At 42.7% G+C, this 144179-nt stretch overlaps 1 pseudogene; it reads right to left on the reverse strand.

Moving 5' to 3' along the window:
- Positions 1 to 83252: 83252 nt before the first annotated feature.
- Positions 83253 to 83992, reverse strand: LOC127233372 (cell division cycle-associated protein 4-like; annotated as a pseudogene).
- Between the last annotated feature and the right edge of the window lie 60187 nt (positions 83993 to 144179).

Consider the following 144179-nt stretch of genomic DNA (forward strand, 5'->3'; position numbering starts at 1 on the left):
GGTGACAGGAGCCATGTAGAAGTGAGTCAGGTGATGGTGACCATCATGCTGGAAGGGTGGAGCAAAGATTTCCCTGTCTCTTATTTCAGTCAGCATTATTCCTAGAAGATATGCCACAACATAGGGTTTTTTGTTTGTTTGTTTTTGTTTCCTTAATTCTTCGGGATTATCTCGTTACCCAGGTTTTCCTATAGTTTACCCCCACAACTCCTAGAAGCCAGCCACAGCTTTGTGAGACCCATGCTGAAATGGCTCTCTAGTCTGGGCTTTGTTTCTTCTCTGCCCTACCCCAGAATCGTCCTGCTTCATTCCCTGGGAATAAAGAAACAGCTGGCACACCAGTTTATCCTTTTATTCATTTTCTCTCACTGGGAGACAGCCTTCCACACATAATCTTTTTCTGAATGAATAGTACTCTGGACTCACCTTTTCTCAGTAATGCACTGAGCAGTTGGAGAAATAAAGCTAAAAGAAATTCTTAGAAAAGCACAAAGGGAAAGGTAACATGACATGGTTTCTGCCCTTGAGCTGCCCATGAAAGTCTGCGGGCACAGATGGGGAGATGTGTCATGCTGTGTAAGGCTTCGTTGGCTGCCTTGCTTAGGTTATTCCTAGGTACTTTCTCCCCTTTGGCATTATCAGAAGTGAGATAGTTTTCCTAGTTTCTTTCTCTGCAAGTTTGTTATTAGCATAATGTGAAAGCTACTGATTTTTCACCTTAATGCTATACCTTGTGACTTCACTGAAAATGATGCAGGATCATTTGATATTTTTAATTGTGTCAATCTTAGTTATACAACTTATTAAATGTATTATGTGTTATTAAATGTGTGACTTATTAATAATTTCTAAGCTATATCTAAAGCCAAAAATAGCAGAACTCACACCACGACCATGAGTACAACTAATGTAAAAGCAAACTGAATGCAATGGCACATGCCTGTAATCCCAGAACTCAGAGGGCTAAGGATAGCCTGGATTATATAGCAAGACTCAGTTTGAAACAGACAAAAATAAGAACCAAAATCAAACTATTGAACCCAGAACCCTTAGACGATAATGAATGTGCTATGAAACTGAACCCTTGGGTCTGGAGATGGAACTCAATGGTAGAGAACTTGTCTAGCATGCACAGCACCCAGGGTAAATAGCCAGGGTTTCAAAAAAACAAGCAAGATAGCAGCATGAGAATCAACAAAACCTTTCCTGACCTATTCATGTACTTCTCATAGGAATGCATGGTCATGTAGACACTAAAGGAAACAGTGAAGCAGGTCCTCACAAAAGAAATACATACCATAGAACACTGTCCAGGTTAAAGAAGGAGAGGCCTGATATACACTATGGCAGGCATATGTCCTAAGATCATTTGCCAGGTGAAAGAAGTCAGGTAGAAAAGACAAACATTGTATGAGTCCATTTGTAAAATTCTAGCTTAAGTATATAGAGATAGAACACAGCATAGAGGTTACTAAAGTCATGGAGAATACTGAAGAGTTATTATTTAATAGAGAGTTTAGATTTGCAACATGAAATCATTCTAGAGATTGGTTGTGCAGTAATGGGAGTATACTTACTAATAAACACTAAAAAATAATTAGGATGTAAAAGGTTGTATTTGGGGCACCTTATTAAAATTAGTTTTTAAAGAATGTCTAACAAGATTATTCATGCATACAATTCTCAAAGAATTAATAAAAAATAAAAATATTGTATTTAAAAAGAAACAGAAAACTCCATACTCTAATCTCTCTTGTACTAAATATTGCTACCCCATATATTGCCCCCAAGTTTAGCTGCTTAAACAGTCAAGACTTACTGTGTCCATTTCAGTTCAGAGTGAATCTTGGAGCAGACTGTGTCCTCTCGTCTAAGACATCTTATCTCAAGATTCACTTTGAGAAAATCTGCTTCCAATATTGTTGCTGCAGAATTCAGTTCCTTGAAGACGCTTAAACTTAGGGTCTTCCTTCCTTTCTTTTTCAGTTCCTTCCCACAGGCACCCCTTCATACTTCCCCTTCCCACATGGCTGCTGACTTATGCCAGAATGAGAGCATAAAAGATCAGAAGTAGGCAGGAAGATTTTTCTAGATTAATCTTGGAAATGGTTCACCACTTTTGCTCTATTCCATGTCTTAGGTGCAAGTCACTCTATCTAATTCAGTTAGAGAGAAAAAAATCACAAATTGGCAAGGATAACAGACAATAGGAATTGCTGAATATCAGTAGAAGCTTCCAGAATCATTTATATATAAATGATAGTGTATCAAGAAAGAATTGATTAAGAGTTGAGAAGTATGAAGAACAAAGCTTACAAATTTAACACCATAAAACACTGGCCCAACTACAATGCATTGTTTTCAAACATACACGGACTGGTTGCCAACGTTAACATCATCCTGGCCATGAAGCAAACTGTGATACATTTTAAGCATTTAAATAATGGATTATCCTAAGGTAGTGGAAATAATAAAGAAATCAATACAAAAGATTAACTGGATGTTGTCTGTCAACGTTTTGCCACTAAACAATGTTCTTCTAAATATTCGGCAGATCAAAGAAGAGTATAATCAGTTATGTTAGAAGATATTTAACTGATTATAATTATAATTTAAGTAGGACACATTAAAGCTTACAAAAAATCTGTTTTGACATAATTTCAATGCAAAATGTTCAAAACAACTAGAGATAGCATGCAGTAATGAACCTTAAGGTGTTAAATAGCAACATCGCTTCAGTCCAGTAAATAAGAAACAAACAAAGTAGCATCTGCATATGTCTGGGGAGTAAGCATGATCCCAGGAGTCCAGAGCAAACAAAATTCCTGTAAGAAAAACAGCTAGTTGGCAGCTCTGGAGTGGAAGTGAGATGTCTTCTCCTCATAATACAACCGTCATTGAATTTGCACTTCAAATGCTGAGAATTTTCAAAACAAATAATTACACCAGAAAACATCCTTTAAGAAGAGAGGAAATGCTGTTGGGACTACACCCAGTGGGGAAAGCAGGAGCTAAAGAAAGAGACTGCCTCGGGGGCAGTTATAAAATCAGTGAGCCTCGTGTCCAGTGTTCCCTTATTGATCTTCTGTCTAGACGACCTGTCCATTATCACAAGTGGGCTATCGAGGTGCCTTAGTGCTATTGCACTGTCAGCCTGTGACTCCCTTCAGATCATGTAGTGATGGCTTTTTGTATTTAGTTGCTCTGATATTGGATGTGTGTGTGTTTATGACTGTTTTCTCGTTGAGTGTTCTCTATCTTTATGTAATGGCCTCTTTTATTGCCTTTGATTTAAAGTCTATTTTATCCAATATGAGTGTAGCTGTTCTTGCTTCCTTTGGTTTTCCTTTGTATAGAACATCACTTTCTACTCCACCCCACACACACAATACATTTTGAGTTGATAAATGTGCCCTTACATTAATGGAGCGAGTCTTTTACGGGCAGCATAGTTTCATAGTTTGGCCTTACTCTTTTTCCTTACCTCTTTCATTGTGTTTTAGCACAAATTAATTCAGCTATGTCCGGGTAATCATTAGGAGACAAGTATTAGCTCTCATTGCTTTGAACCTTGTTTCTGTTGTTCTGTTGACCCCTACCCCTTCCTCATGATGTCTTTGTGATTTATTTGGCTTACACTTCCACATCATAGTCATTGAAGGAAGTCAGGACAGGAACTCGGACAAGACAGGAACCTCGAGGCAGGGGCTGATCCAGAGGCCATGAAGAGGTGCTGCTTACTGCCTTCCTCACAGATGTGCTCAGTCTGCTTTCTTATAGAACCCAGGACCACCAGCCCAGGGGCAGTACCACCCACAATGGACTAGGCCCTTCCACACCAACCACTAATTAAGAAAATGCCCCACAGGACTCCGTGTACCCTGATCTTATGTAGTCATTTTCTAGGTTGAGGGTTCCTCCTCTCTGATCACTCTAGCTTGTGTCAAATTGACATAAAAGTAGCCAGTACACTTACATTAAATATTGCATATGTGATAGGCTATTTCAAACTGATAGCAATTTAATTGTAATGGTATGCAAACCCCCATACATTTATTCCTTCCCTTTCTCGATTTAAGTGATATATTTTATATATTGGAAAAATTTGTTTTCCTTAACAGTTTACTGTCTTTTGTAGTTAAAAGGATTTATTGTAGAGACTATGGTATTAGAATGTTCTGGATGTATCTATATCATACTGTTGAGTTTTATGTATTTATATGTTTAATTTCCTATAAGAAAGGTCTCATGATGATTCATGGATGTTGTTTTTCTAGGAAACTTTTTATTTTTTCTACATTTCTGAAGGATTCTGCCAAGTAAGATATTAACTGGAAGTTTTTCTTAAAATATATTATTCCATTCTCTCCTAGTTTGTAGGTTTCAACAGAGAAATCCATGGATGGCTATTTTGAGACAACTAGGAATGTGAATTTTCTTTGTTAAAAACAAAATGTTCATTACATTTCTATTTATTTGGAGAGGAGAGACATGGACACACACAGAGAGACACAGATAGACAGACAGACAACACGGGGTGGGGGGGGAGGGAGGACAACTTGTCAGTCTGTCCTCTCCTCCTACCGTGTGGGTTCCAGGTTTCAAACTCAGGTTCTAGGGTTGGGCAACAAGCACCCTCATCCGTTGAGTGCTACCACTGGAAATGATGTATCTTATCTCCTTTTGCTCCCGCAATTCTTTGTCTATGGGGTTTAATTATTTGCTTATAAGGTGTCTTTGACCTCCCCTCTTTGCAGTTGAGTTTGACTGGGACTCACACCCATCTGGAATTTTTGTGCCCTCTCTCAATGTTTCCGTAAATATATTCTGGGCAATTTTGGGGGTTTTGGGTTTTTTTTTCTGTCTCTGTCTCTGTTCTTCCTGAATGGACTGTTTTGTGGAGTTTGCCTGTCATGATGGTATTCAGTCACCCCTGTAAACATTACTTTTTCCTTTTTTTCCTTTATCACTGAAAGTTTTCAGAGCTGGGCATGGTGAGTCATGACTGTAATCCCAGCATGTGAGAAGATGAATCATGAATTCAAGGCCAGCCTGGGCCACATAGTGAGTGAAAGCACCCGAGTAGACATAGGACACACCAAGACCAAGTTCTCAGCACAGCAGAGATTTATTTGCTCCAAAGAGACAAAGGACAGGGAATAAGAGACAAATGTGGGAAAGAGGATAAGGGAGAAGGGAAAAGGAACAAGGGAGGAGGGGGGCGGATATTTTCCCTGGAGGGACAAAGGACAGCCTATGAATAGAGGGAAGACAGACATGACTATAGGCCAATGGCAGTTTATAAAAGGAAAAGGGGGACCACAGTGCTAGGATGGGGTACTGAATTGTGATTAGACAGGTTAATTGAGGTAGTCAATAGGGGGATTTTGATTGCTGGACTTCAGTACCTTGGATAGCTGGACCTTGGTGGTCAGATTTAGGAGGAGGAAGTGGCCAATAATGGAATAGATCTTGGTGGCTAACTTTAGGAATGTAATCTAACAGTTTTAGCAAGGGGGAGAGGGATAAAAGGCAAAATGTGTCTGCACCATGGTTGCGATGCTCTGGCCTGCCAGAGCCCTTCAGTGAATTTCAGCCCACCTTAGGCTATAGAGAAAAATCCTATTTCAGAGAGACTTTTGGGGACAATGTTCCTTCTAAGCTCTACCCTTCTGTTTGATCCACCCTGCTGTTGAGGGTTTCTGTTGACATTGTCAATTTGATTACTATATTTTAAAAATATTTATAATTCTGCTTGGTTCTTATATCTTGTATTTTATTTGTCAAACTTCTAAATTCATTGATGAAATTTTCCTGAAATTTTGTTAGTTTGGTTTTTTTTTTTAGTCCCATTGATTTGAAGGGGAATGTGTGCCACAGATCATAAATGACAGTGATCAGACTGCCAGCAGAGACTCAGCTCTCTCCTGCTCTACAGGCCCCAGGGATTGAACTCACACTTTTAGGCTTGGTAGAAAAAGTCTTTACCTGCTGAGCCATCCTACTGGCTCGCTTTTATGTTTTTTTAATTTTTTTCCATATGAAGGAAACATTTATTAAATATTTTCTAGATATATCAAATTCTGATCATATAGCTTGTTTCACCCTCATTCCCAACTAACATTTTCATTAAAATAGCATGATTCAAAGAAATTAATGTGAGCTTCATGTATAATTTTTAACCTTTGAGGAAAAAAAAGTGAAAATAAACTAAACTTACTATTTTACTTAAATAATAATAGCAAAAAATGCTTTGTTTTCACTACTATAATCATTAAGGTTTTATTTATTTATTTATTTATTTCATCCTTAAAATCTGGTGTTCTGAGGCTATAGAGAAGTCATTATTAGAGCACTTGTTGCCATTACATAGGACTCAAGTTTTGATTCCCAGAATCCATATGGTGGTTCACAATAGTCCTTAACTCCAGTTCCAAATAATCTGCCTTTACATACACAAAAAACATTCATAAACATAAAATATAATAAACAAATCTGAAGGAAATAAAAATTAAATTTAATTAATTGGCTAATTAATTAAATCTCATGTTTTAGACTCACAATGCATCTTAGAACAGTCCCAATTCAGAGACCCCAAAGCCACCTGCATTTCAACAGTCATGAAGGGCGTTGGTTCACACCTTCCCACTATTGGGTGTATCTACCAGCAGATGCTCAACTGCTGCAATGCTTCAGACTCTAAGCCCCAATGTTAAGTCAAGTCATCCCATTGGCAAAAAATTAACTCCAGAGCTAACATTGAACTGACACTCACACTACAGAAATGACTGATATAAGCCTTCTCTGCAACCCCACATTCTACCAGTTAGTCTTAACAGAGCTGAGTTCTCTAGGAAGTGAGTTCAAGAGTCCTGGGTGCCAGGGAGCTGGGGAGAGCCAGTTTGAACACCCAACTTGAAGGCTGGATTCAGAATAGCAGGCAGGGCATCAAAGACTAGTGGGCAAAACACCAGAAGAAAGGGGCAGGAGTCTGATGCTGAGAGATGCACAGTGCTCCCTCCCTCCATGCTTGACAATGCCTGGGCAAGCTGCACTGTGTTGGGAACCCGAAACTTATGAAGCAGAACTTGGTGTGGATCCTGATAGGGGCAACAAAGACTTCAAGCTGCGTGAATGATGCAGACAGCAGCAGATGTGTGACACGGGACTCTGAAGCCAAGACATTCGAGTGGCCTCCTCCTTCCACTCCCACAGGAAGTGTGCAGCATTATATGGCACAGTATCCTGGTGGCCCCAATGGCAAACACAGCAAGATTGTCATTGCTTATTTGAATTACAAAGACTCCTATTCATCCCATCTGTGCAGACTAATTCTGCAAATCAGGACAAGAGGGCACAGGAACTATATATTGCCAAGCAGGAAGAAATCCATCAAAGGCAAGATAGTCACATCTTTTGTTTTATTGTTTACTTTTTTTTAATAAAATACAAAATTTTATTTTGTATTTTTCACTTTTCTGGCACCACACTTTTGTACTTGAATTGCTATTGTTTGAACAGGTATTTCACTGGAACAGTCTTTATGTATTTTTTTTTTTCTTTTTTCAGAGCTATAGTTCTGAAAACAGCCTGGTATTGGCATAAAAATAGACAGGTAGATCAATGGAATCGAATTGAAAATCCTGATATTAACTCACACACCTATGAACACCTGATTTTCGACAAAACAGCTAAAATTATGCAATGGGGCAAAGATAGCATCTTCAACAAATGGTGCTGGCACAATTCAATGAGGGTATGTAGAAGACTGTAGATAGACTCATGTCTGTCGCCATGCACAAAACTCAAGTCCAAATGGATCAAAGACCTCAATATCAAGCCAGCCACATTGAACCTCTTAGAAGAGAAAGTAGGAGGTACCCTTGAACAAATTGGTATAGGAGATCGCTTCCTGAACATAACTCCAGGGGCACAGACACTGAGAGAAACAATTAATAAATGGGACCTCTTCAAACTTAGAAGCTTCTGTAAGGCAAAGGACACACAGTGGACATGACCAAACGGCAGCCCACACACTGGGAAAAGATTTTCACCAATCCTATATCTGACAAAGGGCTGATCTCCAAAATATACAAAGAACTCAAGAAACTAGTCAACAAAACACCAAATAACCCTATTAAAAAATGGGGTACAGAACTGAAGAAAGAATTCTCAATAGAGGAAATCAAAAAGGCTGAAAGACACTTAAGAAAGTGTTCCACATCCTTAGCTATCAGGGAAATGCAAATCAAAACAACTTTGAGATACTATCTTACTCCTGCCAGAATGGCTAAAATTAGAAACACCAATGATGACTCATGTTGGAGAGGATGTGGAGAAATGGGAACACTCCTCCACTGCTAGTGGGAGTGCAAACTCATACAGCCATTTTGGAGATCAGTATGGTGGTTCCTCAGGAAAATGGGAATTAATTTACCACAGGACCTGGCAATCCCCCTTTTAGGCATGTACCCAAATGATCCACATCCATGCAACAAAGACATCTGACATCTGTTCAACTATGTTCATAGCAGCACTATTTGTAATAGCAAGAACCTGGAAGCAACCTAGATTTCCCTCAATTAAAGACTAGATAATGAAGATGTGGCACATCTACACAATGGAATACTACTCTGCAGAAAAAAATAATGGTATCTTGAAATTCGCAGGCAAGTGGATGGCACTTGAAGAAACCATCTGAATGAGGTAACCCAGTCACAAAAAGAGGAACATAGTATGTACTCGCTCATATATGGATTTTAGACCTAGAGCAAAGGATCACCAGCCTATAGTTCACACCACCAGAGGAACTAGGATACAAGGTGTATTCTAAGAGATTCATATAAGGTCCCTCACAGAACCGGGAAGTGACAAGTCCCCCACAGCTCAGGTGAAGTGGGGGGGGGCAGCGAATGGAGAGAGAAGTAGGAGAAAAGGAGGGGGAGGAAAGGAAAACACGTGTGACCAGGAAGATTGAGCCCGGTTAGGAATAGAAGACAGGAGAGAGAGAGAGAGAGAGAGAGAGAGAGAGAGAGAGAGAACATAAAAGAGGGAGCCAATATTGGTTTGAAGATAAAATTGAACACAAAGAAAGGTCTAGAGAACTAGAAGACTGCCACCTACTAACAATTTGAGCTTCCGTGGAAAGGCCATCATAAATGCCCTTCCCGGAGAGTGAGATCAACAACTAACTTCTCCATGGAGCCCTCATCTAATGCCTGTTGGAAACAGGAGCAAACACCCATACATAAACACTGAGTCGAACTAGAACTCAGATGCAGATGGAGAAGACAAGACCAGGTGGCAGAAACACATACAGACAGCTTACCTGAACAAGGAGGAGCTAACGGGCCACCAGACTGATAGCTGGGAAGCCAGCATGGGACTGACTCAGGCCCCCCTGAATATGGGTCTCAACCAGAAGGACTGAGCAGTCTACACATCCCCCATGGAGGGATAACTGCCTTAACCTAGAGACAGGAGAGAAGCCCTAGTCCCTACTTCACATGGCCTGTCAGATCTACATGACCCCAACTGGACGGCATTCCCCTACATATGGAATTGGGGTGGGGGGATGGGAGGAGAGGGTGGTTAGGGTGCATGTGAGAGGGCAGAGAGGGTGAAATGGAGGGATAGAGGGAGGGAGGGAGGGAGAGGGAACTGGGATCAACATGTAAAATAATAAATTAAATAAAAAAATGCTTTGACTCCAAAATTTAAGTTCAAGGACAAGTTACTGGGGAAAAGGATTTTTATTTTTGTTTCCACAGAAAATGAAAAGCTGTGGATTCCTTCCAGACTAATGTGGTTTGATCAAGCCAGACCACCTGAAACAGAGTACCAGGTGATCCTACATTCAAAACAGCTGGACAAAGCAGCCTTGCAGACTACAGCCAGGATTTCTGCATCTTCTTCGAATCCCCCATGACAGCGCCCCTTACCAGAAGGAAGTAGTTTGGAAAGAACTACTTCCCAAATTCCCAAATATTGTCTATAAATGTTTGTTTTCATTTAAATGGACTTGGTTACATAAAATAAATAAAAAAAATAAAGTTTAAAAAAAAGATTTGCTAAAAGTGGAAAAAAAGAAACATGTATAATTAATTTTTTATTCCTGTCTTGTGTATTGTTTCAAACTTGAAATTATATTTGTCATTCTATAGGCCCTTCTTTCTGTTTACAATGTTTTTGCACACAAATATTAAACTATTTTTATCAAACAAACAAAAAAAAAAACCAAAGTACCAATCATGCGGTATAATATATACCTTTTAAGTGCATTTTCCATTGCTATAACAAACTATTAGAAGCCAAATGTTTTATAGAAAGAAAAGTATATTCACAGTTTTAGAGATTGGAATTCTGAGATCAGGTGGCACCCTTAGTTTGGTCCCTTGCAAAGGTTCCGTGGTAGGCAGGGCCATGATGGAAGGAGCGCCCCTGAGGGCCTGGACCTGCTGGGATAGTGAGCCAGAGAGTGGAAGGGGCCCGGTCAGTCTGACCCTTTGTAAAGACTGGCTCTTTCAGGAACTAACTAGTATCTATAACAACTGCTAACTCTCCCTGAGGTCTGTGCCCACACTGGACTACCCTTGGTCACAGTTAGCACTAAGTCCTACTCTAAAGTTTTCACTCCCTCCCAATTATACCATGCTGAGGACCAAGCTAATAGATATATGATCCCTGGGGGAGGGGGGGGTAGAGGAAACACTAAAACCAAATCCAAACTACTACAGCACTCGCTCTCTCTCTCTCTCTCTCTCTCTCTCTCTCTCTGTGTGTGTGTGTGTGTGTGTGTGTGTATCTGTCTGTCTGTCTCTGTCTGTTTCTGTCAGTCTGTCAGTCTCATTCCCTCCCTCCCCCGTCCTTGTGTACAAAAGGCATAAAACATTCAATGTTTATTTCTATGGGTTGAAGCAGAGCTCTGGCTTTTAAATGTCAGTGAAAACAAACCGAGACTCCGTTTGTCCCCTCAAAGTGTGGTTTGCTTCACTTTGCTTTTATCTGATGAAAAGAAGCTAACAAACCGCATGCCAACAACAAAGTCAAAGAGGAGAAAGGAGAAGCCAGCCAGCATCCTCTTGGGTGGTAGATGGAGCTGGGGATGGGAACAAGGGAGTGAGATGGGAAATTTTGCCAAACGCTGATCCTGAGATAACAGTATTGAAAAACCAACCGTTTTCCCTGCCATAAAACAAAAACAAAAGCCACCTGTAGAAGTAAATCAAGTCGAATTGAGGTTGTAAGGACTCTACCAGGATTTATCAGTGGCATTCATCCTTTATGGTTGAAGAACAGAGTTCCGTTCTAGTGGGCACTGGAATGTAAATAGCAGTAATGCATTTAAGACAGGGAGAATTTTAAATGTTAACTTCTTTTGCTCTTATATGGCTCCTGCTTTTGAATTCTGTTTTTAGCTTGAGCAAATTCTTGTTCCACAACCAAAAGGAAGGCTCATGTTAGCCAATGAGAATTAAGCCAAACAAGAGTGTGCAGGAGAGGAGACTAGAAGGAAGTGTGTCTGCATCCCCTGTGGTTGCCTTTGGGACACAGAGTGAGCGGGTCGTCATGTTTCTGCTTCCATTCTCTTGGCTTTTGCCAAACTTTCTTAAGTGGCTCTGAAAAACAATGCATCAAGGCATGATTTGACATTGTAAAAGATAAAACTGTATGCCTGTGGACAGTGTTTGTGAGAAATGTTCAGAAGGGAGTGTGCCGACCCAGGGCAGTGATGTCAGCGCAGATGGGCTGGGAATGGAGAATGAAAGCTACTCCCTGGATGACAACAGTGGTGACTTCAGGGCTGCCAATAAATTAGGGAAAATGGGAATTTACAGACCTAGCCTGTCTTCTCTAGATTCTGTGCCTCCCTTAACACAGGATTTTAGTGTGACATAAGAAAGAAGTTCCAGGACTGTAGTGCAGGTGTCCCAACCTGGCCTTCCACTGGGGCTTATAACCCTTTGAATAAATTCAAATGCACTTCCCATTTTTTAAAAGCTTCCATATATGTAAGCAATTGTGTGTGTGTGTGTGCACACGTGTGAATGCGTGTGTGTATACATGCACACACATGCATATGGAGGTCAGCAGACAATTTTCAAGAGTTAGTTTTCTCCTTCTACTATGTGGGTCCCAAGAATCAACCTGAGGATGTCAGGCTTGGTGGCAAGTTCCTTTTCTAGATGAGATATCTTGCAAGCCCTCAAATACATTTTCTGAATACCTAATTTTCCATAGAAATCTCCTCATTTTTTTCAGGTTAACTGAAGGGCAGAAAGCAGCTACATTTGGAATCCTAACTTTATTTTTATCATGCCTATCAGGATGACCTGTGAATATTAAAATGCTGGCACTTCAGCTAAGCTATTGCTTTTGTCAGAGAAATCACACAGTCCTTCTCATTTAATTTTGTTCCCTTGCACTCAGATACAGAGCAGAATCCAAATACACAGAGCTCAATAGTTTTCCAATTCATATTCCTGTATCCCTACCTATTATATTGGCTTTTTAGAAGGACAATTTTGACTTTTAAGCAAACGGGGAAGTGTAGTTCATAGAACTGTTTTGAGGAGAGCTGCAATGTTCAGTTGTTCGGGTTGGGCATTAAGTAGAGGTACATACGATTTCTGCAGTGTTGCATCTGCCCTTAGGGAATGCTAACTAATGGGGATAGAGGCTGAAATTAGGTTCCCAGAAGTAGAGAGTGTCAGAGAGAGAGACTGACTGGGTTCTAGCCTGTAGTATCCCCTTAAAACCTTTCCCACAATGAAATTATAATGAAGTCATTTTGTTTCTCTTTTCTTTTCTTCCTTTTAGACAGGGTCTTTCTGTATATCCCAAGCTGGTCTTAACCTCTTAATCCTCCTGCCAGGATGCCCTAAGATTTGGATCCTAAGTTCCACCAGCCCAGCTCATGATAAGGCCTTTATACTGTAGTCTTATCCAGTGTCCTAATGACAGGTGAACATTTGAACAGAAAGAGACCACACCATGAAGACACAAGGAATCCCATATGTGGCCTGAAGGATGCCTGGTGGGAAGAGGCAGGAAAGATTCCCTCCTCACAGACACTGGAGGGAGCCTGAACCTCTGACAATGCCTCCATTTCGACTTCCAGCTCCTGAACTATGAGACAATAAATTTCTGATGCCTCAGTTTCCAGTTCATGCTACTTTGTTACAGCAGGCTATCTCCAGCTTTCCAAGTCTCTCTAATTCCAGGCTTCTTGTCTCCTCTACTTTCTGTTTCTGGCCTTTCTTACCCCCTTTACTTCTCTCCTCTGTTCTGCGCTCCATTGTCTAGTCAGTAAGTTAGAGCCAAATAAACCCCAGAGAAGGGACACTCATGTTAGTCATAGTGACTCAGAATTGCTTGTTTCAGGCTTTGCTCGATTAATGTCTCTACTCTGTTTCCATAATTTTGACTCTGGGTAGTGAGTGGGCAGTGCATGTTCAAAGCTGCACCTTGCAAGTGGCTCCCAAGTGAGAACTGGGTACCCAATTGTAGAGTACTATTTGGGTCAAAGTAGACAAGATTCTGTAGTCAGAACCAGTGATCTTCTATTGGCCACTACATGTGGCAACCGAGCATCTCCATGCTGTTTTTCTTACTATCTACACAAATAGACATTTTTGTGATCATTCAAATTGATTTTTATCTTAATCATAATCATGTATAAGATTGATTTGACATATAACCATCAAGATTACAGAAGAAATGAACCACAGCAATGTAGAAACCAGTACTTTCCAGGAAGTGCTGTGACCAGATTAGCATTGTACATCTCAGAGGCTGACTTCCCAGGCCAGGACTTAGCTGTACTGCAGTGCCTTGACTTTCTTCAGGGAATAGGGGAGCTGCATTGGTAGTCCACTTTCTCTGAATACTGTTTGTGATGTTCTGACATCTTATGATGCATTTGGTCTTCATTATGAAGCTCATGTATGCCTCAATTCTCAAGGGCTTTACAAATGCATCATCCGTCAAAGGCAAGGCTCATCCTGCACACCCACACTAGTGCACGCGGGCACACACACACACACACACACACACACACTCCTCCTAGTTGTCATAGAGGAGCTCTGCAGACGCCATCAATTGCTTCCCTTATGACAGCATGGTCATCCTATTTTCTCTAGGTAGTTATTAATGGGGGAACATGACAGTTCCCACCTCTGTTGCTGGTATATGAACTGCTATTAAATACAGTCTTGAGCTGCCTCATACTGTGAGATAAGCTATATATAGCCAAAATGGCAGCTTCGTTACATTTAACTTCATTAACTCCATCTACATAGGACATCTTGTAGACCCAGGCTCTGGGTTGCAAAGTCTTTGTTACTGAACCTCTCTGGTTCTCCACATCTCCACAAGTAGAGAATGCTGCCCTGAATCTGCTGTCTTTTAAAATAGGTGGATTGAGACTCTCCATAGCTTGGTAGTTTTGCTGCAGAAATGGAGGTTTTTCCGTTTAGCTAGTTGCATCTGTGTGTGTTGGGAGAAGGGTTCTTACTGTGGCTGGTTTTAGGGATCTAATGTAGTCCTCCCACACCCATCAGTGGACGCAGCTCACAGGGGAACTTCAAATAAATGTAAATTCTCAAGCATGCCTAGAGAATCAAAACCTATGAAACTGATGTACCAAGACCCCCACAGGACCGATGCACACTCAAGTGTGAAGATCCTGATCGAGATAAAGGAAGGCCTGGAACAGGTTTGAGAAGGGTGAGCTAATCAATTGTCTCTGAAGATGGTGAGAGAAATCCAGAGCACCTCTAAGGTCTGGGAGGAGGTTGTAAAAAGAGAGCGGCAGAATGGTGAAAGAATGAGGTGGCAGAGGTAGCAAGCCAGCCCCAGGCCAGAGGTGACAAAGGACTCTGAGAGCAGAGCTTCTTCCTAGGTGACTTAGTTTCTGTTGTTTTGTTTTTCCTGTTTTGCAATTTTTTAAAACCGATTTACCACAAAATAAACCATTCCTTTACAAAAGTCTATGGCATGTGTGGTGGTGACTTAGTTTCAGGGGGAGAAGGATGGGTTTTTAGATACATACCAAGGTGAAACAAAGATGACCATGGACAAACAAAGTAGAACTTAGTCTTGATGGCCAGAACTCAGGAATACTCAGCACTAGACAGGGTCTCTAGGCCTTGGTAGTACTGGCCATTCAGGTTGGCTGTTCCTTGGTGGGACTGTGATATTAACTGTAGGAGGGCTGTACACTCTGAATCGCTAACCATTGAATTCTGAAGAAGCTCTAACCCAAGCTGTTGTCACCAAAAATATCTGCTGTGACTGTCAAATAGAGGAGATCAGCCCCTTTGAAAGGCATGGCTTTTGGAGTCCCCTGAATCTTCTTAAGAACATGTAATGAGTGGAGTAATTGGGGTATGGTAAGTCTTTTTCTTTTTGTTTTTGACTGAGTAATAAATGACCAGCTAATCTTAGCAGGCATCTAAGTGGAAGATGATTTCTCTTATAGAATATCATAAAACTTGATGAGAATATTTAGAAGGTACATGACAGAGAAAACACTCTTGTAAAAGACTTTGGTAGGTCCTGATCCACCATGTTCATGGAGGTGTGGTGTCTATTTTTCAGAAACTGTGAAGGGTCTAAGGTTTTTGTGCTGAAACTTGTAAGCTAACAAGCCAGCCTGCTCTAGCTCCACGGATATCCACTGATGACATGCAGCATCAGGACCTGGGTTGTCTATTGGTACAGTCATGGTAGTAGACATAGGAATAGCATTTTTCTGGAGAAGATGTTCCAACCCTAGTTCCCACCAGATGTCACCGTGAGGACAAGATGACAAATTCATACACAGCGGCTGCCAAGAAGCAAACGATCTCACTAAGCAGAAACTTCATTAAATTGTGATGTACATGCCCTCTTCTCTGGAGGGGGGGGGGGGAATCTTCCTCTGCCATACATGACTGTTCATCACGCAGACAGACAGCACTGTGAAATGTGAAAACATTCAGTGTCAGAGCCTCTGTCCACAGGATGTGTAGGCACTTGGCCCAGCACTAGTCTAAGCTTTAGGGACTGGAGTCACGTAACACCCATGTGTAACAGGAGAATCTCAGTAATCATCTTTTGGATACGTTATCAAAATGCATCACAAAGTGCCCCAAGAAAGTTTTAAAGAGCCATGCTTTCCCCAAGTGGACACAATTAGACAGTTTTTATTAGCTTCTAATTGTTATTATAACAAATTGCCACACCCTCAATTGTTTCAAGCAACACAAACTTGCCTGAGTCCTGTAGGTCAGAAGTTTGTAATATATTAGTTTGGCATTTCTGGTAGATTCTGGAGAGAACTTATGTATTGCCTTCTGTACCATCTAAAGGACACCATATTCCTTGGCTTGTGACCCCTTGCTCCATCCTTAAAACCATCAGCATAGCATCTTTGAGCATCTCTGACTCTGACCTTCCTACTTCTTTTCATCTATAAGGACTCTTGCATTTATATTGAGAACAAGGTATTCTCCCCCACTCAACATTCTGATTTCAATTATAGCTGCAAAGTCCATCTTATTATATAAGGTAACACTGACAAAGTTTGGGGGATTGAGATGTGGAGAGCCTGGGTGGCCATGACCTGTGCCTCCCACAGCCACCTGCCCTTCCGTAGACAGGCAGGCTTTATCTTCCAATGAGATTCTCCTAGTTCTAAAGCACAATCATTATGAGTTTGGCATAAGAAATGAACTTTTCCCTTCACACTCTTTTCTTCCTCCTATAATTTACATTTGGAGAGCCTGTAAAGTATATTTTTACAAGTCCCCCCTTTTAGCATTCAAAGTATGCTGAGACCAGGTGCTCCCTGAGAAATACTAGGAGACACATGTAGGCGACAAACTATGTTTACTCATGATTTCTCACATTATGTGGAGGAGATTATGTATATTTTCGAGTCTTCTATAAATTTCTGCCAAGTCATGAGAGCTTCCTTGAAGTCTTGGTGAGGGTAATTGCACATGACTATGATCAGCTCTTTTCTGTCAGAGAAAAAAAAGGAAATACTGAGCTGAAAGCTCTAGCGAGGGCCTAACCCAAACACCTCAGCTAACTCTCAACACAAGCATGTCAGGTGTGTATAGTGTGGCCAGTGTGAAGTTGACATTATGTTGCCCAAGGGCCAGGTACTTTGCAAGTGGGCAAGGCACAAAACCCACCCAAGCTTCCTAACTGTGTAGCACTGATGCTTAACACAGGCTAAATTTCTTTCTTGGCTCCCTTTTATTTTTGTGAAAAATGGCATGCATACAAAAACACACAACATATAATGCAAACATATACAGTTGTTACCCAGAAGAAAGATCGGCAAATGTGACCCATGGGCTGCATGGAGCCTGACGCCCTCTCCCCTTCTAATCAGGTTTCTATTGGAACACAACTGCCAGTTGCTTCACATATCTATATCTGCTTTCAGCAACAGTGGCAGTGTCGGGTAATTGTGATAGAAACCAGATGGCCCAAAAAGGCTAAAATAGCTTCTATCTGTCCTTTCACAGAACCAGTTTGTTTACTGATGGTTAACAGTATATGTCAACTTGGCTATGCCACGTGGTGCCAAGATTAAACAGATTGTCCTTCAGAGTGTGTGTGTGTGTGTGTGTGTGTGTGTGTGTGTGTGTGTGTGTGTGTGTAAGCAAGCCATTGAGGCCTGAATGGAATGAAGAAGCAGAGCCAAAAGGAATTTGCATCCCTAGAGTTCAGGCTGTCTAATTAGGACTGAATCCACACCTTCAGCTTTCCTTTGCCTCTAGCTCACAAAGGTCAGATCATGGGGTTGCCCTGCCATCACAGCCTAAAGTCAGGCCCTCCCTGTGCCCCTCTGCTCCTCAAGCGTATGCATGTGTTCTGTTTCTCTGGAGAGCCATGACTCTCACTGCAGTCAATGAAGAGTCATGTGAACACCCTGAAGGGCCTTCAGTCTATCACCCTCTCTCAACCTGCTCTCTGCCCCATCAGTGACCACTCCTCTACCTTTTGTTTTTCTAAACAAAATGGTTTTACAAAGTAGTCTTAGAACTGAAATGTTGTCAGGCAATAGAGTCCAGGTTTGTGGGTTTTTTTGTTTGGTTGGTTTTTTTTTTTTTTTCTTATTATTATTATTTTGCCTTCACATGGAACTATCTTGATAACAGATGAATTGTTTGTGAAACTGGTTACATGCACATATGTGCCACATACATGAAGACCGATGAGTCTATGTGTCGAAATAGGCCTACAGAATCACAGGACATACGTTACTTACTGCTTTGGTTTATGGATCATCGTAGGTCACCTAAATAGTTCACACACCAGTTGGCACATCACAGACAGGCACTCCTGAGCGTGCAGAGATTTTGTTGGCCTGTTTGTTGAGGGTATCTGGAGGCAAAGTCATCTCAGGGTGGTTTAATGGCATCTCCGCAGCATAGATGTTGGGGACTTGTTGTGCTTGGCCCGCCAGAACTCTCTGAAATGCTTGTTCACATTTTCTGCCCCTTTCCCTGTCAGGTTCTATACGTCACTCCTCACTGACTTTCACATGCTTCCACGTGTCTCCTTCAGCTCACGTGATCTACCAGCTACTGCCACTCTCCCCTGGTCAGAGCGTCTGTTGTTCTCAGGGAAAATAATTTCTTGATCTTTAATGTCACTTTTACTATGCTTTGTTCCACGGTGTGTTCTTGTGCCATTAGCTCTGGGCCATTCCTCTACTCTTCTTGAGGCTTTCCCCGACAGAATTCCTCCATTTTAAGGCTGTACAACTTTTTCTCTCACAGATTACTGACACACAGAGAATTTGTTTCTGCATAGTTATCATATAAAATACTAATCTTCATTTTAACAGATTTCTAATCAAATAATTTACCATACTCAGCTACATACTGAATGCATGCCATCCTCAGGTATACTAGGCCCTACCTCAAAAAAAAAAAAATAAATAAAAAAGAAAGAAAGAAAAGAAAAAAAAGAAAAAGAAAGAAAGAAAGAAAAAAGAAAAGAAAAGAAAAAAAAAAGAAAAAAGTGGTAAAGAAAGACCTTTTCCATGTGCAAACCTTTTGTACATGAAATGGCGGTGTGCACACAGACAAGCTTTCCTAGTTACCTAATTCTTCTCACTGACATCTTTATATAGCTGCATGTAGGACTGTCATAATTTCTAGAGAGTAAATTGAGACAGTTCTTAGAACGATATTTCCCACCAGGGTGCATGTTGCTGCTACATAGTCTATATTTTAGAATTAACTGATTTCTAGAAGTTATTACATATATATCAGTTTTGGGGAGATTGGCAATTTATAATACTTAGACTCAGTCTACAATCATAACTTATGGATGCATTTATTGTCTATAACACATATCTTCAGGAAAGTTTAATGTCTTACATATATTTGGTTAGATTTATGCCTAAGAGGTTCGTATTTTCAAAAATTTCCTCTGTTGGGCTCTGACTTTTAGGCCCCAGTTGGTGTCCAGAAACTTGCTGGACTCCCTCCCACAGATTGGAAAATCTTTCTGGACGTCTTTATTTTACAAATAAATGTATTATCTGTCGATGGTGAAAACTGTTTTCATCTGTTACTCTTTCTCCTGGCTTCTGGCACTGATCAGCCCCTGGTTCCATGTTGACGAGGCAGTAAAGGTAAGTGGGAGGGCAGATTCGAACCTCTCTGATTTTAATAGAGAAGCATAAGTTTTATGGCAAAGCCCATATCTACTGTTTCTCTTTTGGGAATCATCTGATTCTCTTTGTAAACCTGTTTTTTGTTTGTTTGTTTGTTTGTTTGTTTTGGTTTTTTCCAGACAGGGTTTCCCTGTGTCCTGGCTGTCCTGGAACTTGCTTTGTAGACCATGGTATCCTTGAACTCATAGAACTCTGCCTGCCTCTGCCTCCAGAGTGCTGGGAATAAAGGTCTGTGCCACCACCACCCAGCTTGTGTCCCTGGTTTTCTATAAATAAATTACATCTGCCATAAGCCTTTTCTTTATATAGTAACATGTTATTTGGGAAAAATCACAACAAATATCAAGTACACTTAAAGAAAGAAAAAGGAAATATTAGGTGTATTAATATGTCTAGTTACATGAATTGGAATTCCAAACCAATCTTTGAACTACCTCTCATTCTCAGAGTAAAAGCAGTCGGTCCAGATGTGTTGTCTTCTTATGTATTAGTAGACTGTTTGTTTTCTCTGAGATGTTTGTGCCTGTGAGGTAGGTTGGCCTATAGTTTTCTTATTACCCTTATAAAGCTTAAGTACATAGTTGTGCTTACTCACTAAGTGTGAGTGGCATCTGCTAAAGATGCTGTGTTTATGCTGCACCGTCACTACCTCCTCTCCATGTAAGACAGCAAGTGTGTCCTAGTTCCCCTTGAAGTTCTTTTAGCCAATAGGAGTATGAATACAAAGCACCTCACACTTATTCTGGATCAGACAGGAACGGCAGCACCTTGTCTGTATTTTCCTGTGTAAGCTACTATGTTTAGGCAGAGAACCTACACGGTGGCGAGAGCAGGCATAAGTCACCACACTTGGATATCGGGGCTATTCATTCCTTTGTTGTTCTCTTAGAGAGAAGAATCTGTGGAAAGCTGAAACAGTCTTCCTTAGAGCTGGGGGAGAACTCACCCATGTTTTCTGCAGGTTTATGACTTCTGATCACATTGTGTTAATGGTTTTCAGGCTCTGTGGGCCTCTTCTCTTGGAGTCAATTTCTTCTCATCCCATCCGCATGACGTTAGCAACTTCCCCACCAATCACATTTTGAAATGTTCATGACACTCGCCAAGTGTCCATCATTTCCTTTGTGGCAGTCATCATGTGTCCGTTGCTTCTCAGCAGCCTTGCCTGGAGTCTCTCAGCTTGATTAACTCTTCAACAAGCCAGCTCTCCTGACTCACTCAGTGTCTTCCCTTTATTGTGTGTGTCCTTTCTGCAGCTACTTGCTGATTTTGTTTTTATTTCCTTTTCCTTTCTTTGAGTTTATTCAGCTTTTATTGTGGTGTCCCAGGCAAATGCTTACCTCATTTTTCAGATGTTGTTTCAAAAACAGTCATCAACCGTTATAAATCTCCAAATACTATGATGTCTTCCCTTGTATGGATACAAAGGGGTAATTTTCATTTTTCAGTTCAGTTTTTCTATTATTTTCTCTGATTTGTTCTCCAACTGATAGCTTATGATATGGTAGCTTTCTTAATTCCTAAATCAATAAGGGTTTTTCTAATTATGTTTTTCTATTGGTTTTTAGATTACTTGCAATATGCCAGAGAACATAGAATCTATCATTTCTATCTTTTCAAATGGATTGAAGCTTGCTTTGTTGTTCAGGATTTTTTTTTAATAACTTTTGTATACTTAAAAAGAAAATAGATTTTCCACTTATTGATTATAATATATCCATATAAGTTCAGTCAAACAAATGATTGGTTAATCATTTTGTTTAAATATTCTACAACACGGCTGTGCTGGGTCGTCTTATGTCAACTTGGTAAAGGTTAGAGTCACCTGAGAGGAGGGAAGCCCAAAAGAGAAAATGTTTCCATTAGACTAGGGTATAGGCAAGCCTCTAGAGCATTTTCTTAATACTGATTGATGGGGAGGGCCCAGCCCATTGTGGGTGGTGCCATCCCCGGACTTGTGGTCCTGGTCCCATAAGAAAACAGGTTGAGTAAACCACTATGAGCAAGCTGGTAAGCAGCACTCCCCTACAGCCTAGGCATTAGTTCACGCCTTCAGGTTATTGGCCTGTTTGTGTTCCTGTTCTGGCTCCCTTCAGTGATGAACAGTGATGTGGAAGTGTAAGCTAAGAAGACCCTTTCCTCCCCAACTTGCTTTTGGTCATGGTGTTTCATCTTAGCAATAGTAACCCTACACTGAGCAATGATTTTTATGGTCTGTTTCTTGTAACAGTTTTTTAAAAGAAGTGTATTAATTCCTCTGATGATTCATCTTACATTTCTTTTTATAATTATGTCAGTTTTGATTTATATAGTTTATAGATCAGTTATTGTGTAAAGACGTTTAAGGCTGTAAAATCACTGTGGTCTCTGAGGCTTTAAGTTGGTTACTCTGCATGGATCACTATACAACATATATACATTAGAATATCATGTGCCACTCTGTTCATAAATATATGACATTGATATGTACCCATGAATATAAAAGGATGATATAAAGTAGCTTTCTGATAATGTGAGACAATTATCCCTGTGAAGGACTATATCCACAGTGATAGATTTTGTCTTAACATCTGTTTAATATTGAAGCAATTACAGTACTTATAAATCTTACATGTTTTAACTTTTCAGGTTTGATATTTTAGGTATATATATCTCATTAATGTCATATAATTAAATCACATTGTTACTTTTATTTTCCATCCATACTTCAGTCTTTACTCACTAACCAGATGGATTTTTTCATTTACATTAGCATAATTATAATGCTTGTTTTATAATATTGCTCCCATCTGTCTCTCCCTCCCTTCCACCCCCTCCCTCTCTTTTTCTCCTTCTCTCTCCTTCCCTCTTTCCTTCCTGCATTTCATTGATTTTTCAAGCTCATACCTATCTTCTTTTATTGTCTTTCTCATTCTGCATACATTTCCATTTGTAAGCTGTATGTTTTATTTCTCCACTTTTCTTGTTACTGTCACTATCACACGATAAATAACTTGACAGTCAGAGGCTATTCTGTACTATTATTTGGCTTTCAGAACAGCAGAAGAACTTAGAGCCCTGGAGTTCCTCCTCCAGGTTTCTATGTCTACAACTTACTTCCCCTTTGTTTCTTTTAGGACTCACTAGTACTATTGTTTTATTTTTATTGTTTTCATACATTTAACCCTGTCCTGACAATTCCTTTGTTCTCCATATATTTACTCCCCACCTTGTATTTTGAACTCGCAAACTTGAATTATTTTCCTTCCCCAGAAGTTTCTTAATTTCCATCAGCAGAGTCTTTGATTAGTGAGCATCAGCTGTGTAAAGCTGTCCGCATTGCCTTCCTTCATCATTTGGAGGTTTGTGCATGCTGTCAAGTGTTACTGGTTGGAGGGATTTGCCTTCAGATGGGTGGCGATGTACCCATAAACCTTTGGCTCTGCTGCTGCCCTCAGGGAATCTCCTGTCCACACAGCAGCTGCTCCTTACAAGGTGGTTTGCCTTTTCCTACTGAAGTTGATGTAAGAGCTTCTCTGTGTCTTTTGCAGTTTCTCAGTGAGTTTTTCTCAACATGTAAGCACAGATGTTCTCAGATTTGGGGGCTTTTAGAACTGTGGGCTGGTATTCTTCCCCATTTGAGGACTAAATACAAAGTCTAAGTATGACATCTAACGCTTTATCCCCCTCTTCTTTCTCTAGAACTCTGAGGAAGTCTGTTGGAGTTTCTTTTCTGCATCTTTTGTATTTCTTTGTCATTCTCGCCCACAGTTCCCATTCCTTCCCTTGTCCATGCTATTTTCTAGATCACTGCTACAATGCCATTTCTTTCTCCATCACTCCCTTCTAATCAGCTCTATATTAGCTTCTTTTCTTACCTTGGCAGCAGCCAGGTAAGGGAAGAAGCAATGAATTCTATTTTAGGCTAGTGGATTCTGAGGGTGGTGTCCATCATGGCAGAGTAGGCATGGCAACCAGAGATGCTCTATCTGTAATGGTGGGAATGTGAGGTAGCCATGGCTCTTCACACCATGGTGGAAGACAGAAATCAGGACATCCAAACCCACAATCCCATCCCTGTGGTCCTGAAACTTCCAGCTAGACCCTGTGTGTAAAATATTCCACAGCCCCTGTGACTAGCACCACCCTCCAGGGACCAGGGCTTAAAACCTTGATGTCTGATCATTCACTTTAACCATAGCAAGCTCCAAACCTACCCACTCAGCTTTTAATTTTCTTTACTATAGTTCGTGAATAGAAGGTCTAATTGCTGTTCATGTTTTACATACATGGTGGGTCACTTTGTATATGTCAACATTTGGGGTAAAATTCTGAAGTGTCTCTTATTTATACATTACAAACAGAACATTGCAGTCAACACCTAATTTCATAGGATTCTGTAGGATTCGTTCATTTGGTCTCTTTCCTCCTTGTTACTCGTGGAGTCTTACTTTAGAGGCTTGGTTATTTTCTACTGCATATTTTTTTTTTGGTATTTTGAGACAGGGTTCCTCTGCATAGCCCTAGCTGTCCTGGAACTGTCTCTGTAGACCAGGCTGGCCTTGAACTCAGATATCTGCATGCTTTGCCTCCTGAGTGCAGTGATTGTAGGCATGTGCACCCACTGCCCAGCCAGAGTGCTATTTTCCACACCTGAGTGAAAAGCTAAGAGTAGCAACACATACTTCTAAACCCAGCACTAGGGAGGCAGAGGCAGGAGGATTGCTGGGATTTACTAGCTCATCAGCACAGCTGAATCTGTGAGCTCCATGTTCAGTGAGAGACTCTCTCAAAACAAACAAACAAATAAATAAACAAGTAAATAGGTATCATTTCAGGAGGATGCCTGACATTGATCTCTCACCTCTACAAGCACATGAACATAGATGCATTTGTATTGTACACACAGAAACACACAGAGACGAGACATATGAATAACAAATATACTTTTTTTCAAAGACAGACATGACTGGGAGGTTTGATTATATTGTCTGCTTAGGAAAGCTCTTGGGATCTGCCTACCTCTGTTCCTACTTAATACTGGGGTTACAAACGTGTGTGTAGCCACATTCGTGTTTTTACATGAGTACTGGAGACTGTTCCTGATGGCAGAGTGAGTGTTCTTACATATAGAGCCCACCTTCCCAGCCCCTAAACTGTTTTTACCTAAAGTTTTGATACAAATAACTTAATTTCATGTTTCTAGATTTGTGTGCATGTGTCTGTGTGTGATTTGTGTATGCGTGGTTTGTGTGTGTGTGTGTGTGAGAGAGAGAGAGAGAGAGAGAGAGAGAGAGAGAGAGATCTGTGTATGCATGATTTCCTTGTGTGTGTGTGTGTGTTGTGGGTGGTCTCTGTGTATGGGTGTATGTGGGTGTAATTGTTCCATATTTGATTGAATTGTGAAATGTTACATCCTAAACTAGCTAAAAGGACATAATTTTTGGCCCCCTGATCAGGCTTGAAATCCTAAGGGCTACTTCTGCCTCCTAGATGCTGTGTGTCTCTCTGCTCTGTCCCTTTGTTGTAGTGGCACTCACAGGGTATGCCAAGTCCTCAAGTGCGGCCCTGCAGATGACTTCAGTCCCTGGAGGAGACTGGTGTGACTGTACTCAGCCTGAGTCTCACCTCTGTCAATGTGACAGCTCTCAGCCTTATGAAACTTAGAAGCGTAGGGGAGCACTTCAGCAGTGATTTCTAATTTAAGTCACAGCATCCTAACAAGCTGGGCAAGTCAGGGACAGTAACTACTGTTTTCAGAAGACAGAGCTAAGACCTGAGGGCCACAGCCTTATCCCATTATTTAGTGTCCTTCAGCCACAGTGCTCAGTTTCTACATAACAAAAATGTAAATGTATTCTCAAAATGAAGACTCTGGAAAGGTAAACTGCTCAGTCAACATCCCAATTTTGCTGACTGGGCTGAGAATTCCCACTGTTTCCCTTCCCAGTCAGTTTCCCAGTGAGGACTGGAATCTTAGGAACTGTGGCTTGCACTCCTTCACCCTGGATCCCGTTCTTCCTCCCTTTCTGACCTTGTTACACTTACCCCTTACTATCTTGCTTTTCTTCCTTTCTCTCTTCATCTTATGTTTCCTCTGTCAACACCTACCCACTTGAGTTTTACTGACCCTAAGCCGAGGAATTTTACAAGGGCAAGTGAGAAATCTAAACTCCTCTCACTGGAGTTGTGCTTCCAGGCTCAGACGTTGGAGCAAACAATTGAAACCTTTGTAACCTCAGTGCACCCCCAGCATGCTCTGGCTTCAATAAGCTTATCAATAAGCTTATCAGTAAATGACATTGTGTTGACAGTACAAGCCGTCACTCATTCTGAGAATCTCCAGTCCCAAGGACAGAACCTCTGCCTGTGCCATGTTACCCTGGACATCATTTAGCTTGCTCTCTGTCCCTTGGGTCTGCTGTTCACCTCCCTTCTCTACCTCAGTGAGGCGTGTGTTCCTCTGGAACTCCCCATTTGACAGGAGTGTTATGAGTAGTTTTTCCCTGCCGGCCTGGGCCCACTGCTACTCCAGCCCCAAATAATACACTGAGACATTGTATTTGATATAAAGCTGCTGGCCAGTTACTTGTTTTTTATCGGCTAGCTCTGTCTTAAATATTAACTCATTTCTATTAATCTAAGTACTTCCACATGGTCTTCTTATCTTACCGGAGAGAGGGGCTGGCGTTCTCTCTCTCCTCCATCTTGAATCTCCTCCCTCCTACTTCCTCTCTCCTTGTCTCCTAGTCCCGCCTGTCATGCTTTCCTATTAGCCAACAGTGCTTTATTCATTAACCAATACGAGAAACTTATTTACAGAATGACATTTCCCATCACGGGAGTTAACCCTCTAGTCACTTCTATGATTCAATGGCGACTCATAAAATAACAGTCAGAAATAGCTTTCTTTTTCAGCGAGAGTTCTGCTGTCAGGCTGTCTATGTCCAGACATGTAACTTAATTTAATAATATAGTTCTTGATTAAATGTGCAAAGACAAGTGTGTCCCTAGGATGGACAAAATATGAAGGGTAGAGTGATCACAGTGAATCTTAGTGCCAGTTGATACCCTTTACTCAGAGTTATAGATACCTTCATGGTGTGTTCCATATAAAAGGCTCTGCCATTTCAGGGAATGGCTTCTTAGATCCTTCACACCTATCATTGCCCAGGTCAATGAAAATCTAGGTGCTATTTGTCAGGAGCTCTGTTTTAGATGATTATGAAATATTCATACAAGGCTCCTTGTCCCCATGAGAACTGTGATAGACAAGTGTCTACTGCAGTCATATCTCTAGTTAAACCCACCCAGGGCCTCATTAGATCATGCTCGCTCCCCACAGTCATTGCCCAGGCCAATAATCATGCTAGGTACTTTCTGTCTGAAGCTCAGTTTTAGAGGAATATGAAGTATTCTCAGAACATTCCTTGTCTCCTGTGAGAATTGTGGTAGACAAGTATCTATAGGAGTTATATCTCCAGTTAAGCCCACCAGGGACCTTATTAGATAATGCTGGCTCCCCACCCATATCTAGTCTCCCCTTCTTTTGAAATGGGAATTCATTTTATTTAGGATGGCAGTATATTCTCTTTAAAAGTCCTATGTCCCAATCTCTCCAGTGGGTGGGCGTGGTCTTACTAAGTTCCAGCCAACAGGCTGAAGGTGAATGCAGTTGGATAGAGCAAGGCCCAAGCCTTAAAGGAGAAACAGCAGGGTGGACCTACTCACCCCTCCCCCCCACACACACACCATTCTTCTATTTGCTTCTCAGAGTGACCCGGAACTGATGAGATCCTACAAGTGTTTTCCATACACTAAATGAGTGTAGGATTTAAGGTTGGTCATTCTGTAAGGAAGGCAGCACATAAGAAAAAAATCCAACCCCCAGTGATAGGGCCTTGCCAGGCTAGCTTTGGGCTTGTTTCCTGGAAGCAACTTTTATAAACCAAGGAGAGGGGGAAAAAGTCCTGTGGGTGCTCTCTCTTGCTGTTCTTGGTTCTCTGCTAATGAGCCACTCTTCCTAGACTTAAAGAGTTGTGATTCTGAGCTAATAGAAGCCAGAATCTTCCCAACACTCCACCCCAGCCTCCACAGGCTTCTCTCCTGTCCTGAACAACTATTTAAGCTCCTTGTGCCTGCCAGATTTCCTCACTTAGGATAGTCTCCAGGATATCCTTCAGCAAATGTTATTTTGTTGTTGTTGTTATTTTTATTGTTATCAGTATACATGAAAGGCACAAAGCTGTCCTGACACAGAGGTTGACTTAACTTCAGCCTTGCTGCATCTGCTGCTCCCTTCCAAAGTGTGTGCATCTGTCTCTGATTGTCACAGCTGAGACGGTGCCTCTGACCTACCTGCAGCTTCTGCTGCTTTTGTAGGGATGCAGGAGATGTGGTTACACACACATCCTTCCCTTGGTTTCTGAACAATGCGAATACATATATTCCACTAAATATACATACATACATACATGCATACATACATACATTATATATAATTTACCTAGTACTTTGTTTTCAAGGTCGTAAGTCAGCAGCAACTCTGGGGAGTGCCTGTCCACTCCAGATTAAAGCCCCGCAAAGTTTAGAGCATATAGATATAGCCTCTGCAGGAAAGAAAGAACAGCCCTCCCCATGACATGGGGCCCGATGGAGCAGGTGTTACCAAGCTCTGTCGACACATGTCACCACTCTGCAAACAAAACAGAAGAGGCCGACTTCAACCCAAGGGTAGCAAAACCTCCAACGGAAATGAGTCCAGATGCCTTTATTGGCCTCCCTTGGACATGAAAAAAAGACTGCCGGAATTGAAAATGACATGGGAAGAATGAGGTACGATTGAGGAAGACACAGACAACCATGGAGGCCTGAATGCTCTCTGCCCAGCCACCCCCATTGTGCAGCATCTGCTGTTGACCCGTTGTCCTTTGCATCCTTTTGTGCTGGGCCACCTCAGAGATTTCCAGGCCTGCTCTGAATAGGCCATTCGCTGAGCATTTGTGTGTCTAGCTAGAGTGACGGCAAGGGGCTTGCTGGCAGGAGGACAGTCACATGCTTGCAGTGGCATTATAATGGATAACTGGGGCAGGGGGTTGGGGCTGCCTTGAAGAGCCCCAGGCAGGTGCAGGGGTAGAGGAGTCTGGCTTCTGTTCCTTTCCAGAAAGGGCTGTTCCGATTTTCCTAAATATGCCTCTCTGGGCAAGGGCAGGAGAGGATACAAATGAGTCAAAGCAGAAACAATTCACCCATGCATGTGCAGCCGTGGTGTGAATTTACCATACTGAGCATCCCAAAGATCAAGGGCACATCAGCAGCCAGGAGGGCTGTGCTGGCATGGTTCAGAGGGCAGGCTCCTTATGGACAGGCAGCCAGGATGTATGTGCATCACTCACTATTCAGTTTTGCAAGTCCAAATGGTCTAGCTGCTCAGCTGGGGTTGGGGAGGTAAAAAATAAATAAATAAAATCTCCTCTGGAGTTTACAAACCAAAGGAATCTCTCTGCACTCAGGAGCCTGAGCATCCTGAAAAAGCTGCCCCCGGGTCTCTGTTGGGTATTGAAGGTCACTGGCAGTGCAAGGCTTAACAAAAGGAGGTAGAAAAATCTCCTAACAGCTACATTTTCCTGCCAGATTCGTATGTTCCACTCAGTCTTATGTTCACTCTTCCCGATGCTTCGGATAATTATCAAATCGCTCTCCCATCGGAACAGATGTTGTCTGAAAGGTTTTGCAGGGCTCGTGGAGAGAGAGACTGATTAGGCAGCTCTCCATGAATAGGTACAGGGAACTTTTTCCTTCTCTGGGGTCACAGAAGCACAGTAGCTGGGACTCATTCATAGCAGAGTAAGACAGACAGTTGCAACAGCTTTCAATGAGCAGTTGCTGCGGGGTGGGGGATGGGGAGGACTACCAGGGATGTAATGACCAAGCACAACTTTGAAAAAAGTAAATTGACTTAAAGGCAGTGTAGGTAAAACAAAGGGGGGGGCATTGCTTTTTCCCCCTCAAATAGCATATTATAAGAAAAAATTAATCTAAATTAATTAATTCCATAATGAAACAAACACCCACCTTTATCCTGGACTGGGTGCTTCAACAATGGGTATAGCTGAAGCTTTTCAAAACTTGAAAGAGTACCATGCCTTCGGTTTCTAAACCAGTTTCTTTGCTGCTCTCAGAGAAACATTTAGGCTAAGCATCCTAGGCATGGTGCTGTTGTAAACTGTTTATTCTACTCCTAGCCACATCAGTGACAATAGCAGAGTCCATTCCAGAGCAGAATATTCAAATGCCATGGGTAATATGGTTTCTCTTACCCTCGACTTCTGAGCCCATGTGAGCCCGGAAATCCAGCTGCTTCCAGGGAAGGGATTAAAGCCTTGCCTTGGGATCTCATTAGGTACTGCTGTAGTGGGTGACCCGGGCTTCTGCTGTATGTCATAGCATTTCCTTGTGACTATCTTTCTACCAGGCAGAGCAATACCTGTGTTCTTCCTGCAATCCCAGGGTGTTAGGAGGATTAATGAGATAATCCCATCAGGAAACATTTTGACATCAAAAGTAGACTCTGCCCTGTGAAGGGGGCAAGCTGTACTTGGTCCTCAGTGAAACCATTACCCTGACACAAACCTCACTGGCCCCTCCCCTGTGGTTCTGTAACCTTGGCAACCTTCACTCTGCATCCATCACACAGTATTGTCACTGTGTCCTCTGTGTGCCAGGAGACCCCGGAGGTCAGTGTCTAGTTCCTTTTTCTCTTCTGAGAGCTGGTTGAGCTCTGGGTAATGTAGGAGCTCAGCAAATGTTTGTTGAGGAAATGAAAAAGTGCCAATTATTATCATTGTCATTATTATTAGAATCATCATCATCATTATAAGAAAATATACTTGCTCCACAATGTTTGGGACTGACCCGAAATGTTTCAGATTTTGGAATTTTTCACACTTTGAAATAATTGCATAGACTTTACCAACCAGTTGAAGATCCAAATTCAATCTGAGGCTGCTTGAATAATATCATGTTGGCTCTTAAAAAGTCTCAGATCTTAGAGTGCTTTGGGTGTCCTGACAAGGGTTGCTTGATCTGGATCATAAAGTTTCACCTCAACTCAGCACAGCTTTCTTTTAGAAAATCCACCTCTGTTTAGTTTGACACGGGAGAAGCACAGGAGGGTTGGGTGTGGGCCAAGAAAAATGGCCAGCTTCCCTTTCCCTAGTAACCAGCATTCCTCTGTCTGGCAGAAAAATAGTATTGATGAGACATTCCTCATACTGTCATTTGACCACTCACAAAATTAAAACCTACAGCTTTCAGAACGCCCAGGACTATTTGCTTTAGCCGTACCTGAAGTGACACGTTTATAGAATATTGGAATGAGACAAAATTATATAGTGTAGTTGCCATCCCCATGTCATCTAGCCCAGTGTTTGACTGGTGACCTATAGGTCTAAACTGGACTGAGATTCTTGCTGGTTAGTCCATGTCTCTTCAAGGGAGCAGTTCTCAACCTGAGGGTCACGACTCCATTGGGGTTGAATGACCCTTTTACAGGGATCACATATAATATATCCTGTATATCAGATACTTACAATTTACAACAGTAGTGAAATTACAGTTATGAAGTAGCAATGGAAATAATTTTATGGTTGGGGGTCACTACAACAGGGTTACAGCATGTTGAGAACCACTGCTTTAAGGGATTTGATGTTGAATGTTGTACCCAGGAGAAAGAATGCTACATTTCATCCCTGCTTACTGTCTCCACATATGATCTGTTGTAAACCAATGCAGCCTGCGAGGCCCTGCAGGCAGCTCAATTTACCATCCTACTCTGGATCAACTACCTTTTAAATTTGTTATCTGGCTAATGCCATGATAGAAAGTCTTCTGAACAGTTTTCATAGGTCTTACCTCCTGCTATCCACCTCTGCCCTTCTATGGGGATTGCATATGACTTCCTTCCAATATATAGAATACAGCAAAAAGGTCAGGACAGCAATTCCAAAAATAAACCATGAAAGACTATGGCTCTCTTGTTGGGTCTCTGGTGGTCTTGGCTTGCCCACAGTGAAGAACTTAGCTCCCTCAGGCTAATATTTATCAAGAAAACCAGGTCTTCAATGCAGTAGCCCACAAGAAAGTAACTCTTGCCAACCCCCATTGCAAGATTATAGAAGATGACCCTTCTGCAAGAAGTCTTGAGCTTACTGTGTCTAAGTCAGTGCCTCAGTTACCCCCTTATGGGGAACCATAAGCTGGCATCTCGATGCTGTGTGATTGAACCATAAAGGAGAAAGCCTTGCCTAGACTCTAGCTCTGTAAACCTGAGATACCAGCACTGTGTTTTAAGCTGCTGAGCTTGTGGTCATTTTGCTAATTTGCTCCCTAGCTGTAAGTAACTGATATGGGAGTGTCCCACATAGTGATTTTTCATTCAGTCAGTGATTATGCATTCCCCAGAAGTCCAGGAAGACTCTGATGAATCAATAACATAGCTCCAATGGACACTACTGCCTAGTGATGTCACTGCACAGTACACATTTGTGATGAGGCTGTGTAAAGAGCCCAGCACTACCAGTTAAACAAAAATATAGCATAGGGCCGGCAAGATGTCTCAGTAGGCAAAGGTGCTTGCTGTCAAGCTCTATGACTTGTGTTCAGTCTCCAGTAACAATATGCTGACAGGAGAGAGCAGACTCACACAAGTTGTCCTCCGACCTCTACAAGTACCCCGTGACAGGAGAGTCATCCCACAAAACGCATTCACAATGTAATAAAAACCAGCATAGCCTATACAACTTCGTGTAACATTTATGAAGCAATCGTGACAATGAGAATTTTATGTATTACAGCACTGCTCATTATATTTTGCTGCCTTTCCCCTTTGCTTATAAAAATGTGTGCTGTAAAACTTGAGTGGCATAGTGCTACAGCGGCCTCAGTTTGTATGTATGCATCTCTTGACTGCAACGGGAGGCTGAGTGGCTGTCCTGCCCTATCTGGATTTGTGTAAGCACATTCTCTGATGTTCAAACAGTGATGAAATGGCCCTGTGGTGAGGTTCTCCAAACACGTTCCCATATCAACAACTCGTGTTCACGTAAGGACAGAATTAGAAGTAGATCATGGACTTTTTGCCTTCTGTTCCTGGCTCAGCACACTGCTCTTAATGGTGGCTTTGAGCCCCATGAAATGGCCATCAAAAGTCCATGCTATCATACTCAGAGTAGAAAGGGCCCTCATCTGTTTTCTGAATAAAACACTTCACAGGCATTAAGATGGATCCTGTTTGCCAAAGCTCAGAACTGGGAAGTTTTAACATGAACACACCCACTCCATTGTTAGGTATAATACTCTCCCCCATTTACAGAGAGATTTTAAAGTTACCTTCACAGGAAATGTGTCCTTGCTCCCAATGCTAATAGCTGTACCGGGGACTTAGCTTGGGGAAACTGAAGGTAGAGCCACTCAGATAACCAAGGCGTGTCTGGGCCCTTCATGGACGTCAGCCAAGGACAGCAGGGACAGGGCCCGCATCCCACCTCTGAGGCCCTCACCATCCTACTTTCTCATCCCTGTGATTCTCATTCCAGCCTTGGCCTGATAGAAGACCAGCCCTGCCTTCCACCTTCTGAGGTCTTGAATAATTTCCTCCCTTTGTTTGTATGACTTCTGCCAAAGGTGGCTTCGTCTTACTCCCTCCCCCAGAGCTATCTCTTTTCGTGGATGTTATAACTGTAGCTCTCCATCCTTTGTTCAGAGCTTGCCCTGAAATCCACCTGCTATAATTTCCCCTTATGTCTTGCACACTGGTACAAATACTGACTCTCCCCTGCATGGTGAAGGGTTTTGGAAAAAACTGTGATAAAAATTTCATCTGAGAAAGGGACAGAAGGAACATCCTTAGTCTTCGTAAGTGCAGTGAAACCTTTTGGGAGGTTCACAAAGACACTGTCATCTGGAAGCGTGTTTGGCGATTGTATTTCTTTCTTTTTTAAGAGAGAATGTCCTGATTGAAATGAGCCTATTATATGTTTTCAACATATACTTGATCACGTCTCTGTCTCTCTCTCTGTCTCTCTCTGTCTCTCTCTCTCATCCTGGATCAAGATCTCTTTTTGTGTTTCTCTTTGTTTTTGTTTTTCTCTATATATGTCTCAGGTTCTGCCTTGCTCATCTCTCCATATCTCTGCCTCTGTTGTTTTTGTTTTTCTCTTCCAACATTTTACTCCACCTAGGGGTGAAGAGAGAGCCTGTACCTGGGCCTGGGCATGGGCACCCTTGCCTCAGGGTGCCTTCAGGGCTCCTGTGCAAACTTTTGTCCTTTTTGAAGTCTATAGAAGCATAGGACAATCATGTTTCCTTCCCATCCCCTAAACTTCCAGCCTGTAGGACTGCATTTGGGAGACATTCCTTGGGTTGTTTTGTTTCACTACAAATACTACCCAAGGCAGAATCAATGAATTCTATGCTTATCTTATTTTCCCAGAGGCACCTTCCAGAATGAGTTTGTTTTATTTGTGATTTTCAAAGCTTTATCTTCTGTGATTTCAAAGCCTGATTTCTGTTCTGTCTTCCTTTCTCATAACTCCTTGATCTTTCACTTTTAGGAGGTTGAAAATGAAAGCACTCTAGGACATACTCCCAATGTGCATCGTCAGCACCAGGAACTCATGTACACTGCAGCAGCAAGGCCCCCAGCGCTGCAAACCATGAGACACAGTTTCACAATAAGTGGGGAGCATTAAGTGAAATTCACATGTATGCATTTGGCTTGGTCCTCAAGAGTTAGAAAGTGGTTTTGTGTTGGTTTGGGACTTTTGGTTTGGTTTTTTTTTTTTTCAAGACAGGGTTTCTCTGTAGCTTTGGAGCCTGTCCTAGAACGCCCTCTGTAAATCAGGCTGGCCTCCAGCTCACAGAGGTCCACCTGTTTCTGCCTCCTGAATGCTGGGATTAAAGATGTGCGCCACCACCATCCAGCTAGCAAGTGTTTTTTGTTTCCCGCTTCTGTCAAAACATGCTCATTCCAGCTGTTATTACTCAAAAGATGTCCACCTTCAGGTATTTGTTTAAAGCTGGCGGTGAGGCACTCGTGTGTGCCAATGTTTAATGCCAGGTAATCACTTTCCATTATAGGTATCTCACTTAAACCAGAGCTCACTGATTTGGCTAGTCGAGGTGGTGGTGGTTGTTTGCTGCAGCTTCAGGTGATGCAACATGAACCACAAAACTCAACAAAACCCACGTGGAGTTTATTGGGAAAAGGGAGCAAGGGGAGGGGTAGGTGTTGGCCAACCTGGAACAGAGATGGAAGCGGGGGAGGGGGAACAGGTAGGAGGCACTCGCTTAAAAGGGAAAGCTTGCACATGCATAGAGTCCTTACACAGCATGTAATATATGACAAAGCCACATAACACAGGGCCCTTTGAGCTAAGTATCGTTGTGCATACCCTGCCAGTTGTCACGGGGCTGTGGTTAGCATAATGCCAGGATATCAACAGAGGTAGCCAGCTTGTTCCACAGATCCCCTGCTTCTGGCTCTTGGGTGCTGGGATTCCAGGTGAGCCATTGTGTCCATCTGGCATTTCCATGGAGATCTGAACTTCAGTCCTCATGCCTGCCACACAAATGCTCTACCCACTGAGCTATCTCTCCACCCCAACCTTGGTTTTTTGAGATGGTGTCTCACACTGGGACTTTGGGCTTAGTGATTGGGCTAGACTGGCTGGCCAGTGGCCCCCAGTGTTCCTCCTGTGTCCAGCTCCCTATCTCTGAAATTGCACATATATGCCACCATACCCACATGTTTTCATGGGTGATGTGATGAAGGTCAGGTCCTCATGCCGGTGCAACAAGCACTTTACCAATGAGCTATTCCTCTGACCCCACATTTCTATGGTTTTAATGGTAGAATGACACTAGCAGAGGGTCCTGAGTACCCTGGACCTGATGTGGCTCCTCTTTAAGAGATGAGCTACTGGAACCTTTCCCTTCTGTCTTCTGGCTTTTAGGACTTACTTGTTTTAATTGATTATTAATTAATTTATTTATTTCTTGCTTGCTTGCTCTGAGAAGCTGATAGTTTGTGAGAACTAAAACATTCCTTAGAATGCCAAATCACGCTATTACATTATTTAGAACAGTGGTTCTCAACCTTCTTAATGCTGCTACACTTAATACAGTTCCTCATGTTGTGGTGACTCCAGCAATAAAATAATTTTCACTGCTACTTCATAACTGTAATTTCACTACTATTATAAATCATAATGTAAATATCTATGTTTTCCAATGGTCTTAGGTGACCTCTGTGAAAACATTGTTTGACTAAAGGGGCCATGACCCACAGGTTGAGAACCACTGTTTTATAGTTACAAATGTCTTGGCCTGGTCTTCTGGGCTTACCTATCTTGGTTTTTAGCAGAGGATAATGTTTTGCAGCTAGCCTCAGCTGGGCTATCTTCATTTCCAACTGGGTACCAAGAAGAAGTAGGTGGTAGATGAAGAGGCCAGGGATGGCATGCACTGAATGTGGTCTGAGTGGAAGTAAAGGGAAACAAAGATGGACAGAGGTTATATACTGAATTATCTTCCTTTAAAATTCATACATTGAAACCACAGGATGTAAATGTATTTGGAGGCGATGTCTTCAAAGAGGTGAGGTTAAAATCATCCTTAATCCAATCTCATAGATGTCCTTATGAGAGACACAAGGGACACACTCTCTCTCTCTCTCTCTCTCTCTCACACACACACACACACACACACACACACTCAGAGAGAGAGAGAGAGAGAGAGAGAGAGAGAGAGAGAGAGAGAGAGAGAGAGAGAGAGCACCACAGCCATAGGAAAATGAAGGAAATAATGACCTTTAAACTAAGAACAGACTTCAAGCCAAGGAACTCTGAACTAACCCTTGATTTCCATCCTCCAAGACTGAAGGAAATTTAATCCTGCTCTTTAAGGCACCCAGTTGTGGTATGTTTCTATAGAAGCCATAATACTCTGACACTGAGGTCAGCTTGAGACTAGAGATCAGAGGCAAGTGAACACAGTGGAAGATGGGGATGGAGTGAACAAAAGACAGGTCCAGCACCCGAGGAACCATCGGATACAAGTTAAAGACAGCCCTGCAGGAGGCAGGAGACAGACTCAGCTAACCACATTGCCATGCTTCCTCCAACAAGTCCCATCTTCTAACAGTGGATGCATTAGCTAGGAATTCATCTGTGCACTAACTTTCTAATAAAGCTTAAGTCACCATGGTCCTATGGCCTTTCTACAATGCCACCAGCCGTGGGCCAAAGATGCTTGGTTTTTATTCTTTGGATTCTTTGTTCTTTACTCTTCTGGGGGGGGGGAGCTGCCACCCAGCTCCCAGATAAATCACACATGGAGGCTTATTATTACTTATAAATGTCTGGTCTTAGATTAGATTGGCTTGTTTCTAGCCAGCTTCCCTTGGCTTAAATTATCCCAACTACCTTTTGCCTCTGGGCATTTTCTTTTTCTTACTTCACTCTTACTCCTTGGCTAGCTGTGTAGCTGGATGACCGCTCATGTCTTCTCCTCCTTGTTCTATCTTGCTCTTCTCTTTCAGAATTCTCCTCCTATTTATCCTCTCTGCCTGACAGCCCCACCTGTCCTCTCTCCTGCCTCGCTATTAGCCATTCAGCTCTTTATTAGACCATCAGGTATTTTAGACAGGTAAAGAATCACAGCTTCACCGAGTTAAACATGTAGCATAAACAAAAGCAACACATCTTATTAACATCTAACATCATTAAACAAATGCTCCCGAGCATAAACAGAGGTAATATGCCTTAAAATAATATTCCACAACACCAAGCCTTCAACACATTAGCTTTTGGTGTCATTGTATATCCAAACCTTAGCAGCTCCAAAGTGTCAAATAGAGGTGACAAGAACATTCATACACATTGCTCTAAATGCATTGCCTTGAGCTGCCAGCCTTTTAGACTTGGCCTGTATGAAATGGACACTTTTTCATTATCATTTCCAAGATGGGCAAATAGATACACAGAATGACAAAAGGACTTCTCCAGGTCTACAGAGAGACTATCATATACTTGCGTGTCCAAGCTCTAGGGACTCATCACCCCTGTCCTGTGTGGTAAAGACCCTTGCGTGTTTGTCTTGTTCCAGGAGGTGAGGCGTGAGAGAATCTTGCTCTGAAACCACTGCTTGCATGATCTGCTTTGTTTATGGCTGTGTTTTGAACCCTGCTTCAGTTTAACTAGCTGCAGTCCAAGAGCCCTTATGAGGCAAAGCTCTGGCTCTGAGATTAGCACTACAGCAAGGTGGCTATTAAAATGGAACTATGTAAAACCTTTGACTCAGCATCCCCTTCCTCAGGACTGCAGCTTTTGGAAATAAAAGGACAAATCATATAAAATGCATTGTTAAGAATGATTACTATAGATTTGTTTATGGTATATGTGGAGGAGGCAAAAGGAAACAGTGGATGTCAGTCATGGGAAAATAGATAAGCCAAAGAGCTATATGAAAACAATGGACTGTTATACAGCCATTAAAATGATGAGCTAGATGCATATGACATAGCTGGAAAGAATTCCACAAAGCATTGTGCAGTGAAAAACAGAAAGTTCGGGTAAGTATATATCGCAGGAGCCATGTTTACATGCTGAGGACAAAGACCCTTGTTTCACATTCTATAAACACAAAAAGGTGTTCAATAATGCTAGCAAACAAAATTCAAAATTTAAATAAAACTGAAATCTTAAAATCACTTTTTAAGAAATTGCAGTCAAATATTGTTGGCTAATGTCTATGATGAGATGAAATAATTCAGGCATCACCCCCAAACTTGTGGTATTAGTGAAAAGCCCTACATCTTCCAAATAAAATCAGAAGTGCAATTTGATATTGCACTGCAAATCCTAACCAAGATGTAGGAGAAAGAGAACAAAATCATAACTCTAAGGGTAGAAGGAATGGGATCACTAATCATGGACACAATGGCCATAAACCAGGGAGCAGGAGAGCTAGCTGCCAGGATTCTACAACTATAAGCAGAGCTCAGAGTGTGTGGGCAAAGATGCAATGGCAACAGCAGCTTTCTCCCACCCCACCCCACCCCCACTTTTTATTTAAATTAGAAACAAGCTTGTTTTACATGTCAATCCCAGTTCCCTCTCTCCCCCCTCCTTCCGTGCCTCCCCTCACCAATCCCTATCCTGTCCTTTTTGCTTCCCAGGGAGGGTGAGGCCTTCCATGGGGGTTCTTCAAAGTCTGTCACATCATTTGGAGCAGGGCCTAGGCCCTCTCCCATGTGTCTAGGCTGAGAGAGTATCCCTCTATGTAGAATGGGCTCCCAAAATATATTTGTACACTAGGGATTAATACTGTCCCACTACCAGAGGCCCCGTAGATTGCCCAGGTCTTCTAACTGACACCCACATTTAGGGAGGTCTGGTTCGGTCCTATGCTGGTTTCCCAGCTATCAGTCTGGGGTCCATAAGCCCCCCCTTGTTCAGGTTAGCTGTTTCTGTGGGTTTCCCCAACATGGTCTTAACCCCTTTGCTCATCACTCCTCCCTCTCTGCAACTGGATTCCAGGAATTTGGCTCAGTATTTAGCTGTGGATATCTGCTTCTGTTTCCATTAGTACTTAGCTGTGGGTCTCTGCTTCTGTTTCCATTAGTTACTGATTGAGGGCTCTAGGATGGCATGTAAGGTAGTCATCAATCTCATTATCAGGGAAGGACATTTAAGGTAGCCTCTCCACTATAGCTTAGATTGTTAGTTGGGATCATCCTTGTAGATCTCAGGACATTTCCCTAGTGCCAGATTTCTCTTTAAACCTATAATGTCTCCCTCTATCTCTTTTCTTGCTCTCTTCAATTCTGCCCCCAACTCAGACTTCCTGTTTCCTCATGTCCTCCTCTCCCCTTCTCTTTCTGCTAACTCCATCTTCCCTCCCCCATGCTTCCAATTTGTTCAGGACATCTTGTCCCTTTCCCGTTCTCTTAGGGTCCTCCTTGTTTCCTAGCTTCTCTAGCGGTATGGATTGTAGGCTGGTAATCCTTTGCTCTATGTCTAAAATCCATATATGAGTGAGTACATTCTATGTTCCTCTTTTTGTGAATGGGTTACCTCACTCAGGATGGTTTCTTCTAGTTCCATCCATTTGCCTGGGAATTTCAAGATTCCATTGTTTTGTTTTTGTGTTTTTGTTTGTTTGTTTGGGGTTTTGTTTGGTTTGGTTTTTGTTTGTTTGTTTTCCCTCAATGAGTAGTAATCCATTGTGTAAATGTACATTTTATTTATCCATTCTTCATTTGAGGGGCATCTAGGTTGCTTCCCGGTTCTGGCTATTACAAATAATGCTGCTGTGAACATAGCTGAACAGATATCCTTGTTGTATGAATGTGCATCTTTTGAGTATATGCCTAAGAGTGGAATTGCTGGAGCTTGAGGTAGACTGATTCCCATTAACAGTAGCTTTCATACACATGTCCATATGTGCCGTCGCCTAAGAGACAATCACATGACTGTAGCAACCACCACAGGCATTCATAAGAATATGTAGAAGCCACAGGGCTTTTAAAGAAATTAATGCAATACCCTAAAGAGCTAAAAAGACTTTTAAAATGGAGACACACACTATTGCAAAGGGGAAGAATTTCCATAGCTACTTTAAATGTAATCTTGATTAAAAAAGAAAAATGAAAACAACAGTCTATTTTATAAGAAACTGGACAATGTCAGTCTTTAGTTCCATAGATAAATAAATCAGATGACCAGGAACTACCTGAGGAAATAAAAAAAAGAAAGAAAGAAAGAAAAGAGAAAAGAAAAGGAAGAAAGAAAAAGAACAGCAATGGCCAAGAATGGTATTTAAAACAATTTTCTTGAAACTTGCACGATGAAAACATTATGCTAAGAATATATGAGCAAGCTTATGAAATGGAATAGAAAGTCCTTAAAAGTATGCCTGTACAGAGATCTGAATTTGGTGTATGATGAAGAAAATATCTCAGTCAGTGGTGAAACTATTCAGTATATGGTAATGGAGAAACTGGAACCTCAACTACATAAATAGGTACATGAGCTAGTGCGAAGGGTAGGATTGTTTCTAAGTGATAATTACTTATATATAGAAACTCAAACTATTAGATCTCTAGCTAAACACATTGGAGAATCCTCACCTTGGAGTGGTTGGGATTTCAATAACTGGTCATTTAGGCATCTCAGAAAAATGGACTGGTAAATTCAACTCTAAAAATATAAAGATCTCAGAAACTGCAAGAGCTCTGCAGACTAAGAGGGCAGATGCAGAGTTGTACCTGGGAGACTGGCAGAAATCAAGGCAAAAGGCCACCAACAGAGAAATAAGAGAAAGAGCTACAGAAAACAGAAGCCAAGATGAAGTCGGGGAGGGGGAGTAAGGGGAGGGGGTCCCAGTGACACCAAACTTCTCAGGGTGAGTTCTTCCTGCTGGGAAGCCTGAGTGTGTACCCCAGGCAAAAGAGCCAGAGGGATGGTCCCTGCTGCTGCTGGAACCTAAATCCCATGCCTGTATTCAGCTGGGAAAAGCAAGTGAATCATAGCAGGCTATAGTCACAGCCCGCCCGAGAGAGGGAGCATGGTGATGGGAAGTCAGAGCTGTGCACCACCCTGCTCCCCATCCTCACCCTTGCCCAGATGAACAAGAGAGAAAGCACTGCTGTGTGGTTGGAACTTGGAACAGACCCCTGTCACACAGGCTGTGGAGATAGAAGCTAAAAGGTGGTGAGGGGGGTCTGGACCCGAAAGACCCCGCAATGCCCTTCTCTACACCCCGCCCACCCAGGCTGCAAAGAGCTTGTGGGATGGCAGGAAGCTTGTTGCCCACCTTGATTCGGTATGCTGATGGACTCAGGAAAGGTAAACAAGGTAGGCATGTCCTCCATCCCCACTCCCAACTTCAGTGACAGGAGACCTGGCAGAGACCTGCTGACCCCCAAAGCACCAGTCAGCAGGAGAAATAAGACAGGGAGTTAGGGCCCAGTGTGGGCGTCAACCACAAAATTGTTGTATCCGGAAGGCTACCTGACTTAACTTATACCACACTCACTTTGAGAATTGATTTAAAAAAAAAAAAAAAAAAAAAAAAAAATGAGACCACAATGGGAGAAAGAGAAAGTATGTCTTCCTGATCAGGAAAAATACTAGGATCATAGGTTTGTTTGTGTTGTTTGTTTTTATTTTTATTTTTTTCCATTTTACTTCATCGTATTACTCAATTTTAACTTTTTTAATTTAATTGTTTACACTTTTGTACTTTTGATTATTCTATTGCTGTGTTTTAAATTGTCTGTGGCTAGAAATGACTCTTAAGCTTGTCCTTTCTCCGCACTAGTAGTAAATATTTTATGTACACATTAGAATTCGTAAGCCATACACTTTCCTTCTTTTTCTTACTTTGCCTCTTCTCTCTCTGTTCCTAAACTCTACTCGCTTTCCTTATTGATACCTTTAGCCTTATAAAAACTATATACTATATTTCCCCCAGCCTGAGGTACCCTGTAGCCATCACTGGAAATGCTGTCAAACCTGTCAGACCCTTAGATTTGTTCTTGCAGTTGGGTCCCAGATAATAAGTCTAAGTGAACCCAACTCCCCAGGAGGACTCACATAAAATAAATCAAACAAAGTCAGTGGGAGGGAAGGGACAAAACTGGAGGGCACATCTAACCATGCACCTGTATAAAACACAACAAAGGAACACAAAAACCATGAGATAGCAGCACACTGTGAGACCTTTGCAAGCTCATGACTTCTCAGTGCTGGAAAACAAAGGCAATGGGGTCCTGAGATGTCAGAAAAGGATTGCAGCTTTCACCAAAGACCATTGACAACATAAAGGACTCAATTAAGAAGATAGAGAAAATGAGGACATGAAGGCAGATGCCAGACAAGAACATTAAAATTGAATTGGACTATGGATAATATAGAGGAAAAGTGAAGGGGAAAATGTCAAGAAAATTTAGATTCTAAAAAAGAATCAAACAGAAGTTCCAGAAATAAAATTACCTTCCAATTACAAAGCACAATTGAGAGCACCATGGACACACAAGAGCAAGATGAAGAATGAATTCCAGGAATGGCGAGGCAAGGTTGAGACAATTATGCATTCAGACATCTATATATTGTTTTAAAAATTAGTGAACATTATGAAAACTTCCAAGAACTCTAGGACATGTTCAACAGACAAAGAATTCACAGTGTGAAGGAAGAAGACCAGACAAAGTAAAGAGATTTAGGCAAGGTATTCAATGAGATTATGGCCAAGAATTTCCCAAGCCAGAGAAAGCAAAGGTATATTTCAAGCTCAGAATGTAAATAAATAAATAAGCAACCAAGACTGCATATCCAGCAATGTTGTCTCTCAGTGTTGGTAGAGAAATAAAACATTTCAAAGCAAACACAACAAAGCAATTCATAACAAGCCAACATTGCAGAAAATTATTAAAAGTATATTATACACAAGAGATAAAAAGATTCATCTATAAGAACATAGGAAACAAGGTTTTGTGAGAGGAAGAGATGAATAGAAGACATCTGGAAATGAGCCCACCATGTACAAATACCACCATGTAAGACATACCAACAGACCTCTAATACTACCAGGGGAAGGGGAATAGAACTATCAACCCAGCCAACCAGAGCAACAGCCAGTGAAATCATAGGAAATAGTAAGGTCCTCTCAATAATGACCTTAAATGGAATGACAACAACTCACCAGTTTAAAGATGCAGATTAACTGACTGGATTAGAAATAAGATCTAACTATGTGCTGTCACCAAGAAACAGACCCAGCAAATCAACTTCCCAAGCAGAAGAAAACCATAAACTGGCATAGAAATTCTCATATCTGCTCACGTAGACTTCAAACCAATACCAACCATGAAAAATAAAGAAGGCCACTCCATATTAACCCAGGCAACAACTCATCAAGAAAATATAAAAATTATAAATTTTTATGCACAGTATCTTTGGACTCCCAATTTCATGAAACACACACACACACACACACACACACACACACACACACACACACACACTAAAATACACAGGGGTAATTTAGATCCTAAAAAGCACTAGTGAAAAACCTCAGTATTCAACTCTTAGATTAGATTTTTCAAAACAAACTAGCTGTGGTGGTGCCTGCGCTTAATTCCAAGACTCAGGGAGCAGAGGTAGGCAGAGCCCTATAAGTTCCAGACTAGCCTGATTTACAGAGCAAGTTCTAGGAAGCAAACTTCAGAGCTAAAACTATGCTATAGGTGAACTGCATTTAACAGATACCTACAGACATACATACTATTTCAACTAACACATAGACATCCCTCTCAGCAATACATGGAGCCTTCTCTAAAACTGATCACATTATTGACCACAAAGGAAGCCTTAAAAATACAAAAAGACACTGGGTGGTGGTGATGCATTCCCTTAATCCCAGCACTTAGGAGGCAGAGGCAGGTAGGTCTCTGTGAGTTTGAGGCCAGCCTGGTCTACAGAGCAAGTTCCAGGACAGCCAGGGCTATACAGAGAAATCCTATCTAAAAAATCAAAATACAAAAAGAAATGTTTAGATAATCCTTTGTACCTAATCAGATGACAATGGACTAAAACTAGAGTGTAACAAGGTAATACTCAAAATCTATACAAATTAGTGGAGTCTGTACAATATACTTTTCATTTAGTGGTAGATCATTGAAGAAATCAGAGAAGAAATTAAAACCTCCTAGAACCAAATGACAATGAGAACTTGGTTGAGCAGATCCTTCAGTGACAGCCAAAGCAGTTCTAAGAGGAGGATTGATGGCTATAGGTTATCACATTAAAAAAAAAAAAAAAAGAGAGAGAGAGAGAGAGAGAGGCCTAAACAAATAAACTTGATTTGATAATGTACCTCAAGCTTCTAAAAACCAACTAATCCAACAATAGCTGGCCATGAATGTTAAGTCCAAGAATCTAGAAGTTGCTCAGTCCACATGGCTGGGTATCTCAGCTGGTCTTCAATAGATGCTGAATTCCAAAGATGTAGTCTGGACCTTTTCTCTCAAGTCTCTACATCTTGAATCTCCCAGGATCCTCCTTGTCTCCTAGTTCTGCCTATCTTGCTTTCCTGTTTGCCAACAGTGCTTTATTCATTAGCAAATGAGAGAAACATATTTACAGAATAACATCTCCCATCAGTGGGGCCCCTGGAAGTGGGACCAGGATATCTCCCTGGTGCATGAGATGGCTTTTAGAGCCCATTCACTATGGTGGGATACCTTACTCAGCCTTCATGCTGGGGGTGGGGGCAGGGGAATTGGTCCTGCCTCAACTTGATGTGCCAGACTTTGTTGACTCCTTACCCTTTCTGAGGAGTGTATGGGGGTGGGATGGGGTGAAGGAGGAGTGAAGTAGGAGGAGGGGAGGGAGGGGGGACTGTGATTGGTATGTAAAAATGAATAAAAAATTTAAAATTAAAAAAAGAATATAACTAATTGTGATAAGCAAGCTTCATCCCAGAGATGCAAGTTTGATTCAACACATGCAAATCAGTAAATGTAACACACCAAATAAATAGACTTAGGATAAGTCAGATGATCATCTTGATAGCTGCAGAAAAGACATTTGATAAAGTTCAGCCTTCTTTATAATAAAAATTCAGAGAAATTAGGAATAGATTGAACATGTCTCTATATAATGAAGACTATATATGACAGACTTAAAGCCACATTATATTAAATGGAAAAAGCTAGAGTTTTTGCTCTAAAATAAGAATGCCCTTCTTTCCTCTTACTCAATATAGTGTCTGAAATGTTAACTAGAGCAATAGGACAATAGAAAAATACAAAAGGGATATAAAAGAAGTTTAATCATTTTTATTTTCAGAGGACATGATTCTAGACCTAGTAGACTCCACCAGAAAAGTATAATATAAACACTTTCAGTAAGGTTTTGGAAAACAAAATCAACATACAGTGATAAACAGCTTTTCTTTATGTCAATAATAAACTTGCTAAGAAAGAAATTAGGAAAAACATGCCATTCACAGTAGTTTTTGTTTTGGTTTGGTTTGGATTTTTGTTTTTGTTCTTTTGTTTTTTGGTTTTTGTTTTTGTTTTTTTCTTTTAATTTGGAATAAACCTAACCAAAGAGGTTAAGACCTCTTCAATGGAAACATTAAGATACTAATAGAGAAATGGAAGGAGATCCTGGACATTAAAAGGACCTATCATACTCCTGGATTCTCACAAACAGTATTGTGAAAATGATTGCATTACCAGGAATAATCTAAAAATTCAGTACATTCTCCATCAAAATTCCAATGCAGTTCTTCACAACATTAGAGGAAACAGCCTACAGCCCAGATGGGGGAAGAAAAAACATAGATGGACCAGGGATCTCAAGCAGAAAGAACACTGCTAAAGATAATATACTACTTGATCTCAAGGTATACTACACAGCCATATTGACCAAAACAGCATTGTACTGGCTTACAAATGGATGTGTAAGTCTATAGAACATAATAGAAAGCATGGAAATAAACCCACAAGGCATGTGTCAAAAACACACACAGAATAAGTCATTCAATAAATGATGGCAAAATTGGTTAGCTAAGTGGAGGATAGTGATACTAAATCCATAGCACTCACACTGCAAAAGAACTAATTTAAAATGGACCACAGCTCTCAATTTAAAATGCAAAACATTGAAAATCCTTGATGAAAACAGAAGAGCCACTCAAAGATGTAGGTATAAACAAAGACTCCCCAAACTGTACCTCAAGAATTAGCAAATGAGATCACATGGGATTTAAAGGCAAAGGAAGCTATCCAAAAAGTGAACCCATGACCTAAGAATGGGAGAACAGCTTCAGATAAGAGGGTAATAACTAAGATATATGAAGAACTTTAACATTTAAACACCAAAATAATGAAACTGTGTATTCACAAATAGTCTAATGAACTGGCACATACTTCTTAAAAGATGAAACACAAATGCCAGTAAGTATTTTTTTTATTTAAATTAGAAACAAGCTTGCTTTACATGTCAATCCCAGTTCCCTCTCCCTCTCCTCATCCCCTGTCCCCTATCAAGCCCCATCCCATCCTCTTTCTCCTCCCCAGGGAGGGTGAAGCCTTTTGGGGGGATCTTCAAAGTCTGTCATATCATTTGGAGCAGGACCTAGGCTCTTCCCTATATTTCTAGGCTGAGAAAATATCCCTCTATGTGGAATTGGCTCCCAAAATCCATTCATACACTAGGGATAACACTAGGGATAAATACTATTCCACTATCAAAGGCCCCATAGATTGCCCAGTCCTCCTAACTGTCACCCATGTTCAGGGTGTCTGGGTTGGTCCTATGCTGGTTTCCCAGCTATCAGTCTGGGGTTCATGAACTTCCCCTTGTTCAAGTCAGCTGTTTCTATAGGTTTCTCCAGCCTGGTCTTGACCCCTATGCTCATCACTCCTCCCTCTCTGCAACTGGATTCCAGGAGTTTGGCTCAGTGTTTAGCTGCTGTGGATGTCTGCTTCTGCTTCCATCAGCTACTGGATGAAGGTTCTAGGATGGCATATAAGGTAGTCATCAATGTCATTATAGAAAAGGGCATTTAAGGTAGCCTCTCCACTATTGCTTAGATTGTTAGTTGGGGTCATCCTTGTAGATCTTGGGACATTTCCCTAGTGCCAGGTGTCTCTTTAAACCTATAATGGCTCCCTCTATTGAGGTATCTCTTTTCTTGTTCTCTTCTATTTTTTTCCCTGACTCTTCCTGCTCCCTCATGTCCTCTTCTCCCCTCCTCTTCTCCCCTTCTCTTTCTCTTAACTCCCTCTGCCCTTCCCCCATGTTCCCAAATTGTTCAGGAGCTTTTGTCCCTTTCCCCTTCTCCACAGAGCCATGTATGTCTCTCTAAGGGTCCTCCTTGTTTCCTAGCTTCACTGGCAGTGTGGCTTGTAGGCTGGTGATCCTTTGCTCTCTGTCTAAAATCCATATGTGAGTGAGTCCCTTTGTGACTGGGTTATCTCACTCAGAATGATTTCTTCTAGTTCCATCCATTTGCCTGCCAATTTCAAGATTCTATTGTTTCCCCACCCCCCACTGAGTAATACTCCATTGTGTAAATAAACCGCATTTTCTTTATCCACTCTTTAATTGTAGAGCATAGAGGTTGTTTCCAGGTTCTGGCTATTGCAAATAATGCTACTATGTCCTTGTTGTATGAATGTGCATCTTTTGGGTATATGCCTAAGAGTGGAATTACTGGGTCTTGTAGTAGACTGATTCTCATTTTCCTGAGGAACCGCCATACTGATTTCCAAAATGGCTGTACCAGTTTGCATTCCCACCAGCAGTGGAGGAGTGTTCCCCTTTCTCCACATCCTCTCCAGCATAAACTGTCTTTGGTGTTTTTGATTTTAGTCATTTTGACATGAATAAGATGGTATCTCAGAGTTGTTTTAATTTGTATTTCCCTGGTGGCTAAGGATGTTGAGAAATTTCCTAAGAGTCTTTCAGCCATTTTATATTCCTCTGTTGAAAATTCTCTATTTAGTTCTGCACCCCACTTTTTAATTATTTGGTGTTTTGGTGACTAACTTCTTGAGTTCTTTGTATATTTTGGAAATCAGCCCTCTGTCAGATTTGGCGTTGGTGAATATCTTTTCCCATTCTGTGGGCTGCCATTTTGTCTTATTGACTGTTTCCTCTGCCTTACTGAAACTTCAGGAGGTCCCATTTATTAATTGTTGATCTCAGTGTACTACTGGAATTATGTTCAGGAAGTGGTCTCCTGCACCAATTTGTCCAAAGGTCCCTTCCACTTTCTCTTGTAAGAGCTTCAGTGTGGCTGGATTTATGTTGAGGTCTTTGATCCATTTTGACTTAATTTTTGTGCATGGCAATAGATATGGATCTCTCTGTAGTCTTCTACATGGCAGCATCCAGTATGCCAACATCATTTGTTGAAGATGGTATTTTCCCCCACTGTATAATTTTAGCTGTTTTGTCAAAAATTAGGTGTTCATAGGTATGTGGGTTAATAGCAGGGTTTTCAATTTGATTCCATTGGTCTTTCTGTTTATTTTTGTGCCAATCCCAAGCGGTTTTTAAGAACTATAGCTTTATAACAGAGCTTGAGGTCAGGGATGGTAATCCTCTGGAAGTTCCTGTATTATACAGGATTGTTTTGGCTATCCTGGGTCTTTTGTTTTTCCATATAAAGTTGAGTACTGTTCTTTAAACGTCTGTGTGGGATTTTGATGGGGATTGCATTGAATCTGTAGATGCTTTTGGCAAGATTGCCATATTTACTATGTTGATCCTACATATCCAAGAGCATGGGAGATCTTTCTATTTTCTGGCATCTTTAATTTCATTCTTTAAAGACTCAAAGTTCTTGCCATATAGGTCTTTCACTTCTTTGGTTAGTATACCCCCAAGATATTTTATGTTGTTTGTGGCTTTTGTAAAGGGTGATGTTTCTCTCATTTATTCTCAGCCCATTAATCATATATATATATATATATATGATTAATATATATTATATATATTAATATATTATATTATATATTATATTATAATGATTGACTGCTTTGCTGGGTATAGTAGTTTGGACTGGTATCCATGGTCTCTTAGTGTTGGTAGAATATCCATCCAGGGCCTTCTGGCTTTCATTGTTTTCATGGAGAAATCAGGTATAATTCTGATAGGTTTGCCTTTATAGGTTACTTGGCCTTTTTTCCTTTGATGCTCTTAATATTCTGTCTTTATTCTGTATGTTTCATGTTTTGATTAATGTGTGGCAAGGGAGTTTTTTTTTTTTTTTTGCGGTCCACTCTATTTGGTGTTCTTTAAGCCTCTTGTACTTTTCTTCTTTTCTTCTATGATGTTTTTGAATATGTTTTCTACACCTTTGTGATGGGCTTCTTTTATTTTTGTTTGTTTGTTTTTGCTTTTCAAGACAGGGTTTCTCTGTGGCTTTGGAGGCTGTCTTAATACTAGTTCTTGTAGACCATGCTAGTCTCAAAATTAGAGATCTGCTGCCTCTTCCTCCCAAGTGCTAGGATTAAAGGTGTGTGCCATCACTACCTGGTTTATAGTTTTAATAAGTATTCTATTATACCTGATTCTTTCTTTAAACTTGGTGTTTGAAAAAGGAGTGTTTCACATCTTTGGCCATCAAGAAAGTGCAAGTTAAAACAACTTTAAGATTCCATAAAGCCGTAGTCAGAATGGTTGTTATCAAGAATATGAATGATATGAACGACAACAAATGGTGGCAAGGTCATGGGGAAAGAGGAACTCTTGTTTGTTCTTAGTGAGAGTATAATCTTGTGCATCCACTATGAAAATCAGTATGGAAGTTTCCTAATAAACTATAAGTAGAACAATCATATGACCCTGCCATACCACTCTTGGAAATACACATGGAGGACTTTGTACTCTACCACAGAGACCCTGTGCATATCTGTGTTTACTGCTGCTTTATTCACTATAGCTAGGAAATGAATCAGCCTGGATGTCCATCAACAGAGGACTGGCTAAAGAAAAATACACACACACACACACACACAAACACACATGGGGGGGTTAGAGAGACAGGGAGATCTGTGGGGACAGCATGATTGATATATGGAAAGAGAAGAGACGAACTAGGAAGGGCTACCAGCAGGTCAAAACACAGCCATCTAGCTCCGATTCAGGAAGAGGCGTGAACAAAGGGTGCAAAGAGATTCTGTGCTGAGACGGACAGTTTCTTCCACATAGTAAAAGATACCTAACCCCTTTCATTCTTTTAAAAAGACAAGTAATTCAAACTACCTGTCTTCTGATGTGTTATTAGATTGGCGAAACTCCAAAATGTTTGGTATAATAAAATAAAGCCAACTGTATTTGGCAGAGACACAGAGAAACAAGGGTTCACAAACTTTGCCAATAAAAGGAGAAACTGGCACATGATCATGGAGATCAAGGGCTGTATGTGTTAAGGGCACCGTTTCTGGTTCAGAAAGACAGCCCACAGATGTGTTGGTAGCTGGAGGTACAGTCATCCTCTGCATGAGGAGTTACTCTGCCCAGCATGTCTCAAAGAGCCCACATTTGAAAACAAGTCAAAACTTTATCAAGAAAGAACCATTCCTTAAGTTCCAGATTTTGATCTTAAAAATTAATGAAATAAAATATGATGCAGGTATTAATATGAATTAATATAAATTAAAGAATCTTTAGGCTCTGGTTGCAAAGATTTCCACCATATGGTCAGATGTGGGAAAGCAAACTGGAGGGGGTTGTGCATATGCTGGCATCAGTATAAAAAGGAAAAATAAATCCTCATATGTATAAAAGCCCTTCAGGGGGAGTCACAGTAGATTAATAACCATGGTTACCATTCAAAAGCCAACTTTGCTTTTTGAGGTATGGGAATATATTACCTATTCAAAAATTAAACAGATAAATACTTGTTTTGCAAAATTTTCTACATTGATTTACTTCTTGCCCTCAGCATTTTTCATTTCTATCATAAGAAGAAAAGTGATTTATATTTGAGGAGAAAAGGAACACTTGAGTTCAGGTTTTGAAGTTAAACTAAGTGCCTTTAGATTCTATTTCTGCTCTGAGTAGCTGTATGCCTATGGGGGAAGGCACTGAACCCCACAAGCCTCACTTCTAAATTGTAAAGTATCTGTACCTCATGGATTCTTGTGAGAATGCGAAGTGCTGGGCCCAGACTCAGACTTCAAGGGACATCACTTATTACCTGCCCCTCCCAGGGTTCTAATGGAGCAGAATATACAAGATAAGGTACCTAGAGCTACCCTTGCAGCCTGGTGCTCATGAATATTCACGTGCCCCTGCTTCACCAGTCTCTGTATTGCCCACCTAATGAGAGGCCTCATTGATGGCCAAGTGTTCCCTGTCTTCTCAGCAAAGTCACACAACCATCTTTCTTGACAGTGTGTCATCATAAAAGGAAGGAAACCTGGCCGCTATAAATAGTGATAAATGACCCATTGTTCACCCGCCTCACACTGCTGTGCTCTCCCTATTGTCAGCCTGCAGCTGCTGAGCTGGGGAGTAGTGGGGTTGTTGTCATGGTTGAGTTCTCTTGTGGTCAGATCTTAGTGTGAACTAGAAGTTCCCCCTAGAAATCTAAAACTTCTAAGTGACTAGAATTTAGAAGGTATGTGAAATGCATGTGTCTGTTTCCACCTCTCCTCCTGTAGCTACGTTAGTACTTGCATTGAATCTAGAAATAGTCACTCGCGTGTCATTCGCTATTAATTAATATAGCCAGTATTTACTAGGTGCCTGCTTATGTTTGTCTCTGTGCCTAGTGTGAAGGAAGATGAATCAAAGTTATGAGGACTTTAAAAAGTGAATGGCACAAAGAGAAATCCACATGGAAATAAATATTAACTCCGGGCCTTTTCATTTAGAATATTCCTATGTAAAAGGTTATTACAGTAATAATTTACATAATAAAATGGAGACAGGGAAGGCAAGCCTACTTGTAGAGAGTGAATTTCAAACATTTTTGAAATGCGCATTGCATTATTCATAAATAATGCATGCTGTTGTTAATCACTCTTGTCTTCAGTATAGGATATCTGAGGATGTTTACTGTGCAATACTTCATAAACATGGTTTAATTAACATTTGCAGATATAAATCTCCCTTTCAAGTAAGATAATCTATAATTGGAGTCTCATTAGAGCCTGGCGGAGGGGTTTTGGGGAGGTGTGGGATGTAATACATGCTGCCTGGTTCGTCTCCCAGCCCTTCTCCATCAGTGCCATTCGTTTGTTTTGCGGGCAGGGCAGCCAGGGCTCAGGCAGAGGTGGGGCACACCCAGATCTTGCTCAGCTGTAAGCAACCACATCCCAGGTCTACTTGCTACAGAGCACATGCTCATTGCCCCTTTGCCCCACTGCCTCACTCTGCCCTTGTCTTTTGCAATAGATGTTAGGGAGATCGGAGGCCAAGACTGGACAAGATCATGGCTGTTGCACAGAACACCAGCTCCTGGTCGCAGTAGAGCCTACTTTTTTGCCATGGCCTCCTCATGTAGAGAGTTGGTAAAGAGTTCAAGCTTGGAGTTGGAGGGATGGCTCAGTGATGAAGAACACTGACTGATCTTCCAGAGGCCCTGGCATCGATTCCCAACACTCACGTGGCAGCCTACAACATCTATAAGGGATCTAATTCTCTCTTCTGGCCTCTGTAGGCACCAGGCATGCATGTGATGCACAAACATACAGACAGGCAAGATACCCATATACATAAATAATAACAATAACTTTTATAAAGAAATAAAGCTCTTCCAAGGAGGTGCTAGGGGTTGCAGGAGAGGGTTCTACTTGTCAGGGCTTTGTAAATGACCACTCCCATTCATGGTATATGAAAATAAAAAGAGGGTCATTATTTCAGTCCCCAGACTCACCTGACCTAGCCTTCAGGAATATCTTCCCTCTATAGCCCCTTAGTTCTTCTGACAAGGTTATTTCAAATGAAGTTTGGTTGGCAGTGTCTGTTTTAGATCCTTACTAGTTTTTCATGTAGTCACCAATTAAGTTGGAAATCCTACTATAGTAACTTGAAGGAGTTTCTAGATTGTCCATGCCAGTCTATGCATCATTCTTCTAGATTTTTGTGCCTTCTTCCGTGATAGCTATAATCCTTCTAGTATGAAGGAGCTTCCAGTTGGTCTGGCAGGAAAACTAGGGGAAGAACTCGGTAGCACAGGATCAGGGCACTGTAGAGCCTGTACTGTGTTGGGCCTTCTGACTCTGAGAAGTGAAGAGTAAACAGGGGAGGTCTTGGGGAACGATGGAGTCTCTCAGAGTTTTGTCTGTTTCCTCAGACTACCTGTGAGCTTTGACTGAAGAACAAGTCACATGGGGAAACTTCAGCAGGCATGTGCCACAGAACTCAATGGAAATTTCTAGCTTTCCGTTAGCAGACTGGCAACGGACAGGCCTAGCGGGCGTGCTGCGAAGGCTAGTCCTTGGAATTACAGTCTCTTTTCTCCCTAGACCCACTTCCAGGTCAATTACAGAGCACTTCTGTGGTGCAATGAACATAGAAAACCTCGTTATACACAGAACGTGGAGGGAACCCATGCCATTTTCCTTTCTCTTTTTGTCCTTTGTCTGCGAAAGCAGGTATGTTAAGCCCAGGCTTACAGCTAGAAGAGCAGTAAATGATGCTGTCAGGAGCCAATGGCATTATCACAAAGGAGAGAATGCAAAGAAAAATTCCCCAGAGTCTCAACTGACTCAGTACAATTCCCAGGCTCACCCCAAATGCGCATGTGCAGAGCACACACTGAGCTGCACCAGCTTAGGTAGTGAGCTGCTTCCCAAATGTCAGGTAGGAGAAATACACTCAAATAGCCAAGACTGAAAACTGGATCAACTGGACCCTGCTGCCTCAGATGGCAGGATAGGCTCATGACCTGCTCAGGAAACAGAGATAAAATGCTGTTTTCTCCAGAAGTCTCACTGCACAAACCATGCAGGGTCAAAAATCCAAAATATTCGGTATACAAAGGGTGAGGCAAAGCTATTCTCAAGTAAAAGGAGATGCCAGCTCTAAGTTGACCCAATGTTAGAATTACCAGATAAAAGATTTAAAGCAGTCATGATGGGAGATGTCATTCTGTATATGTTTCTCATACTGGTTAATAAATAAAGCACTGTTGGCCAATAGGAAAGGAAGATAGGAAGGACTAGGAGACAAGGAGGAAGAGAAAGTAGTAAGGAGAGCCAAGATGGAGAGTAGGGAGAAAGCAGTATGCCGGCCGGCTCCCCTGTAAGAGAAATACATATATCAGCAGAAATGGGTTAATAATTAAGGCAGAGTTAGCCGATAAGAAACAAGTAACCGGGCCAACAGAATTATATCTAATACAGAGTCTCAGTGCGTTATTTGGGGCTGGCATGGCGGCGGGTCAAGACCGAGCGGCGGGCTGAAAAAAACCATACTCTTACACATCATTCTCATGAAATCACTGATATAGGAGGCTGAAAATAGTGGGGTGCTTGCCAAAACATGTGTGAGGTCCTGGGTTCCATTCCCAATACTACACAACAACAACAAAACATTTAAAAGAAAAAACAAGACACCCACAAGGTAGAGCATGTTCCAAAGAGGACAGACTAAAGAGAATTGAGTAGAGTATGCTCTCTTTCTCCCCCACCCCCCATTAGAAGCCTGAAGACTTTTCCATAGAGCAATGATGGTAAAATGTAGGGTTTGTGTGCCATAGTTTCTTCCATGGCTGCCTAGTTCTACCATTACAGCACCCAAGCAAACATGTTACTTGCTCAAAGAAGGGTGCATGGTTTTGTTCCAGTGAGACTCCATCTCCCAAAACAGGCAGCAAGCTAAATTTGGACCACAGGTCCTAGCTTGCTGACTCTTGTTTTATGGGATAACACTTCATCCAAATCAAGAAGAGGCAACGGACTCCAAAAATTTTCAGGATGATGGAGTTCACGATGAAAGCAGTGAAGCCTGTAATTATGAATCAATTTCCAGCTCTCTTGCCATAAATAATGTGCATTGATCCAAGGCGGTGTTGCAAACCATCGTGCCAATGGATGAAGCACTCTGTGGGCCCAACACAGATGGCAGCGACACTGTGGATAAGTAGGCCAGCCATTGCCCTCTCCAGAGTAAAAGGGATCCAGAACACCTAGGCTATTGCAGATTATCTGGGTGGTCTCCCAAGGGTGGTGTCATATTGAGGGCACAGTGTGGGTCACAGATGTTGATTGCTTGGCTTGCAGCAATAGCTACACAATCCTTAGCAGGAGAGGAAGTGCATAGAACTTTTTCAACGCTTCCATTTTTTGCTATATGGCTACTGTGTTGCTTGGTCTACAGTAGAAATACCAGGATGACCCATAAAAGCTGATGGCTGTACACAACATATGGCATTCTTGCTGTTGATAGATTTCTTGGCAGTTGATACATCTTAAAGATTTATTTTAGCCGATATAGGTGCTAAGATTCAAACTCATTCTGTAAAATCAATATGTATTCTTAACTGCAGAGCCATGCCTCTACTCCCCAAATCTCCATTGATTTTCTTTTTTTTTAATTTTGATGGGCATTAATATAAAAGCCAGAGCTGCATATCAACTGTGGTCCTTCTTAGAACTCTGTGACATAACTCCTCCTTAGATCCCCTTCGTCATTGATTTCCAGTCTTGTTCTTTTCAATCCCTTCCTGCCCATCACTATAAATCTAAACGTTGTTACCTTCAAGCTGCCTTTCTCTCCATATGAAGTGATAAGAGATCTACTCTTGATGGTTCTGTTCATGGGGAGGATTTCCCTTCACACTTTCCCTCAGGGTGACACCCACATGGCACTGTAATGCATAAGCTTTCCATTTTTCCACCCTTGCTGACATAGGTGTCTACGAGAAACCATCTACACATTAGGAATAGTGTAGCACAAAAACTAAAAAATTCAGAGACATTGGGGTTCAAGCTTCAACCTGAAGATAAGAGAAGCAAAGCAGCCAAGCCACTAAGTAGATCTTGCCTCTACCCAGCTGAAATGGCAATCCTGTCTCCACAAATCCTCAGAGGCAAAAGCTTTCAGATCCTGTCTCCTCCCTGTTGTATTCCTTTTTCCACCCAGCCATATCACTCCTGCCTTGGCCTCCCTTATGCTGGGATCAAAGGCATGTGATCCCAAGTGCTGAGATCAGCTTTGTGTGAGCTGTTTCTTTTAGGACTGGATCAATTTCCTGTAGTCAGTGTAGCCTTGAACTAACAGAGATCCATCTACCTCTTAATCCGGAGTCCTGGGATTAAAGGTGTGTGCCATCACTGTCTAGTGCTATGGCTGATGGCATTAAAGGCGTGTGCCACCACTACCTGATCTCTATAGCTTGAGGCTGGCTTTGCTTCCTGAATCCTCAGGAAAGCTTTAATAAATCATAAATAATATGTCACTACAAAATAGTTTGTCAAACTTTGAATGTCTCTGCTCAGAATCCTGTGTTAACTTTTCAGATACCTCATACTTTGTTCAAGCCACTGATAACCTTCTGGAACTACAGCTTATAGAGCCTAGGTCTATTGAAAAACTCTGATGTTCCTGGTCACCTTTGAAGTCTTCTGAGTCAACCCATAAACACATTGAAGAAAAAAAAAAGTAATATAGGATATACTCTCTGTAAAAGGGGGCACAAATGTGCTTCTTTCTTAATGAACATAAGCAGTATGAAAAACACTCAACTTTTACATTAGAATAAAAGCCCTGCTGTGTTATTAACCATGGGAACTCTGAAAACTTCAAGCATAGAGTCTTTGTACTCCATTTCCAATCAAGGGCATTTGGTTTCATACTAGGGTGAGTAAATAAATCTCCATCTCTGGTTCATTCAGTTTAGGTAACATAATGCCATCAATATATTAGACCAGTGTGATGTTCTATACAATATGATGTTCTCCCAAGATGGTCATAGTCTCTGAAGACCATATTAAAACTTGGGTATAGACAGTAAGCATATACTGCTAGCCTCTTTCTGCCATGCTGCCTTCCAGTCTTCTTACTACAATATAAAAAGAGGAAAGCATTTCCTAGATCCATAAGAATAAACTATAAACCAAAGGCTATGTAGAAATACCCCAGCAAATATACCATTTAGTTTACTAGTTGTGTTGAGACAACTTCATGGCAAAATTTATAGTACCCTACTTCCCTGTGAACTGTATATCCTATTAGCCATCACCATATACAATATTTCAGATCCATTACAACAGAATATAAAACAAAGTTCTAGGCATTCTTGCCAGAGTGTTGAATCTAAAGTCAGAGTGAGTTCCCTATGTCAACAAATTCTTCCCTAACTGACATATGTTCTGTGCACCCATCCCTCCATATTCTGGTACCTCCAGCATCTATTCATGTGCCTCCTTTTCATTTTGGTCTTCTAAATAACTTCAACCAGGCACAGCAATTCCTTTAGCGTGTAGACTATTCTTTTACCAAAAGAAAAGTTTGAACTTTCTTCCTTGAGCTGAGCTAACCCTGACTCTATTTATTGGCCTGGAAGCAATGAGAAATGGTGAGGAGGATACTGTCAGCAATAAAACCCATCTCTTACGTCATCTGTTTCCCATGTAATCATTATCATTATATGGTAACTGGGTAGAGTAGGCTTTTCTCTAGCAAATGTGCAAGTGGCAATCAATGTGAATTGTGTTAACATCTGTAGGCCCACCCCTAGAAATGTCCACATTCCATGCATCAAGACATCACTCTTTCTATATCAGGGCTATCCACACTGTACATAAAACCATGACCCTTTTCAAAGGACTTTGTAATAAGAGGCAAGCCTTAGACACTAATAAAATATACCAGCTATTTGATCTCCAAACACCTTCTCTTCTGTGTGTGGTTTGTTTAGTCAGCCTCAGGTAAAAACTCAACTACTTGTGATCCTACTATATGCCCATGGTTATTGACAGCCATCATAAGCAAATATTATTGGAGGTCTGTTGTCTTAAACCGCTTCAGAAACCAACTATGCAAGCCCAACTTTCTGAGAAAGCAAAATCCACTCCAAAACCCATGTGTTACTACATCTTCAAGTTCAAGACAGTGAGAATCCTTGAAACCAGCACTGGTACACAGAGATGAAAAGCTGTCAAAGGTGACCCAGTGCCCAGTGGACACTAGTTCTCAATGAGCTGTGATGAAATTTGGACACTCAGAAGGCTCAGCCCCTCTGTCTTGTTGGCCTCTTCCATACAACCTGGTCTTTGGGCCATTATAGAAAAAGAAATTTTAGTGATGATGACTCCAAATTGCTCCAAAAACCATCTTCTGGGCTGTCCTTGCTGGCCTTTTCAGGGTGTACTTAGAAAACTCTGCAATGTGTACTTTGTCAGAATATGAAAGTGCCGTAGAAATTACATGTTCTAGCTGACTGCCCTTGGTCAGTGGGTCCTTAAGGCTCAAGAGAGGTGAGCTTGCTATGAGAATGGTTTAGGTAATGTAGCCAAATTACTGGATGACAGGTGAGACCAAAGAACCTGACAAGGTACAATCATACTATGTATCTAGGAGAGGGTAAAAAAAAAAAGATGGTGTGGCCTGAGAAATGGCTGGATCACAAGGGCTCAGACTTAATCAGTGGGTAGAATCTTAGTTTCATGGGCTATTGAGGGTTTGTAGAAGCTTAATTGGAGAAAGTAGGTTATTAGGGGGTATGCTCTTGAAGGGTGTGCTTTGTCCATGGATCTTTTTTTCTCTTGCTCATTGCCTTCTAGCTGCCAGAGTGTGAGCATTGTTGATTGGTCATGCATTCCTGACCATGATAATCTGTCTTACCACAGGTTCGTAGTGACAGGACCAAGTGACCCTGGACTGAAACTATGAGCAAAACAAACTTTTCTGCCTTCTAAATTGCTTCTCTCAGGTGATTTGTCATAGCACCAGAAAGCTAAACACACTAATTCCCACTCAAACTTCTAGGTTGAGCTGTGTTTCCCTGCTCTGTGTTCCTCATTCCAGGATGGCTGAGGTGACCCTATCTTACTCCATGTATTATGCTGCACAGACACCAACTATACTCATCTGTCTCCCAGATGTGCTGAACATGCCCCAAGGAGGGGTGCTATTTGTACTACTGTGTGCACACTCAGCCACCAGCACAGTGCTGCTGTGTAATAGAGACTCAGATGTGTGTTTGTTGAATGGAGTAAAATGAGCACAACAGGGCTGAAAAGAAAGCCACTTTTTTTTTATAACACCCCATTGTGCCAGTTAATTGAAGCATTGTGCAATGTTTTACGCATTTTTCAATGCCAGTCTCTCCTCTCCTGCTGTTTATCAAATTGAAGTGGCATATTCAGGTGATAAAAAGAACTCCCCTTGGGCAGAGCCTAAATATAAACATTCTAAAATACTCTTTTTGCTTACATCTGCTCCGCTAGTCAAGTGAGCTTTGCACAAATCCTCAAGTTTTGCATACTTCCCCATTCTCCCAGAGTTCATCCATCAAGGAAGTAGGGCCTAGACTAGGGAAGTTATTAATTTCCCTTGCTCTTCATGGAGATGTCAATCTGGTCAGAAGGAAAAGTCATTGGAAATTTGATTGCTCAGTGGGCTCATCCATTCTCTGTGCTGTGTGGGTGAATCTCAGCAGCACTGTCTTGTCTTCCCTTGTGTCACTGGGATAGAAGAAGACACCGTGCTTACAGATTTCTTCAAACCCAGTCTCACTGGATTGTGTTAGGAAAAACTGAGGCCACGTTGACTGAAGACTGAATTCCAGATAAGAAGAGAACCATGACATCATCAGCTAGACCCAAAGCAGCCATGGTATCTGTCACATTTCCACACATTTCCCCAGTGAGGAGGGAAGGGTTGTCCCACTACCCAGGCATGGTTTATGGTTCAATAAGTAGCATAAGTACTACTTGGGACCTTGTTGCAATTTTGCTTCTGTGGTTCCTCCTGTCCCACACATACTGAATCAGAACTCAGATTTTAACAAGATTCTTCCACGGTTATATGTGCATCATATTTTGAGCAACGCTGATCTGGGCCCCAAATGTTCTTTATGGCTTGGTCTGGTACCTAGACATGTAGTTCTGCTGTCTCCATTCCCATCTATCACTCTGCAAACAGTAAACACTCTTTGAACCATGAAGCATAGAGCCACCATTATTCTTTGCTCTGGAAGCAATAGTTTACTGAAGGGGAAAGAAAATCACAATGTCTCTAAGGATCTCAGGGTCAAGTCCTTCTGTGGACAGCTCTATTAGTAGTTATGGGTGGTGGATAGCCAGGCTGCTAATATACACAGCCAGTTTACGGTGAAGTGAAAACTCAAGATGCTATAAACCTCAAAAAGCTTTCCAGACTCCTATGTTGTGAGCTACAGCTGGTATCCCATTCATAGCCTTCCACCTAGATAAAATAGTCAGAGATAGGAGACGGTGTGTTTCTGGGCTGGTTGAAACTCGTCAGGGTACTGTCCTGTTCACAAATACATGGACTCTGCTGTCCTTACCTCCCTTTGCCTTTGCTTCCTCTTGAAGTCTTATCTTCATGGCCTTTCCCTTCTTCCCTACTTTTCACTACTCTCAGCATCTCTTTGGACAAATAATTGGAGATGTTGAGATGTTGCCTGCCTTCCTCATCATTTTACCTGTGCCCCACATTGTTCTACTGAGTGTAAAAACTAGAGTATTCACCAATAAACCTAGGCAAAGGAAGCTTGACACTTGTTGAGAAAGAAAGTTTATGTGAACCCTCCCCCCATCCTTGCATCATGAAGATGAAAACCTATCCTTATGTTTTAACAGACTATGAGCCAGCTTATTCTTTTCCACAGAAAACTATTAAAAGAAGAAAAAAATGTTTTCCAATTTTTTTTTCAGGCCCCAAATTGTTCAGAGTACTCTGAGTGAATATTTAAACTATGTTTTAAATATTTGCCTGCTTTCAGAGTACTGGGTTACATACTCAGGACCTCTATGTATACATGGAATCCTCTTGGAGTTAAAAGCAGATACAAAAAAAAAAAAAAATGACTACCACAGACAATACATAATAGCTAATTTACCACGTATACATCAGGATCTCTATTCTCACCAAATACTGTCCTAGGTCTAAGACTAGAGATAAAGAAAGGCACAGTCTTTTCTAAGCGTCCATTATTATGCCATGTGGGGAGCTGGCAGCTGGTTGCATACAGAGAACTATGTGAAACAGGAGGAAGGTCAGCTAACTGAGTCAAAAAGAGCCAAGGATGGTGGGAAACGAGAAGGGCTGTTGAGATTTCTAGGAGGTGGCCAGGAAGTTGAGTCTAGGAATGTTAAGCTCCAGTTAGTTCAGATGGTGACTGTATAGGTGCACACAAGCACTTCATGCAAGTCAACACACAGGATGATGACATCACTTGGTCAGGATCATGACCTCAAACTTCCATTGAGAAAAGAGAAGTCCATAAGGGCCGAGTGACTGCTAAGTCACATACCTGCTCCATCAGAAGCTATGACTGGGATGTAGAATGCTCCGTGCTAATTGTGCCCACCTGAAGGGTAACTATGAGACTTGGTACAGTTGCTTTACCTGGAAATCCACAGTGTAGAGAACTCAAAAATGTGTATCAGCTTCATAAGACAAATTGTGAGGCACAAAGTTTATCTTTAGAAAAAAAAAGTCAAAGCCACAAATGATGGGGAAACAGGCCCAGGAAAACATTAAATCCAGTATCAGTGAAATCAAGTAAGTTCCGTCTATTTATTCATTTGTTTATTTATTCACTGTTTTCATAGTTTACTCAAAAGTTGAATATTAAAACTGTGGGCTTGTCCCCAGAATGAAGCATCCCCCCACACGACTTCATTATTTCTCCATCCATGCTCACACACTCCAGCAAATACACAGGGATCAGGATCCCAACACTTTAGTAAAACAGAGCTCAAAGCCACCCACAGGCCCTTCTATCTCCTTTGCACCAGGCTCTGAATGACAGACCAAGGAGCTAACACAGCCAGTAGTGCTGTTACCCAGAGTCAAGACTTCTCTAACATTCTGTTTTCTTCCCCTAAGACATGGAAACCAAAGCAGTTTTCTTAATCCCCTAAGACTCCACTATTATCATTATTTATTTTAAAAATTGAATTCATTTGCAACATGCATGCATGGCCAAGAATAATTTAAAATAAATTCCCGGAGTATTTCATCTCCTAGAATTGATTGTCACCTTGGGTCACTGGCTTAAAGACCTTCAGAAAGAGCTGGAACCCAATCCTATCAATAAGGTTATTTCTCATCTTTCACTAGATAGAGAAGAGGATTTTTTTTTTTTAATCGTCAGCAAATTAATCACTTTTCAAGCCAGGCTTGGGTAGACAAAACAAATTTCTGAATTCCCTGAGCTCCTTCCAATCTGAGGCTACTCTACTCTACAGGGAGTTCTATGAACTATAAGCGGGAAAATCCACTCAGAATTGCTGTAAATAAAGTCTTCGCCACACAGGAAAGATGAAGAAATTTGACCTTTCTAAGTCTACAGAGTTGTAGGAAAAAGTTAGAGGCCAGGAGAAATCCAGTGTCAAAGATACAGATATGATGCTGCCATTTGTCTCTAGGAGAATCTTGAGTGACCCCAGAGTTAAGGTTGGGTTTGCTGTCTTTCCCTAGAACCTCTGTTGGCAGTGGTGTTCTTTAAGAATGGTCCTTTCCTCAGCTGGGGCCTGGTGAACACTAAGGATCTGTCACAAGGAGATACCTATCAGCAGATGGGTCAGCACTAGGAGACAGAAGACGTGGGAACAAGTTGCCCAAAGGAAATCCCCTTGGCTCTGCTGACCCTTGGGGGGCAGGGGTGGGTGAGGCAAGACTTGGAAGCTTGCAACATAGACTAGTGAGTGGTCATGGGGTATTGAGAGGAAACAAATTACAAGGGCATGAAAGTCAAGGAGAAAGGCCATTCATGAACATAAGAGGAAACTAAGGACAAACAGGACCATCCTCAAAGATGTCTGTCCTGAGAGCCTACCAGTACAACCACTCATGCCAGACCTACAGATGACAGTGTCTAGGACAGTTGTCTCTCACTTCTACAACACCTTCACCCTGTATTCCATTCCCCTGGTTACCAGAAATAGTCCCAAAATTCTACCTTCACCCATAAGCCATTTGGTAGCAGAAAGGGAGGAAATTACTCTGTTTGATGTAGCACAACTATTAAAAACTCAGAGACAGATATTTGGTGTTTAGGATGGAGATCAGAAAAACAAAGTAGGTAACCACTAGAGAGTTCTCACCTCTATGAAGACTCAGACCAAAAGGTGCGATCCTGGCCTCAGTGTGACTGCAGACTGCCCTGTTCTCCATCATACCTCAGACTGTAGCCCCTATTCCATCCTGCTTTATATTCCTCTCCAGAGCTGGATCCCAAGTGCTTTGCATGAGCTCTGTTTCTTTTTTACACAGATTCAATTTCAGGGTAGCCTTGAACTAACAGATCTGTCTGCCTCTGTCTTCCAAGTGCTGGGATTAAAGGTGTGTGCCACCACTGTCTAACCCCTAGGACTAACTAGTGTGACTGCACTCTGATCTTCAGGCAAGCTTCATTTGTTAGATCATAAAATATCACCACTATTTGAGAATTAAACCTAAATAAAACATAATTGTTTTCTTATGGGTTTTGCCCACTCCCTATGCCAAGCCTTGGTATCTAACATAGCTTAGAAACATGGCTGTAAGAATGATAATCAGATCAGTTAAACATATAAGGAAGTTTTTATTATTTCTATAACTTTGTTATTTGCTTGTTTTTGTCAGCATAGTGAAGTATGTATTTAGTTAAAACCCTGTTCTATAGGTTGATTCATGACTCTTAGTCCTGAAGACAAATAGCTCTTAAAATAGCCTGTTGTCATCTGTCAGAGATTACTAGAAGATCTTTACTTTCCAGGTAGAGAGAGGATTTGGGAGTTTCAGTTCAGAGTTTAGACTCTTGGAGACAGATACAGTGGATGACTCGGGCTGGGGGGCTGTCTGGGAAACCAGCTCATTAAGAAACATATTTGTGTTCACAGAGGAAGCTGTAGACGAAGAAGCTTTAGAACTCCCCTGAGAGCCCCAATCGGCTATAGAAGACGTGTGAACCCCACCACAGGCATCCAGATGGCAGTACAACCAAGCTGTTCTTAACCTGGAGGGGGCAGTCTTGAGCACACTTCCTCTTTAAGCAGGTGAGCTCCAGCCAATGGTTTCCACTGTTATCATGTTGGACAGAAAACTCTTGGAGCTGAGCCCTGCCCTAATTCCTGACCCACAAAATCCTGAAAGAACATAAGCTGGGTAGTTGCTTTAAAGTGGCTATGCTTTAGGGTAAAGGAATATGAAACTATTAAAGTACAAACTATGACATTGTTGTCAAAAAGAAATCGTCGTCGATTCAAGGGTATCTGGGGTGATGGAAATGAGTGTTAAATAGTGTTGAGGTTAGCCAGACCTTAGGCAAATGAGAGGTGAGGAAGGCACTCTTAGCAGAGGGAGGAGAAGGCTGTGGACATGGAACAGGAAGAAACACATCTGAGCTTGTCAGAGGGACATGGTGACAGCAGGGCTGCAGGCACTGTGGTAGAAAGGCATCACTGGCCAACAGCAGGAAGGTTGCTCACTACTATTGACTATTATATATTGCTTTATGAGGTTCTAAGGTGAAGGCTATGCTTCTGTTGTCCTTCAGTGCCCTGCTCTTATCTACCCACTGGACTATGTCATAAGGATAAACAACTAGGTTCACTGGTTTGGCCTCAAACCTGTGTGTTGCCCTTCCTTCTCCAATAATGGTGTCCTAAGCTGTGGGTTAAATCTATCTCAGTCCCTGATGTTCTGGTTATGGATGAAATCTGAAACCTACACCTCAAAGTTTCCTGAAGGAACCCAATTCACCCTGGGACTGAATCTCTGCAGTGCACACACCTTGCAGAATGTGCAGTGTGCATACCTAGCCAAGTGTACAGTGTGCACCCCACCAAGTATGCAATGTGCACACCTCACCAAGTGTACAGTGTGCACACCATGCCAAGTGTGCAGTGTGCACACCTCGCCAAGTGTGCAGTGTACGCCTCGCCAAGTGTGCAGTGCAGTATGCACACCTCAACAAGTGTACACCTAGCCAAGTGTGCAGTGTACTCCTTGCCAAGTGTGCAGTGTGCACACCTCGCCAAATGTGCAGTGTGCACACCTCGACAATTGTGCAGTGTGCACATCTCGACAAGTGTGCAGTGTTCGCCTCACCAGATGGACAGTGCTGCAGTGCATCTATCATGGCTGTTCCTTTCCAGCATTCAGGATGACCCTGTTCAAGCACCACCATTCTGCTCATGCATACCAGCATATATTCTTGGAGGATGCTATTCTGTTAGGCACTTTTCAGACTTGGAGCCAACAGCGCGGCCCTGGGGCCTATAAAGCTTACGCTATTATCAGAAACCAAATGGCAAATGGATCAGGAGTCAAACAAGGCAGCCGCAGGGGCTATGGAAAAAAAGGAAGCTAGCACAGGGAAACAAAGTGATGAGCAGGTGGGGTGGGGACGTTTGATGATGGTCATGGGAAACCTTGCAGGTCTAGAGTTGTCAGAGGAGGAGGCTCCTAGGCAGATCACACAGCTAGGGCCAGGGTACAAGAGCTGGACAACAGTCACTGTTGGAAGAATGTGGCAGTGTGGTGCAGCGAGCGGAAAGGTGAGATGCAGAGGGGGTCAGGGACTGCGGAGCCTGAGCAGTTTGGGCTTTAAGCCTTGTGTGTGGGAGTGAGGAGCACATGAGTTCATATTCATTCACCTTTAAATGGGCCTTTAGTGATACCAGTGGCTTGTTAAAGTTCCCTTGGAATCCAGACAAACCTTTCTGTAGAAGCAAGAAAGGAAATGCCCCAGACTTTGGGGCAGGTTGGCTTTTGTGACAGCCCCTCAACTCTGCCTCGTGAAAGTGATACAAGCAATGGCATAGGCAGCAGGCTGAGCTGAAGACAGCTGTGCCCTTAGAACTGTGCTTGCAAAAACAACCCCGGGAGTGGGGGGGGTCAGGGATTGCAAAGTGCCAGATTTGACAATGGGGTATGGGAAGGGTCTGACAATCAAGTATGAGAAGGCTAGTGTGTCACAAGCAGTGGTGACTGATCTGTGTTCGGTGTGGGAGTCTGGAGAGTTCTAAGATCCAAGGCCCTAAGCTCTGCAAAGGAGGGGAAAGCAGGGAAGAGAAGGACACAAGGGACAAGTCACCACGGCTCCGCTTTTCTAGGGCTAGTCCAGAGACTTCATACATTCATTTGTCTGTGTCCAGGCTCGTAGCCATAGAGAACACAGGCTCTGGTACACAGGACCTCTTCAAAAATGAATATGGATTACAAGTAAAAAGCTAGGAGCTGGACTTTAGAAGAAGAAAGTATCACAAATGGTGGGCCCGCGGCCCAGAGCACCCATGCGATTAGCTCCCAGGTAAGACCACCTAGGTTTGTGTATGTCCCTCTTACCCATCTCAGAGCACCAACATGAGCCTCCTGGTTTTCAGTCAGACTGTAGCCAGGAAAGCCTCCTGGGGCGACATCTGGCGCTTGCCTGGTATTTAGAAACACACAGGCTCCTGAAACTGGAGTGGGACATCTGCTCCCGGGTAAATCTGGGTGGCTGCTGTGTCTCTACCAGAGTGTACGCGGCCCCTCCTCCACCTGCTGGCCTTGGCAATGGAACATGATCCTGTCACCACAGCACTGGCTCCTGAGGCTGCTGTCTGTCCTGTGTCCTCACATAACAGATGACAGATGCGTGCTGGTGCTTTAGGGGGTGAAATGGAAGGAGCTTTATGGACTTTGTTTATTCTATTTTATACTGACAGTTTCCCACGTGAGACCCAGCCCTTTCTTATTCTTTTCTATTTTTTTGAGGGGGGAGGGGGGCTTTGGTTTTGAGATTATAATTTAACTACAGTGTTTCTTTCCTTTGCTCCCTCCAGAGCCTCCCACATATACCCCTCCCACTCTCCTTCTTTCAAACTCATGACCTCTTTTTTCCTTAATTGTTTTTATATGCATATGTGCATTTGTATATAGGTAGATTCTGAGGTGCTTTGTTGGGAAAAGCCCCTGGTAAACCCCCGTGGTGAGGACTAAGGTTCCCGGAAATGTGTGGGTTTCGGAGGGTTAGAAGAAAGGGTTCCTTCTCCAGGGTGGCACAGGAGAGAAGAAAGGGTGTGCATGGAACCAGCAGATGGGAAAGGCCATCTTCTCTACAAATGGCTCTCCCTTTGAGCTCGACCTTGTCCTGTTCCTACCAAATTTACCAGCTCTATCCAGGACAGGAGAGAGGGAGCAAGTGAGGGAAGGAAAAAAGAGGGGGAGGGGAGGGAAGGATAGAGGAACCGGGAAGGAAGGGATGGGTGAATGTGGGTTTCTTTGAAAACAGAAGCAGGTGAACTCTTTGATAAGAAAGCGGAGGAATTAAAATAATAAATTAAATTAAAAAAAAGAAAGCAGAGGAATATTCCACATTCTTACCAAAGAGGTGGTGAGTGTTGAGCGAAGCCCAGCAAGGACTAGGATGGAAGCTGCAAGCCCTGGATTGAAGGCTAGTTTCTAATGTGACCACATCTATGAAATACAGAACGAATGGCTGTTCCTGCTTTCTCTGAGGGCAGCAGGTAGCATGAGCCCATCAGAGTCCCTCCAGGTAGAGCAGCAGCTAGCAGCCCCAGAATGGTGATGAGAGCAAGTAGAATGTTCTTATATGAACAATCTGCCCCAAGATGTGTGATGGTTTTGCAAGGAGCTGTTTTCCCGGTAAGCAGTTTCTTGATGTGGATAGAAATGTCTGTGACCTCCCCGGAGACCCCAGGAGTGAGAGGCTGAGGGATACTGGGGCCGTGTCTGGTCCACCTGATGTAAAACCCCTGAGGTCACAAACCTTGCTTGATCCATTCTCATAACTCTTTATCCTCAGTCACCCTTTGTTCCTCTTTGCCACTGTCTACTCTAGCCCCTGGAACGGGCAATATCCACTGCGTGATTATATGTGTAATGAATAAATGAATAAACAGGGCAGGGATAACACACTCACACAGAGGTCTCCAGCAGCCCATGCCATCCTTCATTCCTGATCAACGTCAGCTCCCTCTCTGGGCCTTCAGTCTCCATCTATCTGCCATGAGAGAATTAATGGTGCCATCATCAGATCACTCATGCTGACATTTAGAATTATAGGATGGCAGAGCTGGAAGTGACCTGAGAGACAGAGTCCAGTGCCCGTGAGGAAAGCAAACCTGAGACAGATTCCAGTAAACACTCCTTTATCTGAAATCTGAGGAAATGCAAATGGCTAAAATCCTTTAGCTAGTCTCTGCCTCTTTTTTCTTTATCTCTAAGTGTACTTTTTGCATAGGAAGGCTTGCATAGTATATGGAGCCTTTGGCCGACACTATTCACTGGACCACCACGTTATCTTTTAAGTAGACATTGATCTTTTCCGTTTCTCAAAGGTCAAGTGATTGGCTTTGAACCATTCAGCTAGCAAGCACAGTAGGGTTCAAAACAGTCTAGTGGGTCAAGGTTTAATGTGACATTTACCTCCTTGTAGGAAGCTGGCTGTACACGTGGTATTTTTCACCTGTTAGGAAGCTGGCCATACAATGTGGTATTTTTCACTTCACAGGAAGCTTGCTGTCCTGTGTATTTCAAAGAGGCAGGCAGATAGCAAGTGTTTCCTTGGCAAGAAACCCTCTATTGCTTCACCAACCCCAGAGCGGTATGTGCAGGTTCTAGACTGAGGTCCAGCCAGCCCTGCTGTCCTCATCTGCTGAGTTGAAATGGCTTATCTTGAGTGAGAAAATAGACCATTTCTTGTGGCTGCTCTGTTTACTTACCACATGGGTCCTGTTCTGGAAGTCTTTGAGTACCAGAAGCCAGATATCTGAAACTAGTAACAGAGTCAAGTCCCGAGACACTGAACACTTTTACAGGACTAAAGTTTTAGACTACAATCCTACAAGGCTGAAGACCTTCTCAGCTAGAGCAGGGCTGCTAGCTGGGTACTCCTAAGGGGTTCTGTACTCCTCTGTTCTAGCAGCTAGGTGCTGTTTAGTCTTCCTTGGCTTGTGCCACCCCTCCCCCATTGTGATTTCTGCTTCTGTCCTTATGCCACTTCAGACTCTGCTCTGCCCCTGCCTTCTGTTCTAAGGGCTGTACTAATTGCATTAGACACTCTAGACAGTGCAGAATGACTTCTCCATTTCAGGGCTGAATTTAGTCACCTCTGCAAAGGACTTTGTTATTTATATCACCCTGAATACACCAAGGGCCAGGCCTAGACTGTGAACATATTTGGCGTTAGTCCTACCAGGTCAGAATAAGACCACTACCACATTTTTTGTTAAAGCCAAATTGGAAGCAAGCTTTATTCAATACTGACCAGGAAGATGGACCCTGGCCAGGTCCATCCCTGGGATTCCCAGAGAATGACCAGAATTACATTAGACAGGGGCTTATAAAGGCAAACTCCAAAAGGCTAATTACTTCTGGTTTCGTCCAGTTAGGAGCAAGCAAACATCCTGACATACTTCCCAGTCTATGTACCCCCACATCCTGGACAGTTGGGATAACCAAACTTGTTTACTGAAGAGAAAACACATGTCTTATCACCTTACATGACCACCACCCCCCCAGCACTGCAGGGTATTATCTGTTCTTGGGCAAGTGGGGCTTATAGGTTAGAGACATTTTTGTTTTATAGACCTCCTAAGCACAGTAATTAAAACTTAAAACATAACTTTAGCCCTCACATTTGGAAGCTGTGTTTAGCAGATCATAGAGGAGAATTGTGTTCCTCTAATAGTTTTAAGTATAAATATAAATATGTCAATTTAAATATAGCTCCTCTAGTATTTCTAAATATAATTTTCATGTGCAAACAGCTCAGCATAAAGAATGCTAGATACAGAATAATGGGGGGAAATTACCTAATATGTCTTTGGGGCACAGAGTGACCTCATTGAGTATCCTTTTTTTAATTTTGGAGGCCAAAGTAGAGAGGGAGGAAGTTAGATTGACATCCACAAGCAGAGATGAATTTTTTCAGTCCTAGCCCTGGAGGATCAAATATCTTTTCTGGAAGGAATTTTAAATGCCAGTATATTGGCAATGGGTGGTGTTTGGATTGGGAAGTTGCTTCTAACCTGAGATTCAACTCTAACTCATCCAGAGGGCCGAAGGGGTACCCAGAAGCCTCAGCCTGTAGACCTCCAGGACCTGCAGGAGGAGACTTGGGCTGACACCGAAGCCACAAGCTCAGTGTGCAGGAATACAATAGTGTTGGAGATCAGGGTCATGTCTATTGCTGTGCCCACCTCTCATTCTAGCCTCAAGGGTTCACAGCCCTGTTCTTTCAGCAGAGAGGCCAAGCTGAAGCCCTGCCTCTCTGGAATCTGGGAGTCACTGGAATACACGAAAGCCTCCACTTGCTTGGGCAGCCCTAGGGAGCTTTGTAGCAGACTCTGTGGCCTGAGCTGGCTGTTAGTTACTGGGGAAAAGAACAAAAGCTTGTATGAGGACCCCAGGAGGAACCATCAATGGGATGAAGAGCTTTGAAGGTAAGCTGAGGCTCTGCAGATGGAGAGCTGTAGAAAAACCAGAGTAAATTTGAGGCAGAATCATATTTGAAAATATTAATGGGAGTCTTAATTGTTTCTCTTCTTCTTTCTCCAGTATCCTGTAACTCCATAACAAGCTCCAGCTTCAGAGAGTCATTGTCATGGTGAATTTGTGTGAGTGCAGCAAAGAGAAAAAAGGCTTTCATTTTCAAAAGCCTAGCCCTGAGACTACCTAAGGCATAAACAACAGGGTAGAGGTACAGCCTGGTGAGTTAGAAGAGGCCTCCATTCTACACTAGAAGAAAATCCCTGGATTGGGGATACACTAGTGGCCATGATAGGTTGAGATGCAAGGAAGGACAAGACTGATTGTGTGCTATGGATTTGTGGAGGAGACACAGGTGTGTTCTCTGTTGACCTGTTACTTCCATGGGAGACAGTAGTGGTAATCCCACAGATAGGAGGAGAAATATCACTAATCCAAATCATCATGGCCAAATTAATTAAAGCAAGCAACTAATTAAAACAAGTTTGTTGGGTTTTTTTGTTTGTTTGTTTGTTTGTTTTCATGTACATAGACTGCCTTCCTCTAAGGTGAGGTTCAAGAGGTCAGCATTGGATGTGGGGAAGATAAGGTTTTTATATAGCTCAGTGGTAGGGAGTTTCCAAATGGGGGATTTGACTGACAAATAGGTAAGGTTACAGAAGCAAAACATAGCAGGTGGTCGTAACAATAGGTAGTCATAATAGACTTTTGAAACAAAGGGAGGATTGTAAGGTGGTCATAAGAAACTCCTGAAATAAAAGCATGGTTTCAAGGTGGCCGTAACAACCTTTTGAAATTAAAGACATGGTTGCCATTTCATTGAACAGGCAAGGCAGAACCGTTTGTACTTAAGGTTACAGGTGGGGCATGGCCCAAACTTAGAGAAATGGAGATTTAATCATGAGCAAGAATGAGCCTTGTTTGTCTTTATAATGTGGCTTTCAAACCTAAGATGGAAGCAGGATGGTTTGTCAGTAGCATCTTCAGTTAAATTTAGAAAATCTGAGCACCAAAAGGTTTACTAGTCTTGTGTCCCCAGGAAAAAGGCCAGGGTCTAGCAAGAGTCTCTGTGTGAAATGTTGACTAATTGAGTCTCCCTGTGGTCAACCTGGTGTGGGATCCACAGAACTACTACCCGATCTACAGAGGACCTTATTAGCAAGCCAGTGATTGCATCATGGGCAGGGAGAGTTCCAGTAGAATGTGGTGTGTTAGGATGCTGATCTGATGAGATGACAACGTTGACACCTTCTTTTCCCACTTTTACAGTTTGAGGACCCTCCCCCAAATGACAAGTTACCACAGAGAAAGGAAGATTCCCAAAATAGTCTATGAGTCAGCCTGTGTTATTTTGGCATAAAGAGAACTTGAAATAGAAATAAAATTGTTCACTTGCACAAAATTAAAAACAGCCCCATCTTGTTCACTCTGAGTCAAGGAACCATTGTTCGCTTTTTGAGTATCCTACAGATGTGCTGCAGGTGGCCAAAAGCTCCTGACATATATAACATGACACCTACGTATATAATGGTGGCAAAATAAATATGTAATGTGAATTTCATATGTCTATTATATGTGTTACACTTATCATATGTGTTAAAATGCCTTTTTGTTGAACACTTAAATCCTACACAGGGAAATGAATTATTCATCTAAAATATTCTTTTATCTGACCATCAGCATTTTTGTGTTGCTACTTACAAATGGAAACATTCTCCCTGAGGGTCTGAAGAGGTCACAGAACTAAGACTATATTTTCGCATTGTATTGCCCAGAACTGAAAGGGGTGGGTGAGAACATGATATGTTAATTTTTTATTACTGAAGATTTGAACACCCCTGGGATGCATAAGTCAATAGCCATCTATGCTATGTGTCTTCAAAAACTGGACATAAGTGAAAGATGTTGAGAAAAATGATAGATTTAGGGTTGGAGAGATGACTCTGGTTAAGAGTATGTACTGCTCTTGCAGAAGACCTAATTTTGGCTCCTAGCACCCACTTTATGTAGCTCACAACTACCTCCAACCCTACCTCCAAGGGATTTGACACCTTCTTCTAGCATCCTTGGGTATCTTTATACATGTGAACATGTATGCATGTACACACATGGGCACACACACACACACACACATATACACACATTAAAAAAACAATCTAGCCAAGAGGTAGTGGTGCACACCTTTAATCCCAGAATTTGGGAGGCAGAGGCAAGCAAATCTCTAAGTTCTAGGCCAGTGTGGTCCACAAAGCAAATTTCAGAATGGCCAAGGATACACAAAGAAACCCTGTCTCTTCAAAAAACAAAACAAACAAAAACAAAACAAAACACACACACACACACACACACACATTAAAAACTATGAAAAGGAAAAACCACAGCTTGCTTTTGAATGTTTAGGTAAACTTTTGAATATACTCTGAGTATGGGGATAGAGAGTGTCAGTGACCCCGACCCCCTCTGGAGGAAATCATGCTGAGCCAGGAGATTTGTCAAAGCTGGATCTTGTTTGATTGCATCAGGGAGGTGTTTATATAGTTTAGAGGGAGAGAGTGGGGAAATAAATATAGAATGGGGTGAGGTGTACGGTCCAATGACATTTCACCACAGTAGCTAGGTAGAGGCGGTCTCAGGTCAGGCCTTGCTGAGTCACTCCTATATGGACATTATAGGCCAAAGACAGGTCACCAAACTTTAGCCAGGCTCAGGAAGTTCCACTAGGCCTGGCCTTTTTAGGTCCAACAGAGTACAACATGACCTCAAGTTCCCATCCCACCCCACCCCCACTCCCATCCCCAGCTTCAGTTAGTAATAGTCTGCAATGCTGAAATATGGGATTTTAAGATGGAAAGCACTTTAGTTTAAAATTGAGGAAATGGAGTTATAGGGTATTAAGGAGTACATAGTAACTTTCTGTTGTCCCATCCATGATCTTTTGGGTTCTCTGAAGTGAGTAAAAGTGTATACTAGTCAATATTCAACACTCAATAGCTAGTAAATTGTATAGTTCACCTATGAGGGGTAAATAGGTGATTACCCAATCCAATTGACTGATTCCTTTGTCAAGAAGATCCAGCTTGAAGTTACTTATGTGCAGAGCAGTTATGATGGAGACTGAAGCAGTGGGTCAGGTAGAGGTGAAGGGGTCTTCCCTCCAGTCATAAGTGCATGGGGCCAAGTCTTTGCTGACTACTCTCTCTTCTGTTCATGGAGCTGTATTGCTCACATACACTGGTCTCTGGCTTCTGTTAATCTCCAGAGCCCCAGATATGTTGCATAATAGCTTGCTCATGCATCACATCCCACTGTGAGTGCAGACATGGTCATGGTGGCATGGCCAACTTCTTCTGCAATCCTATGTTCACTTGATGGTCACTGTTCCTGTGCCTGTGTGCAGGAAGAGGAGGGGCAAGAAGCTGAGATAATGAAGGTCTGAAAGGGCCAGAGTCTTAAGTAGAGGGCCATGTAGTCTCCTGGCATCATCTCTAAGTGCTTTCTTTCTGTATTTATGTTGAAACCCTGAGCTCCAACTGAATATGGAGATGATTCCAGACAACGTTTGGGCTGCCACTGAATGATGTTACCAGACCCTCTTCACTTTGGAATGCTGGGGGATCCTTCAGTGGGCGGCTAGCATTTGCCCCATAGACGTTTACATGTGACCCTAATAAGCTGATTCTATGCAGGCATTACCTCATCCTTTAGACATGATCTAATGGCGTTTCCATGGTAGTGAGTTATCTACAGAAGAGTAAGCAGCAAGGGAGCTGCTCTCATGGGGAGTTGACCCTATATTTGTACCTTAGATGTCTTAATAATATACCTACATGTCCAGTGAGATGTTGTGAGATGTTGTGGACAGTGATTCGTTGTTTTAAGAAATAAATTAGTCTCTGTATGGGTATAGTTATGTTGTGGAAACAGGAGTCAACAAGAAGACAGGAAGGCTGAAAGCTGGTGACTTGAAAGAGGTACGCTGCAGAGTGTCTCTTGGAGATGGCTCATAGACATGACCAGTTCTCAGCCTAAACTGTCTAAGATTCTAACCCATGAATTGTCTCTAAAGAGGCAGCCACCAACACTCTGCTTCCTCACAACCCAAGCATCCATAGCTTTCTCTCCTGTGACTGCCAGCTCTTGGATGCTAGAAACTATATAGAAGATGGCACAGACAGTTTTCTCCTTCTAGCCACTGCCCAAGCCTGAGGAGTAGTGCAGTAGTGGGAAACATCTTTTCTAGAGGCAGGAGATGCTGAGCATCCCAGTCTGAGCCACAGTCCAATTTATCCTCCTGTTTCTGGTGACCAAGAAAGATCCAATTGCAGAGTCTCCATTGTGGGGAGCATGGGAGCTCTATGACTTGGGTGCTTAAGGCTGCTGAATGAGAATAAAGCAGCTAGGCCTGGAGAGACAGCTCAGTCGTTAAAGACTAGGCTCACAACCGCCTCCAGTGACACACTTTCTCCAACAAAGGCACACCTATTCCAGCAAGGCTACACCTCCTTCTGAGCTTATGGGGCCATTTGTTTTCAAGCCATCACAGCTAGCTTCTTTCTGTGTTCCACTTCAGACACTTTCAGTGGTTCTTGGAGGGGAGAAACTGCATGACTCTGTGGACAATAAGTCTCTAGGTCATGCACTTCTAGATCAGCCTTTAACTCTTGGTATGAGATCTCAGAAGCTCTCTTTCCTTTTAGTAGGCTAACTAAGAAACTTCTAGACATTTCCTGCTTTGTCAGCACAGACTTTGGAGTTGAGAATGATCCAGAGCATAAAAAAGGAAGTAAAATTCCATCCTATTAGCCTCTGAAACACTTTCCCTATAACATACGAGACTCCTTGTTGCTGAGTAGCATATACCATCTGTCTTAGAGTAAGCATTAAAGCCCCTAAGTGTGCTGTGCCTTTTCTCCTGACAGGTTTTAATTTCCTTTGTGGTTGATCATGTAACATCACACTGATGTCAGTGGCAAGCTCTTACACAGCTGTGAATAATTCTATACACAATATTTCTATACGCATTTGACTACCTCTCTTCAAGAGCCAGTTGGAGTCAGCAGCATTTTGGCATTTTACATATTTTTTTAAACTCATTCCTCAGTTTCTCATCAACAGTTAGGAGGGGAGATGGTAGTAAGTACCTGTGACTTTTGGTTATTCAGATGGAATCTGAGAGTCAATTAGGTGCTGGCCTTTTTTTAACTTTTCAAAAGGAGCAGATTCTACGGTTCAAAACAATCCTGTATTCTGAAATGAACTCTAAGATTTTAGTGATGGTTTCAATATTCAAATTCTTAGTCTTTGTCTTAGGGTTTCTGTTGCTGTGAAGAGAAACCATTACCATGGGAACTTTTATAAAGGAAAAATACTTAATGGGTGGTTTACATTTTTAGAGATCTAGTTATCATCATGGTACAACATGGTGGTGTGCAGACAGACATGGTTCTGGAGACAGAAATGAGAGTCCTACATCTTGACTTGCAGGCAACAAGAAGTCACTGGGAGTGGCTTAAGTGTAAGGGACCTCAAAACTCACAGTGACACACTTCCTCCAACGAGGCCTCACCTACTCCAAGAATGCCACACCTCTTAATAGTATCACTCCCTTTGGGAGCCATTTTCTTTCAAACCAGCACAATCTTGTATTTCATAAATATTCTAAGGGAACAAATGTCATGAATTAGGGAAGAGTAAGCTAATGAAATGGCATAGACCTGGGGTCAAGTACCAATGTGCTATTGGTGTCAGTTGTGAGATTAGAAGGAGCAGCTTAATTCTTCTTTGCTTGCTGTAGGATAGCAAGACCCTGCTGTGATAATTAAATGAAGTACTATCCATAAACTGCTTAGCACACAGGAGGGTGTGTGGTACGTTGATAGGTGTTCAGTGAATGATGGGAGTTGTTTTTATGATTACTACTACTTGGGAAATTGGTGAAATGTAAGCACCTCTAAGGTAGAAAAGTCATTGTAAAAAGAAACAGTACCAGCATTTGTTTGACTCTCAAACTACTTGCGGGGGCATGATTGAGAGGTGTAATGGCAACATCCGAGCAGGCAGCATAGCAACACAATTTTCTACAATGAAATTCCTTGTTTCAGCCAGAGGGTGAAAAACAGAATGGAGCTATAGTGATTACTACTATTGCATCTAGAACAACGCACAATTTTTTAAGCACAAAGGTAGAGACAGGCTGGTAGAGAGATGGTGGCATGCAGAATTTGGAAACAGGCAGGACTTGGTTTGAGTCCTAATCTTTCCTCTTCCCAGGTGTACAATATAGAGGAAAAGATTTCTCTTGGCACTCATATCCTTCATCTGCTAGAAGCTACTGGCATTCCATAGGGAAGCATATCATCCAATTGAAATGATTGGGCTCTTACAGTAAGAACAGCCTACTTAGAGTAGGAATCTGATGTTCACTGGTCCTTTTCATAAGCATCTATTACTGTCTCAGTGAAATGGGTGATAAAACTGAGGCATGGAGAGGTAAGGGTCCACATCTGACCAGCAGCGGAGCTAGGGTTTGAATCTGGAAAGTTTCCAAAGGCAAAAACTTTAGCCACTGTAATTACTGTACAACTTGTCATGCTAGGGCAAGTGTTCTGAACACAGGTCTTCTAAAGTACCCTGCTTCTCTCCCACATGTGGAAATCCCATTGTCTCTCTGTTGTAGCTGCTGCACATCAATCAAAGTCACCTCCTTTCAGAAGCCCTCTCCTGTCTCCTCCGCCTCTAACAGGCACCTAAACACTGCCTTGGCTCAAAAGCATTGACTCCTCCCTTGGTCCCACAAGGAACATCAGGGCCTCCCAGGCAGGATAGCCCACCCTGGAGATGAGTAAGGATAGTTATCTGTGATGGAGCATCTAGTAAGAACCAGCATGACAGATGACAGCAATTAACAGCTAACTTCTTTTTTCCTTTTTTTTTAAAATTTAAATTAGAAACAAGTTTTTTTAACATGTCAATCCCAGTTCCCTCTCCCTCCCCTCCTCTCCTGCCCCCTCCAATCCCCTATCCCATTTTGTCAGACCACCTACCTTGCAGGACAGGAGCCCAGAGAATGACAGGCAGGCCCAAACCTTGACTAGGAATACTTAATTACACAGACTTCTTGCCCCTGCTCCAATCTTTTCTCCATTTAAAAGCTCCTATCAGTACCCTAAAGACAAAGACAAGAACTTGGGGACATTTCATCCCTCTATCTATTTCTCTTCCTAATGCACATTGATTAAATAAATCCCCTTTCTCTTTATCATTCTTTGTCTCTTAATTGGTAGCCTGGGCTAGATGGCAGTGCAAGCCTATTGGGACTATAGGATGGAGTCTGGGCTTTTGTCCTAAACCTTGGGTTGCTAGCCCACTCAGTTTCCTTCTTTGGAAACCCTATGGCATTAACAAATGCCTCAAATGTCTACTACTCAGATCTATTGATATTCAAGGAAGATTAAGGTCTTTGAGTCAATACCATTGTAAATATTCAACAGGGAACACACAAATTTGCTATTATGAATGCCACCCATCAATCTGTGGGAGGAAAGACTCACTCCAACAAAGCAGCATGTTCAGTTGGCAGGGCATTTAATAGAAAGTTCAGTAGTATCTGGAACCAGTGGGTATTTCTGTTGTTTTAGGAACTCGTGGCCTGGACTTCATGGAAACTGTGATAAGTTACTTTTGACACTTTCAAAGTTCCAAAGGAACACAGCAGCTCCTCATGTTTCTCCTGAGAATCAAATCTCTGTCATACCATCTCACACTAGTTGTTAATGACTGGGTCTGTGCAATGAGAATGGTTAGTGACCTCCATGGGGTTCTTACATCCAGGATTAGAGAATAACATACCGAAAGACCATGTTTCCAGATCTCTCAAATGTGGTGATAGGCTAGATTAGGCCACAGAATAATTGGTTTCCAAGTGGGGTGTGTGTGTGTGTGTGTGTGTGTGTGTGTGTGTGTGTGTGTGTGTGTATGCGTGAGAGTGAGAGAGAGAGAGACAGAGACAGAGACAGAGAGAGTTGTGACTGGTGGCTGTAATAAAATAGCATATTTTGTTGCCTTTTTGGATGTGGAAAGGGAGTGGGGTAGGGTGAGGTTAAACAACAGCTCGTGTTCCAAGATCAAGGTGCTGGCTGACTTCTTAGGAAAGGCCTTGTCTTACCTTGTAGGCCAGCTGTCTTCTTGCTGTGTCTTCACATGGGGTCTGCACCCCTGCAGATGTATGTATGCTAACACCTTCCTGATCTTTCTGGGTTCGAGGCACCTCATCGTTTCCTGCCTATTACCTTAAACCAGGATTTCTCAGTGTCAACACCAGACATTTGATTGCTCAGGGTACTATAGGTTGTTTAACAGGATTCCTGGGCTGTGTTCACTGTGTGCCATATGTCTCCTACATACACAGCACAGGGCATGTACTTAACCAATCATAATGATATGCAAAGCCTGGCTTTCACTTCAACAATGAAAATGTTATTTCATGATCACTAAGTACACACACATTATGAAGACTTAAGGGATGACAGAGGGCGTGCAAGTGTTTTTTGAATATACCGTCTATATTTTGCTGTACTTTTCAGATGTAACTTTTAATATTAGTTCAATACTGTTTCATATAATTTATATAATAGAGCCGCGTGATGCTGCAGTGTTTTAAGTGGCCCAAAAGATGTCAAAGATTACAGTGTCAGTGTAGTAGCCCTTCCGTTCCAATGTTGCTCAAGAAATTTAAAAACAAGTGTTCAAGTGTTAAGTGTCATTTTTATTTTTCCCCTGTTTTATTTTGCCTTGCTTTGGTTTAGGGTCTCACCCTGAGGGGAAGACTGACCCAGATTCATCATATAGGCCAAGTTGCTTTTGGACTTATGGTGTTTCTCTTGCCTTCTGAGTGTTAGGATCAGAGTCATGTACCACTGTTCCTTGCCTAAACATCTTTTTAAATCACAACTTAATGACACTATTATTATTTTCTTAACCAAGAACGTTTTTATGGGGACAATGTCCTTCCAATGCCTGTTTCACCTTTTTTTTTTTTTTTTAAGGTCAACAAACTATCCTTCTACTTTATTTAGATTCTTCTTGTTATAAATCCTTACCTTTTATTGCCATTTACAAACTATGATGAGGTCAACACCCATCACACATTTGCACAGTTTGACAGGCTGAGGCTTAAAGCAGGGTTGGAGTGAGGCAATCAGAGGGCCTATTCATTTTAAGTCCCAACAGACCTACCAGTCTTACTGTCCAGCAGCACTACACATTGTAGGGCTTTTAAGTTGGAAGAAGATAGCTCATTGTACTTTTAATTTGCATTTCCATAATTACCAGTGAAGTTGAACACCTTTTCTTAAGTTTATTGAATTTTGCTTTTCTTCTCCAGATTGCTTATTAGTTTACAAGCCCATTTTTTCTATAAAGGTGTTTGTCTTTCTCATATCAATTTGTAGGAGCTCTTTGTAGATTATAGATACATAGCCTTGATTTATTGTACATATTGCAGATATTCTGTTAGTTACCTCTCCTTCTAACTTCACAGTAGCTTCCATCATTTCAAAGATATATATATATATATATATATATATATATATATATATATTTTTTTTTTTTTTTAAGGAGATGACGTCTGTCAACTATCTCCTTAATGGTTGAATGGTTACTTAGCATGGCTTCCAGGATGCTAGAGCACTTGACCAAAGATACTCAATTCTGAGTCTGAATACTCTTGAACTGGGCATGTTGGGTATTTGGGAAAGTAAAGTGCTTCTCCTCTACTCTCACTGTACAGTAACCAGCACAGATGTCTTTGATGACTTCAAAGAGTGTAGACATCTCTCCATGGAACATCCATTCTGTAACAGATACCCACTGGATGTCCTCTAATCCAATTCACCGCTGCTACTCTCTACCTTCGTATCATCAATCCAACAGGCCAATGACTCAGTCTCTAAGACCCTGCCTGCTTACTCTTGATGACAATTCCAAACCTCAGGTTTTTTATCTGCATAGATATACCAGCTCCAAAGAGAGATTCTCACAAACTCTTCATCAAGTTTCATTGATGTACTAGACTGTCTCACAGAAGTCAAGGGAACACATTTATACGAGATACGGGGAAATCTAGAGCTCTAGTCCAGTTGTTAGAGTGCACACATAGTGCTCTGACAGGTTCAATTCCCAGCCCTGCATAAATAAGATATGCTGGCACATGTTGGAAATCCTAGCACTTGGGAGGTAGAAGCAAAGGGGGTTCAAAATCATCCTCTGAATGTCAAGGACAGCCTGGGCTACCTACATGACATCCTGTCTCGAAGCAGAAATGAAAACAAAATCCTGAAAGTGCAGATAAAGACATTAATAGGGAGAAGTGTTCAGGGAGGGGCTTGGAGCATCCATGGCCTCCAGGGGACCTCAACATTATCAGCTATGCAGAAGCCCTTTATGTTTTAATGGGTATGGGTATGGGTAATCACATCTCCTATCCCTAGAGGCTGGGGAGTAGGGCTGAAAAGACTCTTTAATTTTGTTTAGGTCTTTTAGGGACTCATCCAAAAGCTATCCAGGGGCTCTCAGCCATCAGTCAATCCATTAGCATATAGAAAGATGCCATCATTTTGGAGATTTCAAGGATGTCTGGGGTTGCATGCTAGGAAATACGACAAATACCAAATATATGTGTTTCACAATATCACATCTGTGTTTTATTTTTCTCCTCTCATATTAATGGGCTATTCTTTTGCTCAAGAAAACAAAATCCTATGCTTCAAATAAAACCCAGATCCAGAATATCTGTTTGTTCACTCCAGCTGAAAACAAGAAAGAATGGAAGCTTCTTGTCTCAAATCAGACAGCCGAGTCAGCACACACATGGAATTCTTCTCTGAATATGAAAGTTTGAACAAGGAAAGATGAATAGACCATGTGAGTGAAGTGTTGCAACAGGTCCGTTTCTTTAAAAGCAAGCTTTTTATACTGCATGTCCTGCGGTGACTCTCCCAGTGGGCAGCCATTTAGAAGCTGTCAGTCTATAAGTGAAACATTTTCATTTCTTTTTCCACTTGCTGGATACTTTTAAGAAAGAGGGGTTTACATTGCTGATATTAAAGAATAATCATACAAATACAGGAAAAACAAAAAAACAAAAAAACCTCTTAGGCTTACGTGGGGAAGTCCAAAAAAGCAAGAGAAATGGAAAAATATGCATGTGGGGTGGATGGGTGTGGGAAGTCTGACATGTGATCAGATAGCGGGACCTTGAGATCCAAACAGACAACACAGAGGCCACCCCAGGATAAAGGGGCCCTAAAATTGTATGAAGTCAGATTTTTAACCTTAAAATGTCCGAGCACCATTTTTAAAGCAAGCAAGCAAGCAAGCAAAGTATCCCCGATTGAGGACATGAGTGACGGGTACACACCCTTTCCAAGCACACACATGCATAGTACCCGGTTGCCTCCATGGACACACTTGACATGGAACATGAGGTGTTGAGTGTTGTTAGGATGTCATGATCTCCTGTCACACACAGTGCTGTATTGGGAAACAGACAGTAATGGCCAGGGACAAACCTTGCATAAGGTACTGCCTGAGACAGAACTGGCGGCGTAGTTTCTAGACATCTGACTTTAGCCTTTAGTGGCATTTATACATAAATAGGCATAAAAAAACAAAAAGCAACAAACAAACAAAAAAAAAGAAAAAAAAAAAAAAAAAAAAAAAAAACCATCTGCACACTGAAGCCCAGGAAGACGGCACTTGCAGAGCAGACCCGGTGACGAGCAGTGGAGCTGTGTGTCTCTTCTCTCAGGCCCTCGCTCCCTAGGCAGAGATGGGGCCTCTAGTGGAAACACCTGGCTGTCTACATTTACACTGATGCCTTGGGGGTGTAGAGACTCATTAACAAAAAAATATCCTCTATTGAAACCTTAAAAATGATGCACACCAATTGTAATTATTTAGGTTATACGTGTTTCTAATGTAGCAGCAGAGGATGTTTGTAGAAAAAACATACTTTTAAGAAAATAGCTGAAAAAAATCTGAAGTATAAAAAGTTTAAAAACTATATCTTAAGAAAAAATATATAAAATTTAATTTTAGGAAGTTCACCTACCTAATTTAAAATAGACTAGACACAACTGTGTCACACCATCCTCCACAGTAATCCCACAAACAGGAAAATGAACCCAGGGCCCAAAACCTTCAGAGAGCTCAGTTCCGGGCAATGGCTTGCTCTGTCCTCAGCGGTATAGTCCCAGGGTATGTTCATAGTGAGACAGAGAGGCTCCCTGGCTTTGGGACAAGTGCTTGTCTGTCCCTGGATCGTGGTACAGGTGCACTCCGTGGTGCGGCCTTGTCCTTGACCCACCAGGGGCCTCCTGTCAGGTCTCCACCAGAATCTCTACTACATGGTCCAGCTCAGCCAGGTCAGACTTGCAGGTAGAGCTGGTAGGGGTGGGGAGGTGGGGGGGGAGTGGGGGGACGGGAGGTGGGGGGGGCGGCAGCAGCAAAGCTCTTGGGGCCACTGCAGAGCTTGGTCCCACTCATCATTCCTGTCAGCACGGTGTCCAGGTCATAGTAGGAACCGTCTGTGTCTGAGAAAAGTTGCTCCACTGAACTGGGGGTTTTGTTCTCCAGGGTCTCAAATATCTGGTGACTGACTTCTGATAGCTTCCCCGGTTTTCTTGTGGGTTGTCCATCTCCCAGAGGCTGCTCTGAGGGCTCCTTTGCCTCTGTGCTGAGCTGACTATGCAGAGCTCAGCTTTGCAGTGGACCATCTTCCAGTACAGGAGTGCGGTGCTCCCAGTCAGCTGTCCTGGCTGTACGGCACAGGATCTCTGTGGAGATCAGGCGGTCAATTGGTACCCGTTCTACATTCTTGGGTGCCATCATGCCACACACCATCCTGGCTCGTTACCTCCTGGATCTGACGGACTGTGTTGGCAATAAGGACTGAGAGGCAGAGGTTGGGCTCCACTAGCATGTGGCAGAGCTGGCTCTTGACCAGAGACATGGCCAGGAGTGACTGCGGCTGCAGGCTATAGGAAGGGATGGTGCCAAAACCCTCTACTCCTTCCTCCTGATCACCGTATTTCCTCTTCAGCCCTTTAGCAAACATGGCGTCCTGCTCCCGCAAGGCAGGCCAGCTCCCACAAAGGGTCGTCCAACATTATCATTTTGTATTGTTCTTGTAAATCATGGAGCCAAATCATGCCAATAATAGATAACTTTTCAAAGTTCACTCAGGTGATAAATGGCAAATCAGGACTGGAACCCCAGGTATTCTGGTACCAACTCAGCTCTTTCATGATCTGTAATGTGTTCATAGAGTCAAGGGGTGTGATCATTCATGTGTGGTGGTATGTACATCATGCATCATGTATGATGCGTGCATGAATGTGTGTGGGGAGGTGTGGGTGTGGGTGGGTGCGTGTGCACACACTTCTTGGTCTCTATATTTGAGTCTCTGTGTCTGTGTGTGTTTGTGTGTATGTTTGTATGTTTCTGTTTCTCTGCGTGTGTGTTTTCCTCTGTGCATGAGTATTCACATGTTCTTGTGTTATGGGCTTCTGTATTTTTCTGTAAGTATACACAAATGAATCTAGAAAGAGAAGGGCAGACATCAGTGGGACAAAGTGTGCAGTGATTGTGAAGGCGAGTGGCAAGGTAGACATAGATATACTTGCCTAAAAACAATTATGATTTTTATGTAAAAAAATGATCACTTTTTTTTTATTTTAGCCAACATATTTAGGGAATGAGCCTCCTAGTTCAAAGCTTGGCCACCATTCTTTGATTTCCTTGTATATGTCTCCCAATATCCCTCAAGCATTCCAGATGAAATGTGTTCTCAGTTGAGCAAGGCTGAAAATTTAGAAATGGAAACTAATTTATATTTACAAATAAAGGCAAATCTGGAGGAGCCAATTAACTAGTAAGCTAAGTTTTCTGTTGTGTGGGGGCATAACCGAGCTTATTCATTCCATTGGGGTATACAAGACTATATTGCTAATATGTATTTGACATGGTCAGTTTGGGTGCCATGATCCCACTTGGTTACAGGGGAAATACAGTGTGTCTGATGTTAGAATTGGGGGAAAAGCATAGGCTTGCTGGTCACCCATCTGCAGAAAAAGAGGTCATGTCAAGGGATTACCCAGAGGGCCAGCAAATCCCAACCATGTCTGCATGTGAGGTTATCCCATGGAGCTTTGCCATCTACAGAGAATGAGGATGGGTGGGCAAGACGGAGCCAGGGAGGAAGAACAGAGCATGCGCTTCCCATGTGCCATCTCAAGGCCTTGCCTTGTCTCATGGTCCCTGCCCTTCAGGACAGACTGATTTTAAAACCTTTGTCCGCACTCAGGTAATGTCCCATCTTAGACTCCCTACATTCTTATAGTGGATCTGGTTCCTCTCTTTGGGACTTTGAAATCTGTCTGTCCATGCTGTTGTTAACACAGTTAATCCTCTAGCATGAGCTTCAGATGTGTCACAGCAGTCCTAGGATGGTTCACAACTTGATAACAACAGTCAGCTGTCATTCAGCCCATTCTGTCTCCCTGGTGCTGTCTGAGGCTTTACAATATGAGCACATTTAGTGTGACCATTGCCACCCCCACTTTACAGGTGAAGGGGAAAAAGTACAGGATAATATAACTAGGTTACCAAGCGTATGCCTGTTGCTCGAGTTCTCTCGGCTGATGAGTGACTGAGTTGGCATAGATTTTATGCTGTCTGGCTTCCAGCACATGCTCCCACTAATAAATGTAATATCTATGTCAGGCTCAGAAACATCAGTTAAGTGAAAAGACAATTGGCTTATGTCATGCTGACAATGATCTCTCAAGATGACACAGCTTTATGAGAAGACATCCATGGGTAGGCAGAGGACAGTCTACCTTCCAGCCTAGGTAATACTTTGAAGTCTTAATTTCCAGAAATCCATTCAGGAGACTGACTGACTTGGGTCAGGCCCAAGAGCAGGGTGAAGAATCTCCACTGAATGAATATTTATGCAAGTGACCATTAGGAACAGCTAATGACACCAGAGTGGTAAGGACCCAGCCAGGCTAAGGGCTGTTTCCTATCTTCACCTTTTAGGAGACTTCACTTCTTATATTCTCTCCCTCTCTTCCTCTCATAGAATATTAAATCCTGGCTGTGCATGTGTGTGGAGTGGATTTTTCCTTGAGAGCTGCTTAACAGAGAAGATAATGGCGCCAGAAAAAGCAATGCAGTTGGGCTCAAGTTCTAGTTCACCGCCCAGAGCTGTTGTGAGAAGTAAAGAGGTTAATTCACAGGCAGCCCTTAAGACGATTTGTAGCATACGCAAGTACTCGGATAGTGCTGTTGTTATTTTACACATATGTACAGCACTCGGACAGTGCAATAGATGAGGGGCCAAGGCCCCAGAGCTCCAGACCCATCTCTTTCACTTAAGCATATGACGTTCTGCTTTCAAGTTAGGGGGTGTACTATTCAAGATTCAGATAACTGAGAAGATGGACAGATTGGGTAGGGCATGGGTTGATGGATAGGGAGATACTTTGATTGATCAATTGAAAAATATTGCAAGGAACTGAGTCATACCACAGTAGGGCGTGAAAAGTCCCATAGCCTAGCAGGGTAGGCTGGCAGAGGAGAGACACAGGATAGAGTTGATATAGCAGTTTGGACCTGAAGACAGTTTGCCAACAGAAGAGGCTGCTTACTATTAACTGATTAAATGAGGCCCACCACATGATGAGGTAGCCTCTGTCTTACTCAAAGTCTACTGATTTAAATGTTAATATAGTTCTAAAAAGACCCTCATAGAAACATCTAGAATAATGTTTAACCAAATATCTGGGTGTCCTCATGTAGATATGGTTATATCTTCAATGAACTATTATAGAGAGGAACAAGTGTCAAAAATATCTATAGAGAGGGGGAGACAAGATTATTGGGACCTGCTCGCTACCAGCAATGACGAACCCTGTCTTTAGGGAACAATGTGGAAAAGAAGAAGAACAGGATATTAGATGTCATCCTTTGTCCTCCACATAAGCGCCCGGGCATGCACCTGCACACGTGTGCTCATTTCCACATATGTATCACATTCACACACATACAAAAAAGTGTTTGTAGTGTATATAATGTCTTATAGCAAGGTATTCCATTTTGTTAGTATAATTGTGAACATTAGATTCTCCCCATCCCCTAGATAATCAATCGTGCATGTACATGACAAGGTCTCATGAGGTAGCTATCCCAGGCTGGTCTTGAACTTGGCAATTCCTTTTGCCTCAGTCTCTCACCTGCTGGAAATACAAATGAGTAACACCAAATCCAAGGACAAATATTTCAAAAGATTCAAAGTAATGATCGATATTGAAATATGACAAGGTCTTTTCTGACAGTAATTTGGCGAAATACTTTAAGTGTATCTTTTGAAGTATCAGTTCTATTTTCTCCCTTACCATCCTGAAGAATAGCTTTGCATGTAAGCAAAAAGGCAAGTGCCAGGCTGCTCATTATAGCATTGTAAGGAAATGAAAACCTGGAAACAGCCAAACCATTACTGTCAGAGAAAAACAAGCAACGAACAAAACATTGAAGAGACATGACAGCTGTCAAACTTAATGCACGATCTACAAAAATAATCTGCTTAGAATTCTATGACATATAGATAAATTAAAATGATAAAAATGTCACTTACTGAAAATCCCAATTTCCAAATATACATTAGACTATAAATATAAAAAAAGGAGAAATTAAATGAAATTTGTCACCCTGATAATAAATATTGCCCCTAGAACAGTATGGTTCTCAACCTTCCTGATGCTATAACCCTTTAATACAGTTCTATATTTTGTGGTGACCCCCAACCATACAATTATTTTATTGCTACTTCATAACTGTAGTTTTTCTACTTTTATTAACTATAATGTAAATGCAGAATTATCTAGGATGCAACCCCTGAGAAGGGGTCATGACCCACAGGTTGAGAACCACTGTTCTAGAGGGAAGGACCAGCATTAATCTGAAACATGTGGATCGTGTTTTACAATAAAGAAACGCTGGTAAGTTGCCACCTAATTCAAATTTAAGGTTGAAAGTTACAAATTTATAAACTATTCTTTATTATCAAATATTAGAGACTGGTCATGAGTCCTGGATGTGTAACCTGCAGGCATCAAAGGGCTCATTATTACAGAGGTTATACAACATTTCCAATTGGAATTTATATTGAAAGGTTAGATACTAGATATGTACAATGTTAGATTAATCTACAACATGGAACAATATCCTGGCAGAAAGTGACTGTATTTTATGTGAAGTCAGATCCTGGCAATTTGATAAGAATTTTCTCCTAATTTGGATACTATAAATAGACACGAGGCCTAATTTTAACTCCCAGGATAGGACTTTGAAACGCAAAGATATATTACTCTTTTCTAAAATGTTATCTGTGTTACAAAGCAATCCCGAATATAGTAGGCACAGTTCCTCAGAATTGCACAATATTAACCAAGGGAAAGCAAAGGCAATAACACCGTGATCTAATAAACACAGTCACTGTGAAAGAGCTGGCAAACAAGTGGAAATATTTCTCTATAATTTCATTAAGGAAATGAAAGGGTCCGCTAGGCAACCAAAGACTAGAAATTATTTCTTGATGCTTTTATTACCCTGATCAATAACACATGTGGCTTTTATAAAATAGACCCTTGCTTTAGAGAGAAAATATAGCAGACATGATAATAAAACGACTTTACATCTGTTTTGATTCTTACATATGAGTTTCAGTTACCTTTGTCTGGGTAGGGGAAAAAGAGGAAAGAACTTCGAGCAGCTATCCTCATTATTGAGGGCACCTCTCTCAAACCAGCAGCTAGAAACCTGGGCCAGAATGTAATTTCTTGGTGTTTTTTATGGCATTGATGTGTGTCTCTCCCTTCTCCCCTCCCCTTCCTCCGCCTCATCCCTTTTAACATATTATCATCCCTATTAAACCTGCTGGCTTTGGGCTCTGCCACCATTGAGTGTGGCACAGGTTTACATCCATGCATGGTTTAATGCCTGCTGTTATGACCTTGAAATTCATAATGGGTTTCTTTTCAAATATGTGCTGTGTGATGTCCATTGGGGCAAGAGAGCACACATTTGAGCATCCTTCATCCCTTGTCCATCTTGTTCACAAGCAGCATTCAAAATGCATCATGAGTATCTAGTTCTGAGCCTGCGATGTATGGGTGTTCAAGGGAAGTGAACACAGTCTGTGGCAGGCAGAGTAAGAGGCAGAATAAGACAGTCCTGCTTTGCTCTAACCACAGTTTGCGTCTGTCTACCAAGAAGACATTAGTGTCCTACCAAACACGATAAAGGTCCTTTGGGGCCCATATTACTACTTTCCTGTATTAGCTAACTACCAAACTGGGCACCATGGTTACTTTTCCTTTAGTCTTTCCGTAGAAACAAGCCAAAGGCAGACAGTGTTTGCAGAATGTGCACTTATGAAGACGGGATACAAGAGGCACCTGTCTGCTGCTCCAATAAGAATGAAATGTACACACATATAGGACTCCAAAATATGAGCTGTGGAATGCCAGTGATGCTACATACAAATTTAATGTTATTGTGTATGGCAAAATTAATACAAATAGTGGAAATTTCAAACTTTGCTTAAAACAGTATCAAACAGCAAACCAAAACACTAGGACAAGCTAAGAGGCTAAGGAAGGAAGGCAACACTTTGTCTTTTAGTCCTACAAATGGCATTTTTTTTCAGTCTTTTCAAACTGTGGGCCCCAAATGTCTAGTCTACTTTATACCAGACTTTGCAAATGATGTAGCTGGCTGTTTCTCTAGTGGCTCACTAAAGGTGTCTCTGATTCCTGCCATGGACTCTTTTAAAAGCATCTGTTCTTTACTTTTGAACTTTGCTTTCTTCATGATGTTTGGACTTACAGTTTCTTTTTTCTTTCCTTCCTCCCTCTCTCCCTCCCTCCAACACTCCCTTCCTTCCTTCCTTCCTCCCTTCCTTCCTTTCTTTTTTTGAGACAGGATTTCTCTGTGTAGCTTTGTACATCAGGCTGGCCTCGAACTCATAGAGATCTACCTGCCTCTGCCTCCTGAGTGCTAGGAGTAAAGATGTAAGCCACCATGGCCCAGCTTGTGCCACCGCTGCCCAGCTGGAATTATAGTTTCTATATGACCAACTGTAGCTACTGCTGGCATAGTGTGATTTCTCCCAGATGTCAGCTGCCTGGAGATGATGGGAGAGCCATATACACAGAGAACATTCGCTACATGTTCTCTGAGGACTGGGAGCATCCCTCTCACAATGGTTCTGATTGAAAACACAAATCTGTGGGACCCACACTAGGCCTCTGGGAGTGGAAAGCAGCAGTGTTTGGCCAGTCCTTCAAGTGGTTCAGATGCATGTCATAGTGTGAGAACACTGACGGGGACATGAGCTCTTGAAGCAGCTACCCTCGCACTTGAATCCTGGATGGGCCACTTACCATCTGTCTCCTTGACACTGAGAAAATTTTTAACCTACAGTGATGAGCTGAGACTCTGAAACAAAGGAATGAGACTTGTTATAAACAAAGAAAGACACTTGCCATTACCTTCAAATGCCCTTTGAGGAAGCTGATCTTTCATTGCCCTCTGCTTTCTGTTACTGGTTTGTTTGTACTGAATGTTTTGGAAGGGTTCTGCATAGAGTTGGCTATAAGGACTGAGGCAGGATCAGAGGTCAGCTCTTAGTCATCTGTGAGCTAATGTGGTTCCAAGTTGCTGAATGGGTGAGGAAAGAGTCCCATGGGGAGACGTATCAATTCTCAATCCAGTTTGAACTGCAGCTCTAAAGAAAGCAAATGAACACTGAAGCCTCTGGGGTCAGCCTCCATTTGGGGGGTGGGGTGATCATGTGTATCTCACTGTAAACACAGGAGAAAACAGAATATTATTTTAGGTACAGTGGATTGACTGCCCTCTTTTGATGAGCTCTGAATAACTCATTTGGCATGCAGTTTAATCAAATGGTAGAAACCAGGCTATAGGGGGAAAGACAGAAAGGGATTTTGTGGCTTTATACTCTTAATTATTTTTAATTTTATTATTTGATTTATAATGCCAAAGCAAAATGCTAGTTTTAGAAATTTGAAATTTCCATTGCATAAAATGGGAATGTTAACATCTATATTGCCATTCTACATATAAAGCTAATGACCTGTATGTTGCACTAAAAACTGTGCTCTACAATAAGTAAGAAAGCAATTACTGAAAGTGTGACCATGGGACACGTATCATTATCTCAAAATTACTTATTAATAGGAAGATGAAGAAAACACAATTTATGATTCAGAGATAAAATGAAAGACTCTGTCAAAACTCTGGAAAATGGCACAATGAATATTAAAGAAAGGTTCAGTTGACCTGGACCAACAGACTCTCAGAGCAGTGTCACAGCTCAGGTCTGCTTTGCTATGAAATTTCTCAGCTGTTGATAAATCATGGGCACTGGAGAGGAAGGATGGAGAATGAAGAAGTATAAACTAACACAAAGCCTTTCCCCCCACTTATCTTGAAGTGATTTGTTTTTGTGACTTATTAACACTGAAGGTTAGTGCTGGAGAAACTTCCTTGTGGTGATTTGCTTTCTGCACCTGGGACACCAGCTATAGATTAGCTTCAGAGCCAATATCGCCAGCTTGCCTTTGACTCCTGCAGCTTCATCGTATGTGGATGAAGTGTCTAAGGCAGAGTTAGAAGCATCGGTTTCCCTTCTGGCATGTTTATATTCTGCTTTGAGAAAGTCTTTGAGAGAAAGTAAGAAATATTCTTTGCTCCAGGAGCTTGGCCTTATCGATTGTCATTTTCATTCTCCTCTGGAGGGTTATAGAGGTGTGGAAGAATGCTTTCTAAATGAGTATAGTTTTATTGGATTTGAAATTTTAATGTCATGAATAACTCTGGATATATCACAAGTTGTAAAAGATTCAGAACTCAGATTTTTTATTCAGTGTCGATCCCATAGAAAATCCATGTATTTTTGTACTTAAAAAGAAAATAGTGAAATTATTTCTGTAAATAATATAAGCATCATAGTGTTGTGTACTTACTAGTACCAAGCACATCCAATTGGTTTCTTTTTTATAAAGTTCCTATCCATTTCAGAGTCAGATCATGAAGATGTGAGCTCAACACAAGGCATAAGGAGAACATGCTTGTCTTCCAAGTGCACAGAGCCTTCCTGCTATGTAGACACAGACCCCTCCTGCTATGTAGACCCAGAATCTTTCTGCTATGTAGATGCAGAACCTTCCTGCTATGTAGATACAGAACCCTTCTGCTATGTGGACACAAGGAGAATTGATGGGAGTGGGAAGACCCACCCTTTCAGTATTCAAAACTAAGAAAATATCAAAGTTCCTGTCTGCTTATACTCATGGTCAGTGCCGAAATGCTCATGGCCACCCAGCCAGTTTTGGAGGCTGAGAAGCCTGTACATGTTAGCACAGCTAAAGCCAACCTGGGACCCCCATGCTCACAGCATGGACCTGTGCAGCTCATCTCTGCACAGTTCAGATAATACATTCATGAAGCTTGAAGGCCAGCCTGATCTACTCAGAGACTGAGGAGATGGGGGCAGGGCTTTGTAAGGTGCTCCCCCACATGACCTGCATCTGTTCCTTTGACTTGCAAGCAAATATTAAGTTTTGCATGAAGAAAATAATCCAGTTTCTTTATTTCATCTTCCTGCTCAGAACTTGTAAGCACCAAGGAATGAGCGTGGTAGCTTAAGACTCAGTTTCTGGTGGATTCTGGCCAATGTGGAGGAGGGTAGGTCTGGCATGTCCTCCTTGGTGAGAACCCTGCCATTCTGCAGAATCTCTGATGGCCCCGGAGGCTAGAGGCTGTGTATTGTTCAGCAGATCAAATGAAAAACAGATGGGGAGAGAAAGTTCAGGACTAAGGGACCTGGTAATTCTCCATGACATGTTTTCTTCTGAGAGGCTAGAGCCCGTCCATGGCAGTTCACCTCCCTGGAGCTGCAGCATGCTTTCTGACTTTATGCCTCCATAAATGTCTCTTCCTAGGTTGAACTGATAATGACTTATACATATAAAACCATAGTATGAAATGAAATTTGAAAAAGAACCCATATGCAATTCAATTCAATAAACATTTGGGTATCTTTTTATGTCAGGAATTGTATTAAAACCTGGGATGTAAAGATGAATTAAAAAAAAAAAAAAAAAAAAAACCTCAAGTATAAAAGGAACACATCCTTGCATTGCAGAGGAAGAAATTTTCATAGCAATTCCCGGGGGAGAGGAATGGCCAAAGTTTAGTTTGAAAAGGGGGTCAGACAGGATTAGGCTCCTTCCTCAAGAACATGACCCAAGATGAATCCTGCAGGATAATGAGGACATTATCAGATGTGAACTGGAAGAAGTCATTTGGACAGAAGAATTAATAATGACAAAGGCTCAAGGCAAAGAAAACCCTGGTCCTGTTGAGAAAACAATGGGTAACAACAAGGGTTCCCATGTACTTTGAGCAGATAATGAATGACCAAGTAAGTGTCTTAGAGTTTCTACTGCTGTGAAGAGACACCATACCCATGACAACTTTTTTTTTTAATTTATTATTTTACATGTTGATCCCAGTTCCCTCTCCCTCCCTCCCTGTCTCCCTTTTACCCTCTCTGCCCCCTCACATGCACCCTGACCACCCTCCCCTCCCATCTCCCTACCCCAATTCCACATGTAGGGCAATGCCATCCAGGTGGAGTCATGTAGATCTGTCAGGTCATTTGAAGTAGGGACTAGGACTTCTGTCCTGTCTCTAGGTTAAGGCAGTATCCCTCCATGGGGGATGTGTTCGCACGGTCCTTTTGTGCACCAGGGATACATCCTGGTTCCACTGTCTGAGGTCCATTAGACTGCTCAGTCCTTCTGGCTGAGACCCATATTCAGGGGGCCTGAGTCAGTCCCATGCTGGCTTCCCAGCTATCAGTCTGGTGGCCCGTTAGCTCCTCCTTGTTCAGGTCAGCTGTCTCTATGTGTTTCTGCAAACTGGTCTTGTCCTCTCTCTCTCTGCATCTGGATTCTAGTTCAACTCAGTGTTTAGCTATGGGTGTTTGCTTCTGTTTCCAACAGGTATTAGATGAGGGCTCCATGGATAAGTTAGTTGTTGATCTCACTATCCAGGAAGGGCATTTATGGTAGCCTTTCCACAGTCGCTCAAATTGTTAGTTGGCGGCAGTCTTGTAGTTCTCTAGACCTTTCTTTAGGTTCAGTTTTCTCTTCAAACCAATATTGGCTCCCTCTTTTATGTTCTCTCTCTCTCTCTCTCTCTCTCTCTCTCTCTCTCTCTCTCTCTCCCTCCTGTCTTCCTGTCTTCTATTCCTACCCTGACTCAATCTTCCTAGTCGCATGTGTTTTCCTCTCCTCCCCTTCTCTTTCTCCTACTTCTCTCTCCATTCGCTGCCCCCCCCACTTCCCCTGTGCTCTGCGGGACTTGTCCCTTCCCCCTTCTGTGAGGGACCTTATATGAATCTGTTAGAATACACCTTGTATCCTAGTTCCTCTGGTGGTGTGAATTATAGGCTGGTGATCCTTTGTTCTAGGTCTAAAATCCATATATGAGTGAGTACATACCATGTTTTTCTTTTTGTGACTGGGTTAAAAAAAAATAATGGAATCTTGAAATTAGCAGGTGAGTGGATGGCACTTGCAGAAACCATGACAACTCTTATAAAGGAAAAGCATTTAATTAGAGTGTTTCACATTTTCAGAGGTGTAGTCCATTATCACCATGGTGGGACATGGTGGCATGCAGGCAGACTCAGTGCTGGAGAAGGAACTGAGAGTCCTACATCTTGACCCACAGGCAACAAGAAGTAGTCTGAGTGTGACACTGAGCAAAGCTTGAACAAAGGAGACTTTAAAACCTACCCTGACAGTGACACATTTCCTCCAACAAAGCCATACTTATACCAACAATACCACACCTCCTAATAGTCCACTCCCTATAGACTCATGGGGCCAATTACATTTAAACCACCATACCAGGTTAAGAATGGCAAGTGAATAGGAACTTGGCTGCAAAGCGCAACGTCTGCCAGGCTAAGGGAAAGAAAGGCATCATGAGGTTCCAAGTGAAGTAACAGCTTGTTGTAGAAAGTTCACTTTGTGGGTATGCAGAAACAGGTGCATGCCAGAGGATAGTGTTGAGTACACAGAGAGGAAGGGGGAGATGGCATTGTCTTTGAGGAAAGGTGTGTTTTTATTTCTTTAGAGGAGCTTTGAGTCTGTTGATGACTGAACATAAGTTGCTGTGTTGGCCAATCATGATTGTCTGCTTGGTTGGAATGAGGAACGCCTAGAAGATGAGTAATGCCCATGGGTGTGCCTAGAAGAGTATTCCCAGAGGTAATTAACTAAGAGAAAATGCTTTCCCTAAATGTGTGTGGCATCATCCCATAGACAGATCAAGGCCTCAGATGAAAAATAAATAAATGGAAGGCGGGAACACTTGTACACTAGCGTGCTTTCTCTCTCTGTCCCCTGGTTGCCCTGAGGTAAGTGACTCTAGACCACGTTCTGGTGACCATGATGACTTTTTAATCACCATGGTCCCATAGCAATGGAGACAACTGACCACGGACTAAAATCTCTGAAACCACGAGCCAAAATCAGTCTCCCCCCCTTCACGTTGCACTCTCAGACATTTTTCCTAGAGTGTAACTAAGACAACTGCCGGGAATGTGAAGATTGGTGCCACAAGGCGGAAAGGGATCTTTCCGCCCCTATTTTGATCATACTCTTCCTCCTCCCTCAACTTCTTCCAGAACCCGCCCCCCACATTCTTACCCGCCTAACTTCATGTTCTTTCTCCCTTCCAATAAATAATTAAACCCACGGGGGGAAAACACCAATAAATAAATAAAAATAAAAACAGACATGTAGGTAGAGGTTTCTGTCCTGCCTGGTCCCACAGATGTTTAATCTCAAATAAACACACAGAGGCTTATATTAGTCATAAACTGGCTGATGGCTCAGGCTTCTTATTGGCCAGCTCTCTCTTAATTATTAACCCGTTTCTAGTAATCTGTGTGTCTCCATGTAGTCTTCGCTTACAGTGAAGCCCTAGCCTCTTTCTTTCTCAGCAGCTACATGGCATCTCTCTTGCAGCTCACTCCTTGCATTCTTCTAAGCTTTCTCCTAGTCTGGTAGCCCCGCCTATGTTTCCTGCCTGGCTACATCCTGCCTGCCCATTGGCCAAAACAGATTTATCCATCAACCAATAAGCGAAACATATATAGGCAGCATACAAAAGGATATTCCCCCTTCACAGACAAGAAGGGAAAACGTCAACAACACAGACATAAGCTGGCAGCAGTTGCCGGCACCTGTGGATCCGTGGCCCACTCCATTGCGCCTAAGAGACCTACAGAGGCTTTCAGGGAGTTCAGGAAGACTTGAAGGTGGAGGATGAGCCTGAAAATTGTGAAGAAGAAGAAGGAAAAAAAAAAAAAAAACAGGTCTTAAGGGTTAAGGGAAGATAAGGGAAGATGCTTTTAAAATGTAGTTTCATGGAATAGGAAACAAAAAAAAAAAAAAAAAAGATCAGCGTACAAGGCAGAAAAAAGAAGCAGAACTAGAGACAATCAGCAGTGACAGGTATGGAAACCCAGCTGCAGGGGTCAAAGGAGCATATGATGCAGAGTAGAGCTGGGCCTTGGGTCACCCGACTGTTGCCCTCGGCATGGAGTAGCTAGCTACTGGTGCCGCTCCCCCTTCTCCTGTTCCTGCTGCTCACCCTATGCTAACTCAGAGGGCAGGGTGCTGTATAGCAGCTGCCTGGAACTCTAGAAGGTACTGCTCCCCTCCAATGAACACACATGCCGTCCAGCCATATGATCACCTCAACCCTGAGCAGCAACAAGAGATCTAAGGCCAGGCACTCTGTAAGCAGAGGCAGGCAAATCTCTGTTAGCTCAAGGCTAGCCTGGTCTACAGAGTGAGTTCTAGGACACCTAGAGCAGTTACAGAGAGATACCCTGCCTCAAAAGAAACACACACACACACACACACACACACACACAGAGAGAGAGAGAGAGAGAGAGAGAGAGAGAGAGAGAGAGAGAGAGATGAAGAACAATACATTTTCTGGATTAGGCCTCCTTTGAAGACTTCTGTGGTCTGTGCTGCAGACAGAGACTGTGTTGATGCCTGTGGTCCATGCTGCAATGGACAAGGAAGCTTCTTTTGCAATGATATTGATAACTGCAGACTCATTACTAAAGATGAGAGATATTGACGGATTCTGTGACAACCTTCTCCCCTACCTACTAAAAGAACATAAAATAAAAAAAGGGAGGAAGGAAAGAAGGGAGAGAGGGAAGGAGGGAAGGAAGGAAGTCATTGAAGAGAGTCCTTAAACATTGTGATAAAGGTGCTGAAGTGTAGGTCTTCACAGTTAATGGCTTCTTGTGGGGGTGGGGAAGGACTCGGTTTTCTTTAAGGGACTGGCCACTGGGAGTTTGACTTTGCTCTGTGAGCATAAGAGCAACACAAATTGCTTTTTGTTGTTGTTCTTGTTTTGTTTTGTTTCTATTGGGGGTAGGTGGACCTGGGAAGAATAGAAATCGAGTGTGATCAGGGTGCATTGTATGAAATTCCCAAACAGTCAATAAAAACACTATGTTTTGGGGGAGGTAATTCCCCACTGTGGGGGTAGATGAGCATCAACAAAAAGAAAAAAAAGAAGAAAGGGCACAAAAAGAGCTTCTTGGTTAGGGATGGGACATTGTGTAGGTTCACTTCCCGGTCTCCATGCTGGGGAACCTTTAAACTCCTGTTGAACACGGAAATCCACTAATTTGAACACTAAATTCACTAATTTGAATGCCTAATTTGAGCACACTAACTTGGGAAGATTCCACAGGCCTTTCAATGGAGACAGCAGAAGCTGTGACATTTCTCAACCATTGTGGCCTTTGTTCAGTATGCCAGATCTGCTAGAGTGCTTGACTAACTCAGCAGCACATGCCCTGTGCTCCCTGCCTTGCTACAAATATCTGAGGGGCAGTGGTAGTGGGGGGCGGTTTACGGTGATGCTCCAGGCAAGTAATTTCCCCAGAGGAAGGTGAGGGAGAGCTCTCCTTGGGATGAATGGCTGTGCACAGAGCCTGAGAGGTAGGGTAAACAAAACAGCATTCTAGAAAAATAAGCAGAACAAGGGAGCTCTTGGAGGTGGTACTTTCTTATCTCTTCGATGAAAAACAACCAAAGTCATGTTCCCTCCAGAGCAGCTGCTGATAGGAGCCAATTTCTCTCTGTGTCAGCTCTCACCAACACCATAACTGAATATCTGACATAAAGACTTGGAAGGAACAAGCATTTACTTCCTAGGTTTCAGTCTATCAGGACAGGAGTACAGGCAGAGCTGGGCTGCTCCTACCTACCATGTGTAAAAAAGGGACACAGAGGGGTCCTGAATAATGACATACCCCAGTCATCTCATTCCTCCAGGTAGGCCCTGCCCCCTAATGTTTACATAACCTCCCAAATAGTACCACTGGGGGAGGGGAGTGGGTTTTCAATGCAGGAGCTACTTGAAGAAAGCACTTCAAATGCAAAGCATAGAAATTGTATTTTGCACTTTAAAGAGCATCACAGGTCTTTGATTTGATTTTTTTTTTCCAGCCTCACATCTAACCCACCAGCCTTGACATCATTGGCTTTTCTGATCTTGAGACTACCTTAGCTCAGTCTTTCCATGGAACTAGAAAAGCGTACCTATGATTGGTGATGATGCCCCGAAGGCCCCCACTCATGGTCATTTACAAGGAAAGAACCAAGGACAGGTAGAGCTGAGGTATCCCAGCAAGTGACACATATCATTTGGCATTTCAGAATGTCTGCCTTCCCACATATGGGCCTGACTTTGACCATGTCATGTCACAAATGGCAGATGTCAGTCCAGAGGTATGTGATATGAGGTATTAGTGGTAACAAAAACAAGAATCAAGAAATTAAGATACTTAGCAAATGTACACATCTAAGGAGAGGCAAGATTTGAATATCAGTTCTCTTAATTTTCTCTAACTTCTATGTTATTCCAACCATCTTCTTACCTATTAACACATGACATAAGAGTTAATTCTTATCCTAAAATAGTGGTGTCTAAATCACTACTCTATTCTTTGTAGGCTTTGAGATTCTCTAGGAAACCAAAGCCAAGACCTGTGAGGGTCTATGTCTATACTTGCCCCTTAGGCCCTTGCTTTTCTTCCCTAGCCTTCTTCATCTTCCCTTTCCCCAAGAGATAAAATGTTATTAATTTTAGTAATATATGCATAGCATTAAATTAACACTGAATATTAAGTTACTTTAGTAATTAACACATATTAACCAAATTGTAGGGGGCATCTGAGTCAGCTTTCAGTCTAAAGGAACATAGGGTCATGTGGTTATAGTCTCTCTGAGTCACTGGTCTCAGATGGAAACTTGACCTTCCCTGGGACATTGATACTGTCTGAGAGATGCTTAGGATTATCCAACCTTGAAAGGCTGATGAATTGTATCCTGCAGGCCAGAGAAGTGCCAATCTTCCCACGAAATATGAATTGTTCCCCTTGCAAAGGATTATCCAGCTCCAAGTATCAACAGTGCTGCATGGAAAGGCCCTGGGCTCATCAACACATCTATCATTTCTCTGTAACCAGGGACCATTAGAGGGATGAATAACTTATATTTTGCCTTCTGGTAGAATATCGCTGGGCCCAAGCCCTGTTTCATAGTTTCCCAAATGATGTAACAGACTGCGAGGACTGGTCCAGAAGGCTGGAGGGAGCAGATGTCCACCAGACCCCGGGGCTACTGAGCAGGGAAGCCTAGCAGGCTGAGTGAGTGAGCTTGTGGGATTCTGGATGCATGATGCCTGTGTCTTGGGATGTTGAGGCCTGTAGGACCAGAGTGGAAGGTGCAGGGGCCAGCACTCCTGAGCAGAGCACAGGGGTCCTTCCCTGCCCTGCCGGTGAACTGCTGAGCCATTCTTTCCCACAGCAGAACCATGCCCTATGTAAGACTGTGGTGACCCCAGCAAGTCAATGTCTTGATAGACAAGTGGGCTTTTATGCTAACTCATTATCCTTTGTTCTTACAAAGACAACTTACTTGTCCCCCTTTCTTCCTGGGGTGATTTGAGTTCATAGATGCTTCCTGAACATGGATGAGTGGTGTGCTTGCTACTCCAGGGGATACAGAAAAATCATCATGAGTTCTCGGTGTTGAATTCAATAGGGGGAAAAATCATTTATAAGGATCTAGTGGCAAAAGAAGCTATGACACATTCTAAAATGGGACCACCAGTCAAAATGATAGCAATGTGGAGGAGAGATGCACCTAAAGAATTCTGTTTTAAGCAGGGGCTTTGAAGGACCATCGTCTGGATTGGAGGGATGCTCCTAGATGCCCCTGTAAGCCATTGCTTCTTGGGCCTGCACAGAAGACATTGCATACCTGCTATTCTGGTTCTCTTGACATTTTAAAACTTAGCATGTGTGTGTTTGTGTATGAATGTAGGCACACACGTACCAAGAGACACGTGAGAAGGTCAGGGGACAAGCTCAGTGTGAGGGCTAACCTTTCCCCTGTTTGAGGCAGTCTCTTGTCCACAGATGTGTATGTCAGGCCAGTGGCCCACAAACTTCCAGGACTTCTGCTTCTGCCTCAAGCCCTGGGATGTCAAGCGTGTGTTTCTGTGCCTGGTTTTGTATTAGTTCTAAGGATTCAGACTCAGGTCATCAGGCTTGCACAGCAAGTGCTTTTACCCACTGAGACATCTCCACATCCACCCATTTTTAAAGTAAATATTAGGCATAGACCAAAGCATACACAATTCATAAACATACAGCTCAATGAGCTATCACAAAATGAAATGGAGTCTCTCTTCCATTGCCCTTCCAGGCAAGCCACACATCACCACAGTAGTCTTTCTTGAGTCAGGATCTCATAAAAATGGAATTTTATAGTTTTCCCAACTGATATCTTATCTCTTTTGCTCAAAATTTTCTTTTTGAGAATCATCTCTTTTTCCAATGTAACTGTAGTTACTTCATTTTCATGGATATATAGAATTTCATTCAATGAATACACCACAATTTACTTATGCCCAAGTTAATAATACATGGGTAGTTTTAAGTTTTGGGCAACTACAAATGTCTTTCTGTATTTTTTGTAGGAACTATTGATGAGTGTAACTGCCTTTCTCTAACATTTTCCCTTAGAATTAAATTTCTGAATGTGATTCAGTCCTATGAAACACATGAAGATTTAGTGTATGAGAATGTCCTTGTGTGTTTTTAGAAGGAAACAACATCATTTTCCTGTGACTGAGAGGTGGGTAATGTCCTGCCTAGCTTATTGTCAACTTGGCACAAGTTAGGGTTATCTTAGAAGAGGGTACCACAACTGAGAATATGCCTCTATTAAGTTGGCCTGTAGGTGTTATGAACAGTTTTCCTGCCAGCCTGGTCCCACAGCCGTGCCAGCCCCAAATAACACACAGAGACAATGTATTAGATATAAATTTGTTGGCCTGTTACTAGTGTTTCTTATTGGCTAGCTCTGTCTTAAGCATTAACCCACTTTTATTAATCTAAATTTTTCCATGAGGTCTTATCTTACCTGAGAGAGGGTCCAGACCTTCTTCTCAAGTCCCTACATCTTGACTTTCCTCCTACATCTCCCAGAATCATCCTTGTCTCCTAGTCCTGCCCATCTTGCCTTCCTATTTGCCAACAGTGCTTTATTCATTAACCAATAAGAGAATCGTATTTACAGAATGTCATCTCCCATCATATAGGCAAGCTTGTGGGGGCATTTTCTTAATTAGTGATAGATGTGGGGAGGTGGAGTGTTTTGTGGGTGGTGCCATCCCTGGGCAGGTGGTCCTGAGTTACATAAGAAAACAGGCTACACAAAAAATAGAGAGCAACCCATTAAGCAGAAATCCTTCAGGGCCTCTACATCTGTACCACCTCCAGCTTCCTGCTCTGAGTTCCTGCCATGACTTCACTCAGTGATGGAATGTGACCAGATGCTTATATGCTGAAACTCTGTGGAATAATCCTCTGTACATTGTGAACATGTGTTTATCTCATCATTAATAAAAAGCTGATTGGCGGATTACTAGACAGAGAGACTGCTGGGAAGAAAAAGGGTGAGGTCTGGGGAGTCAAAGGAGATGTAAGATGAATGTGCCATGTTGAAAGAAGGTGCAGCCACATGGCAGAGGGTAGATAAGAAAAAAATGTACAAATTAACTAGTAACAAGCCTGAATATTTGTAATTAATATTAAGTTTCTCATGGTTATTCAGGAGCAACTGCCAGGAAACAGAAAAACCCTAGACCCTACACTGAAATAAACCCCCCAAGTTGCTTTTGGCCATGATGTCCTTCACAACAGAAACCTGAGACAGGAGAGATAATTCCCAAGCTAAGTAGTAATGAAGCAGGGCACCTGAGTGTGATGTTGGCATGCTATGACAGACAGGTTTACAAGACAGACAGTGATGTAGACAGAAAAGACATCTTCCCAGAATTACCACATACACTTCCTGGAGATACAGATGTGAGTTTAGACAGCAGTGTCTCCATGCTTCCAACTGAGCCACCGACCTCAGCCGAACTCAGGCTGTGTGCTCTGGCAAGGTTTTCTAAGTTAACTCAGGTTCATGGCTGATTTATACGGATTTTGTCAAATTGCTAATACCATTATTCTGCTCCCATCCATTTCATCAACAGTAGTTTAAACTCCACCATCTTGAATCACTCACAAACAGTCCCAGAGGTTTATTAGGTCTTATATTTCTTAACACAATTTATAGCGTCCAAATACTGAGTTAAATTTCGGGCTGACATCTATCAAGCCTACTGTAATACGCCCTTGGCTTTTCTCTCACCATTCCTAACATCTGCCTTGGCAGTAAAAGGGCTTCTGCCTCTTTTCCGTATGATCCAAAAGAGAAAAGAAAAAAAAAAAAAAAAAGAAAAGAAAAGAAAAGAAAGAAAGAAAGAAAGAAAAGAAACCCAGCAGTATTTCCAGGCTTCTACTCTAGCACCGCTTACAGGCTCACCTACATGACCTATTTAAACCTCCCTCCTATGAGCATAGCAGAATGCCATTAGGAGTCATTTCATTGCTCTGTCCTTTAGTAAAACAATAGTTTGTGGTTTTACCCTATGTCCCCCTGGACTTTATAGTCTCAGGTTCTTGTTCACCCAAGCAGTGTCAGGTATGGGTCCCTTTGTGACAGTGAGCCTTGACTCAGATTAGTTAATGCTTGGTTACTCCCAGAAACCCTGCACCACCATTACATTAGCATATCTTGCAGGCAGGACAGCATTGTAGATCAAAGGGTTTGTAGCTGGGTTGGTGTTCTCTTTTCTCCTTTGCTAGTGAGCAGAGTACCTTCTGGTATGAAGAACACTAGTCCATAGGGGTAAAGGCTCTAAGTGGATATCAGCCAAATTCCCCATGTTCAATATGTTGTGTGGGTGTTGTCTTCAGCAATAAGGCCTTGCTGTCAGTTTGTGGAGAGTAATCAATAGTAACCTTGGAAATAACCTGGGTTTTTCAAGGGTGTCCATCTCAAGGGGTCCCTTTGGCCAACAACTTGATTGATGTAACCCATTCCCAGAAACCTTCATTTGGTGATGAGGAATGCCCAGTTGGAGCTCTGTCTCCCCTGTTATTTTACAGCTCCACTTATATCACCTTCATATATGTATATATTATAGGAAACTTCTGCTGTATTAGGTTTCAATACCACCCTTCAAATGGCCCTTCATTTTAGCTATACCTTTCTATGTTCCCTCTGTTGTCTGTTTCTTCCCCTCCTCCCTGTTTGATTCTCCTATTCCAGCCTCCTTTACTCCTACTCCATCTATTTATAACTATCTATTCTAGTTGCTTTTCCCAAAGAGATCTATCTGGTCCCCTCAGGCCTTCATGCTATACCTAATCTCTATGGTTCTATAGATTGTAGATTGCTTATCATTGACTTGACAGCTAACATCTACATATAAGCAAATACATACATATCATCGTTGTCTTTCTGGGTCTGGGTTATCTTACTTGGGGTTTTTATTTTTGTTTGTTTGTTTTTTGTTTGTTTTTTTTATCCATTTACCTGCAGTAGACATTGTGTTATACTCAGATCAGTGTCTTGCTCAGCCATCATCACAGAAGCTTCCTCCTACAGCAGATGGGAACAACTATAGACTCATAGCCAGACAATATGCAGAGAGTGAGAGACTTTGGAACATTCAGCTCTGTGAAAGAGGAGGCAGAAAACATGTAGAGCCAGAGGGAATGGAGAACACCAGGAAACAAGGCCTCTAAACAACAGAACATATGCACTTATGAACTCACAAAGACTGAGGCAGCATGCACAGGGCCTGCATCAGATGCCATCCTAGAACTAAAAGAAGTGGACACATGACCCTATCCCTAACCCAGATGCTATCTGTAAGTGATAACCACTTACAAACAATTTAGTTTCCTCCAATAGAGTCTCATGGGGGAAACAAACTACTGTTAAGGGTAGACCACATGCCCATCAGCAGATGGCCAACAGCAAATAAACTCAATGGCATCTTTGGAGGCTCCTTGTCTCATATCATGTCAGGGCTTTGCCTTTTCTTTTTTCTTTTTTTTAATTCTCTCTGCCTGTCGGTCTGTCTCTCTCTCTCTCTCTCACACACACACACACACAGAGAGAGAGAGAGAGAGAGAGAGAGAGAGAGAGAGAGAGAGAGAGAGAGACTACAGGGCCTTTGTATATATATTATGGCTTTCAGTTTTATGTTTTTATGGGATTCTTGAGTGTGCAAATCAGTGGGTCTCTGCATCTTCATATGTTTCTTGTACCCTTTCTTGGGCTCTTTTTCTTCTATTTTCTTTATATTGTTCTATTACAATGTTTTTTTTTTTTTTTTTTTTTTTTTTTTTTTTTGCTTTCTGTTATTTTATTTTATTATGAGCCCGTACAAGCCTGTTTGTTTTCTAATGAGAGACAGAAAGTGGTAGATTCATATGGGATGGGAAGTGGAGAGGAACTAGAAAGCATAGAGAGAGGGGAAAGTGTAATCAGGGTATAATATATGAAAAGAATCTATTTTCAATAAAAGAAAAACATCCATTCTATAAAACTTTGCCATATATTTGATCCCAAATTTGATCTCTTCAACCCTTCCAAATGCATGGGTTACTCACATGAAAGAATATCCATCTTCCCAAAGCCAACATCAAGTTTCTTGGACCTCTGAGCATGCATGTTTTGTGAGACAAACAGCTGGAATACCATGATCTGCTCAGAAAGAAATCCCATCTGTGGGGCTCCTGCCTCAAAGCCACAGTTGCCAGGAATAAGAGACAACTGCTCTGTCCCAAGCCCTTGGGGACTCTGAGAGGCTGGGGTAGGATCTGTTTCTTAACAAAAGCATCTGGGATCTATAGAAACTCCCAACAAAGGAAGTTTATCAATCAAATAAGGTCGAGGAAAGTCCCAGATGTGCCCTCTGGGTATTTTGGCATTAGTTACTTCCCCTGTCACAAACCCTCATATTGTGCTAGACTCCAGAAGAACAAGAGCACAGTTTCTAAATGCTAACAAACCTGTGTTTACACTGAGACTACCACCTACTGGGTGTTCACACAGGGCACTTACTTTCCCTTCCCACTCTGCTTGCCTGGAAAATCAGAGTACCCATATTGTAGAGGCCTTTGCATGGCTCAGTAAATGTGACTGTTGCTCAGCAGCTGGCTGGTAGTTGGGCAGAACCAGGGCGCAGCATGGAGCTGGGCACTTAGCACAACCAGCAGGAAGTTGGAGCGCTGTAGGAGCCACAGGCTAATTTGGCAGAGTCCACTTATGCCTGGTTGAAGACTGAGGCGCCATTTTCAAAAACTGGCTGCTTTAGTGGCTCAAGCCATTATAGTGCTGCTAACCATTCCTGAAATGCTTCATGTCACCCATCTAAATTCTGACCTTCCTTCCAGAGAGTGAGAATGGAGAAGGGAAAGTAAGAACAGAAGAAAAGCTAACCACAGCCAGCTACCTGTCACCACGAGAAAGCGATGTCACATTCAGCAATCTCCCTCCCTCTTCATGTACTGTGCTCTATAGTACACTCATGTGTCACTGTGTGGGTGTCTCGAGAGCAGAAGTCCTGTTGTCCCGTGCATCACTGAGCATTAGTAGCTAGTCAATGGACACAGAGACAAACATCCAATAAATCAAATGTGAGGTCAAGAGGTGGGAAGTCAGTTGAGAGACAAAAGTCTTGCAACCAGGCCATGGTGGTGCACACCTTTAATCCTATCACTGGGGAGGCAGAGGGGGTGATCCCTATGAGTTCCAGACTAGCCTGATCTTCAGATTGAGTTCTAGGGGAGCCCGGACTACAGAGAGAGACCCTGCCTCCAAAATAAATAAATGTGAATAAATAAATAAATCTCATTTATTTTTCCATGGAAAAGATGGAACAGAGAGAGACAGAATAGATGATCAGTCTTGTTTGTATTTTGGACAATGAGTGGGTATCACAGTGTCTCAGCTCAGTCTACCCTCTCTCCTCTTAATCCAACTTCTGTGTCAGTGTGATAAATAATCCAAAGAGCAACCCAATGCCTTTCTTGCAGTCTGCCTCCTCACTGAACCCGCAAGCCTGCATGGTTGAAAGGGCCCAAGGCCCCTGGAGAGAACAACTCTCTTCCTAGAAACTTCTATGTAGCCTTTGTTCTCCTGGTAGCTGAAGTTGAATTTCCAGTTTGGAGGGGAATTGTGCAGCAATGAGATTCAATATATTCTTGCTAGAACTGGATAAGTCTGCCTTCAGAAGTGCACAGCTGTCACTGAGGCCTTAGAGCACAGTTCACCAGGAGAGAATAATAGGGACAAAAAGCCAAACCTGTATTAAGGTACTGTGATCCCAAACTCAGAGAACTGGCAAGTTAATGTCACTATCTGCAACAGCTGGGATCCTACAAATGCCACTAAGCCTCTCCTCAGGGGCACTGTGTCTCCAAAGCTGTGTTGGTTTTGCAAGAGGGCCTGCAACTTGGCACCATTTCAGGGTGTGACTATTTCCATTCAAGAGTTCCTCATCTGGCTGCTGCCCAGACAGTCATACATAGTGCTCCTACAAGCAGATCAGGTCACCAAGAACCTGACACCTGCCTGTGGGCTACATGGGGGAATAGCCAAGCACAGCAAAAGGACACATGGCATGGCAGCAAAGAAATAAATATGTGGCATGCTGTTGGTATAGGCAGGGACAGACGCCATCTGGATATAATCCATGCCTTGGAAACAGAGTGTGAGATCCAAGCAGCAGCAGAGGCACAGATGCAGTCATTTCTGTCCCTGGACAGTGAATTTGCAGTTGGGATCCTCCAGCATACTTCACACTTGGGTTATTCATCCCATGAATGGTAACATCTTTTCAGGGACAACACAAACTTCCCAATGCTTCCCCAGGCTTGAAAGATCCAATCAGTCTAATCACATGCTCGTACCAAGGGGATGGATAACGAGGAAAGTCAGAGACATGCTGCCTTTATCTTGTCTTCTACTGCAGAGTTTAATTAAAATGTTTTGGAGAAAGGAGAAGAATATATATGGTAGTGGATTTTAATTTTCTTCCTTAAATAAAAATGATCTATTATTCTGCCCCTACACAAACAGGAACCTGATTTAGGTCTCCCTTTTTCATAGGCAATTTCGTGTGCTTTTGACAGTTCCAACATATACTAAGCAGTAAGTCTCCTCTGGTTGGGAAGTGGAAGGGCAGTGTGGCTCCCCATGCCGGTGAGAAGCCAGGAGGATGGTGCCTCCAACAATGCTTTGTTTGTTGAAAATGTCCCACAGGCATTTGCTACATTGAAGTAAAACAAAAGAACAAATATATCCATGGAGGAAAGAAGGCAGAGAGCAGGTAGAACCAAGTTTAGCTGTTCCCATGATCCTCAAGCATATTTCAGGCCCACATGAGGTCAGCTGAACTTGACCACTCAATGGAGAGGTGTAAAGAGTGCAGGTTTTTCTGCCCGCCGCCTGGTCTTGTCCCACCCTGCGCCAGCCCCAAATAACACACAGAGACTCTGTATTTGATTCAATGCTGTTGGCCCGGTTACTTGTTTCTTATCCGCTAGCTCTGTCTTAAGTATTAACCCATTTCTATTAATCTAATATTTCCACGTGGTCTTCTTACCGGGGAAAGGGGCCAGCGTCTCGTCTCCCCAGTCTCTCCATCCTGACTCCTCCTTACTACTTCCTCTTTCCTCCTTGTCTCCTAGTCCTTCCTATCTTGCTTTCCTATTGGCCAACAGTGCTTTATTCATTAAGCAGTATGAGAAACATATACAGAATGACATCTCCCATCAGAGAGGGTTCTCATCCTTCCCCACAAACCTCTGCTATGGATGGAAGTTTCTGTCCCGCCTGGTTCCACAGCCTTTTAGTCCCAAATAAACATGCAGAGGCTTATATTAATCATCAACTGTTTGGCTGATGGCTCACACTTCTTATTAGCTCTCTCTCTCTTAATTACTAACCCATTTCTATTAATCTGTATCTCCACATGGTCTTGGCTTCCTGGTGATGCCCATCCCTCTTGCTTCCTCAGCAGCTACATGGTGTCTGCTTGCAACTCGTTACCTGCATTCCTTCTCTCAGAATTCTCCTAGTCTGGTAGCCCCGCCTATGCTTCCCGCCTGTCCATTGGTCAAAACAGCTTTAGTCGTCAACCAATACGAGAAATATATATTTACAGCATGCAGAAGGACATTCCCCCATCACTCTGCTACTGGTGGTTTCATAAGGCAACAAGTTCAGTTTACTAGCTTGTGTAGTCCTGAGCAAGTTATATCCCTTCACTATACCTCAGTTACTGCCTCTGTGGTATGGCAATAACAATTGGGTCTCTCTCTCTCTCTCTCTCTCTCTCTCTCTCTCTCTCTCTCTCTCTAGTGTTGTAAGTCCAGCTGATTCTAGGTGAAGTTTTAAACTTCCATCTTCATCCTTGTCGCCAACAGTGTCTGGGCCAGCTGCCATCAGCTTACAAGGGTTGGCTGTCTGCTTTCTTCCCTACTCTCAGTTCAGTGGCTTCATACAGGGAGGTCCAAAATGACCCCCTGAGAGTATTTATACCATGGAAATTGGTGAATGCTACAAAATAGAGCATTGTGCATGCTTTGTCTTATTTATTGAAGAATGAGCTATCAGACTTTTATAAGAATTAAATAAGATAATATTGAAGGGCCTTAGAGTATTGTGCATATAGTAAGTACTTGGGAATTATGAACTGTTGCCATAATTAAATCATTATCATATTTTATAGGCTCTAGGACTCTTTATTTGCACATTTTTGCATCTATTAAGGCAGGATGTGTTTATAATCAATAGCATCTTCCAGTTATAATTGGCAGCATTTTTCTCAGTGGCTCCCAGAAATAGTGACGTAACAATCAATGGAACCGAAATCATCACTCATCGCTGTCACTGTCTTCATCATCATCGTTATTGTAGTACGCCCTTTATAACTGCCCATTCAATTACTCTCAAAATAGAAGGAAAAACAGTCTGAAGCCCTTGAGCCTGTTAGTAGCACCCAACTGACTCTAGGGACACCTTCAAGAGGGTAAAGCCTCCCTGTCTACAGTTGGTCATTCTCGACACTTCCCAATTTCCCTGGCCAAGCCCTCAGGAATGGCCTAGAGTCTCTCCTGTGATTATGAGGCCCACTCCCAGAAGTTCTGCAGTGACAGCCTGATGGCTCTCTAAGTATAAGAACTGAAGTCTCCTTGTAAGGGGCACCCACGGCAGGCAGAGACTCTTCCTGACACTGCTGGTTGCTGCTTGCAAAGCTGCTGTCTGTTTTGTTTGAGACAGGGTATCTATGTGTAGCCCTAGCTGTCCTGGAACTCGCTCTATACACCAGGCTGGCTTCATATTCAGAGGCCCACCTGCTTCTACCCCTGAGTACTGGCAGCTGGCATCAAGGTCTTGCACCACCACTACCAGGCCTAAAGATGCTATCTTTATCAGCCCCTCCTGCCTGGGGATCCTATTATCTACGGATGAAATGGGGTGGGGACAGGAAGTTCAAATCACATTTGTTGAATAAGACAGTGAGTGACTAAATAAAAGCAAATAGTAAATATATGGTAAATATGACAATTTTAATACAAGAAATGACCAAGTATCATCCAGGATTAATAAATGGCACTCAGGTACCTGACTGATGGAATTAGAAATTGCTTTTAAAGGCTCTTTTAAAAGATAATTTTCTGGTGTCCTCTAAAATTTAGTATCTGCCTACTATAATGTATAATGCTTCATAGAAACATTCACACTCAGGCACAAATGAGCCAGCATAAGGATCTCTGTGGCTATGTCGTCTCTAGTGGCAAAGCACTGTAAGCAACCTGAATTTTTACAAATCAAGGCAGATGTTAAACACGCCACTACCCACAGCCATTCTGCATGCAGCAGCCAGGCAAAATGAAGCCAATCTGTATAAATAGACATGAAGAGAAATATCGATGCAAGCAAAAGAATTTACTGAATGCCACATTATATGATGATATTTACATGCTCAAAATAGGAAACAAAACCATTCTCGTGGATCTCCATATAGGATCCTGAGGGTGTAAGAAAAGTAAAACTGGTGATGGTCAGGAGTGGGAAGAAGACACGGGCAGGGCAGACTTCAGCTTTATTTCCATGGTTAGATTTTAAGGTTTATAATCACAACAGCTGTGTAGTAGATGTGTGATTAAGATTCCCAGAAGATTAAATGGGCAGCACAGCTAATGGATGCTGAGGCTGAAGCATGAACTCCTGTGGTACCTCCCTGAGGGCATCCCTCTGTCAGGGAGGGGCAGGATGCCGCTCTAGGTGACTGCCGAATACTCACTGTTTCAGGAACTTCTGAGCCAAGAGTCAAAAAAAGAGGGGAGGAGTTCCACACTGCTGTTCTATTGGCACCTGCCTCCAGGCCAGCGTGCCGATATGGTGGACTGTCTGGATCCCAATGACCAGAGCATCACCCTCTTCTTCCATTCTTGTGGTACCCAGTGAGGCACAGGAAGAAGGGGAAGGAAGTGAGAAAGTTGGAGGGGGAGGGAGGCCAGAGTCAGGGGTGATGGACAAGCTACCTGGATATTGCACTATGAGCTAGGTCTTGGGGGTAGCTGAGAGGACCTGGTAGTTTCTCCCCTCCTCTTCCATCCCCTCTTGTCTGAACAGTGCCATCCCTGTGGGCACCAATAGAGTATAGAATCAGATGCTGTCACCTGGAGTTATCTTGGTCACCCTTTACCAGGAACTATGGGATAATATGGGTCCTGAAAATATTCATAGTACATGCAGAATATATTTTTCCTTCATTAGAAATCAAATACATGTTCTGTCCTCTTTGAGGCTTCCAAGTCTCATTTATTTCCCAAGATTTTCAAAGAATGGACCTGTAATCCTGAGACCTTGTCTCAAAAGAATCACTCTGTCTTGCTTGACCTTTATCTGTCTGCCCACCCTTCTGTCCATGCAATCACATTTATTTAGCATGAATGACAACTACTAATCGACTACACAGCACCTGATAGTTTCAGAGAAGACTTTGCAGAAATAATGAGTCAGAACTGGCAAATGTTTGGGAATGTGAATGAAGAGGGGGATAGAGTGTGCGTGGGGGGTGTACAGATAAGCTGCCCCAGGCTAAGGGAAAACAAAGGCTGCAACAAAGTTTACCAACTGGACTCACAGTGTGGGAAGCAAGTCTATATTTATAGAGCACAACCTGTGCTGGAATCCCACAGGATGGGATTCTACAGAGCACAGGAAAGTCATTAGGAAGAGCGTTAGGCTTGTTAATGAAATACCAATAAAGGCAATAGCAGTAAGAACATCGTCAATGATTCACTATGGCACAGGGAAGCCTGATGTGGGGGGGGGCTGGTGTTTGACCTCCCCTAGCACAGTCAGCTGAACAGTCTGATATGCTCAGGGTGGGACCCCCCATAGAGCCAGGAACCAAGTTCCCCAAACTGGGCCGTTTGAAGCCTCTACCTCCTTAGCCAGCCTGCACTATTTTAATTAAATACTCAGTTCCAATGGCTCTCTCATGCTCAATAAAAAGCAACTGCAGACTCCAACTTGCTTTCAAACATCTTGCCACTCTTACCTCAGACAGGCCCCACATGAAAGCTCAGAGATCAATCACATCACCTGTCAGGGCATCAGTGAGCCTGGGACTTCTGGGGAAAGGAACCTGCTGTGGACTTCAAGTGCTCTCACAACTGGTGAAAGCCAGGCCTGGTGGGTACTCGGCAGGTAGCCAGGCAGGTGCACCACACTGCTGGAGGGCCTGAGCCAGTCCTCATTCACCAATGTTATTGCAGTTAAGACATTTGATGTTGACACTCAGAAAAAAAAAAAAAAAAAAAAAAAAAAAAAAGAAAGAAAGAAAGAAAGAAAGATAAGAAACACCGCCACTCATTTTACCAGCTACCAACTGGCCACACAACAAGAGCTCATTGAGCAATGGCTGCTTCCCTAGGGTTAGACCCAAGGATGGCATGCACGAGTCCGCCGGTTATGAAAGAGTAGAAGGGGCAGCATAAAGTGGTGAACAGGAAAAGACCTTGCAGTCCCACTCTGTGGTTTTTTTGCCATGCCTTTAGTTTCTCTACCTCAATTTCCCCTTCTGTGATAAGGAGGTATATTTCACGTTCTACTGCATTGGGGAGTTTAATATCCAAGAAGAGTGGGTTAAAAGCAATAAACATAAAACATGTATTAAGACCCAAAGGAATAGGCATTATGACAAGATAAAAACAAAAATCAATGTCAGCCATTGCTTCTCAAGTGAGAGCTGGCAGGGAACAAGAGGAGCCCAGGGGGTCAGAGCATCCTTGGAATGAGGACAGGGCAAACTAACTTTACCCACTCTCCAAGGCAATGCAAGCACATTTGGGTTCCTTTCATTGTACACCCTTGAAGTCTTCAGGGTTAGAACTTGTATTTTAAAGCGTTAAAGGTATAGAAATCACAGTATGCAGGAAAGTATGAAAAATAAACCTGAACAAAGATGTGTTGTATTTGGAATGGAAATTATGTCTGTAAGAAGCAGCCTTTCCAGAATAATTGTATTGCAAGGACTCCAGGACTCCAGGCTTTCGTCCCTTAACCCCAAAGTTACCTGGTTTCAGATGCAAACAGGGTCACATCTAAACTGAGAGAAAAAAAAAATCACAGTGACTCTTGATCCCATAGGTACTCAAACTAAATGTTATATTCCTTGCCATAGCTATTGCTGGAAGGGTATGAGGGACATCTCTGTGTGCCCATAACAATGGAAACTGTGGTTGTCCTACTCCATCCCTGATTGCCCCCTCACCCCACCTACCATGGTTAGTGAAGGCCCTGATTCTGCTACTGATCTAGGACATATGTGGGGTCTCCCATGAGCCTTAAGCTCTTGGTCTTTAGGGGTGAGCTGCAACAGGACTGTAGATACTCTGCAGAAGAGAGGTAAATGAGCCCCAACTCTGGGGAAAGGCAGGCAAGTCATGTGACTTTGGCCCAGCTGCTACCCCATGTGTGGTCATGATTCCCACCAAGTCTCTATGAGAGCAGTTCTGTCTCCTCTGACCTTGGCTAGCAATCTCAAGGCAGCATTTAATCGACTTGACAGGAAACTGAGACCAGGTATCACCTCCAAGTTCTGAATTCCCATCCCGGGACATCATCAAATAGGTAGAGGGAGGGAGGATACCTCCTTAGCAGGGATTGACTAGAGCTCTATCTCAGTCCAGGGAAGTATTGTTCCAGGGCTACTGAAATCCTTTGCCCACCTTGTTGATCTAGAATCCTAAAACAACATCTAAAGAAAGTACAATTGAAAACCCTACCCTGGTTTTGTGTCAGGTGTTGGTGAGTGAAAAGGCTTAACTGTGAGCTATAATCAATATGCTTGGTTCCTCATAACCCCTCTCCATGGGACCTGATTAAGGGTAACAATTCCCCCTCAAAAATGACCGAAGATATGGCTGCACAAAATTGGGCAGGCAGAAAACAGTTTGCTACAAGTAAATTAAGTTTGTGAATATTGATTGCAGGCTGATACAAGATGCTAAGTGTCACTGACAAATCTTTCAAAGCACAGGGTTTATGCTGAGGCTTTCCAAAGAACAATTTTAACCTTCATTTCTGCTCAAAATCTCACAACTGTCTGTAACTCCAGTTCCAACAGACCTGAAACCCATGGCAAAACACTAATGCACATAAAATAAAATTTGGAGAAAAAGTAACTTTTCCCACTTGAGGAAATTAATCACAGGTAACTTAACTTTAATTTATTGATTCACTATAGAGTCCTGACTTTCTACGCTGTGTACCAGACACTATTCTAGAAGTCTTGTGTATCACTGAGCCAGCAAACCAGGCTTTGACTTCCTTAAGTCCCCTCTTATGATTGGAAGACAGACAAAACACAAAGAGGCCTATCACAAAATGTCAGGTCGTGGCAAGTGTTATGAGGCTGAACCATGCAAAGGACAGTGAGGTGATGGACACATTTTAGATGTGCTGAGATAGCTGCCCTGCAGAGTTGGTCTCTGAGGACACCTGTGATTAATGTAGGACTCACAGTCCAGGAGAGGGAGCGGCAATGCATAGGTCCTGAAACTGGGAAGTGATCGATATACAGGAGGAGTCAGGAGCCAGATCATGTGTGGGTCAGTAGACCGTGGTGAGGATTTAGATTCTGCTAGAATCTACAGATATTTTTGACACCCACGTTCAAAAATAATCTGACATTTCAGTGATGGCTTTCATGCTGAACAACTCAGACATTGGGAGCTAACTTTGGGACCTTAAGTATTCCTTCTCTCACTCAGGTTTAGAGTACATTGGCAAAAATCTCTGACTTAAAGGCATTGCTAGGCTTACTTGGCCCCAGTCAGCAACAGCCAGTGTCTGGTCAGTGGGGGTTAGAAAGTCCCCACCCTCTTCTTCCCACACGCCTGGATTAAAGCTAAGGGTGGGAGCTCCTGGTAGGAAGGGCTGACCCTGCCTTAGGTTTATCGTGTTGATCAAAGGAATACAGACATCATGACACTAGTGAACCCTGACTTCATCTCTCCTAAAGACAGTTTTGAACAAGAAAGTACATCACACAAAGCCCTGCAGCTGTAGATAGGGACTGAAGGGTGACACTGAAGCCATTGTAAGCAATTGACTTGAGTTCCCTGTCTCTGGTAGATTCCCAAGTTAAGTTCCTGACTTTGTGTTGTTGAGCTGGTCACTTTAAAGCGGATGCTGATAAGAACTATGGGATGGTGGCATGTACTGTTGGAATGGTGGCGTGTACTGTTGGGATGGTGGCGTGTACTGATGGGATGGTGGCGTATACTGATGGGATGGTGGTGTGTACTGTTGGAATGGTGGCGTGCACTGTTGGGATGGTAGCGTGGACTCTGAGGAGTCAGAACCCCATTTTCCTCTTTTTGGGCTTTTTAGTAGGTCTCACAGGTCAGTTTATTCAATCAAGGTTATGGAAAGTCTATAATCAACATGACTATATATTAGACAGATTTTCAAAAGCAACCCCTAAAAGTTGCTGCCAGCAGGACCACCCACTTTTCCTACCACTGAAGAATGTGAAATGTTCAACTAGACAAAATGTTATAAAATTCCTGTGTCACCTGAATGGACATTGAATGTGCTCACTCAAGCAGCTTGGATCATATTTATGATCTGTGAAGCCTTTGATATTAGAGGGCAGAGCTGCAGACCAAAAGCCTAAACCACTGATGTCACTGAACAATTCATTGCCCAGTATAGTTGGTAACCATTAGCAAAATGCACCTAGGCCCTGTACCATACTGATCTGCTCTGCTTATTGCCTGTCATGTGTCAATTACTCCCTCTCTCTCCATATCACCGAGGGTAGTAGTGTACCAAGCAAAAGCTTGCATTCTTCCATGTGGAAGCTGGAGTGCAAGGAGAAATTGAAGGCCTATTGCTAGGACTTCTGAGAAATCTTCACCAGGCATTATTCAGAAAGCAGAAAGAGCACCCCACTGCCGTGTCCCCTGTGTTTCTGGGCCCATTTGCATCTCTCTTGAGGGCCCTATTAGCTTCATGTGGGTGGCATTTGGGACACCTATGATGTGCCCACCCAAGAGTTTCTGGTCTAGTTAGTTAAGGTTGTCATCCAAGAATAGAGTCCAAATCCCAAATATGGAAAGCATAACCAGAAGCGATCTGGCCTCTTCAAGCTGTCCTTTGTGCCCAGATTTCATTTTCCTGAGGAAAAATAAGCACCCTTGTCTTGTTAAACCAGTGCTCTGGGTTTTCTACCACACATAACTGAACTTAATTGCATGTGATAAAAAAGAAAGAAAGAAAAAGGGGCCTTAGGCCATATCTAGTAATTCATTCCTTCAACTTTTTTTTTTAGAAAAAAAATCTCAAGTTTAATATTTTTCTCCAGGTTAACAGAAAATTGGAATATGACTTTAGCAATGAAAACCTTGAATTCTTACATTAAATTGGCAACATGGCTTCAGTCAATTGAAGAGTTGGTACTTATCCTAATTATTTCTCAAGAAATTGTGCATCCAGATCCCAGGGTGCAAAGGTGTCGTAGCAAGTGATTTCTCAAGCACTAAATGAATTGTGTCTAGTATGGAAGTTGGAAAGTGCCCCAAGGCCTGTGCCCTTGACAGACTGTATGAGGATTTTCCTCTCCAATGGAAGCTGGGAGGATCAACAGATTTTGTCCTAATTCAATAGCAAGCCTACCTGATTAGGAAAGTAATGCAGTATTCAAAAATTCTATGCTGAAAGTTGCTTTTGGATAATTATACACTTTCCAAGGGGTCTTTGTCACAACTCAGACTTTTATGTGCTTGCTTTTTAAACTAAGAAATTAAGAAAAACTCTGATTATTAGTCTCAAGAAGGCAGATGGCAGAAGTTGGATGCTGCCATAGTCCTTAAATTATGCTACGGATGAACTAATTCACTGGGTCCAGTCATCCTCTAAGCAGCTGCCTATGGATTTGTAGGGATGCAGCGGACCCTGCCTTGCCTGTCTCCATCCTCATGGTAGGTGCTCTCAGCCAAATGACTGTTTGGATAATTAATACATTCTACATGTGAGTGAAGGGCCAAAAACTATGTGAGATATTGGCGTATTATATCTACAGGGGAAATCTTGATCTGCAGATGAGACCAGGCCCCAGGTACCATTTAAGGCAAAGTATCTGAGAGGACAAAAACAAAACTCATGAATCTCATTCTTAAAGTCCTAACCCTAAAACTGGTCAGCAAATAGGCTATAAAAAAGCACTTGGCTGATCTCCTACTTTATAGCCTCTTTCCCTACTTTTAATCTAACCCAGAGAAAGTAAATCACGGCTCCTCCAAATTCATAAGATGCTGTAAACTGGCTCTGGGTCTCTGTTGAGTCTCCCTAAAAGAAAAGATTGCACTCTGGCTTCCTAGCTCTCCCACTAACCTTCCTCCTGATTGAAAGGAAGTCTAAATGGAAATGAAGGGAGCGGAGGGTCAAGGAGCACGGTGGATGGTGTGGACGCCCAGGCAGAACCAGAGTTAACCCTGTCTGGAAAGGAGGTGCAGTTGAGCTAAGGAAAGGCTCAAGCTAGAATTTGGTGGTGGTTTTGTTTCTTGACATGAGTATTATAAGCGCCTGAACATTCCATATGCATGATGAACTTTGAGCCTCCAAGTAATGGGAGACAAAGTTTCCCTCCACCCCCAACTTACTTCCCATCCCCACCCCCGAGCCTATAGGAACCCCTATCTTTCTTCGGCTTCATATATACAATGCAAAATTGAATGCCAGGAGGATGACATGTCTGTAGGGGATACATTCAAAGGGGCTGGCAGAAGGCCCAGGAGATGGCTAGGCTCAGTCCTGCAGTGGAACCTTGGATGTGGTACAGGATCCATTAGAGTCCCTGGGCTCAGGCAAAGGGGCAAACACGTACCTATTTCTCTTGCTAAATGAGGGGAACATAGCAAGGCTTCAATAGCAAGTTGCTTCTGCATGCTCAAGCAGTTGCCTTCTAGACACCCTGGGAAGGTCCACTGACTTCCTGTTCAAATACTGTGATTCTCTTTTGAATGCCTACCCAGATCATTCCATATTCTGGGCTGTTAGTTAACTAAGCCCCTTCCTTGCACCATCCCACCTCCTCTCTTGGCTGCCCTTTAGCCCTTGAGAATATTCCCAGCTCCCTCAGAGTAACCCCTTCTTTGATGACCCCTTTTTCTCAGTAAGCATGGAACACAATGGAAAGAGAGCCTGAGCCCTTAATTTGAAAGCTGGGGGCAGTAAAAAGCCTTCCTAGGACAGCCAAGAAAAGGAGCTAGGTAAATTTCTCCCTCTCCCTTCCCTTTGGTGTGTGTAGCCATGGTTTGGCTTGCACTGAAGTTCAGAGCATACCTCCCTTTAAATGAATCCAGCAGCCCCGTACACTCAAAGCACAGCAAATATTAAGTAACAAGAAAGCAATTAGGTTTCAGGGAGGAACTCCATGGGTGTTTATTCCTGGAATTCATTACTGGCATCTGAAGGCCCGGGTTGAGGAATTACATACAATCAACAGTTCTTTGTCCATTATGATTTTTGTGACACAGCTGGATGTTTTTTTTTTTTTTTTTTTTCTATTTGCTTAAATTACAGGCAAAACCTCCCTAGTTCATGATTGAGATGGTCATCCAGGTGTCCACATTCAAATTTTTCTCAGTGAGATTCTGCAATTACTAAACCTTTTTAGTCTGACACTGCCTGACCTCTGGCGACAGACCCACCTTGTCCCCTAAAAGCTGGGATCTGAGGGGCCAAAGTCAAGAACCCAGGTCATAACCAGCCATCTCCAAAGGATCAATGATACTGCCTAGATAATAACCACAGCCTCTTTCTGGTCAATTAATGTGTTCCCCATGGTCCATGAGCACAGATAATTCTAAATATTGATGGCTTAACAGAATAAATCAGAGGCACTTCCAGCAAGCCTGACATTAGAAGGAGGCAGCTTTTGAACACACAAAGCACATCACTTCATTTTATTTCCCCCCTGAAAGAGCGTGGACCAAACATCTCTAATGCAAATGACTTTGGGCTCCCTCACCTGCACAGCTGACTGTCTTTTCTCCTGATGGCCCCCTTTCCTTGATTAAATCCTGGAGCTTCAGTTAATACATTAAGTCAGGGCTAGAATGCCTGAAAACAAACCAAATTAAAACTGCAATTCATTATCTAGGAGACTCTTCCTGTCACTCTTTGCTGCAAAGGAGAACCAGGGCCAAAGGGAAAAAAAAAAGGAAGAACAATAGAACAGTCGACAGAAGAGCAAGCTGAAGGAGAGGGGGAGATGGCAAGGGTGGTGAGTACATTTGCAACAGACAGGCTTCAAACTTCATGTTAATTAAACACCATTTCATCCCGAGTTTCTTTATTACACTTCTATAGATTCATTTATATTTTTTTCTGCCCTCGGTCATGCATTGTGACTAATCTGTGACCATCAGAAATGATATTGCTTGAGATGATTCAAAAGAGATTTCTAAAAATGTTGACCAATGTTAAACCGGGCTGTGGTGTACATGGACCTCCAGTGACATAGTCTCCCTGGCCATCACTCATCCACTGTTCTCCCAGGCTGCTGGGACACATTAAATCCAAACCCTGCACGCTTTAACCCGCAAAGCAGAGAAGAGCTTGAATTGATGGTCTCGGGTGGCACTTGATGCTTTTTCTAGATGTATAGAAAAACGTAGGTGGTAGTTAGCAAATGAGTTAATTTCCTTGCTTTAAAGATGCTTAATTACCGAACACCAGGCAATTGGAATGAGTAGGCGGCTTCTACAAGAAAGGCAAAAAGCTCAAAAAGCATGTAGTTTCTAGCCCTACAGATAATACAAACAGAAGATAAGGCAAATTTTTCTAATTCGATGTCTCCCCTACTGTGTGTGTGTGTGTGTGTGTGTGTGTGTGTGTGTGTGTGTGTGTGTGTACATGTGTGTATGCAGGTACGTCAAGACAAGAGGTCACTTAGAAGTGTCATTCTCAAGTGCTGTCCTGACTTTTCAAACAGAATTCCTCATGGGCCTGGATCTTACCAAGTAAGTGAGGCTAACTGGCCAGTGAGCCCCAGAAGTCCACTTGTCTCCACCCTCTGGGCATTGGGATTACAGGTGCACTTCACCACCCCGTCCCTTTGCACATGAGAACATGGGAACCGAACTCAGGTCCTTGGGCTTTCGAAACAAACTCTTTACCACCTTAGCTGTCTCCCCAGCCACTGATTCAGTCTTGTTGGAGACGGAAGGATGTCAACAGCTTTGCACTTTAAGCAAGCCACCTAGTTCTCCAGATCTTCACAATGCTTGGGCTATGGCTCTATTAAAGGGCAGATAGATGTAAACTGAATTTAAATCTGATAAGGGTACTAACTGGTTTTGATGCCATTTATACCTAGCCCTACTGCTAGGCTCTCAGAAACCTCTCGTGTAATTCTCCTGTGAGGAAGGCCCTTTTTTCACATAGTAAGCATCAATTGAAAAAGTCACAACCAGTCATTGGGGAAATCCACATCAGTAAGGAAGCATCCATTAGTATATGTTTGTTAGTGGATGCCTGTCTCTTCTGCGATACGATCACAATGCTCAGTTGGCTCTTTCAGGGTGGAATGCAAGAGGTGTGGTCTTCAGGACTACTAAAAGTAGAAGGGAACATGTGGCTCCAGCACAGAGGTAAGGGCTCTGGAATCCAAGCACAGAGCCTGCATGGACAGAGATAGGGAGGGAGGTGGAAAAAGCCGTGAAGAGGAAGGATATGCCTCAAGGCCCTAACTGGTTGTTTCCTATGCAGGCAAGATGTATCACATCTGACAACTTAGTTCCACCCCCAGATACTCAGGACCCAATCGGGTGGAAGGCAGGTTGGACTATTATCTGTAGCTCCTCCTCTTAGTTCTACTTTGCTCCCCTCTGCTGCCCACCTGACTTTCCCAGGATACCCCCATTCTTTACTTCATGTCAGTGCCAGACCATCCCAATTTTTACCCCATCTCACTCCACTCTTACACTATGCATTTGCTTGTTTTATGTGGGTCTTGGTTATGTGGGTTGGTTTCATTGGTTGGTTTGGTTGGTTGGTTGGTTTGGTTTTAAAAGCTTAGCCTTTAGCTCTCACATCAAAGTTACTCGCAACAATGTACTTTATAAAATTTCTTCTAGAGCTTGGTCCCTGGCCTCTTCTCTCCCCTCCTTCCCTGCTTCAGCTCTGTATTAACTAGCAAAGATCATTTTTCTGCCATTTGGTTCTGACCTTCCAAAGACTTCTCCAGCACATACTTTTCTCGAATACTATAATTTCCCTGGCCTTTGTCTAGGGATCTTTCATCCCTAGACAACCCGGAGGCTGCCAGGACTGTGGCTTTGCATGCAGGCTGGCACTTACTCACTAGGATCTATGGTCCAGAGCCTGCCTCACTCGGTGTATGGGGGTGGGGGTGATATCTGGCTCTTTCAAATAAAGCCTGTCTGAAGATCAGAGAATAGAGATTGCCACTGGCTAACCATAGATGTCTGGAGGTCAGTAAAGACAGATAGGAAGTGAAGTAGCTGGGCAGAAACAGGATATAAGCAGGGAGAAACAGGAACTCTCACTATCTTATCTGCTGAGATGCTGGGGAGGTAAGGTGTAGCTGTGATTTGTTCCTTATTCTCTCTGATCTCTCAGTATTTTTCTCTATATCTGACTCTTGGTTTTTATTAGTTAGAACAATTAAGAATTTTATTTACAGAGGAGAGAGGATATGTGGTATTTCTTGTTTGCTTCTGCCTCTGAGTCTGTATAAGAGCAGAGAATCATATAGAAGTGTAGCTACCACCCTCCTTGGGAGTCAGAGAGTCCTGCATTTCAGTTCTAGCTCTGCCTACTTGCTGCTTGTATGGCCTTGAGATAATTATTTAATGCCTCTGAACTTCACCTACTTCTTTAAGGTTAGGGAAAAAAAATCTACTCAGGATTAATTTCGGAGTCAAATGAGATCACAACTCATGAGTTGACCCCCATATGTGGAATAGGTGTAGAAGAGTAGTATAGATTATCTAGCTATCTATACTACCTAGTAGGATGCTCAGATGGGAGAATGGACACAAGTTTGTCTCTGGTATGACACTGTCACAATACAGGAGCAATTCTTTCAGGGTTAGATAACAAGAGGCATTTATAGCTGGGCATGGTGGTGCACTCCTTTACTCCCAGCACTTGGGAGACAGAGACAGATGGATCTCTGTGAGTTTGAGGCCAGCCTGGTGTACATAGTAAGATCCAGGACAGCCAGAGCTATAGAGAGAGAGCCTGTCTCAAAAACAAAATCAAATAATAACAACAACAAAAGCAAGAGGCATGTATAGCTAGGTCCCAGGTCTGCCCCCGAGCATAAGGACCTCTGCAACCCCCCCCCCAAAAAAACCATCTCCAACTCAAATAGATTGCATGGTGTTAGGTAGGATACATGGCCACTTTGAATGTATTAACATTGTCTTCCCTGCTGTGGATAAAATGGACATCCTTAAATCTTGCTTTTTAGGAGGAATAAAAGAGCTTTCTCTTTTGGTTAAAGACCAATGAAATGGGCTGTGTTGACTCTTCCCGGGGCGAACACTTCCCCTCTCTGCACCACATGCTAAACCAATCCCTGGCTCTAATCACTGGGACCTCTTATCAAGAGCTGTGTAGCTGGCATCCCTCCCCATATACTCCTTCAGTATTAATACGACATGAGGAGGAACAGGGGAGGACCATACAGCCACTTCTGGAGAAGAATGAAACATAAAAAAGGACTCCACAAAAATGGCCCAGGTACCTGGGGGTGGGGGGGAGTCCAGGGCTGCTTTCCTAACTGGTATTTTACAGGAAAGGATTTATTGCACCACAGTGAGCTTCTATTTATTTCTAGCAAGCAGTTTAGCATTGCATTATTATTCATTCAGCAATTCAGATGGGAATTTAGAGGTGACAGCTTGCCAATTTTTCATCCCCACAAACATTCTGGATGTGAATGTCTTAATCTGAAATCACTGCATTAATTACAAGGGGGTGGGAGGGTGGGGAAAGTTAGCATGGTTTTGACGATGCTCACATCTTTGAAGAACCGTGCTAAATGGACAGCTCTGACAGTGCAGATGGGATGCTTGACTCGGCCTACTGGAGGGGTGTGGGCGGGGGAGGCAGAGATTCATAGAGGCAACTACACACTACTTCTGCTAGCTCTGAGGCTTTTCTACCTTTTGGGGAAATACTTGCACCTGTGGAACAAAGATGTCACTTTCTTCATTTAATGTTCTCTTTGAAGGGAACAGAGAAATCGCTACTGCAATGAATAGCCTGTGCCTCAACAACCAGTTATTAGGTAGCTAGTCTGTGCCTAGTACACTAACCTACAATACTGAGTTATCTATCACTCTGAGGAGCACTTTCTGCTATTGCCAAACTCTGGTGTGTTTGCATAGGTTTACTATTTGTCTACCCAGCTAGAATTTGACTCCTCCGAAGAGAAAAAAATCCTGTACTTTGTACACAGCTGAATGCCCATCATTAAAAATAGTGCCTCACTGCAGCAAGGTGAATGGTTACTAGATAAACGAAGAAGGGAGGGAAGGCCAGATGCTGAAGTGACTAAAGAATGGTGAGACACATTTCCCTGATGTCAGTTTTAATCTAGTTGTAAAGCAAACTATATGAAACAGAGCTTTCAAATCAATGCAGGGCACCCAACACCCTTAGGTCTTCCCTGGAGTGTACTGTGTATGGGTGATGGCTGCTGGTGTCTGTGCAGGAGGTGAGCGCCTGTTGTTCTCTTTTCATCCAACCTCAAACACAAACTGTTAAAAATAAGCTTACCCTCCCTTGCACATGTTTTCACAGGCCAACTTTGCATACCCCACCTCCTCTCTTTCTGCCCCTCTTGTCTGCGTCTCATTGCTGAGGTCCAAGGCTTTCCTGGCTGTCATTGGTACCATTTGGCTTGTATCCTTCCTTCTCATTTCCATTAAATAGCATCCATAGATGGGCTAGATACACGTACTTCCCTCGAAGAAATATCTTCATTCATATATCTCAAATAGTGCTGGAAAACCCTGTGACTATTAATGGAAATTTAGTAAAATCATATAGTTATAAGGATTTGGGGAATATAGAGGAAAGTCACACCCATAATTTTTTCCCAAGCCTCCTGTGTACTCATATGTATCTAAGCACTCCAGAAACAAGCCTAGTTTGCAACAGGGACATCTTCCAAATTCATTTAAACATAGTACCTTTCTATCTAAAATGTGTACTAGTGTCTGTCAATAGGATGTAGTTCAGAAAATACTGGTTCTGTAAGTTTTGCAGGGAGAGGGACATGCAGAGGTTGTTAACTTGATCGAGGCTCACGACTGACGTTCAATCACTACAAATTGATCTGGAATCAACATGATTAAGGTCATGAAGTCAGAGTATAGGGAATCAAAAGAGGGAAGATCAAGGTTTCATGGAAGAGGTGGAATGGGGTTGTGTTTCAAGTAATAAATATTTAGAAAGAAGAAAAATATGAAATTTCAAGGGTAGGCAAAAGTCAAAGACAGGGAGATGCCGGACTATGTTGCCTTTAAGTTTTAATTTACTTAGCTTCCTGAAAATTCAGTTAGATTTTTGATTAGTGCATCCTAACCCCCAGCCCCATTCTCTTCCATTGATCTAGTGTGTGGAAATCACTAAGACAGAATTCAATACAGGAGGATTCGTTAAGGGAATGCCTATGTGGTAGGAAATGACATGAACCAGAGGAAAGCCTTCAGACCACTGTATAAGTCTAAGCCCGGGAGATGGGGAAAGGGGGGAGAGACATCCTAAGCTGCCAGGAAGCAGGCATATGCCTGACACAGCCTGGGCACAAACCTGGCAGCCTGGGCACAAATGTAGGTGGGGGGTTGTTGCTCAGCTGCAGGAAGGTTACACTGCCTATTGCAGACATTTAGCAAAACTCTTTCTTACCGCCATACTCAAGAAACATGGGAGGAAGATGAAGGAGAAGGTGGTGGTATAGGAGGAGGGAAAAGATAAAGTAAGCTCATAAAGTAACTCTCCATCAGACCTAACCCAAAGGTCTACACCTGAAATCAGGAGAAACAGCAACATATCTGGTGCATATCATACAAAACACAGCCTCTTGTTCATTGTGATCATATCCTCACGCAAATACCCTGACCTTCCCCAAGGAAACCGTCAATCACTGTGGGATCTCAAGCTTATATGATTGGCATAGGGCAGACTATCACACACACACACACACACACACACACACACACACACACACAGTGCAAATAAAAAACCACTGGGGCTCCTTCTGTGGGGCCTTAGAGGAGACCCCAGCAGGTAAGGGGCTGGCTTCACCAGCATTTGCTTCAGGACAAGCTCACTCCTTCGCATCTGCAAAATATGACCAACAGACAGGGAGTACATTGCATGAGCGCATTCAGAAATAATCCACTGCTGATTGATTCATGAAAATGTACGATGGCCCGCAAGTGTTTAATTATCTGAACTGTGTGTGCTTACCACGGTAAAGAAACAGCTGATGAGAGATGGAGAGAGCAAGCCACTGAGGATAATGCACAGAAACTGACCCCAGCGTTGATCCCTGCACACTCTTCCAGCAGGGCTGGCTAAGCTGCTGACAGACAGCCAGGAAGAAACCCACTCCAGAGCTCACTCCAGTCATAGTCCTTGGAGGGGATCATATGTAGCCTTGGTTATTCAACTCTCTCTGCCTCCTTAGAGACAAAGAACAGGGGAGCCAGGGAAATCTGCATTCCAAGAAGAATGTTCTTTAAGATGAGTAACAAAACAGTACAGAAGTTGGAAGGCTTTGTTTGGCTCCTGAGGACTGTGGCTAATATTCTTGGTTCCCCATGGTTCCTTAGGGCTGTGGTTAACATTCCTGGTTCTTTGTGAGTGATCCAGAGATGGCAAGAGGTTTCCATACTACCCAACTAATGTAACAAAAAAAAGTAAGGGAGGAATAAAGGAGGAATGACAGGAGGAGACAAGAATAAGAAGGCTGGGAAAGAAGGGTGGGGGAGCAGAAGACATGCAAGACCACAGTTGTTAGCTCTAGTGGGGCTATAATTGTTTCTGAACTCTTGAGAGGCCCTTGGATATAGAACATGGCATAGAATTTGGTGAAGCTAACTAGGAGAAGTTGTGATACTAAACGTAACCTGTGTTGAGCTCTGACAATCCAGAAGGTCTCTGTCTTGTCTGTCTGTCTGTCTGTCTCTCCCCCCCCCCTCTCTCTGTGTGTGTGTATGTATGTGTCTGTCTGTCTGTCTGTCTGCCTCTGTCTCTATGTTATGTGTGTCTGGCTGGCTGTCTGAAGGTGGGGGCTGTCAGCTTGGATTGTCACCTTGAGTAGATTGAGAAGTGCCTAGGAGGCCAGAGAAGATTGGATTATGAAATCTCTGACTAAGCCGGGCATTGGTGGCATGCGCCTTTAATCCCAGCCCTTGGGAGGCAGAGCCAGGTGGATCTCTGTGAGTTTGAGGCCAGCCTAGTCTACAAAGCAAGCTCCAGGACAGCCTCCAAAGCAATACAGAGAATCCCTGTCTCAAAGAAAGAAAGAAAGAAAGGAAGGAAGGAAGAAAGAAAGAAAGAAAGAAAGAAAGAAAGAAAGAAAGAAAGAAAGACAGACAAAAGAAATCTCTGACCTAATGAATGATGGATGGACAACTAACATGATAACATTTATTGAGAGGTGGTAAAAAGTAGAAAGTGGGGCCTAGTTGAAAGAAGTAGGTCCCTCGGGGTGTGTCCTTGGGGGCTGTACCTTGAAACCTTCCTGCTTTCTCTGTTTCCTTCCCATAGTGATGTAAACAGCTTCAACATGTGCAGCTGCAACCATGACGTTCTCTGTCCAAGTCCACAGGGCCAAGTAGTCATGGACTGAGAGCCCTCTGACACTGGGACCCAAAATAAGTGGTTTCTTTTCTGAAGTTTTCTCTAGCACTCTAGTCATAGCTCTACAAAAAAAAAAAAAAAAAAAAAAAAAACCACACAATGGATGCACTGTAGCTCTTGCTTGGTTTCCAAGGCATCTAGAAACTCCCTTATAGGTGTGTTCCTAATGTGCTGTGACATTCCCAATTCAACAAAAAAGAAAGAAACCCAACTGTCCGGCATTCGAACCCAGGCATAGCCTTCCTTATTCATTCCTTATGCTCTGCCTCATCTTTTTATTGGTCTGACCTCTCCCATGTTCCCATTTCAATCTACTTAGACACATTGTTTCCAACAAATAGACCTTCAACTTCCTAGTTAAACACAATATATTATCATTGTCTCTATATTACTAGACTCCAAAGGTTCATTGTTTTATTAGTAGCAGTTATCCTACTGGATGGCAAATAGCAACATCCTGCTAAATTATTTCTCAGGAAAATATGAAAATGATACATCTATATATACAACAATATGCCTTCACTTACAATTTCAGTGAGTTTTGCTTAATGGTTTTCTTCTCTTCAAAATCCATCATAGTGTTTGTATTTTTTTTTTCAGAAGCATACTAAAATGCCACTTCACCACCCTTACCCATACTCACACTCCTGACAATACTATACTTATTTGGAATGTTTCCAGGTAGTACTTTGCTTTTTATGAGTCTTTTTGGACTATGTATTAGCTTGTAGTAGGTCAGTGATCCAAAGGGGTGGTATACATTAAATAAATTCCATCTGCTTAAATGCTTGAAGGCATCAGGAAGAGTAGTAGCTAAAGCTATGCAGTCTTGAAGGGCCAAGGTGTGGTCCCAGCTTCTACACTTCCCATCCCTCCTTAGGCAAGCACTAATTTTTAGCAACATTTCAGAGGCTGAGAACTCAGGCAAAGGGTGGGGAGGTGGGGAGAGAAGCTGGCTGAGCATTGGTAGTCTCCTTTAACTATGAAAGGCAAACCAGGCTTACCAAGCCTGTGTATCTGCCAGTGTATCCAGAATGCCTGCTTAGAGTGCTGAAACCACAGATAGGAACAAATGCAAGTCTAATGCTTAGAGGTTCTTTCTCCCTTTGGATATTTAACTGAAAGGCTTCAAAGCCAAAATGATACCACAGGGGAATCACAGTAGAGGATTTAGCAGTCATTTATTCCCAGGGAGATAAAAGCGATCGGTTATATTAAGCATAGTGAGATGCAATAGGAGCCCTGAACCTTCAAATCAGAAGTAAACAGTTTTTGTCCCTAGTTGGCTTAGGGGGAAGGGAGGCATTTCTCCTCTGGGTATCTGGGAGACATAGAGTGAATTCTGCCAGTAGGTGATGTAAGGAGTCTCTCCCCCATTCATGTGTATCTCCAGCACACACCAAATTTACTGAGAATACAAAAAAAAAAAAAAAGGCAACATTTTTAGTCAGTCTGACAAGACTTGCAAGAGCAACTTTGTAAGGAAAGACATGTTTTGGCTCACAGTTTCAGAGGCGTTAGTCCATGATTAACCGGATCCACTGTGGCAGAGTATCACAATGGTAAGAACTCGTGATGGACTTCGCCTCAGAGCAGCCATGTAGCACCAATTCCTGAATTCTAACTGGTCTTAATAACAAAAACCCGGAATCAGACAGGGATTAATGCTTAAAGATCAGAGAAGCAGAGCAGGCAGCCACTAGTTCTCACCTCTCCTGAATCCTCAGACGGAGGGGGTGACGCTGAATTAGAGACAGGAATGAGACTGGGCAGAGAGAGGAATATAAGGCTGGAGGAGACAGGAACTCAGAGCATTTGTCTGAGGATTAGGTAGTGGTAAGAGGTCTCTCTAGTGGCTGGCTCCTTTACTTCTCTGACTTTTCAGCATTTAGTCTGATAGCTGACTCTGGGTTTTTTTTATGAAGCCCTGTTAGAATTCACACTACACAGGCAGGCAGGAAGTAGAGAGGGGGAAATGCCTTTGCTAACAAGCTTCCTTGTTTACCTCTTCTTTCCACCTGGACCCCATCTTATTGAGGGGTGCTAACCACCTTCAGGGTAAGTGTCTCCTCATGTAATGCTGTCTAGAAATGCCCTCTCAAACATGCCCAGATGTATGCTTCATTAATTTTCCTGGTAATTCTCAACCAGTCCAGTTGCTAGTCAAATTTAACTGTCACAAAGGAAAAGACAAACCATAAAAGTCCTACCGGAAAACTACATGCTGGGATCCCCAAACACTGCCTTACTGTGTTTCAGAAAATCGATAATGGGGCTGGAGCTGACTGCTCTTCCAGGAGAAGAGTGGGTTCCGTTCCTAGCACCCATGTGGTAACTCATAACTACTTTTTACTCCTGTCCCCAGGAATCTGATGCTCTGTTCTGGCCTGCGCAGGTTAACAGACACTTACATGGGACACAGACATATGTACAGGTCAAACACCTGTATACTTACAATAAGCATACTACATAAAATTTTTTTTGCTTTATGATTTAGGGGGGCTTTTTGTGGTGGTGTTGGTTGTTTTGGTTTGGGTTTTTAGAGACAGGGTTTCTCTGTGTAACCCTGTAACTCTGGCTGTCCTGGAACTCACTTTGTCATCCAGGCCATCCTCTAACTCAAAGATCTGCCTGCCTCTGCCTCCCAAGTGCTGGGTTTAAAGGTGTGAGCCACCACTGCTCAGCTATCAATAAGTACATTTAACCTTTAGCATGGCAAATGTTAGTTGACTGAAAATTAAATCATTCTTGCACATGGGAAAGAAAACAAGCCAAAATAAACATGGAAGAGTGGTTCGGTGCACTCTTGAGTGGCACACCAGAAAGAGGCAAGAGAATGGGAAGGAAGTAATACTTGAAGGAGAAATACCTGACCATTCCCCAACGCTCAGGAGACTATCAAGGTACAGATTGCATACGCGCTCGCTCTAAGGACAAGTGCACTAAATGCAAGGGAAACCACACTTAAGTATGCAGAGTAATAAAACTGCCAAACACTAGCACCAAAGCCAAGTTAAACAAACAAAATTACCTTCAAATGAACAAGGATTCAGTATTACCTCCTAATGCAACTGTGGAAAGTTAACGGACAAAACTATGACATCTTAAAAGGCCAGACAGAGAACACGTGCTGTCCTTGAGTCCTTGAGGCAGTTAACCTTCCAGATGAGAACAAGTGAAACAGTTTCCACTCAAACAAAACCAGAGTTTCATCCCTTGAAGGGTTATACTTACAAAAAGAGGAACGGAGTCCTCAGAAAGATTTTTTTTTTTAAGTGAGTCCCAAAGATTTGCATAAATGTATCCTGAAATGAAAACTACTATTAAAGATATAGATGATTTGACATAGTCTTAAAACAGTAATAATGATGGTATAGTTTTCAAAGTATACAGAATCAATATGTATGAGAAAAGCAACCAAAATGGGCATCGCTCAGTTTACTGAAAAAATGGACTCATTGTGCCCTGCCCACCTGTTTAGCACCGGTGTGCAGCTCAGAGGTGGGCATATGGTACAACACTATTGAGAGTTGAATGATAGTAGAACCCTCCTGGCACTGAAGAGGAAGAGAGATCGTCAGAAAGAGATGCTCACGGCTCTGACCCGACTCAGAAAGTGCAGTGTGGTACTCTGAGAGTTGACTTAAAAGACAGGCTCTGCCCTTGGCCCCCTCGGCAACTGGTGACAGTTTAACTACTTTCCGTTTAACTACCTAAGCATGGAACCTTACAAAGCATTTCAAATCAAAGCCCTGGGAAATGTCTTGCCTGCTAACCACCTGGGGCTCATCCCTTCCTGAAGCTCCCTGCCCCCCTCCTTCCCTAAGAGCCTTTTCGAAGTGGCAAAACATTGCAGGGCACAGAGTGGCCTCTGAGGCCTATGTTTAGGCTTATTTATATTGGCTCAAAGCCCTCTTCCTCCAACTGGTGAGGCTTTGTTCTGGAAGAAAGCAAGGTAGATGGAGGGAACAGTGTAGTAGTGTGTGTCTGTGGAGCTGTCAAAGTTCATTTTCCAAGCACTTCTCCCAAAGGTTTTAACATGACAAACTGCCTCTGCCTCATGGATGATTCTTTTTTTTTTTTTTACAAAGGAAAGCCCCCCCCGGGGGGGCTACAGGCAGTTCCTAAAGGAGAGGGAGAGTCTACAGGCAGTTCCTAAAGGAGAGGGGGAGTCTACAGACTGTTCCTAAAGGGGAGGAGGGCTCAGATGATAACTTCAGATTTCCTCCCAGTCCCCTCCCCTCTCCTCACAAAACCCAAAGAGCTGACATGGAATATACACTATGGGACAGACAGACAGACAGATGTACAGTGAATTTATAAGGGATAATTTAACATCCCTCTTAGTTTACCAGAACCTTCACAATCAAGCTGGTCTTGTTTTGTTTTGTTTTTAACTCAAGGGCAAAATGATCAAACAGGTTACAAAGCTCTCCCACAGAGTCAAGAAGTTAATGTGACTGAAAGGTGGGATGCAGAGAAAAAAAGAGCCTAGGTCTCAGCCCTGGGTCATAGAGCATATCATTTCCCTTCCTGGAACGCCACCTTTCCTATTAATGAGTGGGGACAATAGCAAGGCCCAACCAGCATACTGCATGTGCTCTGAGGGGGAGACCTAATACAGCATATGCAGAGCTTTTGGAATAGAGGATTCTTGAAAACAATTTGTTTTTATGGGGCTGTGATAGATGAATAATGCATGAAAAAGAACACAGAGAACTGAAGGGCTGTACACAGGGCCATTTCCAGCCCAACCTCTTCACTTCTCAGATGAGAAAACAGAGTGAAATGCAAGGAAAGTGATTTTCCCAATGCAGTGAAATCAGAACGGGAGCGAGAAAAAAGAGGGAGAAAGCATCCCTCAGGTCTGCTCCACACGCTCCATGGAGATCCTCTGCAGCCTGTGATAAGGATCGCCAGAGTCCAGTGAGGACCATTCCTTTTGCTTTGATGTCCACAGGCAGTCCTGAGCTGGGGTGGAGGATTCACAGGAGATGAAAGAGAGATGCTAACGGTGGTAGGCATCCCATGTTTTCTTCCTGGCACCATATCAAAAAAATTTTAAAACATGGGAACAATTTATCTGATGGATATGATGCTCATGGAGTGAAGTGTCCTGGGTACCTCTTTGAGACAATATCTGAGGCTGCCATGGTCTACTTACAACTGCTCAGAAGAAAAGAGGAAAACGTGACTCTCCACCAGCTCTAGCATCATTTCTGGAGCACCTGGGAAGAAGGGGCAGGCTGAGGATGCTTGATGTGTGAACTCAAATCTTTGGTCCTGATGACAGGCGTTTGCATACAAGTTACACAGGTTCTCCTCAAGGGCAGCTTTCTTGTTGGGCTCATCCCCCCACCCCCTGCCACCCACACTGAGTCACAGATAAGTTCCTGATAACTGGGTTGGAGCTTCTGGGACAGTTCAAGGGTCCACACATAAAAGACAGTCCTGCTATGCATTTGGCATAAAGCATGTGGAACTTGGAACTTGAGCTCTTGATCAGTAACTATTAAAATGACAGGTTTCCCCTCATCCCTTCAAAGCTGCAAGGCCTCAGGAGTCTTTGAAGATGAAGTGGGCATTTGATCCTGAAGCCACTACCACCACCCCAGCAGGACTCACGGCTTGCCAGCATGTCTGCTTTTCACCCCTTCAAAGGTGACAAATCAAAGAGCCCCAGGTCTCAGTGGCTCCCAGGAGGCTACTGGGTAAACCCAGCCACATTTTGGCACTAGGTCAATGCCATTATTTGGACCTGGGTGTTCCCCAGGTCACATTAATCCTTAATCAGTGTTTTTCTCTGATGTCACAAACCCTAGAGCCTGCCCCAGATCTTGAGACTCATTGATTTCATGTCACCAGGGCCTGAATAGAACACCTTCAGTTCAAACAAAACAAAAACAAAAACCTTCCACTGACTCAAATAAGAAACTGCCTGTCCCCAAGGTGCCAAGTCACCAGGCAAGGGAACCCTCCTCCAAATACAGCATGGTTCCTTTGTTCCGTGCCAGTCAGCCCCTCTTTAACTGTGCTGTCATCCCTGATTCATCCCTCTCTTTCAGACAGGGTGACTCAGAAGTAAAGTCTTGCTCCACTTAATTGATAAAATACAGCCTAGCCAAAGCAGGGCTGTGAAGAGTCCAAGGATGTGCTGAGGGAGATTGCTAAGCAACACGCCCAGGGGCGGTGGGTACAGACAGCTGAGAAGGGACATAAATGAGCTGGCTGGGCTGGCCTTCAGCCACTTGGAACATAAACCTCAGAAGAGGACAAAAAAGTCCTGCCAGAAGTCCACAAATGCCACCCAGGAACACAAGGCAGAGGCAGGCCACACACATTTGCAGTGTGTGAAGAGCCATGTGACCCATTTTGTCATCTCTTAAGCATCCCTGATTATATATGTCACTGCAAAGGGCTGTGGCAGGGAACGATATCGTGCACGGAAAGGCAATGCTTCCTTCACTCAACAAGCTGGAAGTTCAGCCAGAGCAAACAGCACAGAACCTGACCCTCCTGGCCTTGAATAATAAAGGTCATGGAAACATGTGCAAAGTATGTAGATACATACGTCTGCATGTATGGAAATGCACATGTGTGTACAAACATAGATTCCCCCTGTGTACACTGACTGAACATATGTAGACACCTTGTGGCTGGGCTAATAACCGATGTTATACATTTAAATTTTTTTTTTTTAAGTTTAAACATGGGCAGCAAATGCAATTTGCTTCAGCAACAGAAAGTTTGCATATAGGGCAGAGATTTGAGCCAGATTTGATGGTCCATGCCTGTAGTTTCATAACTGACTTGAGAGGTGGGGTTAGGAGGATTGTCATGAGTCGAAAGCTAGCCTGGGCTAAGGTGTGGAGCTATGATTTAAAGGCTGAGTTAGAGAATAAGGTTATCTTTGACTCTCACTCCCTGGAATTTGGAAACCCTTTATCTGAACTCTAGAGAGTTGCTTGCAGTGTTCATAATCAAGGGGCCTGGACCCTAGAAAACACTGTTGAGGTGATGGTGCTCCCACATGCCCGGTGACTGGCATGTCACCCATTCAGTCTACTTGTTGACCTAGTTCCTGGGAATCTCTTAAGAGACTTTTAGACCCTGGGTAGTTTACATTTCATATTATAAGCAAGTGTTTACCAGGATCATTATGGCCTAGAGGCATGGGAGATTGGAGGTGGGGGAAAAGGTTGATTATTGGACTGCAAACCCAATGCCACACAACAGAATGGAATGGCATGGAAACTGGGGAGGAAGCGTTTGTGAACTGATGACTTACCTGGGTAGTGGTTTCGTTAAAAAAAAAAAAATAAGAAAGAAAGAAAAAAAGAAAGGAAAAAAGAAAAGAAAAGAAAAGAAAGAAAGAAAGAAAGAAAGAAAGAAAGAAAGAACAACAAAAATTAGTCTTCCCTACCTTTGGTCCCAGTGTAAGTTTTGGTATTGATGTCATAACCCCCAATTCTCAGTGGCTTTGCAAGTAAGGCTTGGTTTAGTCAGGTCCATAATGAAGTTCATGTGACTCCACCAGATACCCCTCCTTCATCTGTGGAGATTTTCTCTGAGAGTCTCCCAAAAGGGGAAGAAAGAGGAGGAGGGAGGGTACCAGCTCAGAACCTTTGACTAGCTATGACACCCCACTCTGCCTAGGGCTCTTTGCTCAGTGCTAGTTGCCTGTACCTTAACTATATTAAACATGGGAGATGGAGAGTTTCTGAGAGTATAAGCCAGCTTATATATAAAATGTAGTCACAGCCAGGCAGTGGTGGCACACATCGTTAATCCCAGCCCTGGGGAGGCAGAGCCTGATCTACAGAGCAAGTTTCATAGAGATCTACAGAGCAAGGCTACATAGAGAAACCCTGTCTCAAAACACAACAACAAAAAAGGTGTAGTCACATCTATTACTAACTTTTAGCATTATCTAAGACTTGCTGCAAAGTGCCATGTTCGCAGTGTCTCCAAGGTACCTGAGACAAATGTACCCATGTTCTCTTTCCTCCTTGGCTCATGTCTGTGTTTGATGTAATCAGTGCTCTGTGAGCTGAGGCTGTCACCAAGGGAGCAGTCTTAAAAGTAACTGGTAAAGTTACTACCTCCCAGCCCTTCATTATACTTGGGCTCTAGGTCCTGATGCAGCTATGCTATGCTGATAATAGCATATATATATATATATATATATATATATATATATATATATTATTAATATAGTAATAGCAGCTATGCAAACTATTACTCTTCGGACTCTAGTATACATCATAAATCCACACAGGAGTGAGGGTATATGTGGGCAGGAACAGAAAGGCTTGTCCCTTGATGTCTTCTTTAATTGTCCTTGTCCTTTCTACTTTCATACCCCAAATATCTCTAATCCAAAATGTCTCCATTTCCTTTACCCAAAGGCCAGGTGTGTCCATGGAATGAATGGATGCAAATAGTTTGGCGGTAGGAGGACATCCAGATCTATGTAGCAGAAGTCCCTCAATGTGGCCAAAATGACCACTGTGAATATGTGGATACCCCACAAAAGAAGCCAACCAGTTTGAATTGCTCAAAGTGGCCTGGTGAGAAAGTGTCAAATGCTGTGCCTGCCATTTACTTCCCAGAATATCTTGTAGACCTTAGAGTCCACAGAGCCCTAGCTCTTTTTTTTTTTTTTTTTTTTTTCTGCAAATCACTTGTTTTTGAACCATTTGGTAGACTACACAGTTGTCCATGTTACAATTACACTATGAGCATTGCTTTAGAAGAACAGTAAAATAAGTAAATAAAACAATGTGTGGTGCTTGGATAAAAAAAGCAATTATCAAAATAGAAACCAGAATCAAGTCCCCCCAACCCCACCCCCTACCCCCCACCCCAGGGTGTAGCTCAGAGGCAGAGCACTTGCCCAGTGTTATGTGTGGAGCCTGATGTTCAATCGCAGCACCAAAATTGAGAGAAAAATGTTGGAAAAGAAGGAAATCAAAATTTAAACCTTGGGAAACTATTTAAACTTCAGCTGATCCAACCTGTCCCAGTTTGTAGCTAGGTAAAGCAAGACTCAGACAGGTCAATCAGTTCTCAGGGTTCAGAGCAGGCAGAACCAGGGCAATAAGCCCTATCTCTGGTTCTACTTGCTGATCTGCTATATGATTTCTCTCTCTTATGTCTCTCTCACTAATGATCCCAGGAGAGAGGGAGGATGGAGAACATAAATACTGATAACTGATGAAGTGAATGATACAGCAGCTTATGCTGCTCAACCAAGAGGATGGTTCTTTCTGGCGATCATCATGTATCCATAGATAGGCACTTTCCAGGTTGTCAGAAAGTGAGGACCATCTTGCTGATGAGTGAACATTTTCCAGTCTGGTGCCTTCTCATCAGAAGCAGCCAATGGCATCACACATTCTCTGTTGTTCCACATAGCCCAACTTTCAAAGCCTTAATGAGAAACAATGCTTGGTGATGATGGGCCCCTTTGATTAGCAGACATGGTGAGGAACAAGATGTTAAGAGATCAAAAGGAAATTAATTTGGCAGGATGCTGCTGGGGCAATCTTTCTGTTGTCTGTGGGTCCCTAAAATCTTACCCAAGAAACACCAAAGCACTAGGTGCCTGCTACTAGACAACGTGCTTTGATTTATTTTATTTTATTTATTTATTTTACTCCAAAGTGAACAGGGTGTGTGGTGATCAGGGTTAAAAGCAGTCTGTAGTCATAATTATGACTAGAAGGTACTCATTTAACCTCTCTGGCTTTCATTTTGGCTTTTTTTTTTTCCTTTTTCAATTTACAAAATGGCAGAATTGAATTAGATGACCTCTAAGACCCCTTTCTTGCTCAGAAATTTCAAAACCATAAACACTAAAGCACCCTGCCTCACATTCAGATTAAACTCATAGCTCTACCTCATTAGCAATCATCCCTAATCAGATGGAGGAAGAAAGGACTGTCTTTCATCTGAGTTGTATGAACTTGAAATACCTAGAATCTTAGAAGCCCCTTCCTCAAAAAGCCTCATTCTGGAAACATAAACCCCCTTATTTCTAACTGGCTGGGTAACTAGCTACCAGTGTGCAGGCTGGAATCAAATAGAAGAATGTTAGTGTGTTCATGAGTTGTTATGTATTGAGCACAGCTCCATTACCAGGGTATCTAGAAGATATGTAAAGTGAGATCATGTTGGCATCCCTTTGGGAAAATGAAAAAGAAATTATTTTAGTGATCAGGGGCTTTTATAAATATTATAACCATTTATGGTAGGTAATGAAGTCAGTTAGTCAATCTGGCTGTGTTTTCTTAGGAGTGGTTTGAGTTACCTGCCCCACTTTATTTTTGATTGGCAGTTGTACATAGTTATGAGGATAATAAAATATTTCTGTGTGTATATTGTGTGATGGTCCAATCGGGGTAGTCTATCTGTCCCCTTAAACATCTTGTTCTTGTGGCGAGAACAATGCAAATTCTTTCTTCTAGCTGTTTTGGCTTGTCACTATGTGACTTTGGCACTGTTCCCCCACCTTTCCCACCTTCCCAGCCTTATACTCCATGTAGAAGTAAGATGATACTACCTTTGTGTTCCTGTGCCTGGCTTATTTCACTTAACGGGAGTCTTCTGGACTGGTCTGTGTTGTCATAACACCACACTCCTCTAGGTCAACGATACCCCACTTAAAGTCCCTAAGTGCTTTCCATTTTTTTGATAGGCTCAGATGGATACAAGGACCTTAATAAGCCAAGGTGATAAGAAATGACTTCTTTTGCCCAGCAGTGATTGTACATGCCTTTAATTCCAGCACTGGGTAGGCAGAGGCAGGTAGATGTCTGTGAGTTTGAGGTCAGCCTGGTCTACAGGGCAAGTTACAAGACGGCCAGGGTTACACAGAAACCCTGTATCAAGGAAACAAAACATAAAGGAAGAAAGGGGGAAGGGAGGGAGGGAAGGAGGGAGGGAGAGAAGAAAGGAAGAAAGGTCCTCTTATAATAAGGAAAGCCTAGTGCCAAGGAGTTGCAATATCCCTTCAACCTGGAAAAGAGTTCCTGTCTTTAATGAGAGACAATGCAGTGGCTTTCCAATGGATCCCAGAGCAGGATATCTGGATCAGAAAGCTGGTCTGAGTGATCCCATGTGTGTTTCTTAATCTCTGTGTCTTGTGTCCTGGTGCAGCAAATGAAGTTAATAATAACCCTTTATGGAATTGAGAGTATTAAATGATTTACTATGGCACATGTAAAATGCTTTAGCAAGTAGCCAGTGGATGCAGAGTGATACCAAATTGCTAGCCAGCTCTTTTTATCTGTCTAAGGACTCTCCAGGCTGAAGCACAAAAGGCTGATGCCTCCCTGGGTCTCAGACATCAATAATCATCCCCATATTCGAATGATGGATTTTTGCTGCCATTTCTTCTTTAAGGATCACAGCTTTAGAAGTAAGAGGAAGCATGGCCTGATTGACAGGGATGCTGCAAAGAGAAATAATATTCTAGGGGCCAGTGATGGTTACCATGGTTTCCAACTGGCAGAAACTCCAAGGTCAATTTCTGAAAATATTTCACTGCTGATAGGAGCAGGGTGATTCCTCCACCTCTCTCCTCTCTGGCCCTCCCGGGGGTAGATTGTTACAATGCTAACCCCTGTTTGCAGCCTGCAGATAAAAATGAAAATAAGAATGACCCAGAGAACGCAACCATCTAGCTGACCGCTGACCAGGGAGGCAAATATGACTGATTTCCCAAGGGGGCAAGAAGAGCGATGCGCCACTTAAGTAATGAAAATGCGATCATCTGGAAGGGAACAAAACATTTTAATATGAGACCTGGGCCTGCACTGACAAAGAGCACCGGGGACACATTTACACGGCTTGAAATTTCAGCTGTGCTCTGAGTGATTCATTTTTGCTTCCCTGAAAAGCAAGTCCCACTGGGAGCAATCAGATGACCCAGAGCTTCGGGAGAGCCGCAGCCACAGCCCACCAACAGTACAGCCAGCCTTCGAGCCCCCCCCCCCCCCGCGTCTCAACGACCCAGCCTTCTGAATTGAAATCCTCCAACATCCTGAGTGTAGTATTGATAAAACAGTCTCCACTGTTGAGTGACTCAAGCAGTTTCCTGAAAGCCTCTCCTACGGGGTAAGGGCATTGCCCTCAGAAGACTCTTCAGGGATATGGCCCTGAGTTCAGCAAGCCTGCACCACCCCATTAGCAGGCCCAAAGTCAGTATTTTCATCCCAGGCAGGCTGGGCAGTCGTTTTGTAGAACCAGAAGCTACTGTGGCTTGGATATGTGTCCTCTCCCAAATCATATGTCAGAATTCTAATCCGCCACAGTTGTAGGCTAAAAGCATCTGAAGGGTGGGGATGGGAGGAATAGGAAGGGGGGTCTGGGTCAACTGTGAGGGAATTGGGAGATTAGAGGGGCAGCCTTAGTGGCTTTACAAGTAGAGGAAGAGAGACCTGGGCGGCTCCCAGATACCATGTCCTCCCCAGTGCCAAACCAATGCCTCCTCTCTGCTCTGACACTTCTCCTTTAGGACTATGTCTCAAAAAAAGCTTATCTTTATACCAACTTGTGTCTCACCATCAGAAAGTGAACTAAGACATTGGTTGAGTAAAGTACCCCCTGCCACCATGGAAACAAAAGAAGAAAATGTCCACAAGTTAGTAACAATGCACAAAGTAGTCAAGTACACCCTTTTGCAAGCAGTGTCTTCTGCAGGAAGTCAACTTTAATCCAATGACTCTACCCAAACTGTGGGTGTCTGGGGATGCTGAGGAAGGAATGGCACTGGGGATAGGCGCATGGATAATGAATTGACTGGGTGTTTAAAAAGATGATGGGCCTGGCATAGGAGCGCAGGTCTTTAATCCCAGGAGGCAGAGGGAGGCAGATCTCTGTGAGTTTGAGGCTGGAGTGATCTACAAAGTGAGTTCCCGGACAGCCAGGGCTCTACAGAGGAACTATGTCTGGGGAGGAGGGTGGTTGGAGAGTTCCTTTTCAAGCAGCTTTTGCAAAGGTCCTGTGGCAGAAGGAGGCACATGTGTGGTCACCGTGTAAGAAGTTTATAAGAATGTCAGGGTGGTGGGAGTGAGTGGCACAAGAAGTATGTGTGACGTGCGTCTCTAACTCTGGAAATGGAGTGGCCACTGGAGCTTCAGGGAGGAGAATAATTTATTGCCCTGTTCATTTACACACGTTCATGTCATTTGAAAATAAGTATGCCTTCATTTGGGAGGGGCACCAACAATTCTTTTCTCTGTGATTTTGATCACAGGACACAATTTTAAAATAGAACTCACTGTGTGGATGCCCCAGTTAACATGTCTTCACGTTTACTAACCATTTTCTTCTTTCTCCTCTTCGGAAGGCCTTCTTGGTCCAAATCAAGGTGTGCTTGGGGCATGTTTTTGTTTGGTTTGTTTTGGTTTTGGTTTGGATTTTGGTTCTGGGGGGGGTGGTCAAAGCAGGGGTCTTTGAACATGCTAAATGAGTTTTCTAGCATTTGAAAATAATCTTTTCCTATGAAAGCCTAGAGAACCCAAGCACGTGTACTTTTCTGCTTAGCTTTTTCATGTTTGCAAGTAGGCATAATCCTATCTGCATGTGTGTGGAAGCCAGAGGTTTATCACACTGCCCTCTCCCTCTGATGCTCTTGTATGAGTGGGGTGGAGTTTCTCTGGGAACCTTAATTCAGCTAGCCTAGCCAGCTAACTTAGCTCCAGAGATCCCAAGACTTTGCCTTCCAAGTGCTGGGATTATAGTCAGCGCCACAAGCACCCAATTTTTAAGTGGCCATTGGGGACCAGAGCTCCATTCCTCATGCTTACACAGCAAGGCAAGCATTTATCTTCTGAGCCCTCGCCCTGGCTCTTGGTTTTCTACCTTTACAGCAAAGGCTATGTTCTCTAGTGAAGCTAAAGCTTACACCACGTACTAGAAACTAGATTGAAAGTAGTTATCATGGTTGGCTTTGAGGCGCTTTCTTTAATGACCTCAAACCCATTGCTGCTGAAACATGTATCCCTTGCTCTGGCACCTGGCATAGGCTTGAGGATTCCTTTGGCCAATGGGGTTATTTTGAAATGCATGTATGTGCCTTCTTGGCATTGGTTTGAAGAGACCTATAGTTAGTTCCTACTGTCACTCTCTTGGAATCCCAAGTGAATGTGGACCTGATCTGCTGGGAAGCCAGTGTGGAAGACAGGGTACCCCAGGACACCAGACAACAGCTAGCAACAAGCAGTTTGGGAGGCCACCTTAGGTCACCCAGTTCCTGTCAAACTACAACAGGCTGCAGACATGAGACACAGGCTAAGGCAAGAAGAACCACAAACCTGAGCCCTGAGGATCCATGAACAAACTTGGCAGGCTATTTTGAAGCACTAACTGTTGGAATACTTACCAATAGGTAATTTTGCTATCACCAGATTCATTGATAGTTTGATGTTTGATTTTTCTGTGAAATCAAGAAAATGACATTTTCATAAAAAACATATGCCTATAAGCAGTACTAAATGGGCTCAGCAAGCAGTATTCATAAATGAATGCAATGTATACATGTAACAATAATAATTTAAAATGAGAAGAAGAGGGATAGGGAGGTTGGGGTAGACCCGGGAAGAACTAGGGGAGGAATAGGGCAGGGGTGAATATAAAAATACATTGTATGAAATTCTGGAAAAATCATGTTTAATTTTTTTAAAAAAAAAAGTCTATGAACTACTTGCTTACCAAACTCTTATTATGCTCATCTGAAATATCTACTTTTATTTTTCACTATCAGACTTTTCTATGAAAATATCTGCAACGGCAAGTTTGGTAGTATGGGTTGGTTTATAATCCCAGCACTCTGGAGTCTGGGGCATGCAGGCTGTCTTTGTGGTCTGCGCTCTGTGCACTGCGGGAGTATTCCTCCCTCATTCCATGAGAAAGGATGATAGACAGTAGGGCCACGTTCCTTAACTCTGATTCATGCATGCTCTCATTATACACACATGACTACAGTGACAACAGAGTGAGACATTGTCTCAAAACACTGGAAAACCAACCAACCAACCATGCCCACATGTCAGTTAGAACCGAGCTGCCCACTGAGCTTTCTGCCCAGGTATCTGAACCTAGGGTGGTCAGGAAAGCTTGGAACTTGATAACTGAAATCATAGTGAGATATTTTACATGGTCTAATGCCCTTCTTTTGCAGTTAATTTTTATACCTTCCCTCTGTGTGGTAATTTAAATGGCCTCCAGGAAATCTTTCCTGACCAGTGCACTAGTGTAATTAGGACGGGGAACCCCGAAACCTCACTGTTTCCTCAGCACTCTTGTAACCCTCACTCTCCTCCTCTCTTTCTCTTCCTTGCTCTTCTCCTGCTCCTTTTTGAGGTAGGGTCTCATTACTTAGCCCAAGCGGGGCTTTAATTCTCTCTGTCATTCAGGCTGGATTTGAACCCATAATCCTCCTGCCTTATCCTAAGCCTCCTTAGAATTGTTAGATCGTGCAGGGCTCCGTTGAGGGTTTTGAAACTCTTCCTGGCTTTACTGTTAATTATGTGCACCTCTTACATGTATGAGATTTTAATGCCTCGAGGATGGAACCTACTTCTCACACACTCTACACTTTAGTAACCAGCACAGAGTTCCTGTTTTGTTGTTGTTTGAAGACCAGTTTCATCTGGGTGTTGGTGGCCTATGCCTTTAATCCCAGCACTCCAGAGATAGGTGGATCTCTGAGTTCAAGGCCAGTCTGGTCTACAGAACAAGTTCTAGGACAGCTAGTGTGACATAGAGAAACCCTGTATCAAAAACTAAAGCAAGCAAACTCTTGATAGTCCTGCCTCTAGCTCCCTGGGATTACAGGCAAGGCCCACCACACCTGGCTTTATGCAGTGTCTCAAAAACTCTACAAGTTCTTAAACACAATGGTATTCATTAAATACATGGCTGCCTCTAATATTAACCATCAGTTTCTGAAATTTGGACCACTGTGTGTCATTAATGAGGCTCAAGCCAGGTACAGCAGTATATTCCTATGATCCTGGCACTCAGGAGGTAGATGAGAGAATTATGAGTTTGAGGCTAGACTGCATAGTGAGTTTCAGACCTGTCTAGGCTATATAGCAATACCCTGTCTCAAAAACAAGTAAAGAAAGAATTCAGGCAACTACAAATACTTGTTGACACCTACTATGTTCTAGACTCTAGGAATAGATAACAAGCAATGAACTAAGTTGTTGAGGAAGCATCTATTCTGGGAGATAAAATATAAACAATGAGTCGGGCCATATACAGTGTTAAATTAGTGTTGGGGAATAACAGTAAAGCAGGGTAGGAAAATAATGTGTGAATAAAATACTACTAGTGTAGACAAAGCCTCGGGGGTGGTAGCTGGTACAGAGAAGCTTGCAAACTACTGTAAGTGTCCCGAAGTTGCCCAAAGACATCACGGGCCAAAGTGGGAAGAGGATATGACTTTCTTCTATCTTGAATGGTAGATAACATTTTTAATGACTAGAGACTTCTAAGCCAGCTTTAACATACAGTGGCAACCCTGTAGTTTGGCAAAGATCAATAAACGGACATGCAGTCAGCCCCAGAGCCAAAGGTACACAGCTCAAAGTGGATCAAAGTCAAGGTTCAGCCTCTATATGGTCTGAACATTTCTAGTTCTTGAGGAGACACATTGGACCTCTGTCTAAATCATTATCCTGAGGGGAGGACTCCTTCCATCAGGCTTTCTGAGTGTGGCCTCCCATTACACTGTGAATTCACACTGGAAGCCTGAGGAGGTGTGACACAGTTGTAAAGGGGGGCGAGTAATTCAAACTGAAGAGTCCCAGCAAAGGTGCAAATGTGAGTAACTGAAAAGTGAAGTGTGAAGCCAGAGGGAAGCTCTTTTTAAATGTTCTCATTATAGTTTCAATAAACAAACCAAGACTTCCTGCCCACCCCAACCACCCCACCCCAGCCCAGCCCAGCCCACCCACCCCATCCTATCCCAGCCCAGCCCAGCCCACCCCATCCTATCCCAGCCCAGCCCAGCCCATCCTATCCCAGCCCAGCCCAGCCCACCCCATCCTATCCCAGCCCAGCCCACCCCATCCTATCCCAGCCCAGCCCACCCCACCCCACCCACCCCATCCTATCCCAGCCCAGCCCACCCACCCCACCCAATCTTATCCCAGCCCAGCCCACCCCATC

This window comes from Phodopus roborovskii, unplaced genomic scaffold, assembly GCF_943737965.1.
Source record: "Phodopus roborovskii unplaced genomic scaffold, PHOROB, whole genome shotgun sequence".
In the NCBI taxonomy this organism is placed as follows: Eukaryota; Metazoa; Chordata; class Mammalia; order Rodentia; family Cricetidae; genus Phodopus; species Phodopus roborovskii.